This window comes from Oppia nitens, unplaced genomic scaffold (genome assembly GCF_028296485.1).
Source record: "Oppia nitens isolate AA-2021 unplaced genomic scaffold, nextdenovo-longstitch-racon4-pilon3 scaffold2_pilon_pilon_pilon, whole genome shotgun sequence".
In the NCBI taxonomy this organism is placed as follows: domain Eukaryota; kingdom Metazoa; phylum Arthropoda; class Arachnida; order Sarcoptiformes; family Oppiidae; genus Oppia; species Oppia nitens.
In genome coordinates, this window is record NW_026533210.1 from 5,572,260 (window position 1) to 5,716,438 (window position 144,179).

The window sequence follows — 144,179 nt, forward strand, 5'->3', positions numbered from 1 at the left end:
AATAAATTTTTAATAAATTTTTGTTTATTTCTACTAATAATTATCATAATAGCTTTTTTAATAAATAAATAATACAACAATAATTATATAATTTTTTCACTTTATTTGGCATTAGTAGTATTATTAATACTATATAATAATATTAATAATATAGTAATATTAATAGTAATAGTTGCAAATAATTAATTATACAGTTATATTTTTTAATGTGACAAAATAGTAGCACATAATTATTATTGTTATTATTTAATTGTTTTAATTTATATAATTTTTGTTGTTGTTGTATATTAAAATGAAATTAATATTTTTAAATATTTTATTAAATAATTGTTGTTTTGTTATTTCAATGTAGAGTAAATATTATGATAAAACAAATAATAGGTAATATTTTAGATAATTTTATATTAGGTTTATAGTAGTAGTAGTATTAGTACATTGATTATTATCATCAGTTGCCAAGTAGTAAATATTTTATCTTTTTTCAAATATATATTTGTTTAGTTAGTAATAATGATAATTATTGACAATAGATTGGTTTAGTTAAGGTTAATGTTATACTAAATCAATAAAAACAACTTTTATTATAAAAATTATTACTTTTTTGAAAATAATTTAAATTTTAATCAATTAATTAATATTGTCAATTAAATTATAGTTGTGTCCACTTTTTATTATTACCACTAAAAGCTATCATTGGCTACATATTCAGGCACTGCTGTAATAGTCATTTCAACCGCTAGATAATGATTAAAGAAAAGTTTGATAATCAAGACTGAAATCAATTGGAAATCAAGTCTTAAGTGATTTTAATGAAAAAAATCAGTCTTAAGATATCTGCTATCACTAAGTGTCACAATTTTTTTTTGAAAACAATAGATTTGTGGCAATCATACCATCGATACGTGAATGTCGATCGACACTCTGATACACAACTAATTAGTCAAAAAATCAATGGATTATTGAATTCATTTTGAAATGCAATTTGAATGTCGAGTCAACTGAAATGTCTAASAAAAAGATAATTTAATTAAAAAAAACAAAAACTTTCGCTATTTTTCAACTTATTTCGAATTTTTATCGAAAGAAACCCTTAGATCGATGCTATGGCCATAAAATTGTCATCAATTAAGTAATTGAATCACACAAATGATAGTAATTTTTATAAATAAAATTCAATACATTACATATTTTTTAGACAATTTAGATTTTTTTATTGACATTATAAATAAACAKTGTTTTATTGTAATTAAAATAATTTCTGATATCTTTGTAAAATTATTTGTATAGAATTAAAAGCCATTGTTTGAAATTACAAACATTTTTCTATTTTACAATAATTCCAATAAGTGAGACCTAATCTAATTTAACTAATCTAAAAATTAATGAAAATAATAAATAAATAAATTGAAAATGCTATACAATTTTGGTGTCACTAAAATTCAATTATTAATAATTGAACTGCAAAATTGATTATTTAATATAAATAAATAAAATATTTATCAATTTAAGGTTATAATATTATGTATTATATATACCAGAGGTATCAGAGAATATAATAATAAAATTGTTGTAATTTTTCTTTAATTCACTTCAATAGTCAAATAGATATATGTTTTGATACCTAATTAGTGGATTCATTTAATGCTAAAACACTTCAATACAATTAACTCATTGATATTATTTCTATAACTATTTATCACAACTAATAAACATAATTTTCTAAGTGGTTTCTAAATTCATATGATTGCTTAAAAAAATTAAAWTTTTCCAAAATTGTCTTAAAATCATTTTAACAACACTACCTGTTATTGAGTCAACACATAATGACTGCGCAAACTTTACAAATACTTTTAGATAACCTTTGGATAGAACAACCCAGAGTTCAAACCCACAAYATATCAATAAACATATTAATAGTTATTTAGATAAATAAACAAATGTTTAAATATTATAATAGAAAACATTGAGAATTGAAAATAAGAATATAACTAAAAATATTAAATTATTTAATAATCATAACTATTAAATATCATAAATATAAATAATATGTAAGATATGCACCATTTTTTATTTTATAAAAGTTGCATAATTACCATTAGCCGGTTACCGATTTAAATTATTTTTTACATTTAACTTGTTTAATTTCAAATATTTTTTAAATAGTATCAGTTATTCTATGTACAATTCAATAAAAGTGCTAAAATTGTTCATCAATGTTCACTCCATACCTAGCACATACCAAGGCTTTTAACACTGTAATACTAGTCTGTATCAACTTAACTAATCCAAACAAATGGACAAAAATAAAAATAAAAAACTTGATTTATTAATAAATAGTTAAGTTGATACAGACTAGTATTACAGTGTTAAAAAACAAATCCATTCAATTACATCTGATTTTTAATTTATTATTTTGTGGTTAATTTTGTTTTTTATGTTTAACTTTGTTTTGAATTTGAACTGTTTCTTCACCTTTAAATATCATATTAATTAATTAAAAATAAATATTAATTAGTAAAAAATCTAATGATATAATTAAAAAACATTAGTAAAGCGAGTGGCGTTATATGTATAAAGTTGCTTGCAAAAATATATTATTAATTATTAAACAAAAAACTATTTGAATAATTTTAGTCGTAATTTTGAAGTTAGAAAAAACTGTAACTTTTATTGAAATAATATAATTTAAAAGGTAATACAAAATTCAATGAAATTAAGTTTAAACAAAGTATAGTAATGTGTGTGTGTATAGAGAGTGACTGTCCTAATGGTCAGTCAGTATCCTATTTTTATACTCATGTTTGGGTAAGTGTCCGCACAAGCGGCTGCTTTGACATACATTAAGGTTAGGATTATAATCCTTTTAAATAAATTGTGATAGAATGGCGGGCGCCTCCAGAGAAATATAATAAAAATATCTTTATTGTGTATATTTAAATAAGTTATACTGTATTATTTGCTATACTGTATCTTATGTTATCCTATGTTAATTATATATGTAATTATCAAATATGATTATCTTAAATAACTGATTTATGTTATATTTATTTATCGATTTTTATAATTATTATAATTAAGAATATTGTGTTAATTAATTATGTAAAGTTAAATATTAGTTATTATTATTATAAATTATAAATGTTATTTAATTATTGTTAAATACTCACACATGTTATACTTACGATTTATCGATACCMTTACATTATATTATAAATAAAATTGAACTTGTGGGCCTACGGGCCTGCACTTGAACACAAATAAAGTCTACTATTGATATGTACAACAGCCTWGGTGTATTAACAGGGAAGGTAGTCCGTATTTGCGGAGACCCCTAGAGATCCGATAAAGGCTTCCGAAAGACTATAAGCATTGACCAGTGGCTAGTGAGCCCCGAGAGGGTCACCCAATGATTACGTGACACCCGTAAAGTGTCCTATAAGCTATCCCTTTCATAAATTACGCGCTTTACCTTTGCAGTGATATCCATTATTTTTTATATTCACGGTATCCGGTTATTCGATTATATATTCGGTTATACCAACCCATAATACCATTCCCGTTACAAAATCATAAAATCATATTTTGACTAAAATAATCATAAAATAAAAGTAAATTCATATTTATATTTATTAAACAAAATATATYTGTTTAATTAACAATGTATATCAAAATATGTACTGTATATTTATATGATAATATAAATTATATACTAAGAAAATACATGAAATAAGTTTATATTTAATATATAGAAATTAACATAAAAATAGGTTATATTTAAAGTTATATTTAAGACAATAAAATCAATTAGAAATATTAAAATAAAATGTTCAATAAAACTATAAATAAATAACAATATTTCGGGTATACTTTATATATGTATTTAACAAAAATAGACAAAATGTTGATAAAAAACATTAGAAAAACAAAAATTTTATTGTCTCAAAATTGTATGTCCAATTGGTGGTTGATATTTATTGATTAATTGAACTTTTCAACAAACTTATCCTGAACATACTTAAACCGAGATTTATAATTAGTTATTTTATCAAACTCTTTAAACCAGACAATAAATATTTGTTTGTATTTAGGATAATAACCACTTTTAACATTAACAAAWTTAACATTATATTCACTCATTTTATAAAATAATTATATAATTTATTTGATAAAATCTATTGACATTAGTCTCACAAATCAAACAATTAATACAATTGACTATTAATTCATATTTCAATAATTTTATTGATACGACTTCTATACCCGATTTTGGCGAAAATTGATGCTTATATTGAGTGAACACTTGATATATGTCTAACACGTGTTTCCTAAGACTCCCTTTTCATAAGTTTTGTTATTTGTTAGTTAATATGCTTTTTGTCAATTTGTTTGGATATATAGATCAGAAACACACTTTACATATGTATAGAAATGCTTTTAACATACAGTATATAAACATTTAATAACATATTCTGTATACACACACATTACTTGCATTTTAAATACAACTTTAAAATCATTTAACAATCATTGCTTTTGAATATCTAGTAAAAAGTGATATAATAATTAATATTTAATAAATAAAAAATAATATAAAACATGAATTTTTAATAAATAATTTATTGAGCATCTAATTATATATGTATATAAATATTATAGGTGTCCATGAAAACAGTCCCAGGTCATAGTTTAGTGAATCAATTTACAATGTTGTTGTAATGTTAACACTCATGTATTTCCAAAAGTTAGGGCAACTATCGATACATGTGTTACCAGTCAAACCATTACCACCAATCAGATGATGTAATAAATCTAAATTATTTCATTTTTTTTAGATATTATTAATATATAATATATGTTTAATAAAAATAGTAAAATGAAAATAGTTTTTTTAATAATTAAATTTACCTCCAAATGCATGTATTGGACAAAGTAATGGATTCAATGGGTTTAGTATATGAGCTCCACTTAAACATACAAACAATGAAACTAATAAAATATATTTAAACATTATTTTTCAAAAAATACTTAGTTTTTCTAATATAAGATAAAATTATTATAAATATTTATGTGTTTAATAGTTTATGTTTGYATTTAGCTGTTTATATAGTCAATTTGTTTTAGATAGTTTTATTTAATTATATTTTTAAATTATTGAGTACTACTAACCAACTAACTTTTATATATAATATCGTATCAATTATTATKATTAATTAATTGTCTRCCTAACCTTGAAATTAAAGTTAAAACTTGTATACAWATATTTTTATAAGTTAAATTAAATAAATCAGTTGCTAAAATTTTTTAATTATCAAATAAMATTTTATAATTGTTTATTATCTAATATATAATATTAGAGTATGTTAATTATATTTGTATATTTATTAGATTGCATTATGATCAATATTATTAATTAWTTTTTGGTTTATTTGATATATTTATTTTTATTTTTAATCTTAGTATTTAATTGTTTAACATTTAAATCTTTATTATAAAGATTATTATTTAACAATAMCCTAACATTGATAACATTGTTGTCGTCTACTTTAAGTATGTGTCGGCACGCCATTGATGGACACCATTTGTTGGCCMATTTAATCAATGCAATGGTWTTTAGTGTACCATTGAAATARTGGTCGACAAATGAAAACTGTAGTWATATCTCGGTGTCGGTGGGCTTCGGTAGCCAAATAAAAATGATTATTTAATTGAAAAAACAGAAATTTTCGACAATTATCGTAAATTTTAGGAAATTGTAATTTAAAACTATAACATCATATTATTTAATGTATTGCATGTATAGTATCATAGCATATAATAACAAAAAAATTTGTAAATCTGTTACAATACTTATTGATTTTGTTATAACTTAACTTAATTTTTATAAGTTTTTAWTCATGATATTTACACATATATGCATAACTGTTCAAAAATACAACAAACGGTATATACAGTATAATCGATTGCCAAAAATCTAAAAATCATTTAAAACAGTGTAAAACTTCTGATGAATATCAATGGAAAGTATATGATTTAAAATAATTGAAATACTTTTTAAACTATGAAATTATGTAAAAGAAGTTTAAAAAATTAAAATTAAATAAAAAGTTTATTATTATCACTTAAAATATTATATAAGTAGACATAACTTCAATATTTCTAAATATTTAAATTAAAATTATATGTAAAAATTTATAATAAAACTTAATGATATATTAATAACTTACACAACAAGTACAGTAAGTTTGAATTTTATAAAATTTTTATCAATTAATAATAATTCATAATAAGTTATTTGACACTATATTTGTTTTTCAAAACTTATATTATGTAAATATACTGCAAAATAYATTTTTCATTTWAAAGGTATATTAGTTTTTTTTAACTAAAATTTATAAAAAACTATTAGATATGTTATGTCAMCATAATTATTAGATAAACAAAAATAATAATTATTATTTAATAAATAAAAAATAAAATAAAACATTAATTTTTAATAAATAATTTATTGAGCATCTAATTATATATGTATATAAATATTATAGGTGTCCATGAAAACAGTCCCAGGTCATAGTTTAGTGAATCAATTTACAATGTTGTTGTAATGTTAACACTCATGTATTTCCAAAAGTTAGGGCAACTATTCACACATGTGTTACCAGTCAAACCATTACCACCAATCAGATGATGTAATAAATCTAAATTATTAGTTTTTTTAGATATTATTAATACAGAATACATGTATAATAAATTAAGTAAAAKGGAAATAGTTTTAAAAAAAATYACCTCCAAATGCATGTATTGGACAAAGTAATGGATTTAATGGGTTGAGTATATGAGCTCCACTTAAACACACAAACAATGAAACTAATAAAATATATTTAAACATTATTTTTTAGAAAATACTTAGTTTTTCTAMTATAAGATAAAATTATTATAAATATTTATGTGTTTAATAGTTTATGTTTAKTATTTAGCTGTTTATATAGTCAATTTGTTTGTGAAAGTTTTATTTAATTACATTTTTAAATTATTGAGTACTASTAACCAACTAACTTTTATATATAATATCGTATCAATTATTATGATTAATATCAAACTATTTTGTTTTATTTCTATATACAWATATTTTTATAAGTTTAATTAAATAAATTAAATATCAATGAGTTGCTAAATTTTTTTAAYTGTTTATTATAAAATATTAGAGTATGTTAATTATATTTGTATATTTATTAGATTGCATTATGATCAATATTATTAATTATTTTTTGATTTATTTGATATATTTATTTGTATTTAATTGTTTATTATAAAATTATTATTTAACAATAACCTAATATTGATATCATTGTTGTCGTCTACTTTAAGTATGTGTCGGCACGCCATTGGTGGACATCATTTGTTGGCCCATCTAATCAATGCAATTGTTTTTAGTGTACCATTGAAATARTGGTCGACAAATGAAAACTGTAGTTATATCTCGGTGTCGGTGGGCTTCGGTAGCCAAATAAAAAAATTATTTAATTGAAATAACAGAAACTTTCGACAATTATCATAAATTTTAGGAAAATGTAATTTATATGTAGTGTATTGATTAATAATTTTTTATACTCTATTAAATAGTTGTTATAATAGTTGCTAAAAAACGTCAAATAGTTGTTAAAATAGTTATTTAAACTGTATTAAATAGTTGTATATAATTGCCAAAAAAGCCAAATAGTTATTGAAATAGTTATTTATTTTCTTATAAATATTTCAACTGATATATAATTTACTTGTTTTCAGCATATTTACAAAAATGATTTATATAAATAAACTAAATATTTCTATTGTTAAAAAAGTAATATGAGTTGATAACAGTTTACACATTTTATATAATTTATATAACTATTACTTTTTGTTTTTACATATATTTGAGCAATATTTTAAAATTTAATGCTTATATTTTTCAAAATAAATGAAATAGTTATTTATAAGTTTTTATAGTTGCTAACCTAACAAATAGTTATTTATAGTTATAATAAAATTTCGGAAATAGCGTCCACTGGTCAAGTTCGGTGGACATACTAAGTCCCAGTTATAAGCGTTAAACCGACAAAATAATTTTTTTAGTTGAAAATCAAGACACTATTTATATGTTATTTAATGTATTGCATATATCATAGCATATAATAACAAAAAGTTTCTAAATCTGTTACACAGAATATCTGATATAACTTAACTTAATTTTTCTAAATGTTTATTCATGTTTTTTTATACATAATATGCATAACTGTTCAAAATTTTTGAATYAAAAATACARCAACCGGTAKATGTAATCGATTGCCCGAAATCTAAAAATCATTTAAAAYAGTGTAAAACTTAAGATRAATATCAATGGAAAGCATATGATTTGAAATAATTGAAATACTTTTTAAAMTATRAAATYATGTAAAAATTAAAATAATTAAAAAGTTTATTWTTAGMACTCAAAATATTGTAAATATCGAGTTTGCTTTAATGTATAAGTAGACATAAATATTTAAATTAAAATATATGTTAAAATTAATAATAAAACTTAATGAATAATAAATGATATATTAATAACTTACACAACAAATACATTTAGTTATTTTTAATWTYAAAGGTAWATTAGTTCTTTAAACTAAATTTTTAAAAAAAATATTAGATGYTATGTCATCATAATTATTAGATAAAACAGAAATAATAATTATTATTTAATAAATAAAAAATAAAATAAAACWTTAATTTTTAATAAATAATTTATTGAGCATCTAATTATATATGTATATAAATATTATAGGTGTCCATGAAAACAGTCCCAGGTCATAGTTTAGTGAATCAATTTAYAAYGTTGTTTTAATGTTTACATTTGTGTATTTCCAAAAGTTAGGGCAACTATTYACACATGTGTTACCAGTCAAACCATTACCACCAATCAGATGATGTAATAAATCTAAATTATTTCATTTTTTTAGATATTATTAATATATAATATATGTWTAATAAAWATAGTAAAAGGAAAATAGTTTTTTTAATAATTAAATTTACCTCCAAATGCATGTATTGGACAAAGTAATGGATTTAATGGGTTGAGTATATGAGCTCCACTTAAACACACAAACAATGAAATTAATAAAATATATTTAAACATTATTTTTCARAAAATAYTTAGTTTTTCTAATATAAGATAWAATTATTATAAATATTTATGTGTTTAATAGTTYATRTTTAKTATKTAGCTGTTTATATAGTMAATTTGTTTKTGAAAGTTTTATTTAATTACATTTATAAATTATTGAGTACTAGTAACCAACAAACTTTTATCTTTAATATCGTATCAATTATTATGATTAATAACTCACTAATTTGTTTTATTTCTACATAACCTTGAAATTAAAATTAAAAGTTGTATACATATATTTTTATAWTTTTAATTAAATAAACTAAATTTTAATAAGTTTCTGATATTTTTTAATAATCAAATAATATATAGTTAATATTTAATGTAAGAATATGTTAATTTGTGTAATTGTATATTAACTAGGTTGCATTATGATGAATATTATTTTTTTATTGTATTATTTGATATKTTTATTTATCTATTTTATTTTCAATATTAGTATTTAATTGTTAAAGATTAAATTGCTTAACATTAAATTGTTTATTATAAGGATTATTATTTAACAATAACCTAATATTGATAACATTGTTGTCGTCTACTTTAAGTATGTGTCGGCTCGCCATTGATGGACACCATTTGTTGGCAATTCAATAATCAATGCAATTGTTTATTATAAATATAATTTTACATTAAATATAATAAAAACTAATTATCTTTTATGTATATTCTGTACTTTTAAATATATTAATTTCGATTATCTTGATAAATTTTAGATAAACTTAATTCATATATTTTTAAATACTTATATATATCACTTATTTATGGTTAATTTAAATGTATTTGTAGTTTATACTTACTTAATATTTTATATGTCAAAAAACATATGATAAACTAAATTTTTAAATTATTACAATCTGTTTGACAACAATTATATGAAATTCAAACTTAATTTATGTTTAGTATGACATTTATAAAATAATGTAAAGTATATGCATATTGTATCAAATTTGGCAAAAATTAGAAAAAATTTTTAAATAGAAGAAATTCTATACACAATATATATATATATAATTTATATTATAATACTTACTAATATTTTATCGATAAGTTAATTTTTTGATTATAGTTAAGATTATATAAATTATAATCTAAAGTAAAAAATTATTATTTTTATTTATTTCAGTAATATTTATTTAAATATTACTATATCTAATGTAAATTAAAAAATAGTATTTATAATTAAAAGTTATTAATAAAGTTATTAAGAATGAAAAAATAAAATTTGAACATTAATTTGAATGCTTATAAAAATATTTTTATTTATTCATTTAAAGCTTTAAAAGTTTTACATAAATTCATAGTTTTGTTAATGTTTTAGCCATTGATTATTCATAACAAATGATTTACATTTCAGCCATTTGTTTACATTCTTGAATAGTTGAACACTGTTTTCCATCATTTATAGATTCGGGACATTTTATAATTAATTTTTTTGGTTGATTACAGTATTCAGGTTTGTTGGGTCCCAGACCACAGGGTCCGCTTAACTTTCGGTCMCCATCGCAGTCAATGTATTGAATGTTTTSTTTAATGCCATCGTTTCCATAAACCGAGTCAAACAAAGTAATGCCAAAAATGACAAATACTGATAGTGTGAAAATAAAAACTTTCATTATTTTTATAATAATTTTATTTTTCTCTTTTTTCAAAAAAATAATTATTATTATTAATTCTGATATTAATATTATAATTTTTGAGCCATCTTTATATACTATCCAAACTTTACATTAGATTTGGTTAACATTTACTTTGTGTCACATTTTGATTTATTCTTTAATTTTCAAATAAAATCTGTTTATTATAATTAATTTATTTATGCATAAAGTTTTACATAAAAGATTGTTGTTTAAAAATACTAATATAATAATATGTTAAGCTATATTAATGTATTCAATTAATTATTATAATTAATCTATTTTATCATGTGTTATATAACATTTTATATYAAATTTTATAAAATTATTGRTAAATATAATACATTTATATTTACCATAAGATGCTATCCAAACTTTACAATTGATTTGGTTAACAATTATTTTATRTCATATTTTGTTTAAAAACAAATTTTGATTTATTATTTGATTTTCAAATAAAATCTGTTTATTATAATTAATTTATTTATGCATAATATTTTACATAAAACATCATTGTTTAAAAATACTAATAATAATATGTTAATACAGCTATATTAATTTATTCAATAAATTATAATAAGTACATTAATATTTTACTTTTACATTTATACCAAAGTTTTAGTTATATGAAATAGAATTTTTAATTATTTAATAATTGACAAATTTAATTTATTATGTGTTATATAATATTTTATATATTTTAAAAATTTTATAAATTACTATCTAAATATAGTAAAAATACATTTACATTTACAATAAAATATAAAATAGAGTCACTTATGTAAACTTTATGCATAAATAAATTAATTATAATAAACAGATTTTATTTGAAAATCAAATAAATCAAAATTTGTTTTTTAAACAAAATATGACACAAAATAATTGTTAACCAAATCAATTGTAAAGTTTGGATAGTATTATATAATAAATGTAAATGTATTATATTTACATATTATTATATAAAATTTTATATATCAATAAAATGTTATATAACACATGATAAAATAGATTAATTTTAATAATTAATTGAATAAATTAATATAGCTTAACTTATTAGTGTATTAGTATTTTCAAACAACGATTTTTATGTAAAATTTTATGCATAAATAAATTAATTGTAATAAACAGATTTTATTTGAAATTTAAAGAATTAATCAAAATTTGACACAAAATAATTGTTAACCAAATCAAATGTTTTTTGGATAGTATATAAAGATGGCTCAAAAATTATAATATTAATATCAGAATTAATAATAATTATTATTTTTTGAAAAAAGAGAAAATATAAAGTTATTATAAAAATAATGAAAGTTTTTATTTTCACACTATCAGTATTTGTCATTTTTGGCATTACTTTGTTTGACTCGGTTTATGGAAACGATGGCATTAAAGAAAACATTCAATACATTGACTGCGATGGGGACCGAAAGATAAGCGGACCCTGTGGTCGGAGTCATAACAAACCTGAATACTGTAATCAACCAAAAAAATTAATTATAAAATGTCCCGAATCTATAAATAATGGAAAACAGTGTTCAACTATTCAAGAATGCAAACAAATGGCTGAAATGTAAATCATTTGTTATGAAAAATCAATGGATAAACACATTAACCAAACTATAAACTAATGTAATACAAAATTTAAAGCTTTAAATCAATAAATAAAATTATTATTATTAGCATTCAAATTAATGTTCAAATATTATTTTTTTATTCTTAATAACTTTGTTATTAACTTTTAATTATAAATACTATTTTTTAATTTATAGTAGAAATTGAAATATTTAAATAAATATTACTGAAATAAATAAAAATAATAATTTTTACTTTTGATTATAATTTATATAATCTATTAACTATATCAAAAAAATACTCTATAAAAAATTAACTTATTGATAAAATATWAGCAAGTATTATAATATAAATTATATATATATTGTTTATAGAATTTCCACTATTTAAAAATTTCTTTAATATTTTATTTTTTCTAATTTTTGCCATATTTGATTCAGTGCTTATATTTTATTTTTTCATTATTAATAAGTTTATTATATAATTGTTTATTTTTATTTTAAATACATTTTCAATAATGTATAGTAAATATCTAAAATAAATAAAACTACTTAACTGAAGTAATATTGTCAAAATTTAGATATTTTATGAAATAAATGTTGATTTTTTTTTTGATTAAAAAATGAACTAAAAATAATACTCATTTATAAAAGGTATTAATAACAGATTAATAATTATTAATATCAATAATGTTTTATAATATAGAATCAGTATAAATGTAGTTCACATGAGTATCAAAACTGTAAATAATAATAAAACTCATTAAATCATAAATATATTAATAGTCATTAATCTTTAATAAAATTTTATCAATTAGTATTATTTGTAAAATATATTTAAAATATTATATAATGTTAAATAATTATTTTTTATAAATTGTTTATTTATTAAAATAGATAAATCTTGACAATATTGTTTCAATTTAGCATCATTATTTATTTTAAATATTTGCATACTATATCTAATATTAATTAAAAAAAATAATGTATAAAATAAAAATTAAATAATAAAGTTATTAATTATGAAAAAAATAAAATATGAACATTATTTTGAATGCTAATAATAATTTTATTAATTGATTTAAAGCTTTAAATTTTTACATAAGTTCATAGTTTTTATCCATTGATTATTCATAACAAATGATTTACATTTTAGCCATTTGTTTACATTCTTGAATAGTTGAACACTGTTTTCCATTATTTATAGATTCGACAACTTAAAACCATTTTCTCGGATTGATTACAGTATTCAGGTGTCGGATAATCGGGTCCCAGACTACAGGGTCCGCCTAATAGTCGCTTACCATAACAGTCAATGTAACGAATGTTTTGTTTAATGCCATCGTTTCCATAAACCGAGTCAAACAAAGTAATGCCAAAAATGACAAATACTGATAGTGTGAAAATAAAAACTTTCATTATTTTTATAATAATTTTCTGTTTTTAAAATGAAATTATAATTATTACTGTAATTTTAATATTAATATTGTAATTTTTGAGCCATCTTTATATACTATCCAAACTTTACATTAGATTTGGTTAACATTTACTTTGTGTCACATTTTGATTTATTCTTTAATTTTCAAATAAAATCTGTTTATTATAATTAATTTATTTATGCATAAAGTTTACATAAGTGAATCTAATTTATATTTTAATGTAAATGTAAATGTATTTTGACTATATTTAGATATTATTTTATAAAATTTAAAAAATATATAAAATATTAAATAAGATATAATAAAATAAATTTATTAATTTTTAATTAATTAAAAATTCTAAAAATTTCATATAACTAAAACTTTGGTATAAATGTACAAGTATAATTTTAATGTACTTATAATAATTAATTGAATAAATTAATATAGCTGTATTAACATATTACTATTAGTATTTTTAAACAATGATGTTTTATGTAAAATTTTATGTATAAATAAATTAATTATAATAAACAGATTTTATTTGAAAATCAAATAATAAGTCAAAATTTGTTTTTTAAACAAAATATGACACAAAATAATTGTTAACCAAATCAAGTGTAAAGTTTGGATAGCATTTTATGGTAAATGTAAATGTATTATAAACGTATTATATTATAAAATTTGATATAAAATGTTATATAACACATGATAAAATAGATTAATTATAATAATTAATTGAATAAATTAATATAGTCTAACATATTAGTGTATAAGGATTTTTAAACAACAATCTTTTATGTAAAACTTTATGCATAAATACATTAATTATAATAAACAGATTTTATTTGAAAATTAAAGAATAAATCAAAATTTGACACAAAATAGTTGTCAAGCAAATCAAATGTAAAGTTTGGATAGTATATAAAGATGGCTCAAAAATTATAATATTAATATCAGAATTATTAATAATAATAATTTCTTTAAAAAAAGAGAAAATATAAAATTATTATAAAAATAATGAAAGTTTTTATTTTCACACTATCAGTATTTGTCATTTTTGGCATTACTTTGTTTGACTCGGTTTATGGAAACGATGGCATTAAACAAAACATTCAATACATTGACTGCGATGGGGACCGAAAGTTAGGCGGACCCTGTAGTCTGGGACCCAATCATCCCAGACCTGAATATTGTAATCAACCCTTGAAATTGGTTTTAAAATGTCCCGAATCTATAAATAATGGAAAACAGTGTTCAACTATTCAAGAATGCAAACAAATGGCTGAAATGTAAATCATTTGTTATGAATAATCAATGGATAAAAACATTAACTAAACTATAAACTTATGTAAAACGAAATTTAAAGCTTTAAATGAATAAATAAAATTATTTTTATTAGCATTCAAATTAATGTTCAAATTTTATTTTTTCATTATTAATAACTTTATTTTATACATTATTTTTTAATTAATATTAGATATAGTATGTAAATATTTAAAATAAATAATGATGTTAAATTGAAGCAATATTGTCAAGATTTAACTATTTTATTATTAAATAAACAATTTTTATTAAATAATTTGTTTTTGTTTGTTCTAAGATTATAGTTTATTTTACTCTAATATTATATAATATATTATATTAAATATAATTTACAAATAATACTAATTGATAAAATATTATTAACAGATTAATGACTATTAATATATTTATGTTTTAATTTTGTTATTACAGTTTTGATATTTATGTGAATTACATTTCTACTGATTATTATAAACATTAATTTAAATACAATGTATATAATAAGATAAACATTAGGAGCTGTTCACATATTACGTTCGCGTTTTTTAAAAAATCTAGACCCCTTTCCTCCCCTATGTTTGCAATTGTTCGCATGTATTCATTATAAGAAATTATGTTTACATATCAATAATCGCTAATCTCCTCACCACTAAAAAATAATATATCTAAATGCGAACGTATTATGTGAATCACTYCTTAATGATATTAATCTGTTTCAAATACCTTTTATAAGTATTATTTGTAGTTAATTTTTTAGGCTAAAAAATAAGTTCTTTATTTAATAAAATTTTGACAATTTTATTTAGTTAAGTAGTTTTATTTATTATAAATATTTACTATGTATTATTGAAAATGTATTTAAAATAAAAATTATATAATAAAGTTATTAAGAATGAAAAATTAAAATTTAGACATTAATTTGAATGCAAATAATAATTTTATTTATTGATTTAAAGCTTTAAATTTTATAATACATAAGTTTATAGTTTGGTTAAATGTTTTTAACAATTGATTAATCATAATCATTAATTTCCATTTCAGCCATTTGTTTACATTCTTGAATAGTTGAACACTGTTTTCCATTATTTATAGATTTACGACATTTTAAAACCATTATCTCGGGTTGATTACAATATTCAGGTCTGGGATGATTGGGTCCCAGACTACAGGGTCCACCTAATTGTCGGTCACCATTACAGTCAATTTTACGAATGTTTTGTTTAATGCCATCGTTTCCATAAAYCGAGTCAAACAAAGTTATGCCAAAAATGACAAATACTGATAGTGTGAAAATAAAAACTTTCATTATTTTTATAATAATTTAATATTTTTTCTTTTTTCAAAAAATAATAATTATTATTAATTCTGATATTAATATTATAATTTTTGAGCCATCTTTATATACTATCCAAACTTTACATTTGATTTGCTTGACAACTATTTTGTGTCAAATTTTGATTTATTCTTTAATTTTTAAATAAAATGTGTTTATTATAATTAATGTATTTATGCATAAATTTTTACATAAAAGATTGTTGTTTAAAAATACTTATACATTAATATGTTAGGCTATATTAATTTATTCAATTAATTATAATAATTAATCTATTTTATCATATGTTATATAACATTTTATATCAAATTTAATAATATAATACGTTTATAAATACATTTACATTTACCATAATTATAAATTATATTCAAATAATAGTAATAAATATTAGTAGGGTTGTGCTAGTTGCTTTTTTTGGTCTAGAGGTGTAATGAGAGGTAGAATATATTGTAATAAAATAGATTATGAGAAATTTAAAAGTCAGTTGAGAATGCTAAGATAGTATTGTCAAAACGCATCAAGTTAAATTAGTCCTATTGAAAAAAATTAATAATAATAAAGATTAATTGTGTTGCGTAAACTTTTAGTCTAGACGAGTAATGAGACTTATTATTGCACTAATTTTTATTGTATTTGAGGATGTCCGTTCTGGCATATATAAATATCTTTTTAGTCTCAATTGGGTTTATAATCTATTTTATTACYATATATTTTCTCCCTAATTACCCCCCCCTCTAAACTAAAATATTTTGCTCAATCCTATTAATGTTTAGTATTATTAATTGAATATAATTTATATTTTATGATGAATGTAAATGTATTTTTAATTGTATTATATTTACATATTATTTTATAAAATTTTATATAAAATGTTATATAACACATGATAAAATAGATTAATTATAATAATTAATTGAATACATTAATATAGCTTAACATATTATWATATTAGTATTTTTAAACAATCTTTTATGTAAAATTTTATGCATAAATACATTAATTATAATAAACAGATTTTATTTRAAAATTAAAGAATAAATCAAAATGTGACACAAAATATATGTTAACCAAATCAAATGTAAAGTTTGGATAGTATATAAAGATGGCTCAAAAATTATAATATTAATATCAGAATTAATAATAATTATTATTTTTTGAAAAAAGAAAAAATATAAAGTTATTATAAAAATAATGAAAGTTTTTATTTTCACACTATCAGTATTTGTCATTTTTGGCATTACTTTGTTTGACTCGGTTTATGGAAACGATGGCATTAAAGAAAACATTCGTTACATTGGCTGTAATGGTGACCGAAAGTTAGGCGGACCCTGTAGTCTGGGACCCAATCATCCCAGACCTGAATATTGTAATCAACCCGAGATAATGGTTTTAAGTTGTCGTAAATCTATAAATGATGGAAAACAGTGTTCAACTATTCAAGAATGCAAACAAATGGCTRAAATGTAATTCATTTGTTATGGAAAATCAATGTCTAAATACATTAATTGAAATATAAACTAATGTAATACAAATTTAAAGCTTTAAATGAATAAATAAAATTTTTAATTGCATTCAAACTAATGTTCAAAATTTTTATTTTTATTCTTAATAATTTTATTATTTACTTTTAATTATAAATACTATTTTTTTCATTAATATTAGATATAGTAAATATTTAAAATAAATAATATTGATAAACTGAAGTAAAATTGTTAACTATAACTATTATTAATCAAWTGTTTTATTTTACATTATAATTAAAATGAATTAACTCAACGAATTTTACGTAATTTTCCGCAATTGTGGCAAACGAAAATTGAATTACAAAAAAAAATTCAACAATATATAAATATGCCTCAAATTTTCTATTTAGTATAMAAAWTAAGTATTGAATTTTAAATATTATTTGTTGAAAACWAACTGAAAAACATTATGAAAATTGTCATTTCCATACTATTAATAATTTACGATTTTTTATCAATATGTTGGACTTTTGAAATTGGTAACAATTGAAATGATAAGCTAAACATATRTAAGATTGTCTGCAACAGTGAGCTAATGTTAGGAGGACTCTGTTYTCTGGGAACCGATTATAATCAACCAGAATATTGTAGTAAAGCACCGGTATTTCAAATTGATTGTCTATAATCTCCAAATCGTTTGAAACAATGTCCAAATTATAAAGATTTAAAAAATCTTTTAATGACGTAAATAATTTAAAATGCTTTTCAAACTATAGAATTATGTAAAACAGAATTTAAGATTTTAAATTAATAAAAAATCTTAAAAATAATATTTTGTAATTTTATTTCTAGTTTATTATTTTATTTTTTGTGAAAACTACTTTATAAATTATAATTAYGTTTAGAAATGTTTTTATTGTATAATAAAATCTTTAACACTGATAGTATTTTACACTAAAATAAATATTTTTTTTATATCTGTGTCTACCTAAAAAAAATCGTGTAATTTTTATTAATAATGTCTTATTTATTTGTATGATATTAATGAAAATGATTGAATTAATGTTTGTTCATTTAAATGATAATAAATGTTAAGCTAATGCATAATACAGTATTATAAATAAAATACTGTATTTGTCTAAATAGATGTTAAAAAATTTAATGTAAAATAGGATATAAAATGTTTGATAATATAATAATTAATTCGTTATTTATTAATGTTTTAATAGTTTAATAATATATTTATAATATGTATGACGTTATTGTTATTTGATTATTAATCAATTTATAAACTAAATACTAAAAACACGTATATGATACGTAAAAACTAAAACAAAAAATATCACATAACACTTGATAAAAACATTTTTGTTTTAAAAATAACTTTTTGTAATAATAAATTAATAATAATTTTATTAGAAAAACTGTTTTCCCAATAATTTTATTTATTAATCAAAGTTAGACTAAACATAAATTAAATAAAACGATGTTAGTATAGAATTTATACTATAAATCATAATTGCAAAATTATTATTTAATATTCAAATATAAAAATTGTATACAACAAAAAGATAATCATCATTTTTAAATTTTTACWTATATATTACTGATATTTACATRATATTTAGATATTAAAAAATAATAACTTTAATGATTACTATTATTGTTACTATTATTGTATACAATATTTTATTTTAAATAAATTATTTAATTAATATTTAAATAAAATAAAAATTATTTAAAAAATACATTTGTATATAATTGGTTCAAAAAAAACATAATGAGAGCCTAAAGTTAGTTTTATTTGTATCAATATATGACTTGTGAAGTATAGTATATGTAATAGTTTTAACGCAACTTAGGGTTAATTTTAGTAATTGTTTGTTTCATAATCTTAWGCMAACTTTAYTGTACTTTAGAATAGGTTAGCTGTCCATAGAAGACATCACTGATCCATACAATTGTCTGGAATAACCCGTTTCAATGAAATAACACTAACTGTTAGGTTAGCTTAGATTTTGGTATCGTATCAATAATTATGTAAAAATTATTTACTAGAATATCCTAAATTTAAATTTACAAATAAAAATTTTGATTAAAAGATAAAACAGTAGTAAATTCAGATTACATAATCCCATAAATACTAAGTTAGTTATAAAATATTTTGTATATATTGTAAAAGTACAGTATGAATAATAATACGACAATACATTACAAAACTTAAGCAACATTTTTTTAGACAAAAATAAAACATACAGAGAGTATAGAAATTACAAAATTGATTAATACATTATTTTTAAAGTCATTAATTTAAATGATATTATAAATATGAAAATTTTACACAATTACACAATACTTTAGTACTTTTTTGAACAGATCACCACATCCTATTAATGTAAATATTTTTGTAATGTAAAATAAAATAATACAATTAATAATAATACATATTTTTGATTGTCAAATCATAAATAATATATCGTTAACTAATTACAAAAAAAGACAAAATATGACATCAAAGATTAGACATTTAGTGAAACACTTGTCTCAATTAGTTTATATAAATACAAGTCGCATAACAATAAAATTATTGCCTATTAAATAGTTTTGATAATAATAATAATAGATAACAACTAAAATATTAGTTAAAAATAATATGAAAATTTTGATTTTCGCACTATTCGTAACCGCCGTTTGCGGCGGTTTTATTAGAGACGAGTCGAAGATCGAGACCAGAAACCGAAGATTTTTAGGATTTGATTTGTCATTTGGAGGAAATGATCAAAAAAGCGGTAATGGAGTCATCAAAGGCGGTCTGAGTGGTGGTGTCAATGGAGAAGCTGGAGTTCAAGTTTCTGGTGGTGTCAATGGTAAAGCCGGGGCTCAAGTTTCTGGTGGTGTTGATGGAAAAGCCGGAGCGCAAATCTCAGTAGACACCAATGGTCACATTAAAGGACAGGGAGATGGTTTGTTTGGCGGACTCTTCAACGCTATTAATCCATTTGGAATGGTTAAGAAAGGTCTGGATACCGGACTCGGTTTGGCCGGTGGTCTCGTTAAAGGAGGCATTGGTTTGGGACAAAATTTGGCCAAAAACGGCATCGAATTGGCAGAAAAAGATGTTGAGTTCAAGAAAGATCTGGCGAAAGGTTTTTTAATTCTAAACATTCATTGTTTACTATTAATCATATATATATATATAATAATGTTATCAATGCATTATTATAGGTGCTTTGAATGGTGTATCCAATCTTGTTGGTGGACTTACTGGCGGACTAATGGGCAGTCATGACGGACACAAATGTCCAGTGGCCGAAGGCATCGAAAATGTATTGGACACTGGATTGGGTGCAGTAGGAAATGTATTGGAAGGTGTTAAGGGAGCAGTTGATGGAGGTTTGGGTGGAGTGGGCAATATGGCTGATCAAGGATTACATTTAGTCGGAGGAATTGCCGATAAGGGATTAGATATAGGAAAAGGTTTGATGAAAGCAGGCATTGATTTAGCCGATAAAGACATCGAATTTAAGAAAAATCTCGCAAAAGGTATGGATTTTCTCTGAATAATATTTATATTATATTATAAATTAAAAATAAAATTAACATTATTTTATTATATTGTACTGTAGGTGCATTGAATGGTGCATCCAAACTCGTGGGAGGACTTACTAATGGACTCACTGGTGTACTGGGAAGTGTAGACGGAATTATTGGTGGTGGATTAGATACAGCTGGCAATGTTGTTAATAAAGGAGCTGGTTTAGTCGGTGGACTCGCCAAAAACGGTATGGATTTGGGTAAAGGTTTGGTTCACGGAGGCATTGATTTAGCTAATAAAGGGCTTGAGTTTAAGAAAAACTTGGCACAAGGTAATTTTTTAGAATAATACCCATTATGATAAAAATATATATAATAAATTAATACTACTTTATTATATTATAGGTGCGCTCAAAGGTGCATCCGATCTCGTGGGTGGACTTACTGATGGACTAAGTGGTGGACTGGGAGGAGTAGAGGGTGCAATTAGCGGTGGTTTGGATGCAGCAGGCAATGTTGTTAATAAAGGAGCTGGTTTAGTCGGTGGACTCGCCAAAAACGGTATAGATTTGGGTAAAGGTATGGTACACGGGGGCATTGGGTTAGCTAATAAAGGGCTTGAGTTTAAGAAAAACCTGGAACAAGGTAATTTTACAATAATACAAATTATAATTAAAAATATATATAATAAATTAATACTACTTTATTATATTATAGGTGCGCTCAAAGGTGCATCCGATCTCGTGGGCGGACTTACTGATGGACTCACTGGTGTACTGGGAGGTGTAGACGGAGCTATTGGTGGTGGTTTAGATACTGTAGGCAATATTGTTAAAAACGGAGGTGGTTTAGTTGGAGGACTCGCCAAAAATGGTATTGATTTGGGTAAAGGTTTGGTCCACGGAGGCATTGGTTTGGTTGATAATGGCTTAAAGTTTAAAAAAAATTTGGAACAAGGTATTTTTTAAATATATATAATTATTATAAATAAACAGTATTTGAATGATCATATAATATGTTTCATATTATTATCATATACTTTATAATGTAATTTATAATCAGTTATTCAGTAGTCGTATATAACATTAGGAATCAAATGATTTTTTTCATAAATTTGTTTTTATCCTTATTATGAAATCTAGTGGTCTAAACATTATATGTTATTAAATTGTTTCTCACATAAACTAATACAAATTTTAAAACTAACTATAGTATTATTTTACTTATTTTTTTGATATTACATTGTTATTCTAATGTTATTATGTTTTTTATAATTTAAATAATATTAATAATTTATATATAGCATTATATATATGTTAGATAGTTTATAAAAAATTTATATGAGAAAACTTATTACTAACGACTTTTATATAACGTTAGTAAACAATTATATATGTTATACAATAATATGACTCATAGACTTTATAATAAAATTATCTTAACTATATTACAGGTGCATTGAATGGTGCATCTAATCTCGTGGGCGGACTTACTGATGGACTCACTGGTGTACTGGGAGGTGTAGACGGAGCTATTGGTGGTGGTTTAGATACTGTAGGCAATATTGTTAAAAACGGAGGTGGTTTAGTCGGTGGACTCGCCAAAAACGGTATAGATTTGGGTAAAGGTCTGGTGCACGGGGGCATTGGGTTAGCTAATAAAGGGCTTGAGTTTAAGAAAAATTTGGAACAAGGTAGTTTTACAATAATACCCATTATAATAAAAAAATATAAATAATAAATTAATACTACTTTATTATATTATAGGTGCGCTCAAAGGTGCATCCGATCTCGTGGGTGGACTTACTAATGGACTAAGTGGTGGACTGGGAGGAGTAGAGGGTGCAATTAGCGGTGGTTTGGATGCAGCAGGCAATGTTGTTAATAAAGGAGCTGGTTTAGTCGGTGGACTCGCCAAAAATGGTATWGATTTGGGTAAAGGTCTGGTGCATGGGGGCATTGGGTTAGCTAATAAAGGGCTTGAGTTTAAGAAAAACTTGGAACAAGGTAATTTTATAATAATACAAATTATAATTAAAAAATATATAAATAATAAATACTACTTTATTAAACTGTAGGTGCATTGAATGGTGCATCTAATCTCGTGGGTGGACTTACTGATGGACTTACTGGTGTACTGGGAGGTGTAGACGGAGCTATTGGTGGTGGTTTAGATACTGTAGGCAATATTGTTAAAAACGGAGGTGGTTTAGTCGGTGGACTCGCCAAAAACGGCATGGATTTGGGTAAAGGTTTGGTTCACGCGGGCATTGGTTTTGCTGGTAAAGGGCTTGAGTTTAAGAAAAATTTGGAACAAGGTAGTTTGAAAAAATTATTATTATACACAAAATTTGTATTTTGATGATTATATTATTATCATACACTTTTGTATACTGTAGTATGAGACATATAGTTTTWATTAAATTATTATTACTATGTTGTATTAMAGGTGCATTGAATGGTGCATCCAATGTTTTGGGTGGACTTACTGATGGACTTACTGGTGTACTGGGAGGTGTAGACGGAGTTATTGGTGGTGGTTTGGATGCAGCTGGCAATGTTGTCAATAAAGGAGCTGGTTTAGTCGGTGGACTCGCCAAAAACGGCATTGATTTGGGCAAAGGGTTGGTTCACGGGGGCATTGGKTTAGCTAATAAAGGGCTTGAGTTCAAGAAAAACTTGGAACAAGGTAGTTTTAGAATATTTCCAATTATAATACACAACCAATTAACATTTTCTATTATATTGTAGGTGCTTTGAAAGGTGCATCCGATCTCGTGGGTGGACTTACTGATGGACTAAGTGGTGTATTGGGAGGAGTAGACGGAGTAATTGGCGGTGGTTTGGATACAGTGGGCAATGTTGTTAAAAACGGAGGTGGTTTAGTCGGTGGACTCGCCAAAAACGGTATAGATATTGGCAAAGGTTTGGTTCACGGAGGCATTGGTTTGGTTGATAATGGCTTAAAGTTTAAAAAAATTTGGAACAAGGTATTTTTTAAATATATATAATTATTATAAATAAACAGTATTTGAATGATCATATAATATGTTTCATATTATTATCATATAATTTATAATGTAATTTATAATCCGTTATTCAGTAGTCGTATATACCATTAGGAATCAAATGATTTTTTAGTAAACTTGTTTTTATCCTTATTATGAAATCTAGTGGTCTAAACATTATATGTTATTAAATTGCTGCTCATATAAACTAATATAAATTTTAAAACTAACTATAGTATTATTTTACTTATTTTTTTGATATTACATTGTTATTCTATTGTTATTAGGTTTTTATAATTTAAATAATATTAATAATTTATATATAGCATTATATATACTGTATGTTAGATACTTAAAAAATTTATATGAGAAAACTTATTGCTTATGACTTTTATATAACGTTAGTAAACAATTATATATGTTATACAATTATATGACTCATAGACTTTATACTCAAATTATCTTAACTATATTACAGGTGCATTGAATGGTGCATCCAATCTTGTGGGTGGACTAACTGATGGACTTTCAGGTGTATTGGGAGGCGTAGATAAAGCAATTGCTGGTGGTTTGGATGCAGCAGGTAATGTTGTTAATAAAGGAGCGGGGTTATTCGGTGGACTCGCCAAAAACGGTTTAGATTTGGGTAAAGGTTTGGTGCACGGGGGCATTGGGTTAGCTAATAAAGGGCTTGAGTTTAAGAAAAACTTGGAACAAGGTAGTTTTACAATAATACAAATTATAATTAAAAAAAATATATAAATAATAAATACTACATTATTATACTGTAGGTGCATTGAATGGTGCATCTAATCTCGTGGGCGGACTTACTGATGGACTCACTGGTGTACTGGGAGGTGTAGACGGAGCTATTGGTGGTGGTTTAGATACTGTAGGCAATATTGTTAAAAACGGAGGTGGTTTAGTCGGTGGACTCGCCAAAAACGGTATTGATTTGGGTAAAGGTCTGGTCCACGGAGGCATTGGGTTAGCAAATAAAGGGCTTGAGTTTAAGAAAAATTTGGAACAAGGTAGTTTGAAAACTTTGGTATACTGTAGTTTGAGATATATAGTTTTAATTAAATTATTATGTTGTATTATAGGTGCATTGAATGGTGCATCCAATCTTTTGGGTGGACTTACTGATGGACTAACTGGTGTATTGGGAGGAGTAGACGGAGTAATTGGCGGTGGTTTGGATAAAGTAGGTAATGTTGTTAAAAATGGAGGTGATTTAATTGGTGGAATCGCCAAAAACGGTATGGATTTGGGTAAAGGTTTGGTTCACGGAGGCATTGGTTTAGCTAATAAAGGCCTCGAGTTTAAGAAAAACTTAGAACAAGGTAGTTTTTTAGAATAAAATCATTATATTTGAAAATATAAATAATAAATTAATACTACTTTATTATATTATAGGTGCGCTCAAAGGTGCATCCGATCTCGTGGGTGGACTTACTGATGGATTAACTGGTGGACTGGGAGGAGTAGACGGAGCAATTAGCGGTGGTTTGGATGCAGCAGGCAATGTTGTTAATAAAGGAGCTGGTTTAGTCGGTGGACTCGCCAAAAACGGTATGGATTTGGGTAAAGGTTTGGTTCACGGAGGCATTGATTTAGCTAATAAAGGGCTTGAGTTTAAGAAAAACTTGGCACAAGGTAGTTTTTTAGAATAATATCATTATGATAAAAATATATATAATAAATTAATACTACTTTATTATATTATAGGTGCGCTCAAAGGTGCATCCGATCTCGTGGGTGGACTTACTGATGGACTAAGTGGTGGACTGGGAGGAGTAGAGGGTGCAATTAGCGGTGGTTTGGATGCAGCAGGCAATGTTGTTAATAAAGGAGCTGGTTTAGTCGGTGGACTCGCCAAAAACGGTATAGATTTGGGTAAAGGTCTGGTACACGGGGGCATTGGTTTGGCTGATAAAGGCTTGGAGTTTAAGAAAAATTTGGAGCAAGGTAGTTTTAAAAAATATTATCTATTATAGTACACAATATGCTGCATATAATAAAGACAACATAACTATGATATAGGTGCGTTAAATGGTGCATCCAATCTTGTTGGTGGACTTACTGATGGATTGGGAAACATAGAGGGAACAATTGATGGTGGTTTGGATACAGTAGGCAATGTTGTTAATCAAGGAGTTGGTTCAATGGGAGACGTTGTCCATCAGGGATTAGATATAGCTGGGCGACTACCTGATCAAGTTAGCGGTACTGTCAATGATCTAACTGGCAAACTTGACGGACAAGCACAGGGAGGTGTGAGTTCTGGTATTGATTTTGATCCATCAGCTGATCTATCAGTCGGAGGACAAGCACAGGGAGGTGWGARTTCTGGATCAGCTGATCTATCAGTCGGAGGACAAGCACAGGGAGGTGAGAATTCTGGATCAGCTGATCTATCAGTCGGAGGACAAGCACAGGGAGGTGAGAATTCTGGATCAGCTGATCTATCAGTCGGAGGACAAGCACAGGGAGTGTGAGATTGATTTTGGATCAGCTGATCTATCAGTCGGAGGACAAGCACAGGGAGGTGAGAATTCTGGATCAGCTGATCTATCAGTCGGAGGACAAGCACAAGGAGGTGTGAGCTCTGGTATTGATTTTGATCCATCAGTCGATCTATCAGTCGGAGGACAAGCACAGGGAGGTGTGAGCTCTGGTATTGATTTTGATCCATCAGTCGGAGGACAAGCTTCAGTAGATATTGGTGGCAAAAATGGTATCGGTTTTAACGCTCAGTTGGGCGGATCCACTGATATTAACTAAAAACTCAAAACGATTACTAAATTTAATTTAAATCTCAATATTAAAATTATTATTAATTTGTAAAATATTAAAAAATTCATAACAAATAATTGCTTATAAATAGTAATTAATTTTGTTTGTGTCTCTTTTTAATACTATTTGCTAACATTTGATTTTAAAATAATATTCTATGAAATATGTTTAAAATAAAAATTTGCATTAACTTAAAAATATTGTATATTATTAAATGTTTATATAAAATATTAATATTTTCTTTAAGAAAATGAATGTTTAATATTTTATGTACAAAAAAACTCAATGTATGCTTATGTTTACTTTTATAAATTATAAAAATTATTATATTATGAATTTTTGTTGAATATTATGCATAATAAATACTATACAATAAAATGAATTTTTATTCTATTAATAAAATTTCTATTTATTATTAATTTTGAAATATAACTTATGTCTCTATAATAAATATCAGGTTAACTATATGATGGACACTGGATATAAAATGTCTAGTGATCTTAAATTAATTTTTTAGAAAATAATTAATAATTTATAGTGTATTTTGATAGCAATTTAAATTTATATTGTATGCAAAGTTTATACTACAGTATATGCAGTGTTGTAGTGTATGCAAATTTAGCTTTGAAAATCATACAGTGCTTTTAAATGTACTTTACTGTGTTATGTATTATACGGGTGGGGGTATGGAAGATACAAACGGCCCTCTCCTAGTTAGGTTGGGATAGCATTTAAGCTATAGGAAAAAGCATAATATAGTGGGGGTCGTCTAAAATTTAGTTGTTTTTAATTAATTTAATTTAATTAATACATTGTAGGTTACTATTTGTAGAATAAAATTATTAAAAAAATTATTGTATTTAATAATGAAATTTTAATAATAAATAGATTTTTAATTAAACAGAAACCGTATGTTCGTATAGAATAGTGTAATACTATTAATATTTTACATATAGAAATATTTCTAGAAATTTGAATAAAAAAATAGTAATATTCAATTACAATTCATCTAAATAATTAAACTAAAAATTGATAAATAACAGGACTCCGATATAAATAAAATTATTTTAGAAATTTTTAAGAAATTTTCTCGTATTTTTTAAATACTATATTTTTTATTTGATTAAAACTATAAATACTGAAAATACTGTACAGTATATGAAAAAAAATAAAATGTTGTTTACATAAAAATTAGTAATACTGTACTATAATTAGTATTACTATTAGACAAATATAGCTTATATCAAAATATTATATTTATTTTTATCAAATAAATCAATTGATTAATAAATTATTACTATTCTAAATAAAAATTAAACAAAAACAATGAAAGTTTTAATATTAATGTTTGTATTAATAAGCAGTATTTCAGCTAATTTTTGGGACAAACCTGTCGGACACTTTCTAAAAGATGGTTTGTTTATCTAATTATTAAGATTTAATTATAAATTTAAATAAATATCTTTATAAAATATTAAATATATATATAATTATTTAGCATACAAAAATATAAAAGAYCAGTTTARATATGCAATACATGACACTAAACAATGGATACAATCGGCTAAAGAGACAATCAGAGAGTGGAAAAATAAATTAAGATCTAAGTGTGGTATTTGATGATTATTTATTTATTTATTTATTGAAAAATTAAAAAAACTAGTGATTATAAAGTATAATAAATTTTTAATATATATATATATATATATATACTAATATCAATAGATATGAAAACACTACAACATAACACAACCACCAACAGCTCTGTGGATGAAAACATAGATTGGGTAACAATTGGTAGTCATATTAATCGGGAAGTCGTTATTGATAAGAGTGATTATAATAGCAAAAAGCTGATCATACCTACAGAGACAGTCATCTGTACGAATGCATCGGATTTGGATATAACTGAAACCAGACATCAGGAAGAAAAAGAAATATTGGATGAAATATCGATTATCAAACAGATTCGTGATTTAGACAAACAGTTAAATGATAACAAATTAATACAAAAACAACTTAATGATCGTATAAACTATTTATTAAATATATTACATCTTTTAAAATCTGATGATCAATACAATAAAATATAATATTAAACATGKTTTTATTTATTTGAATTTATTTTGATTTGTTATCAATTTTTAAAAATAAAATTWATTMAAAAGTTTGATAATAAGCATAAAATTTAAATGATAAAAATTTCCATAAAAATATTTAACATTTTCAAAATAAAATTTAATTTATTTATGTAATTTGCTATAAGTAAGTCATATTTTATTTTATGGTTATTTATAAATTAAATTAAATACTCATAACTATTTTAGTATTTAGTTAAAACTTATGATTCACATAATTTGAAATAATRACATAAATAATAAACAGTGGCTAAAATAGTTAACTAAGAAGACAGTCAGTAAAMAGTTAATACAGTACTAAAATTGACTTATAAATTAAAATAAGTTATCATATATTTGCTTTATATATTTGTAAAATAAATGATGGGTTTGCCGTCGTGTTGTAGGTTTGAAAGTTATTTATTTAGTTAAAAAAATTAAAAGTAAAGGTTACACAAGTTTTTAGTATAATTGTATAATAGTTGAGACGGTGATGAGTTATTTGTAGTTTAGTGACCACACTATTGATTGTTACTGTTTTGGGAACAGTGGTATTTTGGATGTCTTGTGATCCGGTTGTTTGGAGTGGGCTCCTGATGTGTGGCATTTAGATTGATGTGTTGGGTATGAGTCTCAGTCACCGAATGGTGAGTTAAGTGGGACACCAGCTTATATAGGATGATATGTGACCTGAAGTTTATAGTGTCTTTTGGCGGTGATCCCGGTCAAGGATTTTAATAACATTAAGTTTGTATGTGTGTCAACGTGTATGTGATTGATATTTGAAGTCTAAATTTATGAGTTGATTATATTTAGAGAAATATTATCAAAAATGTGTTTAATTAGTGTATAGTGTTTAATGGGGTCAACTGACCCTTACAATGGTAATGTGTAGTTTATGCTAGTGTATGACAAATATAGATATACCATAAATAGGTTAAAGTAGAGAAAGTAAATCTCATACTATATTTAAGTTATAAAATAGTTTAAGTTTAAAATAATAAAATTCATTAATACAATTGTGTCAATATATAGATATATATGGTATTTATTCTGGGAATAGATATAAAATTAAATTCTATATTTAATAAAATAACATAAATTCAAAATATACTTTACATCCCCCTGTTTTAAAAAGAGGCGTTAGAGGGATTTACAAAATTAGTATATGAAAATTAAATTTAATAATTTTTTGTTTTGTAATGATTTAATGTAATTAGATAATTAATGTAATTTTTTGTGTAGCGCTACAAAACATTGCAAATGTATTATCTTAAGTTAATTAATTGATTTAATAGATAAAATAGAAAATAGAATTTTTTTAATATTATATTTTTATGTACTTAGTACTGATAAAAATTATTTAATATTTAAAAAATGTATTAATTTTTGTCACTTGATGGACACAAGTTGACGGCTAATCCTGGCTTTGGTTCCAGTGCCTGAATTGATTAATTATGAAATATTTTAACTATGGTTTATGACCTATAAATAGCTAAACAGGCTTTGGTTCCAGTGCTTTGGTTTATTGAAATGGGTTAATATGTAATGCTATATGATTAATAGAGGGTAATCTGGCTTTGGTTCCAGTGTAAATATTATTTGTTAATAATTGTGGTTTTATTATTTAATAACTAAATTTTAGGTTATTATTTATTTATTTTTTTAGTTAAAATTAGTCTATTTCAATTTTATTGATATCATTTTCGTTATCAATTTGATCAATAATATTGACTGTTTTAGGAACAGTAAGGTTTGATTGGGGATTAGCTTTGTTTGCTTTATTATTGAAGCAATCTATTACCCAATGGTATCTATTGCGGAAGCCTAACTTAGCGCATATACCACACGGAGTATTAGGTGGATTAGGATTAGAAATGTTTTTATTGGTTTGTTTAGACTCAGGAAATATGTTTGAGCGATCTTGAGATAAGACATTTGCATTGCTTTTTACATAATAATTTGAGCGCTTAAAATTATTTTCGGCTGTTTGTGCAATAGTGTAAAACTCAGCAAAAGTTTTGGGTTTTACAGCCGTAAACGCATTAATTAATTGTGGATGTAAGTGGTGTATCATAATAGGTATGATTTGTGTTTCTGTCAATTTCGCAGCAATACCGAAGCGTCTTTTGGTCTCAAAGTAGTCTTTGATACCGACTTTAACATCATATTTGTGGTCAATAAAATCGACAATAGGTTCAACAGTAGTTAAACCAAATCTATTAATTAGTTTAGATTTAATGCTAGAAAAGTTATTGTTATCAAAGTTTTCGATGTACCAATTTAAGGCATCATCTTCTAAATAATTTCCTATCATTACAGCTCTTTGTTTGTCTGACCACGAGTTAAAGTCAGAGATCATATCAAATCTCTTGAGCCAATTAACAATAGTAATTTTGTCATTTAGACCTTTATAAATTTGTATTTTATGCTTACTAATTTTTGCGTAAGTGTTGATTGGGCCCTCCTTTTCCGAATCGGTCGACTCGTTGTCGCTGAGGATGGGAAGGTTGAGTGGTGTTTGTGGTATGTTGTCTTGTGTTGATTCGTTTGGGACGTTTGGAGCGATTTCTGTTTCGGTGTTCTGGTCTACTGGTTGTCGTTGAGTTGACGGTTGTCGTCGCGTTGTTTTCTTTTTCGCCATTGAAATGATTGTACGCTGCTACACCACCGATAACTATTGCGTCTGCTGCGATGAATGGTACCGTTTTCTTAACTGTTGTTTTTGCTGCGATACCAATGCCTCTAAAAATAGCACCGATGATGGCTCCGTAACCAAAAACTTGATGAATAGAAACAAATAATATGATGATAACGGTTGAAATCACAAGTTTAAAAATGTTCATTGGATTGTAGATAGAATGCACTTTTTCGGCTACACTAATCCTGCCGACTTGTAAAATAAATGATGGGTTTGCCGTCGTGTTGTAGGTTTGAAAGTTATTTATTTAGTTAAAAAAATTAAAAGTAAAGGTTACACAAGTTTTTAGTATAATTGTATAATAGTTGAGACGGTGATGAGTTATTTGTAGTTTAGTGACCACACTATTGATTGTTACTGTTTTGGGAACAGTGGTATTTTGGATGTCTTGTGATCCGGTTGTTTGGAGTGGGCTCCTGATGTGTGGCATTTAGATTGATGTGTTGGGTATGAGTCTCAGTCACCGAATGGTGAGTTAAGTGGGACACCAGCTTATATAGGATGATATGTGACCTGAAGTTTATAGTGTCTTTTGGCGGTGATCCCGGTCAAGGATTTTAATAACATTAAGTTTGTATGTGTGTCAACGTGTATGTGATTGATATTTGAAGTCTAAATTTATGAGTTAATTATATTTAGAGAAATATTATCAAAAATGTGTTTAATTAGTGTATAGTGTTTAATGGGGTCAACTGACCCTTACAATGGTAATGTGTAGTTTATGCTAGTGTATGACAAATATAGATATACCATAAATAGGTTAAAGTAGAGAAAGTAAATCTCATACTATATTTAAGTTATAAAATAGTTTAAGTTTAAAATAATAAAATTCATTAATACAATTGTGTCAATATATAGATATATATGGTATTTATTCTGGGAATAGATATAAAATTAAATTCTATATTTAATAAAATAACATAAATTCAAAATATACTTTACATATTATTATTATTATTATTATTATTGAGAAATTATAATGATAATAATATTAATGAGATGAAATTTGAAAAAACTAATATTGATATAAATGTTAATGTATTATATTTAAACTTTTACATTTATTTAAAAAATACAATCATTCTAGAAATATTAATATTAGTACTAAAATAACATTGATAAAAAAAATCTAAAATCTAAACAGTACAAACATATTGTACCATTAAATAAATTTTAAAAGTCTAACTTTATTTTATCTAAATTATTTTTATGTTATAAAATATTATATTTAAATTTATATTTCTATAGCAAAATTTTAAAATAATTAAAATGATAAATTTGACAGTCCTAACAGTATTGTCATACCATATTTGATTCATACATACATTATTTAAGCACAAATTATATTTAACCATAATTGTTAATTTCTGATAATAATGCTAAATTTGATAAATACTCTATATCTACTGTATATACTTTTTTGTAAATTTATATATTTGAATTATTTGTAAAAAAAATAATTAAAAGGTATTATTATTATCATATTATATATATATATATATATCAGGGTTAAGTAAGGGGGTAGGGGGGGTAAGGCCAAAATACCCCCCCCCTAAGATCGAGAAATTGGGATTTTACCCCCCAGACTTTTTGACCAAATTGAAAAAATTGTCGCTTAAAAACGAGGAGAAATGACCCCCCCCCCCTAAAATTTCGGCGCCGAAGGCGCCGAAAATTTTTTTGAAATTTATAAAAATTTTAATTTTAGTTGATACTATTTTAGTAAGTGTTTTTATGTTTTTAATATTTATAAAAATCTAATTATTGATTAAAAATAGTTAAAATAACGTTAAAAGTCATCAAAAAATAACATTATTTTAATTAAAATAAACTAAAAAATTAAAAATTACCTATTTGTTGAAAAGAGTAATCATATTACAATTTAAATATAAGTTTAAGAAGTTAATAAAACAATAAATACTTATGTTTTTATTAATAATTTTTAAATTTTAAATAAAAAATTTAAAAATATTTTCAATTTTGTACTTAATATAATTAAACTTTAACGAAATTTGAGTTAAATAAGTAGTATTCAGTCAGTATTTGTATAAAAATAAAAATATATAACAAACTATAAACATTAAGTATTTTAAAAAAAAAATTATGTTAAAAGTTAAAAATTATTAAAATACTAAAAATAACTCATAGTGTATCATTAATGCTTTTATCAACTATTTTTAAATCTTAAATACATTATTTTATTTTTTTATTAGTTATATAAGTTATAGTATATAGTTTTTATTAATTTAAAAAAATTTTTTTTAAAAATATTTATTTTTTGTTAAAATTTAAATTTTTGTTAATTTTTAAGTTTTTAGTTTTTTTTATATTTTTGGAAATTTTACCTATTTTCCCGGGAATTTATACGGGAACTTGTGGGAATTTTATTGAATTTACATGGGAATATTCGGGAACTTAAGGAATTTTTAGGGAATTTTCTCTAGACCCCCCCCCCCCCCCCCCCCCCCCCCCCCCCCCCCCCCCCCCCCCCCCCCCCCCCCCCCCCCCCTTGACTTTGGATTTTTGAAAAAATTGCCGTTTAAAAATGCAATAAAAATCTTACCCCACCCAATACCCCCCCCCCCCCCAAGATTTTTTGAGAATTTTGTAAATTTTACCCCGGTCTACCCCCCTAAAATCCAAAACCTTGCTTAACCCTGATATATATATATATTCATTTATTAGTAAATTGTAAATAGTATAATTAAATCATACGTATTTTTTAAACATATGTGTGATTTATTATTTACAATTACACACCTAAATAAAAGTTAAATGTATACCATTTTTAAAATATTATATAAAATGATTATGATGATATTTCATAAAAATTGTAATTTATTAATAATTATTTTGATAGCACCGTTTGTTATTAATGCAGTCCCTGTCAATGTAAGTCAATTGTCTATCCAATTATGGTATTTATTATACTTCAAGTATTTTATTATAAATATTTTTATTTACTCTATTATTTCAAAGGTTACTCAAAAAACAGTTGCAAAAAGAAATTGTAAGTCAATAATAAAAATAAAATATCAAAAAAATATTATTTGTCTATAATATTTTTAAATTAATAATTATTTAATTAATTTTGACAGGTGCAAGACAAACATGTTTTAGTAATTTAGGTTGTTTTTCAAGCTATACAAGCAATCAAAATAATAAGGCATGGATTAAAAATAATACAAATACTACACAACAAACTGATGATTTGAATAGATTTTCATTGAGACAATTACTAATTAATTGTCCAATAAGTCCGGATGATATGAATGTCAGTTTTATATTATTTAGAAATCATACAAATAAAGGCATTATTAGTAAAAATTTTGCATTTAATTCACCGGTTGTTGATATTATGAAAAGTAATTTATCAATCAATCAGAGGACAGTCATTATAACTCACGGATGGTTTGATTATTATGGAAATAGACAGTGGATGGATGTATTGAAATAATAATAATAATTTTTAAAAATAGTAAAATTTTAATTTTTAAAATTTGTATTTTAGGATATGCGTGATTATTTTCTTGGTTACAATTTTAATGTAATAATATATGATTGGAAAATACCGGCATCCGATGATAATTACTTTAACTCGGCATTCAATACTCAAATAGTTGGCTCAATGTTGGCATACTTTATACGGACATTAAATACAATGGGAGTCAATCTACAAAACATTCATCTAATTGGTCACAGTCTTGGGGCACATGTTTGTGGATTTGCCGGCAAAAACTTTACCGATCCTAAAATCGGACAAATTTCCGGTTTAGATCCCGCAGGGTTTGGATTTTGGTCAACAAATAAACGTTTGCTGCCATCCGATGCTAAGCTAGTTGTGGTTACACATACAAGTGGTGGTCTGACTAAATGGGGTAAAATATTTTTACAAATATATRTTTCATCATGTATTTTATTTTACTAATTTATTATTATTAAATCACATTTGTTACATCTATTATCCTAATATTAATTAATAGATGGATCATATGATGATTTAATACAAATGAGTGGTTATTTAGGACAATCGGATTCATTGGGTCATTACGATTTTAGACCAAATGGAGGTTTCATACTATTTACTATTAAATATACATAAAAAGTATTGTTATAATTGTTGATTATTTATTAAAATAACTATCCATATATATATATATATATATTAGGTACGGGACAACCAGGTTGTATATCAAGCATTTCATCCTTTATAGCTAATATGAACAAAAGTTAGTGTATATATAAAATTAAAAATATCATATAATTGTGGTTTTTGTTAAAACTAAAGAAAGTGATGCTAAAGTTGGAGATTGCAATCATCAAAGAGTTCATCAGTTGCTTATAGCCAACAGAAAATTAAGATCAACTAATAGTTGCAAAATGATTGGTTATCACTGCGATAGTTATAATGAGTTTCTTAAAGGCAATTGTGCCGATTGTGGTAGTGATGGACAGAGATGTAAACCAGTAGAGTTTGACATCAATTACTGGAAAAATCCGATAAATGATAAAAACTTGACATTAGTTAACAATAATTATTATTTTCTCACAACAGATACTGATCCTTACTGTCTGTTTCACTACCAAATTGTTGTAATTATATATAAATTTTTGTTAATGTTATTAATTTTCTATTTAAAACTTTTAAATTAATGATATTTTTTTCTTTAAAAATAAGATTTATATTAACAAAAAGTTTAGTTACGGTTATCTTAATCTGACATTAATATTAAATCCAAACAATACGGTTGAATTTACAATACATTCATCTCAATTGAAAATCAATCAGTCGTACAATCATTTGTATACCAGTGCTAAACATTTGGGTGTAATTACAAGTGCAGAGATGACTATAAAAAAATTTGGTATTATTAATACCACTAATGATGTATTAGCTCGTTATAATTTATCGTCAATTACCCAAATAAATGTTACACAAATTGATATCAAATTTATGAGTTCTATGGATAAAAAGTATGCTATTTAATATCCTTTATATAATATAAATAATTTAGTAAAAAAATTAGTATAATTTATTTTTAAAATAAAATTTTATAGGGAAAGGCAAAAATATTCAGCACAACTAAATTATTTAACTGGCAATACTAATACAACAAAATTTGCGATCAATAATAGTGATAAACAGTGAAAGTTATACATTAAGTAATTATATTGTTTATATTGTCAGTTTTAATATTGTATTATAATTTATTTAACAATTTTTTTACTAAATTATGTTTTATCATTTCCAATCAATTGTTACTGTATTAAAAATTTAGTGTTTTTTAGTATAACTAAAATAGATTTATTAAACTTTATATACTATATATAAATACTTATAAATAAATTACTTAATAAAAATACATTACGTCTAAATTACACATATTTATAAATTATATAAACATATAACTTTAACGTTAATACACTAATTGTAGTTTACAGTAATAGTTATGTAAACTGCAGTTATCAATAATTTAAATTGTTATATCAGTTATTTTTTTGCATTAATGTATATTAATTTTATAATTTTATATATATTATAATATTTACGATAGTAATTATGCAACCAATTAAATATGATAAAAGTAATACATTAATAATTTAAGTTTATATATGTTTATTATATATTCATATCTAAATAATAATTATTGTAGAATTGTAGAAAAATAATAGTATTTTATTATATTATTAAAAACTAATATCAATTTATATTAATTTAAAATATTGTTAATAAAATTAATTATCGCATATTATATAAATATGTCTAAATTTAGTTTAACACATGATATACCGGTATATATAGATATTTTGTTAAGACAAGAGTACATCATTGTATAAAATCAGACATTCAATGATCAATGTCATTGGTATTATCATCAAAATATATCAAGAATATTATATTATTTGTTATTATAAAATATGATATAATTTTATCAACAATAAAAAAATTCTGTACCATATTATAAAATTAATATTGAAAAATCAATATCATATCATAAATAAAAAAAATAGATTTTTCCAATTAATTATATCAAAGGATATATTTAATGATTTTGTCATAATTAAAAAATTTTTAATTACAATATCATAATAATATTTCACAACAAAACCAAAGAAAAGTACTTCAGTATAATGTTATCATTATTTCTTTTTTTTAATTAAAAACATATGAAACTTTTGCTTATTCAGTAAAATGCAATATAAAAAATAAGATAAAATATTTAAAATAAACTTTAAATATTTCTAAAATAATATTTTAAATAAAAGTGATATCATATTATTTAATTGAATGCTCACAATCACACCACTAATATAATACTAGAAAAGAGTGGAAACAAGATTAGACATCAATTGTTTATATTAATTTGTAAACTTTAAAAATTTCATTTTAATTTCATTTTAAAAAAATAAAAACAAATATTAAATAAAATTAAAGTAGCTTCTAGTTAAATAGCTTGTATATCAATAATTCATGTAATACAGCAAAAATTAAAATAATAAAAGTTTTTTAGCATTTAGTTTAAACTTCTTTTTTTAAAAAAAAGTAGAAAATTAATTAAGAAATATTAAGTTTATATTTTATTATTTATTATTAAAAATATTTCTTTAAAAAATAATATGAGTTTCAAATCAATCATACAATTTGTTTCATTGTTAAGAGTGGAGCCGTTTCTCATAATACTGTATTTCAGTTCATACTTTCGTAAGACACCGTTGGAAGTGCTTATTCAAGACAAACTGTGCCGTAATGTCTATAATATGAGTGTCGAGTTTTGCTGTGATCTGCCGTATATGACTGATGATGACCCGGAGATCGACATAAAAACTCGYATATTATCAGATGCCGTCAAATACAATATGTATCACACGTGGATCACAATGGCTCCGGGCATTGTTTGGTCAATATTTTTAGGTCCCTGGGTAGACAAGTATGTCAAYGGGAGAAAAGCTATTTTCATAGTGGGATCCCTTACCCAATCAATGGAAGCAGCTATGAATGCATATAGTTCATATTATTTTAGCACAGGTATGTAAAAATGTAATAATTCATATTTAATGTGTGAATTGTATAAGATTTTCATAAATATTATGGGTATTGTATTAAGTAAAGTGTTTTTAAACTAATTAAATAAATATTATATTTACTTATAATAATAAATAATTATTTTGATTATCAGATATCAGATGGATATTAGTATCTTTCATACCGTACACGTTGTCCGGTGCCATGACATTCACAACGGCCTACTCGTATGTAGCGGTRACCACACCAGTCAAGTATCGCACACTTCGCATGACTGCACTGGAAGTATTAGTAGCTATCGGTATGTYYTGTATTTGTAAATTGTTTATCAGACCTCAAAGTTTACTTATATAAAATACCAACAGCACAACCATTAGGTGTATACATATCGGGCAAACTTATTAACATTCACCCGATTGTCGGCGCCAATGGTCAGCTCCATAACTATGGACTTATATTTACGATCAGTAGTTTGGGTGCTTTTGTGGCCTTCCTCTGGGCTGTGTTTGTCATCGATCAGGAATTTGACAAACAATTGTTTGATAATTATGTGTTAGACGAAAGTCAGGCTCTACTCTGTAAACCTGATAAAGAAAAATCCGGTGAACAGACAGATGATAACTACAGCACTGTTGTCTTAGAGCCGACCAGTGAATACATTCATCCGTTAAGATTACTGTTCAACATAAACAATGTCCGGGAAATTGCCTTAACTTTGTCAATGAAAAGACCTAATTATGTGAGGGCACAGATATGGCTGATCATAGCCGGAATGTTTTGGTGCTATTTTATATGGGCGGCGCCGGCAGCCTATCTGTTTCAGTTTGTCGAAAAGATATACCGTTGGGATGCACCCATATATACGGAAATCAGTTCRTTGGGCTTGATWGCCAACTCTATGGCCATTATATTTTTAGSACCGGTACTTATTAAGGTATTACATAAAAACAAGATTACAAATATATATATATATATATATATACCGATATAATAATAAAAACATATCAATAGGTGTTTCATTTTAATGACATGACTCTGGCCATACTGGGCTTCTTGGGCTCATTTCTTGAGATGTTAGCACTGGCACTCATACTTAATCCGATGGGCTATTTTGTATCGATGATAGTGACAACCACATCGAGTTTTGGTCCAATTGGTCTCAAAACACATTTGTCTAAAATTGTCGATCCGTCAGAGTTGGGCAAAGTGTTCACATTGATGGCCGTCATCGACGGTTTTGCGCCAATCATTGCCGCCTCAGTATTCACATTCGTATTTCAGATGACCATCGATCAGATCCCTGGCCTCTGTTTTCTTATATTAGCAGTGTTTTCAGTTATACCGTTGGCCATAGCGATGTTCATCGACTTGACTGACATGAAGCGCATTGAATGCAATAATAAGACAATCAAAAAGTTCAATCAATATGACAGCATTGAGAACGGGTATATACGACTGGCCGAAGAGTATATGGGCTCATCGTATGGCAAAAAGTTTCAACAAATAAAGACTAAAAATTTAGGTTCAGATAGTAATGGTGTATTAGATTCGGGTATTGAAACAGTCGACACACAGAGTATGACAACCACTGTAGACACCGCCAGTTGTCGAAGTTGATCATCAAAACTAAATGTAAAATAATTTTTTTTAAGAAATAAAACAAATAATTTATATTATTTAGGATTTTAATTATAAAATGCACAAACAATACTAAATAAATACAATTAAATAAATTACATACTGTATAACTAATGACTCTCATGTTTACAAATATAAAAAATACTTAAATTAAAACATTAATAAATAAATTAAAATTTATAAGTTTCATATATTACAAGTTATTTACTGTACAGTACATAAAGTATAAAAAAAATTTTTTTAAAAATTGTGTACAGTTTCTGTTAATTTATATTTACAATATATGCAGAAAATATTATTATCAATAAATAAGATATAAATTATAATATTATAATACCAGTATATATAATACAGTATATATATATATATGAAAATAAATTATTTAACATTATTTTACTTATTATTATTATTATATACTTGAATGTCATCAATAATTTCAATATCATTGTTTAGAATTGTGACTACAGGTGGTTGTTGTAAATGTGGTAAAACAGTGTAAAAGTGAATCCATAGCAACACTGATAGCGGTATTATAAATAGACTACTAGTTATGAGAAATGACATCCCAGGCATTGTATCCATAGTAGACTTAAATATAGCCGTAAATATTGCCGATCCTATCAATGGTACAATACTGTCGACTGCACCCATCAATGAGCTAACTTTTCCCAATTCGTCTGGTTCTACAATTTTGGAAAAATGCGACCGAATACCGATAAAACCGATCGGTCCCAATGCACCCATAGGTATGGACAGGTAGAAGCCATTAGGATTTAATATAATTCCTCGGATAGTGGTTTGTGCCACAAACGAAAACAAGCCTACCAGTGCTAGAGTTGTGTCTTTAAATCCTAATATCTAAAAATAAAACAAATCATAAGTTGTTTGTTTGTATAGTAAAAACATTGTGTTATTAACACACAGAAAAAGTCATACCTTTATAAATAATGGTCCGATAAATATAGTACACAGTGATGATACCAAACCATTGAGAGCATTCATAGTACTATAGGTTTCAGAGTCCCACTGATAAATCTTTTGAACAAATGGAAACAGGAATATGAGTGGACCCATGTATGCGAGCACCAGTATAGCCATTGAAAGAATCAGTAGCCAAATCTGTAGGCGCACATAATGTCTACGTGGCTTACAGCATGTGATTAGCATCTCTTTGATATTATTGATATTAAACAAAGATTTTATGGGATGTACTCGTCGTCTATGATTATCTCTGTGGTGTCCGTCCTCTGATAGAAGAGCTCTTCCCTCGTCATTATTAGACAGTTGTTCCGATTCTTTTGCAAACAGTTTGTAAAACCGTTTTTGATCTCTTCGTTCATTTATCATAAATATAGTCCACAGCAATGCAATTGTATACAAACCACCCGATAATAAACTAATAGCTGTATAGTTGTGCAGTTGACCCCCGTTTAACATCGGAGAAGAGGCAATTATTTTTCCTCCGACATATGTACCCAAAATACCAGCTAATTATATATAATAGTAATTTAATTATTAATATTATTATATTGATGTTTATAAATATAATATGATATACCGGTATATACCTATGGATGTGACAATCTCATTGACAGTCATCCTGAGTGCTAACATGTGTAACGGTGTTGTCAGTACAGTATAGGCCCAGAAAGCCGTAGCCATTGATAGCATACCACCAGAAAAAATTATTGGTATTGTTGCCATCAGTATATACAACGGTGCTGTCATTAAAATATGAAAATAACAAAATATTATATATCTTATAAATATTTTTTCTAATCAAAAATCATTTCATACATATGTCGTAAAAGTATATATTGAACATTAAGATGACAGCTTCGGCAATACCATTGAGTGCACCGGCAATCATCAATATTTTTTTGGCACCGGCATACTTGTCAGTCCAGGAGCCGACAAACAATGCTGCCACTATGGACGGTATTGTCAAAATAAGTGTACCGTATAATGTGTATTGTGTGGCATCGCCTAAAATTTGGGATTTCATGTGAAGATAGTCGTCAGTGTCATTCATTGTCGGCAAATTCAAACAATATGTACGGTTGAGACCATAAGTTATTAGACAGTACTTGTCTTCAACCAATTGCTCGACCGGCACTTTCTTCATAGACAATGAAAAAGTATTGATGAAAATAAATGGTTCTATTGTTAAGATTGAGATAAATTGAAAAAATCTTAACATTTTATGTTTTAATATTTTTATATTCATTTTTCTAATTTATTGTTATTGTTGTATATTTCACAAAATCACAAACAAAATATTTTATTTTATTATAATTTTCTATAAATATTATACTATTATTTTTCTATTGAACTTTCAAATAAATTGCAACACAAAAAAATTTTCGACACTACATGTACTTTATATTGAATATTATGAAATTATTAATTAATAAATGTGTTGCTTAATTTTGTAAACTCATTAAAAAATAATATAAAATTACTAATATTTTTTTATAAGTTAGCATGTTTATTTACACTTTTTAAACAATATATATTTACAATTTGCTATTTAATAGCACAAAAAACTGTTTAAAACAAATATACACTATACTGCAATTTAATGCCATATGTTTTTATATTCAATAACATATCTTAAATATCCTAATTTTTAAATCAATTTTTTAATGATTATATTCATTAAGAAAATGATAACATAAAAATTATTATTTTTATATTAAATGCTAAAATAATAGACTATTGAATTGTATAAAAGTGTTATCGACAAAATGAAAAGTTTTTTATTATCATTATTATTCGTACATTAGTTACGAAAGTGATAAATCATAGCTTATTATTGCCCATGAATTGAAAAACACAAATTGCATTGTTTAGTTATCATAAACTATTATTATAATTATTATTATATTGAAAAATAATTGTACTTAATAACTAATTTATGTAGCTAACAATGTTTTAATATATTTACTAAATAATTATTTATATTAATTTTTATGACTCATTTTCTTATCATAAATTTCCGGCAATATTTTGGTTTTTATCAATATATATATTGAACTATAATATTTCTTAAGTGATTTCTATTAATACCAATAAAATATCAATTAAACTATAATAATAGGACTAAATATGATGAACTTTAACTATGTTTTATCATTTTTATTTTTTATTTTATTTGATAAGTCTCTAATAATTTTCAATATACTGTACTGGTATTACATTTATATAAAATGTTGTACTAAACTTGATAAACTTGTTTAATTAATCATTTTATATTATACAGTATTAACAAACTTATTAAAATAGTAGTGTAATATTTTTATCAAGGTTTATTAGTACAGTATAAGTTATATGATATCATTAGGCGTGGTTCACATATTACGTTCGCACTTTTTAAGAAATTTAGACCCCTCCCTCCCCTATGTTCGCAATTGTTCGCATGTAGTTATTTAAAAAAATTACGTTCGCTTATCCATAACCGCTACCCCCCCCCCACCACAAGAAATAAGATATTATCTAAATGCGAACGTTCTTAAAGTCTTTACCCCTCCCCTCCCCCTCGTTCGCAAAAGTTCGCTTTGGCTAACCCCCCTCCTCTCAAGTGCGAACGTAATATGTGAACAACGCCTTATCAAAAAGTTATTACAATTATATTTAAGTTTTACTTTAAATAATGTTAGTAAATAAAAATAATATATTAATAGTAGTAGTAATAATTAATTATTTAAAAATTTCAAATTCTTTAATAATAGATATATATATATATATAAATAAATTTACAGTATTGAAAAAATAAACATTTTAAATGACTTTAAACTTTCAAATTAAAAAAACAATATTTATGAAATATTTTTAAGAATGATTTATAAATAAAATATAATGATATACAATAAAATTTAAAACATAAAACTATCATTTTAAATAATAATAAATATATATAATATAAAAAGTAAGTATCAATGATATAAATAAAATATAAATACAGTATTGAATCCAAATTATTATTATCACTGAAACGCGATATACTGAAAACGATTTGTATTTCTGTGAAAAACAGCGTTATTTAGAGATAAATAGGTAAGGGATTCAATTGGTGTGACATATGTGAAGATACGGTGAAAACAAATGTCACATTTGGAGAAAAACACGTAAACAGCGATTCTTTGCGGACATTCGCAGTCAAAATATAGGACTAGACTTTGCAGGTTTGGAAACATTAGCGGTAAATCCGATAGATGTATAGCCGAAAAATAGGCGTTTAATACTAGAGCCTCAATTGTGGTCAAAGTTGAGCCACGAATTGAATGCCAACGGTTGAGATCAGCGTTGATATCCAGTTCCCGACTGTTGCGAAATGTATATATTGGCCTAATATTCTCGGTAATAGTGCCGAATCCAATTGTCATCAATTTTAAGTTTCGGAGCTCACGGCATGCATACAGCAGCGCTTCGACCTCATCCTCGACCCACGGGTCAACTATTATCAATTGTTTAATATTTTTGCCCGAACCGGTTGCCAATGCTTCGACAATGTCGAGACAGGTAGTACTGTAGCAGTACTTTATTGTCAGTTTATTTAAATTTGGTCCCAAATAACTGAGTAATGGATCTAACGGTGACTCTAAATGTATTAGTTGTAGTTCTTTCAGTGATGTCATTATAGGCGAAAGGTTTTCGAGTTTGGTATTGTGAGAGTCACTGAATGAAAAATGTTTGAGCCGTCCCATCAATCTGTACGCCAGATGCGACCATTCAAAGCTACATAAGCCATATATCTCAATGAGGGAAAGACATTCCAGCCGCGGACACATGTCGATCATCCACAACATTGACTCGGAGTTAACGTAACTGTTCTCCAAGTGTATGGACCGGATATTTGCACATCGCTTGAGGATTGGCCACAAAAAATCTTCATTCAGTGTTTGCCACGAATGGAATGACCAAAAAGTGTCTTCACGGCTCACCAGTGATACTATGCCTCTTACATCCATGTGCTTTGAGCTGATACAGCCGTTGTATAGATTGGCTGATGGGTTGCAATTGATACGTAAAGACTTGTGGTATCCATACAATGACCACAACATAGCTCTCCATTTAGTGCAAACTCTTTCTAAAGATATTTTTTCTTTGATCGATAGATAGCCGAGAATGTGGTGAAGGATTTCGTTGGGCAGACAATCCAGTGATTGATACTCCATATCATTAGTTTAATTAAAATTTATATTTAATTAAATAAAAGTAAATTTGCATTATCTATGGATATTATGGAAATTAATGTGTTTTTACAGTGAACTCAACAAAATTTAAATGATATTGAAAATCAAATATTAATAAACTATATTAAAAGCAATGACATTGATACAGTATATATGTATAGTTCATGTTTTTAGTGTAAGATCGAGTATTTTTAATAGAAAACAAAATTATTATTATTATTATTATTATTATATATATATATAATTTAATAAAATTACCATAATTTAAATTATTAGATAGTTTTACATAGTGTATGTAAAAAATTGTAACAATAAAAACATTTACTCTATTCAACTTAAGTTAGTAATAAAGTAATTTTTGTAGTTTTTTGTAAATATCACTAATATTTTATATTTTGTGAATAAATTTAATTTATTAATAAAAGTTTACAAAAAATTACAAAATATAAGCTTAAAATAAATAGTTTTTATATCTAATGTTATTTTTAAATAAAATGTTCATCAATATACTTTTAGTTACTTTAATCATTTTTTATTAAAGTTTATTCAATGAAAAAAATGCTGACATAAATAATATTCAAATATAATAATATAAAAGCAATTAATAAAAAAACCTTTCAGAAAATTTTGTAAATCATTGTATTTCGAAAAATAATTTTAGTAATTAATTAATATAAATAAAGTCAATAATTATAAGATATTTTAGAAATTTTTTTTTTAAATATATTTATAAAGTAAACACGTTTTAATAATTAGAATATAAATATTATTTTTTTAATATGATAATATAACATATAATAAAACAAATAAATGTTTGAAACTATCTGTAAATCAAAATTTTGGGTAAGCATTTAAAAATGTAATGATAATTTTATTATTATTAATATTTAAACGATTTTTTATAGAACCGGTCGCTAACATGGGACACACCGTCACCAAAACTCAGCTCATGTATGGTCGATACGGTACTCGTATGGATACCAGTAGTATATTTCTGGTTGATTATGCCTTTTATGATATGGCAATGCATTTCATCAGATAATAAGTCAATCAATTATAATTATAAAAATATTTGTCGCTTAATGATTGCATTGTTAAGCGTTATAACTGAATTAGCAAATTGTATATTATGTATCTTATGGTTTGTTTGGTTCAATGACATAACAATAGCTCATATAATAGCAACTATATTATTACTGATAACGCGATTTTCATTATTTGTGATTATATATTGTCAAAGAGTTAGGGGTATTCACGACAGTGGATATGTTTGGCTGTATCTCCTATTGGATAGTATTTGCAGTGCACTAACTTTGGCCACATATGCAACGGTTCCCGGTTTGAGATATCCGACTGAAGTTATACTATATTACGTTGGATTTGCATTGACTGTCTTATTGCTATTGATTTGTTCATTTGGTGATCAAATGCCAACAAATAGTTATCAAATAAAAGATATCAATGAAAATGTTTCTCCAAAAACTAGTGCTTCGTTTTTATCTCAAATAACTTTTCATTGGTTGAACAGTCTGTTTATAAAAGGATGGAAAAATCAATTGAGAATCGATAACATATGGGATGTTTCTACTAGTGATAGGACAGCAAATATTTATAAATATTTTGAAAATGTTTGGTTAAATAATAAACATAAGAAAGACAACAATAAAATTTTAAATCGATATAGTTTTTTGTTTGAATCACCAAATAAAACCTCACGTAAAATCGAAAAATTGACAAAAAATAACATTTTAAAGATAATAATTAAAGCATTTTATAGTCAATACATACCATCGGCTATTATAAAACTGGCGGTCGATTCTTTGCAAATGTTGAATCCAATAATACTTAAGTATTTTTACGGGTTTTTTAGATAAACTAATAATAAAATACTATTAAGACACAAATATATTAATTAACATAATTTTTCTTTATTAATATACATGTATTTAGATTGTTAATCAAATATACACAAAACATTGATGAGCCCCAATGGCACGGTTATCTATATGTTGTAGTAATCGTTATGATCAATATATTGACTACAATAATAAATGCACATTACAATCATTGCATATATAAACTAGGTATACATGATTATAAGATTATTTTATTTACAACAATAAAATTTAAAATATTAAATATAACAAGATTTTAATATTTTAATTATTAGGTATAAATATTAAGATTTGTTTGATGTCAGCCCTATATCGTAAGTCATTAGTTTTGAGTACTAACAATGAGACATCAGTCGGACAGATAGTAAACTTGATGTCCATCGATAGCCAACGGGTTTTAAGTATATAAAATACATTAAATTAATATTTAAATGTTAATCATATTAAACACTAATATATCAATATTTTATGTAAACAACAGTTTTTTTACCATTTATGAGCTTTTTATGGTCAACACCCGTCCAATTAATACTAGCGATGTATTTATTGTACAATGAGTTCGGTATATCAGTATTAGCCGGTGTGGCCGCTATTGCACTCATATATCCAATGAATATACTATTCATAATTTATGCACGAATGAGACAATTCAAGCAAATGATACTAAAAGATCAGAGAATGAAAATTATTAATGATATACTTAATGGCATTAAAGTTGTTAAGGTATGTCAAAAATTTTAATATTAATATAATAACTAATATTGAAATAATAATTATTATTATTATTTTAAAAATACATAATAGTTTTACGCGTGGGAAATGGCATTCAATAAATTAATTATAAATATTAGAAATAAAGAGATCAGACATTTGAATGTATTTTCAAATTGTATGAATTTTAGTACATCATTATCGGCATCGTTGTCACCAATAATTATAGTAATTACATTTGCTGTCTATATGGCCATCGATACCAGTCAACTATTTGATGCCCAAAAAATATTTGTTGTAATATCAGTACTAAATATATTACAATTACCATTAGAGTCATTACCAAAAATGTTTAATCAGTTAATTTTGGTAAACAATTTATATTTATTCAATTTATTATAGTTTATATTATATTATATTTTTGATATAAAAATTTCTTACTATTTAGGTTAATGTAGCATTGAATCGGATGAATAAGTTTTTTGATTTAAAAGAAATCAATCCTTATGTTTGTAGAGAAGATAGTCGTCTAATCGTTAGTATAGATAACGGAGACTTTTCATGGGATAAGACTACAGACAATACAAGTTTTAGTTTAAAACATATTAATCTAAAGATCAGTGACGGTATGTTTGTGGCTATAATTGGAAATGTTGGTTCCGGTAAAAGTTCGCTATTATCGGCACTGTTGGGTGAAATGGAGATTATGTCTGGAAATGTTAATATAAGGAAAGGTGCACGAATTGCTTATGTATCACAACAGGCTTGGATTCAAAATATGACACTTAAAAATAATATTTTATTTGGCAAAAAGTTTAAACCAAAATTATATGAAAAAGTATTACATGACTGTGCACTTATTAAAGATTTACAATTGTTTCCCGGAGGAGATGAGACAGAAATCGGTGAAAATGGTGTTAATCTAAGCGGTGGACAAAAACAAAGAGTCAATTTAGCCCGAGCTGTGTATTCCGGATCAGATATCTATATTATGGACGATCCATTGTCTGCAGGTATGTGTTATAGTTTTTTATAGATATAAATTAAATTAAATATTGTTAATTATTTTAGTGGACAGTCATGTGGGACAATATATAATGACTAATATTTTTGACTCAAAATCCGGTATTTTGCGAAACAAAACCCGTATTTTAGTGACAAATCAATTGTTTGTTTTGCCAAATGTTGATCTAATTGTTGTCTTAAAAGACGGTAAAATTAGTTCAATGGGTGCTTACAAGCAGTTGCTTAATAACGACAATGATTTCGCTGATCTTATTAAACAATACACATCTGTGGACACAAACAATAATGAAGATAATGATAATAATATTTGTATTGATAATCATAACAATAATAAAGCTATTGTTTCTAAACATTACAAAAATTTAGATGAAAATAATGATTATGCAAATAATATTAGTATTACGGAAAAAAATAAAAAACTAATAATTGAAGAAAACTCTGAAGTAAAAAATGCTAAGTTTTCGGTAATTTGWTAAATAAATTATAAATAGTATATATTTTTTCTAATTTAAACAATGATTACTTATTTTTGTTTTTACTGATTTTAATTACTTAAATTAAGGTTTACACTATATATATGAAATTATTAACTAAATTTGGAATTTTAATAATTATTGTATCAAACATTGGTTACATTGCTCTAAATGCCGGCTCAAATATATGGTTAACAAAATGGTCTAATACTGCCAGTGATAATCAAGAAAATAAATTTTATTTAACAATTTATGGCATATTTTGCATAGTATTGATAATTATGAAATTTTTGGCCCTAAACACAATCAGACAGTTTGGTTTACGCGCCTCAAAACAAGTGCACAAAACTCTTCTTTCGACTATATTGTCGGCACCGATGAGTTTCTTTGACACCCAACCTATCGGTCGAATACTCAATAGATTTAGTCGTGATTTTGATGTAATGGATATATTTTTAATATTATACATTAGGTATAATTAATATTCATATTTATTTTTATTATTTATTGATTTATGAATTTTGATATTCATTACCTTTATTTTATCAGTTTATCACTGCAACAAATTCTTCAATTGTTATCTATTGTAACAATAGTATCAATACAAACACCATTATTTTTAGCTGCAATTTGTCCACTAATGTGTATTTACTTTTTAATACAGGTATGAAATAATAATTATATTTTAAAACTATTTTATTTATTTAACTTTTATTTAATAGACAATTTATATACGAACATCCAGAAAATTGAGACAGTAAGCATAGTTATTAGTTAATTAAATTTAGCATTTTTTAAAAAAGTATATTTATTTATGATATTCAGGTTAGACTCCGTAAGTAATTCGCCAATATTTGCCAATTTTAGTGCCACATTGACAGGTGTTAACACTATTAGAGCGTATGGATGTTGTGGACAATTTATTAATGAAAATAACAAACAATTGGATATAAATCAGAGATGCATTTATCATAATTATATAACAAAAATTTGGCTTCAAGTTAGACTCGAAACAATATCTAATTGTCTCATATTATTTGCCGGATTGTTTGCTATATTAAAAAGAGGCACAATTACTGGGGGCTCAATAGGACTGTCACTTTCATATGCATTAACATTAACTAATACATTGAATCAATTAATTGTCAATTTTAGTGATTTGCAAAACTATTTAGTTTCCGTTGAAAGGATTGACGAATATTGTTGTATTGAATCCGAACATAAATCTACTGAAACTGCAAACAAATTGCCAGACAATTGGCCCGACAAGGGATCGGTTGAATTTGTGAATTATGGCACCAGATATAGACAAGGATTAGATTTGGTTCTCAAAGGGATTTCATTTAAGATTAATCCAAAAGAAAAAGTAATTATTTTATATTTTAGTTATTTTAAAACTATAATTGTCTATATTTTTTAGATAGGAATAGTTGGTCGGACTGGAGCCGGAAAATCATCAATAACTCAGTCATTGTTTAGAATAATTGAGCCAATAATGGGAAAAATTATTATCGATAATATTGATATTACACTATTAAATCTAGAGGTATAAAAAATTATTTGCATTAACTACTATTGCATTTTAAACATAAAAAATCATAAATAAAAACTATTAAACTATTAAATATAATAAATTATCAATAATAAAACTATTAGTAAACTATTATTAAATAAATAAAAATTAATTTACAATTTATTTAGGATTTAAGATCTCGTTTAACAATTATACCACAAGAACCGGTATTGTTTTCGGGAACAGTTCGCACAAATTTGGATCCMTTTAACAAGTTCTCCGACGATGACTTGTGGACAGTATTAGACAAATGTAATCTCAAAGAGTTTATTAAATCACAAGAATTGGGTCTTAATTATCTTATATGTGAAGGCGGTGGTAATCTGAGGTATAATATGATAAATATTTACTAAAAATATGCTAAATATTTTGCATAAATTTATAATGATGTATATTATGGTGAATAGTGTGGGTCAGCGACAACTGGTATGTTTGTGTCGGGCATTAYTACGACACACGAATATCCTTATCCTCGATGAGGCCACGGCTGCCGTCGATGTGGAGACCGATTCACTCATACAACAAACCATAAGAAATGAGTTCCCAATGTGTACTATACTGACAATTGCCCACCGAATCAATACGATTATGGATTCGGATCGTGTTTTAGTGCTTAACGAGGGAACGGTAGCTGAGTTTGACTCACCCGACGTTTTGCTTAGTAATCAAAACTCTATATTTTATTCACTGGCCTCTGAAGCGGGAATAGTTTGATTTGATTTTATTAATTATAAATTTTTATTATTTACTCACTTTTATAAATTATAAATTTATACTAATTAGACATTTTTATTTAAACTGTAATCAGATTATATAAATTTTACTATTTATTATTATTATATATTGATGCTATTATTATTTAAGATCGGGTCTCACGATGAGGTCGGTAATCAGGGTGACGCTTGGGGTTCACTGTGAGGATAGAACTCAATGTGAGGTTGGGATTTACGGTGACGGGGTGAGTTATGGTAATGTAGAAGTCAGAGTGATTCTGGGAATCACGATGACGGCTGGTTCGGGTGACGTCAATAAGAGTACCAATATTGTTAAAATGATACACAAAGAGAATGCACAATAATAACTAACTTTATTAATAAAACAAATAAATAGTAAAACACGTGTAAATAATAAAAATAATTGGTAATGATATCTCAGGTGTGTACTGAGTAAAAGGTAAAGTGTTAGAGAGCGATGCGGATGTATTACAGGTGCTTATATAGGGAAAGGTAAGTCAATGGTCAATCAGGTATGAAAGGGTTAGTACTAGGAAGGGTAGGGTTGACATCTATTGGCATCATTCCCCCGCCGTTATCGTTCGCACGGAGGTTGAACGGCTTCAGTTGACTGGAGTGCGCGACGTAGGATAAAGTGTCCGGGGATTCATCATGAGTTGGTCGAATAGCATAAGTTTCATCACCCAGACTCCTGATGATGATATATGGTCCCGTATTTGTAGGTGAAAGCTTGTGTTTTGATGGATGATGTGCTGCAAGTTTGCGCACAACTAGATCTCCGGTTTTGAAATTGGATGCTGTGTGGGATTCATTGTGAATTTGTTTTCGCTTCTCTTTGTCTTCATCTGAGCGTCTTATTGACTCTTGTCTAGCGATGTCAAGAGATTTCGTGTCGCAGAGAGCGTCAGATGGAGTTCCAAAATGTAAAAATTGTGGTGAGTATCCTGTTGTTCCATGTGGTGTTCGGTTATATTGATCAACGACCTCGGGTAGAAGCTTTGACCAATGTCTGTTAGGTTGATCGAGTCGAATTGATTTAAGTTTAGTTATGATGATGTGGTTTGCCTTTTCACATAAACCATTGGCTTGAGGATGATACGGTGATGATAACGTGTGATTTATGTTTTGCTTCGATATGAACTCAGCAAATGTCTTTGAGATGAAATTAGTTCCTCTGTCGGTAATGAGTTGTTCGGGCCTCCCTATGAGTTCGATGAGATTCTTCATGAATCTGACTACAGTTTTAGCTTTGTTGTCGGCGGTTACTTGTGTCCATACGTGCCGAGAATGATGATCGACTATTAGTTGAATGTATTTTGATTTTGCGCTTCCAGTCGATCCCATGACAATTGTGTCCATTGCCCATAAAATGTTTGGTAAAATCGGTGTTGGAATAGGTTGTAGGAGTCCTAATGATTTCCTGTTTGAAGGTTTTACTAATTGACAAGTTTTACAAGTTTTGACGTATGATTTTATACTGTCATCTACCGATGGCCACCAATAATGTCCAGTAAGCAGCTGTGTTGTCGCGGCAATTCCCGGATGTCCCATATCGTCATGATAATGGCGTAAAACCTCTATTTGTAACGTCGGAGGCACGTAGTATCTGTTGAGACCTTTATGTCTATACCTTATTATCCCATTATCATCAATATGACATTTTGAATCAATGTGATTCCAAGACTCATAATGAGTTGCGAATTCATTATGATTTCCGGATTCACTATGAGTTATTGGGTTTTGCTTTTGTTGAGCCATTTTCAAACGATTTTGATCAATAAGAAGCGATATTACCGGATTACGGGATAATGCATCCGCTGCCTGATTACGAACGCCGGGCCTGTGATGAATTGTATAGTATCACACCATTGTTTAGTAGGTCTCCCACTACATGTCGAATGATTCGTTGAAATGTTGGCGGAACGTTCTTGAGACCAAAAGGAAGAACAAGCCACTCATAGTGACCGTCGGGAGTGACAAATGCTGAGCGTTCGATTGATTCGTTACTCATAGGGACGTGCCAATAGCCCCATGCCATATCGAGTGACGAAAATCTACGTGAGTTCGATAGTTGGTCAATAATGTCTTGAATTCGGGGAAGAGGTTCACGTTCGTCGATTGTGATAGAATTAAGTCGTCGATAGTCAATACAAAGTCTCGCGGATCCATCTTTCTTCTTTGCGAGTGTTACTGGTGAAGCGAATGGAGACTTTGAATGACGGATTAGTTTCTTGTCGAGTAGTATTTTAATTTGTCTTCTGATTTCGTTGAGATCTGCGATCGAGTGGCGATAAGGTCGTTGATGTATTGGCTGCTGCTCAGGAAGTAGTCGAATGTGATGAGATACGTTTGGAATGCGGCCCACGTCATTAGGATCCGCTGAAAATAATTGAGGGTACTGTTTCAGTACGAGTCGTGTAGACATTGGAGTAGATTCATATTGAGTAGATGTCATGTTGACTTTTATGTGACTCGCGTTGAGTCCGGAAATCTTTGGTCGGCTTGTAGTGAGACAGAGCTGTCTTTGCGACGAGAGTGAGTTTTCTTGTGTAACGAGCTTCCGTTTGAAGTCGAGATGCAAGCCGAAGTCAGCACAGGTGCCGTCACCCATGATGAATGGCTTGGGAGAGTCTTTGAGGACGTGCGCGTGCACTTTAAGTACTGTTTTGTTGATGCGAAGAGTGATTGTTAGGCGGCCGTCTGATTGAGAAATCCCATTGATTCCTGCAACGGGAATAGCGGTTCGTGGGTCAGGCGTTTTGTTGAGTACTCTGGCAAAAGCTGTGCTCATTATGTTTATGGTAGCACCAGAGTCGATAACTGCTTTAGTAGGAATATCGTTGACCCGTACCGCGATCTCAGTTAATGACGACCGCCCAAAGCGTTTCCCTGAGCGATGATGTCCTCAGACTGATTATCGTCTCCAGTAAAATATGATACGCCTTGAGGTCGCGGATTCACATTGAATCTATCTCTATATGATGCTTGATTTGGTCGATTTGTCTGGACAAATGGATTATTTGCTGACTGTTGAGTAGCCAAATTTCTGATATTTGGCCATTGTCTACGACACTCGCGATGCCAATGCCAAGCAGTGACACCAGCTTGGGAGCATTTGCGGCACGGACCGGGAGGTTGATTATCAGATTCGTTTTGACGATTCGGTTGTACAGCCATAGCATATGTTTGACGTCGAAATTCAGGTTGAGTACGGGCGTCAGCTTGAATCTGAGTACTCAATTTGAGTTCCTTCATTTTAGATTGACTACAAAGTCGAGATGATTACAGTCTCTGAGCCAATGTTAACCATTCTATGTGAGTTTTAGGTAAGGCACACAAGAGGTAACCCTTTTATGACTCGGGCATTCCCGCAGTTAGTTGTCCAACGATATTGTTGTCGTTGAGGTCTGCCTGTCGTAGAAATCGCATTTTCTCATCAAAGTAGTCTTTTACTGTCTCATTGTTGTTTAGTTTTCTTTCTTGTGCAAGGATTAAGGCGTCCTCTCTTTGAGATGCAAATCGTTGTATGAATTGTCCTCGTGTTTCAGCCCAAGTCATTGTGAGTATATTCGGGGCAATTTCGGTTGCATACCAATTCAAGGCATCGTCAGTTAGGAATGTCATAAGCTCATAGGTTCGGTCGCTTTCGGCTAAATCTCTTGTTGCGACTTCAAAGAGTCCGATCCAGAGATCGGCTCTTATAACAGTTTTGTGGCCATTAAACTTTTCAAGAGCCGGGCGTTTATTTCGACTCTGATTGAATCCGTCCGACATTGTATTTGTAGAAGTGCTTGTAGTCATTTCAGTTTGATTTCCGGTTATTTCCGGTGTTCGAATTCGGTGACCTGAGCAAAGAATAATTTTGGATTGCGGAGGTTATCCTGCCGACGGTGCGCCAATTGATGCTATTATTATTTAAGATCGGGTCTCACGATGAGGTCGGTAATCAGGGTGACGCTTGGGGTTCACTGTGAGGATAGAACTCAATGTGAGGTTGGGATTTACGGTGACGGGGTGAGTTATGGTAATGTAGAAGTCAGAGTGATTCTGGGAATCACGATGACAGCTGGTTCGGGTGACGTCAATAAGAGTACCAATATTGTTAAAATGATACACAAAGAGAATGCACAATAATAACTAACTTTATTAATAAAACAAATAAATAGTAAAACACGTGTAAATAATAAAAATAATTGGTAATGATATCTCAGGTGTGTACTGAGTAAAAGGTAAAGTGTTAGAGAGCGATGCGGATGTATTACAGGTGCTTATATAGGGAAAGGTAAGTCAATGGTCAATCAGGTATGAAAGGGTTAGTACTAGGAAGGGTAGGGTTGACTTTAAGACCGTTCGCATTAAGATATTTTATTGCAGTGGTGGGGGGGTGAAAGCGGTTAGCGGGAACATGAGAACGTAATTTTTTAAAAGACTATATGCGAAAAATTACGAACATAGGGGAGGAAGTGGGTCTAGATTTCTTAAAAAGTGAATCCCCCYCCTAATAATATTTTTCATAATGTAGTTTAATTTTTTTTAATAAGAGTCATATTGTAAAAAAAATATTCATCGACAATAACCATTAGTCCTTATGAATAATATTATACCAAAAATAATCTACAAAAATACAAAAACATTTATTTATTATTAAAATTAATCAGTTGAAAGATTGAATCGGCCATTTTGATCATGGTCATTATTAAATATGCACAGACACAGACATACAGACAGATTCCAGAAGATAAAAATATTTTTCAAAGTTTGTTTTCAAATTCTAAGTTAAACAATAATTATATACAGAAAGCAATTATACAAATTTTATATTAAATTTGAATAAAATCATTCAAAAATATAGTTAATTTGAGAAATTTAAATAATAATTGTATTGTAAATAATTAGTTTTTGTTAATATCAAATATTAAAATAAATTTCTAAATGAATTTATCAACTTTAATGTAAATTTATGCTTATAATTTTTTTTGTCAAAGTATATAATAATTTAAACTAATAACATATAAATATTGTAAATCATTAGTAATGAGTCATTGCATTATAATAAATTAAGTTGATAAATAATTAATATATAAATATCTAAAGTCAGTAAATCTAATATATTATTAGAAATTTTAGTGTTAATATAACTAATAAGTAAATAACTTATTGATATTTTTATATAAATATTTAAAAAAAATTAATATATAATAGTTTATTAAATAAAATACCAATTATAAAATGTTAGATATTATATGTGAATAAAAATTTTGGGGAAGCAGATAAAAATTATATAAATAATCTTATAGTTTATTAAATAAAAAATAATAATAAAATGTTTGAAACTATCTGTAAATCAAAATTTTGGGTAAGCATTTAAAAATGCAATGATAATTTTATTATTATTAATATTTAAACGATTTTTTATAGAACCGGTCGCTAACATGGGACACACCGTCACCAAAACTCAGCTCATGTATGGTCGATACAGTACTCGTATGGATACCAGTAGTATATTTCTGGTTGATTATGCCTTTTATGATATGGCAATGCATTTCATCAGATAATAAGTCAATCAATTATAATTATAAAAATATTTGTCGCTTAATGATTGCATTGTTAAGCGTTATAACTGAATTAGCAAATTGTATATTATGTATCTTATGGTTTGTTTGGTTCAATGACATAACAATAGCTCATATAATAGCAACTATATTATCACTGATAACGCGATTTTCATTATTTGTGATTATATATTGTCAAAGAGTTAGGGGTATTCACGACAGTGGATATGTTTGGTTGTATCTCCTATTGGATAGTATTTGCAGTGCACTAACTTTGGCCACATATGCAACGGTTCCCGGTTTGAGATATCCGACTGAAGTTATACTATATTACGTTGGATTTGCATTGACTGTCTTATTGCTATTGATTTGTTCATTTGGTGATCAAATGCCAACAAATAGTTATCAAACAAATGATATCAATGAAAATGTTTCTCCAAAAACTAATGCTTCGTTTTTATCTCAAATAACTTTTCATTGGTTGAACAGTCTGTTTATAAAAGGATGGAAAAATCAATTGAGAATCGATAACATATGGGATGTTTCTACTAGTGATAGGACAGCAAATATTTATAAATATTTTGAAAAAGTATTGTTTAATAATAGACACAAAATTTTAAATCGATATAGTTTTTCGTTTGAATCAACAAAACAAACCTCACATAAAAACGAAAAATTGCCAAAAAATAACATTTTAAAGATAATAGTTAAAGCATTTTATGGTCAATACATACCACCTGTTATTATGAAACTGGCGGTCGACTCTTTGCAAATGTTAAATCCAATAATACTTAAGTATTATAATATTTTTGACAAATTTACATTAAAATATTATATTTATAAGTAATATATTATTACAATAATTTCTTTTTTATATAATAATGCATGTATTTAGATTGTTAATCAAATATACACAAAACATTTATGAGCCCCAATGGCACGGTTATCTATATGTTTTAGTAATTGTTTTAATCAATATATTGACTACAATAGTAACTGCACATTACAATTATTGCATATATAAACTAGGTTACAAAACTGATTACAAAGTTTATTTACAATAACAAAATTACATAATTTTTAAATATATTAATTATTAGGTATTAATATTAAGATTTGTTTGATGTCTGCTTTATATCGCAAGTCATTAGTTTTAAGTAATAGCAATAACAATGAGACATCCGTCGGACAGATAGTAAACTTAATGTCAATCGATAGCCAAAGGATTTTAAGTACATCTAAAATATTAAATTATTTTATTATAATTGATAAAATGTCATATTTTTAAACACTAATATATCAATTTGTTTTTATTAAAAAATTATTAAAAAACAGTTTGTATACCATTTATGAGCTTTTTATGGTCAATACCCGTCCAATTAATACTAGCGATGTATTTATTGTACAATGAGTTCGGTATATCAGTATTAGCCGGTGTGGCCGCTATTGCACTCATATATCCAATCAATATACTGCTCATTAGTTACGCACGAAAGAGACAATTCAAGCAAATGATACTAAAAGATCAGAGAATGAAAATTATTAATGATATACTTAATGGCATTAAAGTTGTTAAGGTATGTCCAAAACTTTAGTATTAATATAATAATAACTAAAAATAATTATTATTATTATTTAAAAAATACATAATAGTTTTACGCGTGGGAAATGGCATTCAATAAATTAATTAGAAATATTAGAAAACTAGAAATCATACATTTGAATGTATTTTCAAATTGTATGAATTTTAGTACATCATTATCGGCATCGTTGTCACCAATGATTATAGTAATTACATTTGCTGTCTATATAGCCATCGATAAGAGTCAACTATTTGATGCCCAAAAAATATTTGTTGTAGTATCTGTACTAAATATATTACAATTACCATTAGACTCATTGCCAAAAATAATTAATCAGTTAATTTTGGTATACAATTTATATTACATTCTACTATAATTAATATTATATTATAATATTTTTTATATAAAGATTGTTTATTATTTAGCTTAATGTATCAATAAATCGGATGAATAAATTTTTTGATTTAAAAGAAATCAATCCTTATGTTTGTAGAGAAGATAGTCGTCTAATCGTTAGTATAGATAACGGAGACTTTTCATGGGATAAGACTACAGACAATACAAGTTTTAGTTTAAAACATATTAATCTAAAGATCAGTGACGGTATGTTTGTGGCTATAATTGGAAATGTTGGTTCCGGTAAAAGTTCGCTATTATCGGCACTGTTGGGTGAAATGGAGATTATGTCTGGAAATGTTAATATAAGGAAAGGTGCACGAATTGCTTATGTATCACAACAGGCTTGGATTCAAAATATGACACTTAAAAATAATATTTTATTTGGCAAAAAGTTTAAACCAAAATTATATGAAAAAGTATTACATGACTGTGCACTTATTAAAGATTTACAATTGTTTCCCGGAGGAGATGAGACAGAAATCGGTGAAAATGGTGTTAATCTAAGCGGTGGTCAAAAACAAAGAGTCAATTTAGCCCGAGCTGTGTATTCCGGATCAGATATCTATATTATGGACGATCCATTGTCTGCAGGTATGTGTTATAGTTTTTTATAGATATAAATTAAATTAAATATTGTTAATTATTTTAGTGGACAGTCATGTGGGACAACATATAATGACTAATATTTTTGACTCAAAATCCGGTATTTTGCGAAACAAAACCCGTATTTTAGTGACAAATCAATTGTTTGTTTTGCCAAATGTTGATCTAATTGTTATCTTAAAAGACGGTAAAATTAGTTCAATGGGTGCTTACAATCAATTGCTTAATAACGACAATGATTTCGCTGAACTTATTAAACAATATACAACTGTAGACACAATCAATAATGAAGAAAACGATAATAATATTTGTATTGATAATCATAACAATAATAAAGCTATTGTTTATAAACACAACAAAAATTTAGATGAAAATAATGATTATGCAAATAGTATTAATAAAAATAAAAGACTAATAATTGAAGAAAACGCAGAAGTAAAAAATGCTAAGTTTTCGGTAATTAGTTAAATAAATTATAAATAATATATATTTTTATGAATATAACAATGTTTTTAATTACTTATAAATAAATTTAGGTTTACACTAAATATATGAAATTATTAACTAAATTTGGTATTTTAACAATTATTATATCAAACATTGGTCACATTGCTCTAACTGCCGGCTCAAATATATGGTTAACAAAATGGTCTAATACTGCTACTAATAATCAAGAAAATAAATTTTATTTAACAATTTATGGCATATTTTGCATAGTATTGATAATTATGAAATTTTTGGCCCTAAACACAATCAGACAGTTTGGTTTACGCGCCTCAAAACAATTGCACAAAACTCTTCTTTCGACTATATTGTCGGCACCGATGAGTTTCTTTGACACCCAACCTATCGGTCGTATACTCAATAGATTTAGTCGTGATTTTGATGTAATGGATTTTTTCTTAATATTGTCCATTAGGTATAATTAACAGTATTTACTATTATATTTATATTTATTAATCATTGTTTTTTAATATAATTATTGCTTTATCTTATTAGTTTATCACTGCAACAAATATTTCAATTGTTATCAATCGTAATAATAGTATCAATACAGACCCCATTGTTTTTAGCTGTTATTTGTCCACTAATGTGTATTTACTTTTTAATACAGGTTTGAGATAATAATTTTTTTTTCAAAAAATTTAAATAAATCTTTAAATTTTTATTTTATAGACAATTTTTATACGTACTTCCAGAAAATTAAGACAGTAAGCATAATTATTAATTATTAGTAAATTAAAATTAAAAATTAATATAATTTATATTTATTCGTGATATTTAGGTTAGACTCCGTAAGTAATTCGCCAATATTTGCCAATTTTAGTGCCACATTGACAGGTGTTACCACAATTAGAGCGTATGGATGTTGTGAACAATTTATTAATGAAAATAACAAACAATTAGATATAAATCAGAGATTCATTTATTATAATTATATTACAAAAGTTTGGCTTCAAGTTAGACTCGAAACTATATCTAATTGTCTCATATTATTTGCCGGATTGTTTGCTATATTAAAAAGAGGCACAATTACTGGGGGCTCAATAGGACTGTCACTTTCATATGCATTAACATTAACTAATACATTGAATCAATTAATTGTCAATTTTAGTGATTTGCAAAACTATTTAGTTTCCGTTGAAAGGATTGACGAATATTGTTGTATTGAATCCGAACATAAATCTACTGAAACGGCAAACAAATTGCCAGACAATTGGCCCGACAAGGGATCGGTTGAATTTGTGAATTATGGCACCAGATATAGACAAGGATTAGATTTGGTTCTCAAAGGGATTTCATTTAAGATTAATCCAAAAGAAAAAGTAATTATTTTATATTTTAGTTATTTTAAAACTATAATTGTCTATATTTTTTAGATAGGAATAGTTGGTCGGACTGGAGCCGGAAAATCATCAATAACTCAGTCATTGTTTAGAATAATTGAGCCAATAATGGGAAAAATTATTATCGATAATATTGATATTACACTATTAAATCTAGAGGTATAATAACTTTATTTTCATTAAAAGTTTAAATACTGTACTCATTTTATAATTAATAGTCAATCACAATTTTAAACATGTAATTATAAATATTAATAATTATTTTTATTATACTATTATTAAATAAATAAAAATTAATTTACAATTAATTTAGGATTTAAGATCTCGTTTAACAATTATACCGCAAGAACCGGTATTGTTTTCGGGAACAGTTCGCACAAATTTGGATCCCTTTAACAAGTTCTCCGACGATGACTTGTGGACAGTATTAGACAAATGTAATCTCAAAGAGTTTATTAAATCACAAGAATTAGGTCTCAATTATATTATATGTGAAGGCGGTGGTAATCTGAGGTATAATATGATTAATATTTACATTTTGCATATAATGATGTATATTATGGTGAATAGTGTGGGTCAGCGACAACTGGTATGTTTGTGTCGGGCATTACTACGACACACGAATATCCTTATCCTAGATGAGGCCACGGCTGCCGTCGATGTGGAGACCGATTCACTCATACAACAAACCATAAGAAATGAGTTCCCAATGTGTACTATACTGACAATTGCCCACCGAATCAATACGATTATGGATTCGGATCGTGTTTTAGTGCTTAACGAGGGAACGGTAGCTGAGTTTGACTCACCCGACGTTTTGCTTAGTAATCAAAACTCTATATTTTATTCACTGGCCTCTGAAGCGGGAATAGTTTGATTTGATATTATTAATTACAAATATATATTAGTTAAATAATTTCATTTAAACTATGGTTAATTAATTAATATTTATTTAATATTTATTAGTTATTAGTTAAATTTATTTGTTTTAATAGTTAACTTTATATTAGTTTTAGTTTATAATATTTTAATTATTGAAACATTACAATATTAATAAACTTTTTAAAAATATTTATATTATCTTTAGTAATATTAAATATATTTTACATTACGGTACAGTATATTGTGCTTTCAGGACTCTAGTAAACTAATTTTTATATTATTTTAATGTAGTTGTTTAAAACAATAATTTAGTATCTTGTAATATATTAATTATTTATTAATCTATATATTTAAATAATATTATTGATAATGAAGTTAATTTTCATTATTTTTATGTTTCTGATATATTATCTCAATAGTCAATTTATACTATAAATTTATCTTAAATACTTTATAAAACACATTAATCTCACCATAGATAATTTCCAGGATTTTTGTATATTTTATTTATAATTTTCTTACTAAATAATTATAGAAAAACTTATTATTATAACCATTAAGTAATTTTCTATAACTTAGCGATTCATTAGTCAAATTTTTATCAGTTTTATGTATAATCCAATTATTAGAGTTTACCATAATTTGACTACAATTAGGTCTATCATTGTAGTCCGGAAAAGTAAGCATTGATTTCAATGATTTTGTTAACGATTCATAATTTTTATCAGAAATATCAATAAGTTTTTCTGAGCTAAAAATTAAAGAAAAAAATAAAACTTTTTAAAATTTTATATATATAGTATATATATATATATATATTGATAAAACATATTACAGTCTAAGTAATACAGTACTATATTTGTATACTGTATTTACAGTATAATAATATAAATAAATTACAGTACTTACCATCCCATCTTAATATTAAACATTTTATTTGATATCAGTGCCAAACTGCAAATATCTGACTTAATATTATAATTTTTATAATACATAACTTCTGGTGCCATAAATTTTTCTGTACCCACACCTTGAGTATGACTTTCAGAGTCCGAACTATGCAATACTGAAAAACCGAAATCCGATATCTTTACGAAATTGTCGTTTTCATTGGGTTCGGTAATCAAAATGTTGGCCGGTTTTAAATCCCTGTGTATAATAGGCGGGTCCATTGAATGCAAATAATTGAGTCCATTGACTATCTCAGTAAATACATTACACCAAACAAAAAATTCTGTAATTGACATAATTTGCTGGGACTTCCTATCAAATGCCTGGTTCCTAATTTTCAATATATTTCTAAGATTATCCAAACATAGTTGCATTTGTATGTAAACAAATTTGTTATTTTCAATCCAAGCACAATGATATCGTACAATAAACTGGTTGTCCAGTCTAGCTATCGTCTGTATCTCCCAGAGCGCCTGATGACATACAGACTCCTCTATTAAATATATAATATATATTAAAATTATAATTAAAATTCAATTAAAGTATTTATACAAATACTAAACAATACCATCTATTGTAATCTTTTTCAATGCATATTCCTTGTTATCAGTATTATCGATGACACTATAGACTTGACCAAAATTACCCTGACCAATTTGTTGGACATTATTGAAATTAGTATCAAATTTGTCATCAATGCTGTACACAGATCTAGATTGTGTTTTCAGTAATTTAATTTTTTGCTTTTTGCTATTAAACAAATTGAGCATGCTCATAAATTTGCCAAAAAGTTTTTTATCATTATTATTAGTTATGATAGTTAACTCCATAGTAGATATTAGACCAGAATTTGCCAAATGTATTGTTTTGTACGTCAATTGTTTGTCTTTTAAATACTCAAAATAGTTTCCGTATTTTGTTTTAAACAATTGATTTTGAAAAGGCTTATAAACCATGTCTTTCATTATAAGCACTTCCAGAGGTTTGTTCTCAAATCTGCAGCAATAAATATCATAGATCTGTTTATCGTATAGTTGTACCGGTTTTGATTCATATTTATATTGTATCGGTACTACTGTTTCATGAGATAACTGATCATTAGGCGACTGTTCTTCAATTCGACCGCATATATACAGATAGCCATCTAATGTTAAAAAATAACTGTTCAACTGATTGCTGCATACTTTGACAGTAACGGGTATGTCAACAAGTTTGGGCATTTGTATAATTTCATGACCACCATCCTTATCATTATCATGACCGGCCACACCCCACTGATTACAGCCCCAACTGTATACCTGGCCGTTCATTGTAATAGCAAATGATGTATCATAACCAGCGTATACATACTTAATCTGATTTTTATTGAGCGCCACTTTCATAGGCAACAATACCGGCGCAGAATCAGGTGTTTTGGCGCCTGTCTGTCTGTACCTGTTGTCACCCCATGCATATACCTTTCCACATGATGTTAGTGCCAATGAATGACTACTTCCGCAACTGATTTGTACAATATCTTCATCATTATTGTCAAACATCAGTTTATTTGGCGAAATAAAATTAGCGCATTCATAGCCAACACCTAACTGTCCTCTACTATTATCGCCCCAAGTTATTACATCACCATTTTCAGTACGACCCACCATAAAATTGCATCCCTCATCAAAATCGCATAGTTTTTTAAATGACAGTTCCGGTATATACTGCGGTTCAGTTACAACATCATTGTGTCCGAGTGCCAGAAAATTACAACTATTGGCACCCAATCCATAAGCCTTGTCCTCATAGGTTAATAATAAGACATTATTATCAAAACATTTGTCGTTTTTATCTAAATCTGCAAACACTTTGAAAATTTTGATTTTGCATTTCAACGCCGGACTTATTTTTCGACACAATTTAAAGTCATTCAAAATTACGGGAACTCTTTGTCGAATATAATTGTTATTATTCGGCATTTTTTGGCACAATTGTCGCAATTTTCAACAAAAATATTATTACAAACAAATTTCTTTTATTATTAATGTAATTGCAGTCCAAACAATTCATTTTACTTGAAAATAATATTAAGCTTCAAAATGCAAATAAATGCATAAAATTGTTATTTTTAACAAAAAAAAAATGTTGGAGACACTATTTTTTGAATTACTAAATTGACATTGACACAAACATTGACAATGGTAAAACTAGGTTAGTGTAAAAAAATAACAATCATATGCGAAATATGTTTAGATAATTAAAATATTATTGACATCACATTATAAATAGTTGTTACAATACTCATAACAAAAACGTACGATACAGTAGTTGTTATCAAATAATATAAATGTGTTACCACTGATAACTTTCTAATTAATTTATATCTATTATTCTCATATACGTTATATACTGTATAATAATATACTGATATTTGCCATCACAACTAATATTATATTTTTAAATTTTTACTAAAAGGTTATAAATATGATAACTCTATAAAAAAGGATAATGCAATGTCAAAATATTTATTATTAACTAAATCTTTTATTTTTCAATTCAATTAGCATTTTTACAAAATTATACATTTTTATATATACTATATATTCACTATCAGTTTTAATGCACATTATATAATTTTCTATTATTAATACTAATAGAGATAATAATAATTTATGATTAATAAGAAAATAATGCCTTGTTTTTACTTGAAATTGCTAATTGTATAAATAAGTTATTAAATATTATTAATACCTTTAATAATACAGTATTTCAAATGATAAAATACTTGAATTAGTTTTTATCTAATGCAAAGAAATATTTGTTTACAATATATATTTTTTAAAAAATAAAAATCAGGTGAGAATTAATGATAAATCAAAAAAATATTTATAGTATTTATTTTAATAAACATTTATTATATGAGTATTTCTATATGAGTTTATACAAAATTCTATATTTATTAATAGTATTAAATGAAATTTATGTTATTTAATTGTTTTAACTTAATATTTTTAACTTAATAATAATGTAAAATATTAATGTCCATAATTTGTTTGTTCAAATTATTATTTTGTACTTAAATTTTATATATGCTAATATCAATTTTTTAATTTTTAATTATTATTAAGTTTGTTCCACAATCTATGCAAAATTGTTACAGAATGTAATTTACATTATATGTTATAATTATACTCTTTAATTATAAATATATTGTATTATAATAATTTCATTTTAATTATCAATTTAATATAGTTATTTTTATAGGAATTATTATTATTATTGATATATAACCAAGACAACATGATGCTTAGTAATTATCTTTCATAATTATCCATTATACTTTATAACAATATTAATAATTTATAATGTTTAATGTTAACAATATAAATTAAATATATATTCAAATTATTAAGTGTTTAATAACACTATATTATACATATTAATATAGAAATTTATTCAAAATTAAAATTAAAATATAAGTATAATATAAATATGAGTCCCAATAGATTTAATCAATTATACAAACTTTAAATTTTAAAAAACAGTCTAATATTATATTAGTAATATATAGTGTCTTGATTTTCAACTAAAAAAATTATTTTGTCGGTTCAACGCTTGTAACTGGGACTTAGTATGTCCACCGAAGTTGACCAGTGGACGCTATTTCCGAAATTTTATTATAACTATAAATAACTATTTGTTGGGTTAGAAACTATAAAAACTTATAAATAACTATTTCAATGATTTTGAAAAATATAAGCATTAAATTGTAAAATATTGCACAAATATATGTAAAAACAAAATTTAATAGTTATATAAATTAGATAAAATGTGTAAACTGTTATCATCTCATATTACTTTTTAAACAATAGAAATAATTAGTTTATTTTTAGATCATTTTTGTAAATATGCTGAAAACAAGTGAATTATATATCAGTTGCAAATATTTATAAGAAAATAAATAACTATTTCAATAACTATTTGGCTTTTTTGGCAACTATATACAACTATTTAATACAGTTTAAATAACTATTTTAGTAACTATTTGGCCTTTTTAAGCAACTATTATAACAATTATTTAATACAGTAACAATAACTAATAATCAATACTTTAGTAATATATAATACATGTAATTGCAGCTCATAATTGTGTCAAACTTGTGTTAATTTGCTTTGATGTCTAACCCGGGGATGTATTACAGTCAACATAAGGGATGAGTAGTATTAAAAAATTGTAAGTTGAGCTATATTTTAAGTTTAAACCCTAAATTTAAGTTAATAAATTAAGTTTAAAAAACATTTTATCTAGTAATTTGTCTCAATTTTAAAAATAACAGCAAAAATATTTTATACCTTCAATATGTTTAATATTGATATTTTTTATATACAGTATATTTGACAACTTTATATTAAATATTGTAATACAGTATCTTACCCTTTACAATTACAAACTATCATCTAAAAACAAGTTCATTACACTAATGAATATAATTTTTACAAACTATTATTAATAAAAAACAATTTTATTGAAATATTTTACAACGAATAATATTAATTAATAACTATATATATATATATATAAAGTAATATCATAATGAATAACGTTTTGAATCAATGTTTAACAATTAGGTATTGCTAATAAAAATATAACATAATAAATTTATGCAACCTTGATAATTAACGTTAATGTGATAAGAGGTACAATGTAGTGCAAATTGTTAAATGATAAGCTAATAATAATTACTTAAATTACACAAAAAAATACATTTAAAATAAAAGTATATAAATTGTATTTAAAATTTGATTACTCATAATTAGTTGTAAATAAAAATATATAAATAGAAGAACCCGTCAAATAAAATTTATTTAAAACAATATTTTTAAAAATTGATTGTTTACTAAATATATATAACAAAAATAGTAATATTTGATTAAAATTTTAAAAAATATAATGTCTGATAGAAAAACATGTTTGCAATATTTGAAAAGTTGTTATCACTTTTTAACACTATTAAGAGTTGAACCGTATTTGTTTGCCTTTATGTTTGTCTATACGCTAAAGAAAGTACCGACGGATCAGTTAATTCAGGACAAGATATGTCGTTTCAGATACCAACTCGATGTCGACTATTGTACAAAACTGCCCGAAATGATGGATGAAGAGGACTATCTTAATAAAAAGTCACAAATACTGGCCAATGGCACCACTTTTACTATATATCAGGTGATATTAGTAACACTGCCATCGATGGTGGCCTCCCTGTTCATCGGGTCGTGGACTGACAAATACTTAAACGCTAAACGAGTGCTTCTGATTGCCGGTGCGGTCACAGCTGTCTGTGAGGCAATCATACTTGTGCTCTGCGATTATTTTTATGATAAAAGTTTGTATTTATTTTTTAAAAATAATATCTATATGTTAATTAATGTTGTATTTAATGTATAGTAATTTTTATAAAAATAGTAATAATAAATGCAAAACTTAAAAAATATATGATAATTAAAAAATAATAATAACATGTGATATGTTAACTGTAATAATAATGTGTTGACATTTATAACATTTATATTTATCATTTTTTTAAATAACTGTTAAGTGATAAAAAATATATTGTTAAAATACTTTTTTTACAATAAAAATAATATAATATTATTTTTATTTGTTGATAAAATTTAGGTGAATATCTAGTATTGATATCATGTCTACCGGGTATATTATCTGGAGGAATGTTGGCCGTATTGGCCGCCATTTGGTCATACATAGCATCGACAACACCATCACATATGCGGGCGTTACGTATGATATTTGCTGAAATAACTATTGGTATTAGTAAGTGATAAATATATAATATTAATGATTTTTTAAATAATCTAATAATTATATTTAATTTTTAAAAATATTTTGTTATTATCTATATTTTAGGTCAACCGTTAGGCACATACATAGGTGGTCTTGTATTGAACATGAAACCTATATTTAAAACTGGACAATTACATAACTATACGGGTGTTTTTACTATTGCTGGTGTTATGTATTTGGCAATACTTATTTGGACAGTTATATTTGTCAACGAGAAAAGGGATATCAATAAATGGGAACAAAAATTTCCATCACATATAACTGAGTCCATAACAAGCGATAACAATACGGATGATATAGTAAACAGCAAATTGAAAACATTTGATGAATACAAACACATAAAACCGATAAAATTGTTGTTTGATTTGAAAAATGCCAAAGAAATGTGGCGCACCTGTAGTCGAAAAAGGCATAACCATTTGAGACTACAGATATGGCTATTATTTTTATCGTTTGCTTGTTTTATCATTGCACACGTCGGACCCATTATTTTCATGTTTCAGTTTACACAAAAAGTCTACGGTTGGGACTCACAGACATACAGTACGTGGTCGGCCATCACTAGCGGTACAGGAGCTTTGGCTACATTTATTATTGCACCATTACTTTTAAAAGTATGTATCATTAATATTAAGTTATACTATTAATATTTGAGATGTAATTATTTATGAAAATTATTTTATTTTAATGCAATCATAGATATTGAAAATTAGTGATATTACACTATCATTAGTAGGACTGGTATCATATTTTTTGCAAAACATTATTTGGGGAACAGTTTTATACCCAAAAGGCTATTATTATGCTCTAATACCCGGATGTTTAGGTGGTGTGGCCTCTATAGGCATGCGATCATATTTTTCAAAAATTATTGGACCCGAAGAGTTGGGAAAGTTGTTTAACTGTTTGGGTAGTCTCGAGTCGATAACACCGCTGATAACGGCAGGCATTTTTATCAATATATTTAACGCAACAATGGACAGTCAACCCGGTCTGTCTCTTATTTTAGTGGCCATTCTGCTTATTATACCGTTTGTTATATTAATTTGGATTAATTTCTACAATAATCGTAACCCATATCAACAAAATGAACTAAAATCAATTAGCAATTTGTAAATTTTATTAGTTATTTTTTAATTAATTTATTTTTTTATATAAAATTTTGTATAAAATAACAGTTAGTTTTACATTAAAGTGTACATTATAAATAATTTTGTAATTATATAGTATGATATATACTGTATCTTATCTTAAGTATAATTAAGTATATATATAAATAAATTTTTAAAAATTTTTAAAACTTTTTAACAAAATATTAAATATAATTCTTATTTTTTAGAAAAAATACTGTTATAATTATTGTAAAAATTAATTGATAATATTGAAATTAATACAGATTATTATTTAATACTATTTTTTAAAAATAGTACATATAGTTTGAAAATGATAAAATATTTTTGATTTATATGTGTTTGACACATACCATACAAGATATCGCAGTTAATGAAACTGTTCATCTATTTTGGTTGAAATCTGAGCCCCAATTACTCATTCCGGGATTATTTTTGTCATACTTGTCTTGATTGATCCAACGGTTCCCATCATTTTTGCCATTTTTATTATCAGAATTTTTGCCATCACTTTTGTATTCTTCTGTATTTCGTTTACCATCTTTGAGATCTTCAACACGACTAGACTCTGACGCTTTAGGTTTTGGCATTTTTTTTAAAAAAATCACAATTAGTTTAGTTAATTATTATAATTTTTTTAAATAATGATTTACAGTAATAAACTAACTGTACGAATCAATTGTTATATTGAAATAATAAGTTTTCGCTGTTTTATACCTTAATTTTATAGCACTAACTATTAACTTAAATCTAATTGTATTTTTAATTGATGCAAACATTTAACCAATAAAAGTGCTACAATTTTAGTTATATTATTACCGGATATATACGTCAATTGTATTATTTCAGTAATTAATGATAAATATCTGAAATAATTGCTGTTATATTTACATGAAATATTTAATTTCTAATTGTTAAATGTTAGAATCGTAAAAGTTTCATTATAATTAAATAATGATTACAGTATTACACATTTATTGTTTTGAAATTAACATTTATAAAGAATTTTTTATGTATTTTAAGATTTTATGTCTGATATATACATAAATAATAAATGATTTATTTTTCTAATTTATAATATATACAGAAAATATATAACATTTTTAAATATTGTAATAAAACATTTTATTATTATATTATATAATTTATATATTTAATATATACTGTAATAACTATATAATTTGTTTTTTTATAATGACTTTACTAAATGACAATTATTAAATTATTATTATTAAAAAATGAAATTGTGATATCATTAAAATGAAATTTTATTAATTAATATGTATTTACTGTAATAGTTTAATACAAACATTTTTAATAATAAACAATTTAATTAAAGTTATTATTATAAATTAGTTTTAAAAAATATATAATTAAATAATTTAATTATTGTTCATAATTAATTTTAAAAATATAATGTGTAATATTAATAACATTTAGAAATTTATCAAATCATAGAATTTCTAAAAAATAAATAATAATAAATACTTTTTAAAATACTTTTGAATAATTAAATAATACTTTTAAATAAGTTTTTTTTTATATAAATTTATGAACATTTTTCTGCTTAAATATTTTCACATTTCCTCTCTTTCTTTTCTCATAACTATCTAAACGAAAAATCTGAATCAAAATTATCTAATCCTGGGTTATATCTATCGCCACTTTTCTGATGAATCCATCCGTTGTCATCATTGGATTTCTTGCCACTGTTGCTGTTGTTATTGTTGTTGTTATTGTTGTTGTTRTTGTTGTTGTTGTTGTTATTGTTGTTGTTGTTATTGTTGTTGTTGTTATTGTTGTTGTTATCATTATCTCTGGTGTCGTACACTTTGTTTTCAGTGTTTCCACTCATGTAATCTTCAATGCGATCGGAATCGGTCTTTTGATCTGATTTTGTGGACATATTTGTTCAATAAATTATTAACCAAACAAAAAAAAGTTTTGAAAAATAATACAACTTTTTCTTAACAAATAAATAACTTAATTTGATATTTATTTTAAACATATTTAACACTTTATATACTTTTCAAATGTTTGAATACTAGTATTAACCTAATATTTGTTGATGAAAGATCCAACCAATCAGAAGGCAACTATTTGAGTCATCATTATTACTTGATATAATAAAATCGAAATTATTTCGTATGTTTAGTAATATAAATACAATGTTTTACATTACGATATAAATTTGCTTTCATCCTATTGGTTGAATGTTTAAATCGGATGACTGTTGCGCTATACTAATAAATAGAGTGAAAATAATTATTGCAAACACATTGTGTAATACAGTACTAAATACCTGTTATTAGTGTTTAACGATTTACATGTATTTATATGTACAGTATATATAAAGTATTTATGAATCATATGATGTGTTATAAAAATATATATAAAGTAAATGTATATAATATATTAAACTATTATATTATATAAAAATAATATACAGTATCATAATTATTTTAAATATATTTATTATAAATGTAACTCATTATTTTATGATACTGTATATTATACTAATGAGTTACATTTATAATAAATATATTTAAAAATAATTTTTAAAAATTAATTTTAATGTTATTGAATTGTTTTTTAATGTTATAAGAATATTAATAGTATATAGTACAGTATATACTATTACAATAGCACATATAATTAATTAATATTAATTTTTAATACAAAATTTTTATAAATAAATGCAATTATGGTTTATGATTTACATTTATAACAATAAAAATATACTAAAATTTGTAACAGTATTTTAGTTATTATTGTCATTTGTTTAAACAAAATAAATTTATTTTAAGTATTCCAATGCAATTCAAGACAAACCTTTTACATTATATTAAACTTATTAATTATCATTTAATCAAATTATATTTTACTACAGTTATATATAAAATTAATTTAAATAATCTGAGAATAATATTTATATATTTATAAAATTAATGTTATTAGTGATAGTCTAGAATTTGTTTTATACATATTGATTGATTGATTGATATAATTGATTATTTAAATGTTTATAAAAACTTAATATTATTTAAATATGATTTTTATTATTGCATTATGTTTGTGCATTAATAAAAATATTAACTGTTTATCATTTTCAGTAAATAAATTAAAAAATAATTGCATATTACCAGTATTATATTTATTAATATTTCTAATATTATCTAATGTTACAGTATTTACATATAAGTATATAAAATTTTAATATTAATTTTAGTCTTTAACATAATTTTATTATTTGTTTAGTGTTTAAATAAATGTTTTAATAATTAAAATACTATTTCATTTATCAAGTGTTATACAAACTGTAAATCAGATTAATCTATAAACGCTAAGAAAATTTTATAAATTTTAACTAATACTACATATATTTACAGATAAAAAAAATGTTAAGAATTTTAAAGAATTTATAATAAAGTGATGTTAACTATATTTAGCAATAATTAATTAATAGGTTATTAGGTTCAAGTGTACATTAGGGGCGATTCACATATTACGTACGAACTTTTTAAGAAATCTGGACCCCCTCCCTCCACTCGTTCGCAAAAGTTCTTTTTTTCCAACCACCTCCTCTCAACTGCGAACGTAATATGTGAACTACCCCTTATACTTGTTATGTACTGCTTAGTACAGTACACTTTAGTACAATTAGTATAAACTTTATAATTTATTATTTCATTTTTATAATCAATAATTTGATATCTTTTATAAAACACATTTTTATTATTATATTTACTGAAATAGATTCATGTATTATAACAAAATAATATTATTTATTTTAGTTTATTATTAGACTACAGTATTTGTTAAATATTAATTTGTCAATAAACAAATTTTTGTATATGTTATATGTATAAAAAAGATCATATTTGTTTAATAAATAAATTATATCTAATAAATTCAATAATTATATAATAATTATTTATTGTTATATTAAAATTCTATTAATTTATATTAATTATTTCGTAACAAAATCTGATTATAATATATTTTATTACTTTATATCTGTTTCTATATAACTTATTATTTATAAATATAACTTTTACATATAGATTGATCATTGTTAAGTGTGCTATAAAAATAAAGTTATTATAATATTTAAGAGAAATTGATAAATTGCACAGAATATTATCAACAATAAATGTTAGTCAATAATATCGCAATTTGTTTACATGAGTACAAATTGATATTTATTATTATTATATATATTTTATTATATGACTTACTAACATACCTGTGCAATACAATGACTCATATGGTTATATTATTTATTATAATATATACTTTTCACGTGCAGTTATATACACACACATATATAAAATTTACTGTATATACTGTATTATTTATCATACTGTATAAAGATAAACATGTTTTGTCTAAAAAAAATGCTACAGAAAAACTATTAATTGTTATATTGTTAGTATAGTTATAAAATTACGAAATATTATAGACTGACATTTAAAGATTATCAGTGTTGTTTTTCTAAAAAATACTATAATAATTATTACATTTAATATTATTAATTGATTACTAAAAAAAATTCAAGTATAATGGACTCGTAATCCTATATAAAATTTAATTGTAATATTAAGCGATTAAATTCATATAAAGTTATACCTATTTATTAGAGATAACTTTATATGAATTTTTTTAATAATAATATTAATCAAAACAACAAAGAAATTATAAAAAATTATTCATGAGTCGTATAAATAATCGAGAAGTTAAAACATATTCAACATTCCCAAACACTACCTGTCCAACTCCAGGTACCAGTGCATCCACATCAACAATGACACCAACAATAACGATTACTAAATCACAATCAAGTGGTATTTCATACAAATTGAAACGGTTTTGGGATTTTGTATCACTGTTGACGGTCGAGCCCTATCTGCTGGCCTTTATGTTTGTGTACACTATGAAAGGGGTGCCCACCACACAACTGGCACAGGACAAGATATGCAGGTTTGTCTATAACCTACCGGCCAACTATTGTTCAGCGTTGCCTACAATGACCGATAAAGATGACTATTTACATAAAAAATCAGAAATATTAAGCGAAGGCACTAGTTTTACACTGTATTCGGTAGTCATACTGACCATACCATCGGTGATTGCATCCCTGTTCATCGGTTCGTGGACTGACAAGTATTTAAATGCCAAAAAAGTTTTACTAATAGGCGGTGCATTGGCCGCCATATGCGAGTGTTCACTATTGATCATCAATGACTACTGTTTTGAAATATGTAATTTTTTTATTTTTTTAAAATAACATTAAATATTGATTAACTTTATTTTGTTACATAGCCTACTACTATATATTGTTGAGTATGGTTCCCAATGTCTTCTCCGGTAGTCTATTGGCCATATTGTGTGCCATCTGGTCATACATAGCATCGACTACACCGCCACACATGAGAGCAATAAGGATGACATTTGCAGAGATAGCCATGGCCTTAGGTTTTTAATATAATTTTTATTCAAATATATTTTTTTTAAGAAATAATAATAATAATTAAAATGTAAACTTTAATTCAGGTACTCCATTGGGCACCTATTTAGGCGGTATAGTGTTAAATACGACACCCATGTTCTCAAACGGACAGTTACATAATTACTCGGGTGTCTATGCCATTGCTGGTGTAACCTATGTATTGGCATTGTGTTGGACCATATTTATGGTTAATGAAAAACGGGATATCCGTCTATGGGAACAGAGATTCAGAAATTCATGTGATGATAATGATGTAGAGTTTGAGACCCGCGTTGAAAATAAGATAAAACGATATGACGATTACCGACACATACATCCCATTAAATTATTGGTTAACATAAAAAACGTTAAAGAAATGTGGTCGACCTGTGCTAAGCCCAGGGCTAATTTAGTACGAATACAGATATGGCTATTGTTTCTATCGGTGTCGTGTTATATGCTATCACATGTCGGTCCCATTATATTTTTGTTTCAATTCACACAAAAAGTATACTCTTGGAACTCACAAATGTATAGCAATGGGTCGGCAATATCTAGCTTTACTATAGCATTGGCCACTATAATCATTGCACCGGTGCTTATTAGGGTAATTAATAACATATATTATTTTATATTTATAATATGATATACTGTATATCACAAAATATCATACACCTATAATATGAGAAATAACTGTATATTAATATTATTTGTATAAATAAGTATATTATTATTATTATACTGTATATTAGGTTTTCAAACTAAAAGACACAACTTTATCATTGATTGGATTGCTTTCATATTTTGCTCAAAACTTAATACGTGGTGTAGTTTTGACATCCAATGGTTTTTACTATTCAATACTACCCGGCTGTCTGGGTTCAGTTGGGGGTATTGGTATTAAATCGCATTTCTCAAAAATTGTGACACCACAAGAAATTGGTAAAGTGTTTAGCTGTTTGGCCACCATTGAGGCCATAACACCGCTGATTGCGGCCGGCATTTTCACTACACTATTCAATGCTACCATAAATACAAATCCCGGTTTAGCGCTTATTGTTGTGGCCGGACTGTTAGTCATACCATTTACGGCTATGATTTGGATTCATTTTTGCACAAAACTACCTGATCTTAGCGGTAGTAGTGATCATCCATCTAATGATAGCACTATTGTTGACGACAATAAATTTAGTGTAAATAATAGCATAAATGTTAGTAATTTGAACGATAATAGTTGTGTGGTTAAAGATAATACATTAAATCAATTGTAAATAATGTATATATTTATAATTATATTATACTTAAGTTAATGTAAATATTGTTACTATTAAATAATTATAAGATTATTATAAATAAGAGCTTAATTTATTATATATTAAATTTAATTATAAAATATTGTGGTATTTTATAGTTATTAATAAATTATTTATTTGTAAATATAAAATTTAAAAAAATAAAAAACAGCAAATATATATAAATTTATATAAACCTCTTTAAAAAAATCATTGAATATATACACTCTATAATATTATGAAAATTATAAAAATAAACTAAGCATACACAAAATACTGCAAAAAAATATAATCGGTTAAGTAATCTTAAAATCTACTATAAACATTTTACTGTATATTAAAATAACAAATTAATTAAAAAAAATGTTGCTAAGTTAATTTTATTTTTATTTGTTACATTAGTTTTTATTATACGACTATAAATTAAATAAATAATATAATATATCTAATTGTAAAATATGTAAACTGAAAATCTAGTTGTTTTATATAATAATGTAAACATAATCATAAAGAAATTAAGAGGAAATGTACTTGTTCATATTTAATGTACTAAAGCGCTTGCAATAGACATGCTCAATTATAGTTTTTAGTACATATAATACTAATACAATGTTACCAAGGTTATTTTTGAATTAAACATAAATAAAATTCATTAAGTAAAATATAAATATATAATATATAATATTATATATACTACCGCTGGTGTATACATATAATTATAATTTTACAATAAAATTACAATTATCAATAATCATATTTAAAAATAATTATTAATTATAATTTATGTTAATTTCTTTAAATATTCTAAATGTTAGCAATTGATATAAAATGTGTAATAATTTATTTTTTGCTAATATTTTTATATATAATTTCYTTATAACAGCCAAAGTAAATTTAATTATCAAATTAAAGTTATTTATTTATGATATTTAAACTTAATAAAGTTGGCGCTTAGTAATTCAGCGCTAAATATATGACATATTTATTATTTTTATATGTCATAATAAATTTATATCCGATTTATGGATTATTAAATATTGTTTGTTTAATTTGGTATATAAATAAATAACAAAATGTTATTATTATATTTTCAAACTATAATGTTTAAATAATTAAATTATAAACTATTAATGATTTTTTTTAATGTTTCAACATATTTATAAAAATCTAGAATCTAGAATAAATCTAAAAATAGTAAAAAAATTTGTTTATAAAACTAAAGTATTTAAATTAAATGTATTAATTTGTTAGACAAATATTAATTCATATTTAAAAATGCAAAACAAAACAACTTTGACCGCAAAATTGAAAAAGTTTTACGACTTTTTATGTCTGCTAACTGTTGAACCCTATTTGTTTGCCTTTATGTTTGTATTGCATTTGAAAAAAGTGCCCACCGATCAAATGGTCCAGGATAAAATATGTCTTTATAAATATCAATTGGACAGTCATTATTGTGCAGTACTGTCCACTATGACATCGGACGAGGATTATCTACAAATGAAATCCAAAATATTGTCGGACACCACAAACTATACGGTTTATTCAGTTATATTGATGACACTTCCCTCTGTGATTGCTTCTCTATTTATCGGCTCCTGGATTGACAACTATATAAAAGCTAAAAAATATCTACTTATGTCTTGTGCTATATCTACCATATTGGAGGCCATACTACTTATAATTAATGATTACTATTTTAAAACATGTATAATAATATAATTTTGTTTTTAATGACCTGTAATTAATTATTATAAATTAATTTATTAATTAAATATTTATTTTATTTATTTGTAGACTATTTAGTAGTATTAGTAAGTGTTTTACCAAATGTAATATCAGGTGGACTATTGATAGTTGTCTGCTCTGTTTGGTCATACATAGCAACGACCACACCGTCCCATATGAGAGCACTTCGTATGATATTTGCTGAGATTGCACTGGGAATCGGTTAGTAATTTAAATACATGTTTAATATATCATATAATCATAAATCTATTTATATTAATAGCACAACCATTGGGCTCTTTTATTGCCGGTGCCGTATTGAACACTGACTCGCTGTTCACAAGAGGACAGTTACAAAATTATAGCGGTGTGTTTGCCATTGTAGGCATTACCTCTTGTTTTCAATTATTGTGGACTATTTATATGATCGACGAGAAAAAAGATATCAGAGATTGGGAATATAAATTTGGTATAAATGCTGTCAATAATGATAACCTTATGGACACACCTGAGCTTAGAGTGCAAAACAAAATGAAAAGTTTCGATCAACACAAACACGTGCACCCATTGAAACTATTATTCAACTTCAATAACGTACGTGAAATGTTTCACACATGCTTTAAGACTCGCGAAAATCACGTGCGAATCCAAATATGGCTACTGTTTCTCTCGATGTGCTTCTACCTATTGTCTCATTTGGGGCCAGTTATGTTTATGTATCAATTCGCCCAAAAAGTATATTCATGGGATTCGCAAACCTATAGCAATGCATCGGCTATCGCTACACTTGTCTTATGTTTAGCCACTTTCCTTATAGCGCCTATACTCCTAAAAGTAAGTCTTTTTATTTAAAATTAATAAAATGATTTTTAATTAAAAATTTTCTAAATAATAGATATTTAAACTCAAAGACACCACACTATCGATGATAGGACTGACCTCATATTTATTGATGAACCTGACCCGAGGCCTAGTATTATCTCCAAATGGATTCTACTTATCTCTAATACCAGGATGTTTGGGATCAGTTGCWTCWATAGGTATTCGCTCGCATTTCTCCAAAATTGTAAAACCAGAAGAATTGGGAAAAGTATTCAACTGTTTGTCGTGTTTTGAGGCATTGGCGCCGTTAGTAGCGGCCGGTGTGTTCACCAGTATATTCAACTCAACTATGGATACTATACCGGGACTGTCGCTAATTTTAGTTGCACTGTTGCTTATCATACCGCTTGGGACAGTAGTTTGGATACATTATTTTACTGCATTACCAGATGATTGTACTAATAATAAGGTAATGGCCGACAAAAATGGTAATATTATTGCACATGAATTGCTTAAGCGTACAAATAGTAAGCAAACAAATCAAATTGAATAAACAATTGTAATAATAATAATAATAATAATAATAATAATAATCATTAATATTATTAGTTTTAATAATTATTATTATATACTGTATAGTGAATCACTGAACATATGTAGAACTATAACACGTTAGATATATACTGTATCAGGGTTAAGCAAGGTTTTGGATTTTAGGGGGGTAGACCGGGGTAAAATTTACAAAATTCTCAAAAAATCTTGGGGGGGGTATTGGGTGGGGTAAGATTTTTATTGCATTTTTAAACGGCAATTTTTTCAAAAATCCAAAATCAAGGGGGGGGGGGGTCTAGAGAAAATTCGGTAATTAATAATTTTAATAAATTAGATATGATTAACATTACCTAAAAATTCCTTAAGTTCCCGAATATACCCATGTAAATTCAATAAAATTCCCACAAGTTCCCGTATAAATTCCCGGGAAAATAGGTAAAATTTCCAAAAATATAAAAAAAAACTTAAAAAACTTAAAAATTAACAAAAATTTAAATTTTAACAAAAAATAAATATTTTTTAAAAAAATTTTTTAAAATTAATAAAAACTTAAATTTTAACAAAAAAAAATAAAATAATGTATTTAAGATTTAAAAATAGTTGATAAAAGCATTAATGATACACTATGAGTTATTTTTAGTATTTTAATAATTTTTAACTTTTAACATAATTAATTTTTTAAACAATACTTAATGTTTATAGTTTGTTATATATTTTTATTTTTATACAAATACTGACTGAATACTACTTATTTAACTCAAATTTCGTTAAAGTTTAATTATATTAAGTACAAAATTGAAAATATTTTTAAATTTTTTATTTAAAATTTAAAAATTATTAATAAAAACATAAGTATTTATTGTTTTATTAACTTCTTAAACTTATATTTAAATTGTAATATGATTACTCTTTTCAACAAATAGGTAATTTTTAATTTTTTAGTTTATTTTAATTAAAATAATGTTATTTTTTGATGACTTTTAACGTTATTTTAACTATTTTTAATCAATAATTAGATTTTTATAAATATTAAAAACATAAAAACACTTACTAAAATAGTATCAACTAAAATTAAAATTTTTATAAATTTCAAAAAAATTTTCGGCGCCTTCGGCGCCGAAATTTTAGGGGGGGGGGGGTCATTTCTCCTCGTTTTTAAGCGACAATTTTTTCAATTTGGTCAAAAAGTCTGGGGGGGTAAAATCCCAATTTCTCGATCTTAGGGGGGGTATTTTGGCCTTATTTTTATACCCCCCCCCCCCCCCTTACTTAACCCTGATACTGTATATATTAATTAGTGTATTATTGATTATAATATTTATTTTTTATTTTTTTAATAACAACTAATTCATATTAAAATTTTATTGTAATAATATAGCTGTATGATTTTTTATAAAATATATATTTTATACTACAAAATAAAATTTGTTGCACAAAATAGCTTCAAACAAAATAACTGGAAAAATATAATAATTGTCTTTGAATTTTGAAATACTATTGATTATATTTTAGTTTAATTCAACAAAAAAAATTAACCAACTAATATAGCTAACAGTAATTATTGTCTTAACTATTAATTTTATATTTAATAGTTTTTTTAGCATTAGACAAAAAACTTTTCATAGTTTTAAAATAACAACAATTACTCATATTATTAACAAATATTTACTTTATATGCCTTAAGTGTGAAACGATCAGAAAGTCTTAAACAGTTGCGGCGGCTATGCTATTGATTACAATTATCTGGTCAACAATACATTCAATTAAAAAGTGACCAAGGGCAATGTTGTAGATAATTTTAAAATAAATAAAATTGTAATTGGTCATTTTTTAATTAATTGTATGATTTGCCAGATATGCAGTCGGCTATCATTTATAAATTTTTTAAACAGTCGACTGTAAATTATTTAGCATATAATACAATTAATTAAAAAGTAATCAATTACAATTTTATTTATTTTAAATTTATCTACAACATTTCCCTTGGTCACTTTTTAATTCAACGTATTGTTGATCAGATAATTATAATTAATAGCATCGCCACCGACGCTGTTTAAGATTATCTCTGAAACGATTGCTTAAAACTGAAATCCATAGGAAATCCAATGTTGATTATAAATGTTGATTAATAAATTACAGTATATACACGTTATTATATAAACATTATATATACTGTGGTAACAGTATTTAATAAACAAAAATTACTGTATAAGCATAAACATTATTTTGGTGAAATTTTTAAAACTACAAATAATAATGTTTTATTGTTGAAATAATATTTATTTTAAATTAATCTAAAAATAATTCAATTTTCTATATGATATAATTTATAAGTATATTACATATAAATGCTTTATTATAAAGCTTTATTGACACCGGTTGGCCAAACACCTTGGATTTCAATACCGCATCGGTTAACACCTCTTTGAATTTTAAAGTATCCCTGGTCACCCCAAGTGGTAGCCCATGAGTTTTTTATAATCCAATAGTCCATATCATTTTCAGTACCATAACCGACAACCGTAACACCATGGTTAATTTGTCTGTCACCGCTTAAACAACCCGAATTGCTGTATACACCGCTTTTTATATCTCTGAAGCCGGGACCTGAAGCGTTCATCACGACAGCCAACGGTCCGATCTCTGAGAGGGCCTGTTTTAGTTGGACGGCATCGTGCGGTTGTGTGCCATAAGCATTCTCAATGGTAACGGCAGACTTAGATTTGGTGAACTTACACGACCCGGACTCACCGCTTCCACTTGTGTACGGATAGTCCTCTTCAGTCTCTAAGCCGCCCTCTTTGATCACTTGCTGGTAAGCCATGGCATAGTTGCCTCCTGTCGTACAACTCGTACCTTTCGTACAATCGACAAGATTTTGTTCAGAAAATTCTTGTAAATAACTATACTTTTTTGCGTACTGTCCCTCAGTTGCGGCCACTGCTGCAAATGCCCAACAACTGCCACACTATTAAATTTTTAATTATAAATTGTATTATTTGTATTATTATTAAATATTTGTTTTTGATGACATACCTGTCCCTGGTTTTTAACTCTGGCTACCATTCCTTTTGTTCTGTAATCTAATGTTGAATCCAATATGTTATTAGATTTAAATTCTTGGATCTTTATGTTAGATCTATCCAATGGTGTCATTGGGCTTAACATCATTTGTTCAAACTCTTTATCAGTCAAATCTGAGAACTGATTGACACCCAACCAGTATGTGTGCTGACCATTGTCTGCCTCTTCATTGTGTTTCACTATTTGTTTATATTTGGTCTCAAACACAGATCGTCGATAGGTTTCCTCGGCTTCGTTAACATAAAGTGCTTTATTGCTACGAAATTGTTCCTATTTTTATGAAAACAAAAACAAATAATTATTAAATATATAAAACTTTTTATTCAAGTTACTATTTTTCATACAATACTATTCATATTATTTGTTGACATACCTTAAATGATTGCCATTCCCGTTCAATCTCATTGTTAGTCAGTGGTACAGCAGTAACTGCAACCACTAGGATAGCGGCCAATATCAACAATTTCATGATTTACTTAATTAATTGAATTGAATTATTAAAAATTATTATTGAATTATTGTTTGCCTAACTTATATACAAAAAATTTTATTCAAATTGATAATAACATTTTATGACATCTATTTTGATAAGAGTCTTAAATTGCTTATTGATTTTGACATTTTATTTAATAGGAATTAAAAAATCAACTCCTGGGAGGTAATTGTGATAATGAAAAAAAACATATAATTTAGACTTTTAAACTCTAATGCACTGAATAATTAAGTTAATTGTATAATTAATATTAAAATTATTATTTTAACATTTAATATATAAAAAATTAGTATTAAATAAAAAAATTAATTTAGTTAAATAATAGCAAATAATGTTTTTAAAAAATTATAGTTAACATTAAATAATCTGCCAATTCTTATCATAATAATTTAATAGTAGGTATTATCACTCTATTATTAACTAATGTTTTATTGTAATCCTATATATGTAAAGATTTATAAAAATACATATTATCTTTAAAGTTTATTTAATAATCTAATACATTACAATTATCAATAACAAATATATTTGATATTAGAAAAACAACTTTTATTGCACATTTTATTAACACATGTACTGTATAGTTGATTATGATTACATTAATTTGATGTAATAGTTAAAATATTTCTTTTATTTATTAAATTGTAATTATACTGAATGTTAGAAAATATAGTAAACTAACTAAATTTAATTTTAATTATTATTTCACTTAATTTTATCATAATTAAAAAAATAAAACCCGAATAATATATTATTTTATTATAATTGTAGTTTAATTAATTTTTTTTATCTTAAATCGTATAGAATTAATACTAAACAATACTGTAAATTAATTTATTGTTTTATATTAAATGTTTGCCTTTATGTTTGTATTGCAATTGAAAAAAGTGTCCACCGATCAAATGATCCAGGATAAAATATGTATTTATAAATATCAATTGAACAGTCATTATTGTTTGACACCACAAACTATACGGTTTATTCAGTTATATAGTATTGATGACACTTCCCTCTGTAATTGCTTCTCTGTTTATTGGCTCCTGGATTGACAACTATATATGAAAGCTAAAAACTAACTGCTTTTGTCTTAAGCTTAACTACTGTTTTTGGAGGCCATACTACTTATAATTAATAATATTTTAACATTAGTAAAAAACTTTTCATAGTTTCAAAACACCAATAGTTGTATAATACGGTTATATAATAAATGTTTATATGAGTTTTGATCTAATTCCCTCCCATAGTTTTATTATCCAAATTTTCACTATTTTTCTACTCTATGGAAATTCCCAGCAAACAACACCTTTTATTATAATCTTTAAAAACAAATGTTTTTAATAAACTGTATTTTTGATTTGTATTGATAGGTAATATTATTATAGTAAATTTATTTTTAAATATTTCAACAAAAATTTTATCCAAAGTCTTTGTGCACTTATATTGTAATAATAAATTATATTTTCTTTTTTCTCGATGAATGGAGGAAAAATAAAATATATTTCATATATTCCCGTAAAATTGAAGGATTTTATTAGGAAACTTTCATAATTTGTAAATTTCCCGAAATTTGGTCTTAAGTTTATTGCTTAAAACTGAAATCCATAGCACTGTTGATTTAACTTACTTATACTGATTATATCGCTTACTGTCGTATTTGATATCTATTGTATATACTGTACATTATTTCGATGCAATCATAAAAAAAATTTGTGATTAAATGTTACTTTAAGTTATTATTTATTTTAAATTAATATACAAATAATACAATTTACTATATGATATAATATGATGTTTCATATAAATGCATAAATTTAAGCTTTGGTGACACCAGTTGGCCAAACACCTTGGATTTCAATACCGCATCGGTTGACACCTCTTTGAATTTTAAAGTATCCCTGGTCACCCCAACTGGTAGCCCATGAGTTTTTCACCAACCAATAGTCCATACCATCTTCAGTACCATAACCGACAACAGTAACACCATGGTTAATTTGTGTGTCACCGCTCAGGCAACCCGAATTGCTGTATACACCTCTACTATAACCTCTGAAGTTGGGTCCCGAAGCGTTCATCACGACAGCCAAGGGTCCGATATCTGAGAGGGCCTGTTGTAGTTGGTCGGCGTCGTGCGGTTGTGTGCCATAAGCATTCTCAATGGTTACGGCAGACTTAGATTTAGTGAATTTACACGACCCGGAAGTACCGCTTCCACTTGTGTACGGATAGTCCTCTTCAGTCTCTAAGCCGCCCTCATTGATCACTTGCTGGTAAGCCATGGCATAGTTGCCTCCTGTCGTACAACTCGTACCTTTCGTACAATCGACCAGATTTTGTTCAGATAATTCTTGTATTCGATCGTATTTTTTGGCGTATTGTCCCTCAGTTGCGGCCACTGCTGCAAATGCCCAACAACTGCCACACTATTAAATTTTTAATTATAAATTATATAATTTGTATTATTATTAAATATTTGTTTTTGATGACATACCTGTCCCTGGTTTTTAACTCTGGCTACCATTCCTTTTGTTCGATAATCTAGTGTTGAAGCCAATACGTTATCCGATTTAATTTCTTGGATCTTTATGTTAGATCTATCCAATGGTGTCATTGGGCTTAACATCATTTGTTCAAACTCTTTGTCAGTCAAATCTGAGAACTGATTGACACCCAACCAGTATGTGTGCTGACCATTGTCTGCCTCTTCATTGTGTTTCACTATTTGTTGATAATTGGCCTTAAATACTGATCGTCGATAGGTTTCCTCGGCTTCGTTAACATAAAGTGCTTTATTGCTACGAAATTGATCCTATTTTTATGAAATAAAAAAAATATTTTTTACATATATATATATATATAAGTTAAAATTATTTTTTTAATATTTATTGTATTTGTTGACATACCTTAAATGATTGCCATTCCCGTTCAATCTCATTGTTAGTCAGTGGTATAGCAGTAACTGCAACCACTAGGATAGCGGCCAATATCAACAATTTCATGATTTACTTAATTAATTTAAATGAATTGTAAAAATTGCTATTTAATTATTGTTTGATGTGTGCCTAACTTATATACAAAAAAATGTTGTTCAAATTGATATCATTTCAAAAAATTTATTTTGATAAGAGAGTCACATTGCTTATTAGTTTTAACATTTTTTTTTAAATAGCAATTAGAAAATCAACTCCTGGGAGGTAATTGTGATAATGAAAAATAACTTGTGATTTAGTTTTATAAACTCTGAAAGTGTACTGAATAATTAAGTTTATTGCATAACTAATTTTTAAGATTATTAGTTTAACATCTAACATCTAATATTAAATATAAATTTAAAAAATTATTATTAAATTAAATAATTTAAATAATAGCAAATGATGTTTTAAAAATAAAATTAAGGCAATATCTTAAAATCAGACCCGCATCAGATCTCCGACTATTGATTTATTTTAAATATATATTAAACGATATTTTATAGATTAAAATGACAAAGTTATAGACAATTTTATTATTAATATATTTCAAATTGGTCATTTTTATTATTTACTTGTATAATTGACTAGATAATTACACCCGATCTCTTTTGGGTTGCAATTATTTGGTTAAACTTACAATTAAATATAAAATAATCAATCACAAAATTATACAGTATATTTGTTATTAATTTGTCATTGGTCATTTTTATATGTAAAATATGGTTTATTAGATATTCAAAATAAATTACAAGTTAGGGGGGGTTAATGCGGGTCTGATATTAAGATAAAGCCTGTAATTAACGTAACTAATGTGCCTATTTTTATCACAATAGTTTAATACTAGTTATTATCACTATTATTGACTAATATTTTATTGTAATATTGTACATGTAAAAGGTTTATAATAGTACATATTATCTTTAAAGTACAAATAATTTACATTACTTTATCAATAACAAATATTATTTATATTGAAAAGTAAATTTTATTGCACTATTTATTGACTGATTATGTTTACATTATTATAACAATTTGCTGCAATTGTTTAAATATTGCTTTTATTTATTAAATTTTATTATAATTGTGCCACAACTTCAGTAAATACAATATAATAATTATAATGAAATTGTTAATAATTTTATCATATATTTAAAACTTAATAATTACTGTTTTATAAAGAATATTTATTTTTATGTTATACTTATTGTTTAGTATTTATGATATCATATTCAATTAATATTTTTACTTATTTTTTATAATTAATTTAAATTTGTATTATTTGCTTATAATTTTATTATATAAAAAACGTCATATTTATAATACTATGAAAAATTAAAACGGCATTTCTCTATATTAAAATAATACAATTAAAAAAATATATTAATTAATTCATAAAAAATGAAATAAAATTTTGTATATATATATATATWTAAATGTTGAACTATTAATGTATATTATTTTTATAGGAAAAGTTCTGATGTTAAATATATACTTATATATAATAAGATTAAGAATATATATATATCAATAAAAAACATAAATAGTTTAAAATAAATAGCATAAAATGATAATATATGATATAATAATCAATTTCTATTATATTAATGTTTTAAAACATATAGATTATTTCATTACAAATTATATATAACATTTAATATGAAATATATAATTATTTTGTAACAAATAATTTTAGTAAATTTAAGTATATATTTATATTTATATAAGTTATAATGCATATCCTGATATTATTCTCAAATAAAATATTTTCATTATATTTATATCAAATTAACTACGAAAAAATGTAATTTCAAAAATAAGAAATATTTACAAAAATGTCTTATTTAATGATAAATATTTTTATATTAGATGATTAATGTTATATTAAACCATTTGAATAATTTTAGAAATAAAATATTTTATTAGTTTTCATAAATATTTAAATATTAATAATTATTTTTTTACTCAAATAATAAATATTATTTGCTAATAATATTTCTGATTAAGTAATATTTAGTTTAATTATATTATTTGCTGTTTAATAACATATTAAACTATAAAATGACAAAATGATTAATAATAATTTTATATTCATGTTAAATATATTTTTAATGTATTTGTTGACAAAAAATATACACAGTTACAAATATAATAACTACAATAATTTTTATAATGATAATTATAATAATAATAATAAAAGTTTAAATAACGAACCATGCTATTTAATTCCCAGTGTTATTGAATGTACCTGTCCAGTTACAGTACATCATCATAATAAAAATTTTGGATGCAATTCATTAGAAAATGCTCTCAATATAAAAACCATATTTAAAGTATTAAGTGATAATCATATAGTATTATTTGATAGATTAAATTGGTTTGCACCGGTAGTCAATGGTATACTACCTGAAAATGTTTTCGGCAAATTAACATTTAAAGATATACTTGAATTCAATGTAAATAATTTGCAACTCATACATACTAACGCATTTGATAGTGATTTTACAATTAGTTCATTCAAAATGAATCAACAAACTAGACTACGAAATGGCAACTCTACCTATAATTTTTATAATGCATTTACTAAACTAAATAACTTAATGTTACTAACTATCAGTTTGGATCCACAAATAAAACATATAATACCCAGCAATGTATTGAATTATCCAAAAGTTCATACACTTAAGTTTGTCGGCAATTTTGTTATATTACAAATTGAACCAGATGCATTTATTCAATTGCCAAATATTCTCACTATAGATATGGGGCAAGTAAAACAAATTTTAAAAATATCATCAGGTGCATTTAGATTGGATAATGCTCAGCGAGATTTAATTACAATTGATTTGTCCGATTCTATGCTAACCGATAACAATATTGAAATTAATGCATTTGATACAAAAAACAAACAAATTGAACTTCATTTAGGTATTGTTAAGTCAATTATATATATATATATATATATCATATATTTGTTTATCATATAATTAATATTATCACTCAATGAATTATCATAAATATAATAATTTTTTGAAAGAATAAGATAATCTAAAAAAATTGAATTTTAATGAAAAACATTTCCTAAATATGGAGTTTTTAATTAAAATTTATGACATTTATGACATCACTTTTGAAAATCTTAATATTTATTTCATTCACAATAAATAAAAAATTTTAATTCTATTATTTATATGGAGGTTTACATTTACAAATCTATATTTGATATTTTAATATATTATTATTATTATGAAATGTTTTTATTTATATTGTTTTTTCTAGAAAATAATAATTTCAATTTTATTAATGAGAAAATATTTAAAAGTTTTCTCGATATAAACAACAAAAATAATTTATATATGACTGGAAATAATTTAGACTGTAATGATTCAATGATATTTAAATACGATTGGCTATTAAAAAATCGTAATATTTATGATAAAAGATTAACTGCTAATTGTCAAAATGGTACTGACATTTGGCATTTACAGTCAATTTCACGTATGTTTTTTACACTCAATTTCAATATACATATTATCTATGATTAAATTAAAAAATGTATTTTACATAAAATAAAGCAATAAACTGGTGCAACGTTGACGGCTCATATGATGGTCAATATGGCATTGATTATTGGCCGCCATCGCCTCCCGGCAATTATTCAGTGGTAAAGTGTCCACAAGGAGTGGGTCTAATCCGATGGAAATGTATGAAAAATGGTAGGTTTGACAGCCGAGGACCCGATCTTGAAAACTGTTGGTTGGATAGTCTTTTAGTCGATAAAATTGAGACTATTAACGATGTCGTCGACACTTTGGATATATTAGTAAATAAAACTGTTGACAATAAATCATTAAAATATATGGAAAGCATCGATAAAGAGATCAAAATTATTGCTAAATTAAACGATTTTTTGCAAACATTTAAACCAATGAACGATTCAAATATATATATGAAGATTACTAAAGAATTTATTCAAACATTTAGTCAATTAATAAATCAGAGAAAGGGATGGATGAACGGCACCGATAGTCAGAGATTACTTGCCGCCTCTCAACTATTAAAATTCATACAAACTACCGCTTTCTCAACTAATTGCTATTTAAATGATACAATAAATACTATAGAGTTTATTAGCAAAAATCTTTATGAAAAACAATATTACAATATAAGTGAAAATATAATTTTTGAATATAACTCATCACATATTGAAATACCTGAAAGTATTGTACAACCAGACCCGTTAACCAAAGATCAGGTATGTCAGCAAAAAACAAAAATCGGTGCTCTTATACAAGGTCTTGAAGATAATCTTATTGGCGATCAAACAAATCAGCAACAAATCAATACACCAATACTAGCATTTAGTTTGAATCCGTCACTAAATAATCATCAATTATACGGCAAATATGTTAGTATTAGGTTTGTATTAGCTATAAAAGCTATACAACTTTAGATTAAAAATTATTAATATTAATATGCATTTAATTAATAGTTTAAAACATAATAATCGTCTTTATTTGGGTGATGATATCAAATGTGTATTTTGGGATTTTAATCATCAGAAGTGGTCACAAGACGGCTGTCGACATGTGATCAGTCTATCAAGTCGTGAGCAAACAGTTTGCAAGTGCGACCATTTGACAAACTTTGCGGTACTGATGGACACCAGTGGCCGAGAGACCGATTCATTGACAAAAAATGTGTTAACACTATTGTTTTGCTCGCTTTCGGTTATATGTCTTATCCTAACCATTGTTATTATTATACGAAAAGATTTGTTGCTTAAACTACGGAAGCGTTTTCTGAAAACAAATATCAACAAAAGTAAACCACAAACTTTGAATCAAATTACTATAGAAATGCTTAAGAGACGAGATCTGATTGTTCTTAATCTTTGTGTATGTCTATTGGTGGCAGACTTATTGATAATGATTGGTATGGATAGGAATGAGTCTTTGGTAATAATAATAATCATTACATATCTGTCCATTTACTGGACTCCTATAAAATCCATAACTAAATTAATAATTAATTAAATATTTTCAGATTGTTTGTAGATTCATATCTGCATTACTATTATATGCCTTATTGTCTGCCTTTTTATGGATGTTATTACAGTCATTTCAATTGTTTCGTACGGTTTACTTTGTATTTAACAATTTTAAAGCCTACGGTTTTTTTCTGTTTGCATACGGAATGCCGGTTCCCATAATTATTATCGGTTTGTTCAGCGTTTGGAATAATGAGGAACCGTTTGGTTCAGCACTTGTAGGCAATGACTATTTGTATGATTTTTTAATGTTTAAAAACTGAATAATTATAAATAATTATATATATTTGCTTTACATATAGCTGTTGGATATCATCGCCTAAATATCCCAATAATATTTACATCTTTTTAAGTATATTTAATATCTAATACATGTTTATTAAATATAATATTTATACGAATAGGTCCGGCAATAATTGTTTTGGTTCTCAACTTCATATTTATCGCATGTCTAATACATATAGTGAAAAAAGTAACGAAATCTCCAATAAATAAGCGACAATTGTTTGGTTTTTTCTTATTAGTCCTGAATTCAGGCATTACTTGGACTTTATTTGTAGGTTATATGAATAGATTGACGACATCTCCTAATGCATTGTCATTTGTTTTTATTATTTTAAACGGTTCACATGTATGTAATTTTATCAAACATTTAATAAAGAAATTATTTTTTATTAATTATTTTTTTTACAATTATAGGGTGTTTTTATATTGGTTTATCAATTGGCTATAGAATTGAAATAACAACAAAAATATTATTTTTAAAACATATTTTGATAGAAATAACAAACTCATATACTGTACATCAAAATTATGTTATGTATTGTCACAAATCTACTGTTGTTACCACTTGACTATCAATGCAAAACAATTATCTTATAAAATAGTATTTAATTATCATTAACTATCTATTCAATAAAAACAAACATACTGTATAATTTTTCAAGTACATTTATCATTTTTTTTTTAAAAAATAGTAAAAATATATTTATTAAATATTTTAATTACATCGTATTTTATTTTATAATTTTATGTAATTTTTTGTAGTGTTTAATGGTTTATATCTTTATAATAATTATTTATATAGTAAATTATTAAATACAATATATTACATTTACACAATTTAATTATCTCTTTAATGATTGTTTTTAAAAAATTATATGATTCATAAGATAAGATAATATTAAATTAATTTTTAAAAATAATTTTTTAAAATATTTTAGTGCTTATAATCAAAGCGGATAAAAATTTATATATTAATAACTAATTAATTTAAACATTTTAAAAAATTATTTATATTGACCAGTAAATGTTTGATTAAAACAACTTAAATATTATTCCACTTTTATTTTTTTTTAAATTTTATTATACATGTTTATTATATCATAACTTATAACCGTATCATATCATCAAACCAATTATACAATGATTATAAGTTTTTTTTATAAATGCATTGCACTAAATTTGACACTACTGTAATTGAAATATTTTTAAAAGATTGTTATTATGATCAAAAATATAAGCTAATTGTTTTAAGTTTTAATTTGCATATTTTTTTAAATATTTAAAAAATAAAAATGATAAACAACGACATATTTAGTAAAATATGTATAATTGTGTTATATTAACTAAATTACTATTTTGTCTGTTAAGTTTTATATTAGCATTAATAATATTTAGTAATAGTGTTTCATTAAATAATAAAAGTGTTTCTAATTTTATTATTAATAATAATACTAATTATTATTATTATTCTGGAAATTGTAGTTTTCTTATAGCATATGAATTAATATGTATATCTAATAGTCATGAACTAGACATTCAAAGTGAGTTCAATCAACTAAACAATAGTTTGCAAACATATGACAAGTATTTTAAATATTTTCTATGGAATGCCTCCATTACGGGAGGCGTATTGCCTGAAAATATATTTCAAAATTTTAAATTTGATCATGTTAATTTTAAAGCCAAAAATTTGCAAAAAATACATATAAATGCATTCAATGTCAACAATATTAATAATTTTGTACAAATTCGCGAATGGATTCACTTTAATGATAAGTATAACAACTATTTATCGACTAAACTGCAAAACTATCCAAACAGTGACTATGACTTATATAAAGCTTATTCATCCATTTCTAAACTACAAGTGCTCGCAATTAATTTGAATAGTGATGTCAAACATAATATACCAGACTATGCATTCATTAGCGATTCAATAACTAGTGTTACATTTAATGGCAATTATCGTATAGAAAATGTTGGAAACTATGTGTTTTATAGTGTCAAACATATTAGATATATTAATATTGAAGTTATTAGTGTAGATCACATTAATAGACACGCATTTCAAGTGCAAACTTGTTTACAGTGTAATCAACTTATTATCAAATTACAGTCATTGCAATTGAATGATCAGACAGTAGACGTGGGTGTGTTTGATATTAAAGGTCGCACAGTTATCTTAGACATAGGTATTTATATTTATAATCTGATATTATATCAGTGACATAATTATAGTAATGGAAAAAAACTTTTATTGCAGTCTAACATTTGACAAAATATTTTTTGTTTGTTTTGTTTTCAATTTATAGCATATAATAAGTTTGAGTTTATCGACGAACATATATTCCGACCGTTTTTGGATAACAATCCGTCAAATATTATCAACTTTGAGGGCAATCGTCTAAACTGTGAATTAAAATATAAATACCGATTTCGATGGCTTTTAAACAACAAACTGAGTGATTGGCCATTGAGCTCACGTATTCAAAACGCCCGGTGCAGTAATGGTTCATCCATTTGGGACTTGAATTGGCATTATTGTGATTACAATTTAGACTCTCGTAATCTGTATTGTGAATCACTAACAGATGTCGATATTGGGCAAGAGTTTGACCGATTGGACACTGAACTGTCCAATCACTCAATACTATTTGAATCGCTTGTGTGGTCTGGCCCTGTAATGGAGGGATTACTACCTAAAAATGTATTCAAAAGTTTACAAATCAGTCAAATTAATTTTAAATCAACAAATTTACAGCGCATACATACCGATGCTTTTAGAGGTACATCACAGCATAGTATTATTGAATGGAGGATATCGTCGTCCCCAACATTATTAGTCAACTATCCCAACACCGACTATGATCTGTTCCGGGCGTTTGCATCGATATGTTCACTAATATTATTGGAAATCAATTTTGAGAGATATATATCTCATGAAATACCAGACTATGCGTTCAATACATCAAACGATTGTTTGCAAAACTCATCGCAACTCAAGTATATATTGTTTGCCGGACAATACAATATATCCCGTGTCGGCGATTATGCCTTTTATAACTTAACCAATTTACGGATAGTTGACTTTGCTTATGTAGAAAACATATATTGGATATCTGTTAATGCTTTTCAATTTAATCAAGATATTCAATGTTTTCTGCCAACTGATCTATTGTATATTAATTTATACGACAGTCAATTAAGCGACAATGAAATAGCACCGGGAGCTTTCAATATTAAATGCAAAACTGTTTATTTAAATTTAGGTAAATTATTTATTTTTTACTTATTATATAATAAAAGTTAATGATAATTATTAATAGTGAATATTTTATAATTAATTGATAAAATTATAAAAAAATAACTAAATATTTTCAATTTGTTTTCTAAAGTATTGAATAATCTTCAATACATAAAAAAAGAAATATTTTCACAATTTTTAGATAACAATTCATATAATTTACTATTTTTGGCGTTCAATCCATTAAACTGTAATTCATGGCATAGATCACGGTTTGAATTCAAATGGCTTTTGGATAATAAACATTTATATGAGAAGCAAGTATTGGACACTATGTGTCCAAATGGACAAACTATTTGGCAGTTTGACTGGAAATTTGGTAATAAAAAATACAAACATTTTTTAATAAAAAATTACTTATCTTTTTATGTACAGAAACATCAACAACAACGACAAATAGTTTACCAACAAAACAGTCAACAATTAACAACATAACAACACCAGAAACTATTACCACTACAATCATACCAATAACAACTACACTGTCCACTACAACATTGACTACAGTGTGGACCAGTAGCTCATTGAAAACGACTGTTTCCGAAAAGTTTTGTAACAATGACGGCACATATGATGGTCAATACGGTATAGAGGAATGGCCTGCTGTGGACAGGGGTCAGTACTCGATTGTTAACTGTTCACAAGGCATAGGAATGATTAGATGGAAATGTTTGGACAATGGATTGTTTGACGAGAGAGGACCAGTTTTAGAGGACTGTTGGTTGGATGAGTTGGTCGATAAAAATATGACAACTGTTGACGAGGTTATGGATTCAATTGATTTAATAACAAATAATACAAAAGAAGACGATTCGTTGAAAACCATCGAAGGACTCGAAAAAGTTATCAAAGTTGTCACCAAAATGATTGACTTTTTGAATACTAATGAAAATATAACTGATCCCACAATTGCAGACAAAATAGGAAATAGTTTTGTYCAATTGTTTAGCCAATTGATTGATCAGTCTATTGCTTGGACGAGTGGCACCGATAGCCAGAAAGTGGACATTGCATCGCAAGTGTTAATGTACATYCAATTSAGTGCCTTTCAACCAATTGTTTTCTCAATTCAACGATTGAAACAAAAATAATTTTAAGCAAAAATCTAGTTCAACAACATTATTACAGTTCAAGCACCGGTATTACATTTGAATATAACTCATCCTCTATACAAATACCTGTTGTTAAAGCAAATGATGACAAATGAGGACTCAATGAATGATAAATGTCTTCAAAATACATCGATGGCTGCTTTAGTCAGTGGTTTGGCCGAAAATTTTGAAGACATTAACACCGATATTATAACTTTTTCTGTAACTAATAGTATAATTGCACATAAATTGAATGATAGTCTAACTGTTAAAATACGGTAATTATAATTATAATTTGATTAATACAATAAGTACCGATATATTATAATTATTATTATAATTACTAGTTTAAAACATAAGTTTCAACTTGTTTTTGGTGATAATATTGAATGTGTTTACTGGGATTTCACTCAAAATGATTGGTCACATGAGGGCTGTTGGCTAATAGCCGAAGAATCCAATCGGGATTATAGTGTTTGCAAATGCAATCATTTGACAAACTTTGCCGCATTAATGGACACAACTGGCCGCCAGACTAACGATATTGTCAAACATGTGCTCACTCTTGTGTTTTGTACTATATCTGTGATCTGTCTATTGATGACCATTGCGTTGATTGTTAAACAAAACTCGTTTACAMTAATAATCTCAAAATTATTTGGCATTACTCGTAGTCCTAATAGAAAAAGTTTCAACGAAATGACCAAACAGTTGCTTAAGCGCMGGGATATGATTGTTATGCATCTTTGTGTCTGTTTTTTGGTCACAGATTTGCTGATTATGATCGGAATGGACAGGAATGAGACTTATGTAAGTAAGCTATCAAATGCTAATAATTGTTAGAATAGATGGATGTATCTGTAATTCAAGATAAAAACAATAATTTTGTAAATATTTATTTATATTTTTATAGATTGTTTGCCAAATGATGTCATTTCTACTTTTATATTCATTACTGTCTGCTTTCATATGGATGTTATTACAGACATTTCATTTGTTTCGGATGACATACGATGTATTTCGGATAGCATTCAATAATTGGTTGTACCTGTTGTTTGGTTACGGACTACCGGTGCCTATCATTTTGATAGGACTATCAAGTGTTTGGAGTGAATCTGGATTTTTTGAATCACTTGTCGGATCAGACTATTTGTATGTATTATTAGATATAATTTTGATGATAAATAGATAAAAAAAAAATATATTATTAGTTATTCTTAAAAATCAAATTAAACTATTTTTTATTAAATTTTAGTTGCTGGATATCATCATCTAAGCACCCAAATCATGTTTATATATTTGTTGGTATGTTAATATTGAAAAAATTATATCTATTTTTACATTGCTAATTTTTAAAGAAAAATTATCTATTATTATTATCCAGGACCTGCTTCTATCATAATTGTAATAAATTTATTATTTATATCTTATTTATTGAGAAAAGTGCTACAAATGAAATCAACTATAAATAGACGACAAGTATTTGGTTTTCTATTATTAGTTGTGAATTCAGGCATTTCGTGGTCACTATTCATAGCATATATGAATCAATTGACTATATTTTCAAATATTGTATCATATATTTTCATTATACTAAATGCATCGCAAGTAAGTTAAGATTGAAATATTTATTTAGTCACAAAATTATTAATTATAATATTATTAACTATTATTTTTATTTAGGGTATATTCATATTTGTTTATCAATTGGCCATAAGATTTACCGGTAATTCATAAGTCATATAAAAATGTTATTTTTTGAAATTTAATTTTATTAGTTAAAACATTATCAATAATTGTCAACATATTCAATAATATAATACAATTTATTAATAATACATAATTTTATATAAAATACAAAATTTTAAAACGCCAATAGCATGTTATATTTGTATTTACACATACATATAAGATAAATAAAATAAATAAATGACAGTAAGTTTTGCTTACTTTTTATGAAAACTCTTGTAAACACTAATTTAAACACAAATTTAATAAATTATATAAATATTTATTAAAATTAAATATTATAATAAAATGTAATTAAAAAAATTACATCTGTATTGCTAATTGATAAACCAATATAAAAACTCCCTAAAGTAGAAAAATAAGCGATTAAATTAACGATAATATTACCGGTATTTGTTTAGTTTGAAAAATTATTGTAGATATCATACATACATGAGATCCGTTTAAAATAATGAAAACATATGACAATGCATTAGGAGATGTCGTCAATCTATTCATATAACCTAAAAATAAAGTCCAAGTAATGCCTGAATTCAGGACTAATAAGAGAAATCCAAACACTTGTCGCTTATTTACCGGAGATTTTGATACTTTGATTACTTTATATATTAGATATCCAATAAATGATAAATTAAGTAACAAAACAATTATCGCGGGACCTAATCATAAAAATTATCAATTTATAAAACATGTTTCAAATAAATATATTGTTTTTACCTAAAAATATATAGATATTATTAGGATATTTAGGCGATGATATCCAGCAGCTATTTGTAAAGTAAATAAAAAATAATAAAAATTTATTAGATTATACTAAGAAATAGTTACAATGTTTTAAACAAACAAAAAAATCCTACAAATAGTCATTGCCTACGAGTGCCGAACCAAACGATTCCTCATTATTCCAAACGCTTAATAACCCGATAATAATTATGAGAACCGGCATTCCGTATGCAAACAGATAAAAACCGTACGCTTTAATTGACTTATGAAATACATTGTAAGTCATGCGAAATAAATGAAATGACTGTAATAGCATCCATAAAAAGACAGACAATAAGGCATATAATAGTAATGCAGATATGAATTGACACACTATCTGAAAATATTTGATCAATTATTAAATTTGTTAAAATATATTTGAGTTCAGTTAATCAGTAACAAAAATGTTATTACCAAAGACTCATTCCTATCCATACCAATCATTATCAATAAGTCTGCCACCAATAGACATACACAAAGATTAAGTACAATCAGATCCCTTCTCTTAAGCATTTCTATAGTAATTTGATTCAAAGTTTGTGGTTTACTTTTCTTGGTATTTGTTTTCAGAAAACGTTTCCGTAGTTTAATCAACAAATCTTTTCGCATAATTATAACAATGGTTATGATTAGACATATAACCGAAAGCGAGCAAAACAATAGTGTCAACACATTTTTGGCTAATGAATCAGTCTCTCGGCCACTGGTGTCCATCAATGCTGCAAAGTTTGTCAAATGGTCGCACTTGCAAACTGTATGCTCACGAGTTGACTGACTGATTACATATCGACAGCCGTCTTGTGACCACTTCTGATGACTAAAATCCCAAAATACACATTTGATATCATCACCCAAATAAAGACGATTATTATGTTTTAAACTATTAATTAAAATAATATTACGATAATCTTAATATTTTTTAATATAAAGTTGTATAGCTTTTATAGCTAATACAAACCTAATACTAACATATTTGCCGTATAATTGATGATTATTTAGTGATGGATCCAAACTAAATGCTAGAATTGGTGTATTGATTTGTTGCTGATCTGTTTGATCGCCAATAAGATTGTCTTCAAGTCCTTGTATAAGAGCACCAATTTTTGTGTTTTGCTGACATACCAGTGCTCTGTTCGATGGGTCTGATGGGACAATAATACCTTCTGGTATTTCAATATGTGATGAGTTATATTCAAAAACTATTTCATTGCTTATATTGTAATATTGTTTTTCATAAAGATTTTTGCTAATAAACTCCATAGTATTTATTGTATCATTTAAATAGCAATTAGTAGAGAAAGCAGTTGTTTGTATAAAGTTTAATAGTTGTGAGGCTGCATATGATCTCTGACTATCGGTGCCGTCCATCCAGGCCTGTCTCTGATTTATCAATTGACTAAATGATTGAACAAAAATATCTGTAATATTTATAGATATTTCTGAATCAATCATTGTTTCATTTATACGCAAATATTCATCTAATTTGGAAATAACTTCTATTACTCTATTGATGTTTTCCATATAATTCAATGGTATACTGTCCTCAGTATTATTTACTAAAACATCCAGTGTATCGACGACATCATCAATAGTATCAATATCTTTATCTAACAGGTCATCCAACCATTTAGGAGGTGTATGTATTGGGGATTTAGTTGTTGGTCTTAATGTTGTTGCTTTATGTAATGATTAAAATTATATATTTAACAAACTAAATAATCTATATTATATACCGTATATATATTRTAAATATTGTAWACTCAAACTACCTGTTTGTGAGTGTGAGTCCCAAATGTTAGTTCCGTCCTCACAATTAGCAAATACCCGTTTAATATATCGGTTTTTATTATTTAAAAGCCAATCATATTTATGTAACATATTTTTACTACAATCTAATTTGTTTGACTCCATAAACAATACATTATTGTTGTTATAATCGAGAAAACTTTTGAATAGCGTTTCATTTATAAATTTAAAGTTATTATATTCTAAATTTAAAAAAAAATCAATAATTATTACATAGTTTTAGAAATAAAATAAATATAAATTTTTATTATAAATACCTAAATGAAGTATAATTTGTTTATATTTAGTATGAAAAGCTCCACTTTCTATATTGTCATCGCTTAACATTGAATTTGACAAATCAATTGTGATTACATGTTTCCATATGCCATCCAATCTAAATGCACCTGATGATATTTTCAAAATTTGTTTCACTCTAGTCATATCAATAGTATCAATTGAAAGCAATTTAATAAAAGCATCAGGTTCAATGTTGTTTATAACAAAATTGCCGACAAACACCAATTGATCCAATAGTGGACAGTTTAATGCATTACTTGGTATTATATGACTGTCTTTTGTATCTAAACTGATAGTTAGTTTTTCAACTAATTTTAATTGTGAAAATGCAGTGTAGAAATTATAGGTTGAATTCAAATTTTTGAGTCTAGTTGGTGATATCATGGTAAATTTTTTAATAACATTAYGATTACCAAATACATTTTTATCTATCATTTCCAAGTTGTTTGATTCAAATGTTATATTATGCAATATTACTCTATCAAATGCTTCATCGGGCAGTTGATTATTAACTAACGGTGCTTTCCATACAAAATAGTTAAAATCGTATAAATGATTATKATATAATGTATTGAATATTGCTTTTATATCCAGTGGTTTGTTATTAGATGATTGACAATATAATTGAGTTAAATCTGATGTTTTATCAATAAATGAGCATGTACATTCAGGTATAATCCGGGACACATATGAACACATTTCATTATCAACTTCTAAACTATCATTAAAATTATTGATATTATTATTATTATTATTATTATTAATGCTGTCGATTGCATAAATGTATATATTTTTTGTTGAAAAAATTAGAAAATTAGTTTTTAAAATAAATATCAATAAAGTATTAATATCTAACATTTTTAAAAAATATTTCTCAGATTAATACACAATGAATATTGAAATTTTGTAATATTAAACACAATTTTATAATAAATTGTCTGTTAAATTATCAAAATTACAGTTATTAATAATAAAATAATAAAAATGGCATTTTGAAAACATTTATTTCTTAAAAGTAATAAAATTTATTACTTTTATAATCATTTTGAACGAGTTAATTGAAACTATTAATATAAACATGTAAACAATAATAATATTAATAAATAATAAATTAAAGTAAAAGTTAATATATAATTTTAAAGCAACTATTTTATTGTTAATTAATATTGTATTATTTTATAATACTATAATCACTATAAACTTATAAACGGTATAAGTATAAGATAAATATAATAAATACAATAAATATACTTTTTTTAAAATTGAAATTGTTATAATAAATTGTTATATTTTTGTTGTATGTATGGAATTTTTGTTGAATAATTTATTATAGTTTTTTTTATCGTTGGAATTATATATATATTACTTATATATATATAYATATTATTTATTGTTATCTTATCTTGATAAAAATAAATAAAAATATTTATATATAATTGAGACATTTCTTGGATACAAATGTTTTATTTTTCAATGTTAGAAAAAATTAAATTTATGGATTTATAATAATTATACTAAATGTATAATTACTAGTCTAATTATAGATAGTTTTAATGTTAAACTGTAGTTTTGAAACTAAATGATAACTTATTTTTCCAATGTTTTTGTTTTAATAGTATTTATAGTATTTAATAAAATAAATGATATTTACAGAACATTATGAGTYAAAAATAATTTTTAAAATGTATAATTATTATCTGATTATTTGATAACTATTTGCTAAAAATATCATTATAATTATTTATTTTGTATTATATATCTTATGTTATTGTGTTTAATAAAAAAAATARTAGATTTAATTTYTTTTATAATTTTAATCAATAACACTGAACTTTTTATATATATTTATCACTATTTTGCAAATAATCATTAAATAAATTTATACAAATGTATTCAATAGTAATAAATGATTTTCAGTTAAACTCAAGYATAAACTGCCAGTTATTCATTGGAAATAAATCCAAACAATAAAATCCAATGTCTGGTCCACACAAACGTTCAATCATTGACTGGAKTTTCCATTTCTGTCGATATGACAATCGTGTTGTTCGACACCTATACGTRTAGAGTATGGCCAGYGAACTGTGTGACTGTTTGGACATCGAAATAGAGATCAAATTGACTATAAATAGAGGCCAAACAATATGACAAACATATAAGCAATGTTATAGTTGAAACAAATACAGTACTAAATATAACATTGTTTCATAGAATACTACTTATATATACTATTATATATAATACAAATAAAATATCAAATATTTATATGTTATATTAATATTGTTTGTTAGTCTAGTTTTACTATATCAACAAAATGTTTATTGACAATACGATAATTATCTAGTCTAGTGTCCAGTACAATTTGTTCATTGATTTGAGAAAATATCTGAAACTATTATAGATATTGCAGCTCTATATAATATATATATATATATATATATTTATATATAGTAATTACTGTAATTATCTAATTAAAATTAGTTTATGTAAAAYTTTATTAATAATTCAATTRTAGTTTAATGTAATTAAATAGACTAATTTTACTTTGAATATTAATTAAAATACTAATTATGATATTTAGTTATTATTAGTAATTAGATTGTATAATAACCAGATAACAATCATAAARGTRAYAAAATTAACACATGGATCACATTCATAGAAATTTCTCTTTTTTTGTCAGAAATTACAAAATAAATAAATTGTTTTTATATTATCAATTATCAATAAATTATTATTTTTCTTATTTAAAATAACATTATTTAGTGTGMTATGTTGCAATAGATTTTWAATTTAATGGTAAATATAATAACAATATAATCAAAAAACAAGTTTATTGGCAATAATAATAAATTTATTATTTTTGGTACAAAAATGTTCAGTACTTATAATAGTAATTAATATTATTATAATATTAGCATTAGTATTATTATAACCAGTATATCAGTCAATTATTATATCAATTATTGTAAAAACTTTTAGAGTTTATAATTCCTAATAATGATTAGTAATTATTGCTAATTTTTAGATTAACATTATGACATTTATGCAATTTATATTTATTTATATTCACTATTACTATATTTATTTTATAAATAAAATTTTATAAAGTCTTAGTTTTAAAATATAATTATGATAAAAATATATAATTTTATTATTAAATTGTTAAAAAATAAAGTATTTTTTTATATTTATTTAGTTAAATTATTTATACAAACATAATTCTTATTAATTATAACTATACAAAATGAAAAACAGTTCAAATATTTATCGCAAGTTTCAGCAAATTTGCCGATTTATGACATTATTAACTATAGAGCCTTATGTTATTATTTTTATATTTGTTACGACTATTAAAAAATTACCATTGGATCAGCTCATTGAAGATAAAATATGTCTCTATAACTATGATTTAAATTCAACTTATTGTAAACATTTACCAGAAATGACAACCATTGAGGACACGGAGCACAAGAAGTCTATAATTTTGAAAGAAATGCAATCGTATAGCTTATACTCAACATTAATGATGACAATACCATCGGTTATTGCTTCTCTGTTTGTCGGCTCGTGGACTGACAAGTATTTGGGCGCCAAAAAACTATTATTGATTATGGGATCAATTACCGGTTTAGCTGAAGTAATAGTCAATATAATAAATATATATTTTTATAGTGCCTGTAAGTTACATATTTATTATATTACATATTAAATACTAAATATACAATTAATGTATAATCTTATAATTATTTGAATATAGCTCCTTACTTACTGTTAACAAATTCAATACTAAAGTTTTTAGCGGGTGGTTTGTTTGGCGTCTATACGGCCTACTGGTCCTATATAACTACAACTACTCCTCGCAAATGGCTGGCCTTAAGGATAACTATTATAGAGACTGCAATGTCTATTGGTATGAAAAATGATTATGTCTTAATAAAATATTTTCAATGATTGTTATAAAATAGTTTTAATGATTTCTAGTATAGTTAAAATTTTTAATAGATTATTTTAAATATTTATCAATTAATATTGCATTTGTATTGTGCATAAATGCAGGTGATATATTAGCAACATATTTAGGTGGTTTAATATTAAATATGGCACCTATGTTAAAAAATGGTCAGTTATATAATTATACGGGCGTTGAATTGATTATTGGTTTCGCACATTTGTTTGCACTGTTTTGGACAATATTTGTTATTAATGAGACCAGAGATGCCAAACGATTTGCGAAATATTGTAATGATTTTGAGGATCAATCAGACAAAAGTGATTCAGAAGACAATCAAGAGATTACTGATAACAAAGAGACTCAATATGACAAATACCGAGACATACATCCATTAAAACTATTATTTGATTTTAATAATGTCATCGATATGTTTGCCACATGTTTTAAGCGACGTCCAGATCTGATTCGGGCACAGATATGGCTATTGATACTATCGATGGCATTATATATGTTGACATATATAGGTCCCTATGTTTTTCTATACGCTTTTTGCCAAAAAGTCTATGAGTGGGACTCCAAAACTTATAGTTATGGCTGTACTATATATAGTGTGGTACAAGCATGCGGTACTATTATAGTGGCACCTGTACTTATTAAAGTAATTAATTTAATTCAATTTTGTGGGCAAATATTTTTTAAAAAAATTTTCTATTATAATATACATAGATATTTCATTTTAAAGACACAACTTTAGCTATGGTGGGATTGTTATCATTTTTTGCACAATATATTATAATGGGATTTATATTATCGCCAACGGGCTGGTTCATAGGCACACCTGTAGGCTCTGTGGGACCGTTAGGTTCGGCTGGTATTCGGTCACAATTTTCAAAGATAGTCGAACCGCACGAATTGGGAAAAATATCGAGTTTGATGTCAACCATTGACTCTGTGCTACCATTTATCGCATCAWCTTTTTATATATCAATATTTAAGGCAACGATGGATACAATGGCCGGACTGGCATTTTTTATAACAAGTGGTCTATTAATTATATCGTTTGTTATTATAYTATGGATTCACTTTTTTACGAGTTTACCTAATTATGATACTAATAATAATTCAGAAAATAAAATTAAAAAACTCGATGCTTAATCTAACATTATAAATAGGTATATCAATTTAATAAAATTGTTTTGTAATAATTTTATATTTAAAATAATTAAAAAAATCTAATGTTTTAATTATCATATTTAAAAAACAACTAATCTATTAATAATTAAGAATATTGTTTTTTTAACAATATAAAAAAATATTTACAAAATTGACTATTTTTTATTAATAAGAACATTATATTTTGTAATTTTGTTTTCATTATTATATAATAAATTATATAATATATCTTAATTAGGATTCGTTAGGATTCTCAAGGGAGGAAAGTTTCTTAATAAAAATTCTCCAATTTTTCAGTAAAATTTAAATAATACTTTGATGTTAGTTCATTAGAAACTTAAATAACTTTTTAATCTTAACTTTATAAAATTATTGATATTTTTTAAGCCAAAGATCCAAATAATTTTATTATAATATTTTTAGTGCACTATATAACAATTATATACAATACTACTGTAAATAATAATTTCAATTTATGTAATAATTCTAAATATCTAAATTACATTTTAATAATATATCTATATTATGAATCATATAATCTATGATAGAAAAAGGTTAGAGTATTTAAAAGGATTATAGGATTATATTAAAAGATAATGTTTTATACATTATATGAAATTAAAGTAAAAAAACATATGGCAATCATTATTTACATTTTTATAATTACAAAATAAATCTGTTAGTTCATGATATAAATTATCTTATAGTTTAGTTTATATCATATTAGAGACTTATATTAAAAAAAATTGTGGGTAGTGTTGGCAAAAAAGAGAAATTTCTAGAAAGCTTCTAAAAGAAATTTCTATTTATGGGATCCCCATGGTTAATTTTGTTTTCTCGATATTTGTTTTCTTTAACATTGTTTTTATAATAATATTTAAATAATAGTATTTTAATTATTAATTAAAGTAAAAAATTTATTTATTTAATTATGATATAATAAAATGGTGAATAAAATTTTACAAAACTGATTATTATTAAATAATTATAATTATTTATATAGGTATCCCATTTGTATAATAGTATTATCAGTAATCTACATTACCATGTTATCTATATTACCATTACATATCATAATATAATATTATATGTATAGTAGTGTCTCATTAATATATTTATAGTTTTACAATATCTATAGATATGGGGATCCCATAGTATAACAAAAAAAGTTAAATTTCTATAGAAATTTATTCCTGAGAAACTTTCTAGAAACTTTCTCAGGGAAATTTATTAGAAACTTTCTATTTGCCCATCTCTAGTTGTGGGTGAAGTCAAAAGATAGTAAAAATAGATATAGAAATTGGGAATAACACATATATACATTTAGTTAATTAATAGGATCAATATTAATAAAACTTATATATAATATCTAATAGACTATCAATTATTTTAATAAATCGGTAAAACAGTTTGCTATAATACAAACAAAACCGTTTTGCCGGTTTTTCATAAAACCAAATTTTATTGTTATTGATCTCTAGTGTTGTTTTATTTGAAATTTATTACTTATCAAACAAGAATTATTTGCTAATAAGTGTGCAAAAATGATTATTGAATTTAATGCACTAATTAATTATGTTTATCATAAAAACTAATTCTACAAATTATTAATTAATTATTTTCTTTATTATATACTATTTTGATTAAATTGCTTACAAATAGATTACATTTTAGGATTCTTTATAAATTATTGCTTCTCTTAGCCAATCATTTTAATTTTAAGTATAAAGTAAAATACTTTTAAGCATAAAATTTTATCTTAATAAATAAACTTTAATTAAATATTATACAATAATTGTTTAATACTCTTAACTTAAAAATATTATAAAGATTTATTTTGTTATTAAAAAAATACTTAAACGAGTTATTTAAAAAATTTCAAATAATAATTTGTAATTTCTTGTATTATCCAAATAATAGAAAGTCGCAAAAAATGTCTAATAAATCAATAAATAATAATTTTTTTAGTAAATTTCGACAATTTAGTCGATTTATTTGCTTATTAACAATAGAGCCGTACGTTTTTTTCTTCAAGTTTGTTGTATTCCTTAAAAAATTACCGTCAGATCAGCTCATAGAAGATAAGATATGTTTAATCAATTACGGCCTTAACTCAACTTATTGTAAACATTTACCGGGAATGACGGCCAACGAGGACACGGAGCACATAAAATCAGTTATTTTAGGTGAAAAGCAAACCTTTATGTTATATCAAACTATAATATTGACAATACCGTCGATAATTGCATCACTATTTGTCGGCTCGTGGACTGACAAGTATTTGATGGCAAAAAAGATATTATTGATTATTGGATCGATTGCTGGTTTGGTTGAAACTATAATATCAATATTTACTATATATTTCTACGACATTTGTAAGATATTAATAAATATATAAATAATAATGCAATAGATTGTTTGAGTTAACAGAGTCTATAATTAATATGTATTTATTTTTTAATCTGAAATTAGCTCCTTATTATAGTTTTCTTAATGTAATACCAATGATGTTATCCGGCGGTCTGTTTACAGTACACACAGCTTTCTGGTCCTATATAACCACAACTACACCACATAAATGGTTGGCCTTAAGAATGATTAGTATCGAAACTGCATTGGCTATCGGTATGTCATAAAAAATATGCTGTTATTATAGTAAATCATACAAAAAACATTTTATAAATTCAGATATAGATCTTAATATACAGAAAATACATAGTAATATAAAAATTAATAATAATAAACTATTATTATGTTTTATATGATCATATTAAAAACATTTTTTTAAAATAAAATAACTAGGTACAATATTGGCCACTTATTTAGGCGGATTAATATTAAATACGACACCTATATTTAAAAATGGACAGTTATATAATTATACTGGTGTTTATATTACTGTAGGATTAGCACAATTAATTCAATTATTTTGGACTATTTTTTTCATCAATGAAAGTAAAGATTCTGAAAAATTTATAAAGTATTGCAAAGATTTTGACGAAACAAACAACAGTGGATCAGATGATCAGATTATTGATAATAAAATAAGTCATTACGAGAATCAAAAACATCCGTTAAAACTGTTGTTTGATTTTAATAACGTTAGGGAAATGTTTAGCACATGTTTTAAACGACGTCCAGATCTGATTCGGGCACAGATATGGCTACTCATACTTGCGATGACTATCTATATGCTGGGATATATCGGTCCCAATATAGTTCTCTATTCTTTTTGTCAAAAGGTCTACTCCTGGGATTCAGCCATCTATAGTAATGTCAGTGCTGTCAATAGTGTTGTAGCAGGTCTGGGCTCTATTGTCATTGCACCCATACTTATCAAAGTAATTATTATTATATAACTTATATTATTAATTGAGTTTTTAACAAATTGATAATATTTATTTTTAAAAACTATTATTAATATATATATATATATAGATATTCAACTTAAAAGACACAACACTGTCTATGTTAGGATTGATATCATTTTTTGCACAATATATTGTTCTGGGAGTTATCTTATCGCCAAATGGTTATTACATTTCTATACCTATCGGTGCAATCGGAACATTAGGTTCGGTCGGTATTCGCTCACATTTTGCCAAAATAGTCGAACCGCAAGAATTGGGGAAAATATCGAGTCTATTGTCAGCTATTGATTCTGTGATACCATTAATCGCCTCATCTTTTTTTACAACAATATTTAAGAAAACAATGGACACTATGGCTGGACTGGCATTTCTCATAACAAGTGGCTTAATGTTCATACCGTTTGTTATTATGCTATGGATTCACTTTTTTACGACTTTACCTAAACCAGTGATAAATGTTGAAAATAAATTACAAATTGATAAACAAGAAGCTTAATATATTATCTAATTATATTTATTAAATATGATTACTACTAGTAGTTAATGTATATATAATAATTATATTAAAAATACTAGTTTGTATAATAAATTATGTTTTAATAATATCAAAATTTAAATTATTTATGTAAATTATTATCTTATAATCTATATATATATATTATCTTATATATACATTGTGTGATACATCTAATATATAACGGATTCCTAATAAATTCTTCATTTCTATATATTATATCAAACAATAGTATTGAATTAGTTAGCATATAGTCTATAATTATAATTATAGACTCTATATGTTAACTAATTCAATACTAAAGTTTTTAGCGAGTGGTTTAGTTTGACGTCTATTTGTATTAATACTATTATTGTAGGAAATTCCTACTAGGAATCAATACAAACCATAATCTTAATATTAAGTTTGATTTTAATTCATTAGTAACTTAAATAGCTTTTTAACCTTAACTTTATAAAATTATTGATATTTTTAAGCCAATGATTCAAATAATTTGATTATTATATTTTTAGTGCATTATATTACAACTATATATATAATATTACTGTTAATAATAATTTCAATTTATTTAATAATTATAAATAGCTAAATTACTTTTTAATAATATATCTATATAAAGAATCATATAATTTATGATACAAAAAGGTTACGGTATTTAAAAGGATTATAAGGATTATATTAAAAATAATTTTTTATACTTTATATGAACCTACAGTAAAAACATATGACAAACATTGTGTACTACAGAAAGTTATTTACATTTTTATAATTACAAAATAAATGTGTTGTTAGTTCATGATATCAAATTGATTTTAGTTTAGTTTATATGAAACTATGAAAGTATTTATCAAAAATCCAAACCTAAAGTTGTGGATGAAATTAAAGGCGAGTAAAAATAAATATAGAAATTTGGTTTAACGCATGTATACATTTAGTTAATTAATTAGATAAACATTAACAAAACTAATCTATGTTTTCTAAAAAATTATCATTTAATTTAATAAATCCAGTAATAATACAAACAAAACCGCATTGTTTTCATAAAAACCAAATTTAATGGGTATTGATCTCTAATGTATATTTAGTTGAAATTATTACTTATAAAATAAGCATTATGTGCTAATAGGTGTTCAAAATGATTATTGAATTTAATGCACTAATTAATTATGTTTATCATAAAAACTAATTCTACAAATTATTAATTAATTATTTTGATTTTTTATATACAATTGTGATTAAATTGCTTACAAATAGATTACATTTTAGGATTCTTTATAAATTATTGCTTCTCTTAGCCAATCATTTTAATTTTAAGTACAAATGCTTTTAAACCCAAATTATATCTTAATATAAATAAACTCTAATTAAATATTATACAATAATTGGTTTAATACTTATGAACTTAATAAGCTATAAAAATTTTATTTTGTTATTAAAAAATACTTAAATGAGTTCTTTAAAAAATTTCAAATAATAATTTATAATTTCTAGTATTATTCAAATTATAAAAAGTCGCAAAATATGTCTACTAAATCAATAAATAATAATAATTTTTTTAGTAAATTTCGACAATTTAGTCGATTTATTTCCTTATTAACAATAGAGCCTTACGTTTTTGTTTTTATGTTTGTCACATCTATTAAAAAATTACCATCAGATCAGCTCATAGAAGACAAGATATGTTTAATCAATTACGGCCTTAACTCAACTTATTGTAAACATTTGCCGGGAATGACGGTCAACGAGGACACGGAGCAAATGAAATCAGTTATTTTAGGTGATCAACAAACCTTTACGTTATATCAAACCATAATATTAACCATACCGTCAATAATTGCATCCCTTTTTGTCGGCTCGTGGACTGATAAGTATTTGGGGGCAAAAAAGATATTAATGATTATGGGATCGATTGCTGGTTTGACAGAAACTAGTTTAACGATATTGACTATATATTTCTACGACATTTGTAAGATATTTTTTAAAATATTTATAATAATACAATAGATTGTTTGTGTTGACAGAGTGTCTGATTAATATATATTTATTTTTTTTGTAATTGAAATTAGCTCCTTATTATAGTTTTATTAATTTAATACCAATGATGTTTTCCGGCGGTCTGTTTACTGTGTTTACTGCTTTCTGGTCTTATATAACCACAACTACACCACATAAATGGTTGGCCTTAAGAATAATTAGTATCGAAACTGCATTGGCTATCGGTATGTCATATAAAATATTCTATTATTATAATAAATCATACCAAAAAAAAAACATTTTATAAATTCATATACAGATAATCTAAAAATCATTGATTAAAAAATATTATTATGTTTTATATTTATAAAATTTTTTTAAATAAAATAACTAGGTACAATATTGGCCACTTATTTAGGCGGATTAATATTAAATACGACACCTATATTTAAAAATGGACAGTTATATAATTATACTGGTGTTTATTTGACTATAGGATTAGCACAATTAATTCAATTAATTTGGACTATTTTTTTCATCAATGAAAGTAAAGATTCTGAAAAATTTATAAAGTATTGCAAGGATTTTGACGAAACAAACATCAGTGGATCAGATGATCAGATTATTGATAATAAAATAAGTCATTACGAGAATCAAAAACATCCGTTAAAACTGTTGTTTGATTTTAATAATGTTCGGGAAATGTTTAGCACATGTTTTAAACGACGTCCAGATCTGATTCGGGCACAGATATGGCTACTTATACTTGCGATGACTATCTATTTGCTGGCATATATCGGTCCCATTATAATTCTCTATGCATTTTGTCAAAAGGTCTACTCCTGGGATTCAGCCATCTATAGTAATGTCAGTGCTATAAATAGTGTTGTAGCAGCCCTGGGCTCTATTGTCATTGCACCCATACTTATCAAAGTAATTATTATTATATATTTGTTTATTAATTGAGTTTTTGACAAATTGATAATATTTATTTTTAAAAACTATTACTAATAAAATATATATCTATAGATATTCAAATTAAAAGACACAACATTGGCTATGTTAGGATTGTTATCATTTTTTGCACAATATATTGTTCGGGGAGTTATCTTATCGCCAAATGGTTATTATATTGCTATACCTATCGGTGCAATTGGATCATTGGGTTCGGCCGGTGTTCGCTCACATTTTGCCAAAATAGTCGAACCGCACGAATTGGGAAAAATATCGAGTCTATTGTCAGCTATTGATTCTGTGATACCATTAATCGCCTCATCATTTTTTACAACAATATTTAAGAAAACAATGGACACTATGGCTGGACTGGCATTTCTCATAACAAGTGGGTTAATGTTCATACCGTTTGTTATTATGCTATGGATTCACTTTTTTACGACTTTACCTAAACCAGTGATAAATGTTGAAAATAAATTACAAATTGATAAACAAGAAGCTTAATATATTATCTAATTATATTTATAAAATATTATAACTACTAGTATATAATAATAATTAGTATTATATTAAAAATACTTGTTATTACTAATATCAAAATTTTAATTATATATACATATTCAAATTATTATCAAATAAAATTTATGAATTTCTATAACTTAGTTTTTTAAATATGAATAATTAAAATAAAAAACTTAATTACTATTAGAGAGTAGTCGAGTGTCTTAAGTTAGCTCAAGAAGGTTATCCCATCCGATCCATTATATTTGACAAGCTTTTGGTGTCGACACATAAAAACACAGTAACACACGGGTTATAACTTTTAAATATTATTAAATTAAAAACTTGATTAAATATTTTATTTTATATATGATATTATTTATAGTTTTTATTTATTTATTAGTTTTAAATAAATTAATAAATCGTTGTCAGCTTATAATTGATAAAAATACAGTAGTAATCTAGTGTTAATGATAAATACAGTTGACATTATCAGTAGTCATTGATACAACTCGGGGTAAGACTTATGATTTAATATGCATATGTATTTTATTCCTCACTCTCACCACTACTACAGCATAGCATGCATTAGCATAAGTTACTGCATATGTATTGTATTCCTCTCTTATCCCACTACTACAGCATAGCATACATTAGCCAATAAGAGTCACAGATAACTTTTGTAAAGCTTGTAAATTTTATTTTTAGTTCATTCTATCTCTAGTTTTCTAACTGTTCGGTCGCATTTATTACTATTTAAAAGTGCTAACTATAACTACTACTAAAACTACTAATATTACTACTACTATCACTACTATCGTTCGGTGTGACATTTGTTTGGCCGACTATGAGTTTCATTTGGCTATACCAATGGAGCATGTGATACCATCGGCGTGTGACCATCTGGTTTGTCGCGACTGTTTTGACCAGATTTTGGAAAGACAGTTCCAGAATTGGGTAAGACTTAATTAATTAATTACTTTTATAACTAATATTTTTTGTATAGTTTAATAATTCAACTAGACCGCTTAATGAAAGACCACCCAACTATCATTACTGCGAATTTTGCCGCCAGCAGAGCTACCCGGAGACCTTCGATGACGATGAGTCGGATGAAGACTCAGATGATGACGRTATCAACGTAATTTTGGATAACGTCGACGCATTTATGGAGGCGCTATACGGCCCGGCGGCGAATTGGGAAATGGTTGATGATGATGTGTACGAAAACATCATCAATATCCTATTGAACCTATTGAGGTCATCGACATAGATGGCGAAGATGCCGAAGATGACGCCAACTCGGACATCATTGTCATCGGCGAGATCAACGCTGGCCACTACATACAATATTAAATATATTTATAACTATATAACAATATAATTTTATATAATCATTTATAATTAATATTTTACATATCTATTGTATTTTTATATAATCAATATCTATATACTAATACATATTTATAAAAATTATATTTATATCTATAATAATATTAAATAATGTAATCTAACTTTATTATAATAATTAATAAAATTTTTTTAAAAATAAATAAAAGTTATAAATTATTTAATAATATAATAATATTATAGATAAGCTTATAAATAAAATAATTAAGTACAAAATAAAAATTAAATCAGGCATTTAAAGTCTTTAAAGTAGTTAATTAGTTATAGCTAATTAGGTGACACCTTATCATACTGTATAAAATATGTATATAGTAATGTTTAATGATTTTTTATAAATATTCTATTAGATATAAAAATTATTTTTTTTCTCTTAATTAATTCTATACTAATCTAGTTTATAATTGTATTTTTTCCAAATTGATATCTCTAATAGTTTGATTGTATTGCCCGATCAACTGGCGACATATATACTGTATGTATGTATGTCTGTAAAGTTTAAAAATTTATTACAGTAAAACTATCCACTGCGGCACTTAATTAAGTTAATTATCTTATGAATATAATAATTTTGGATAATATAAAATTTATTTGAAATGACTGAGTTCATGGGATCACCCGTGAGACCCGATTTTTTAAAAGGGTAAAATTTATTTAATTGTTGATTAACGGATTGGCATATAATAATTTTTAAGCTTTTTATCGATAGATATTAATATAAAGATTAATAAAAAAAAGATTAAATTAAAATATCATTTAATATAAAAGTTATGGCCGGACTTGTAATTACCCGATTTTAATTATCCGATTTGTAATTAAAGGGGTAGGGTCAGTTATGATATTATGATTCCAATCGATAGATATTTATTATATAAATATATTTTAAAGTTTTAAATTAAAATATCATTTAATAAAAAAGTTATGCCCAGTTTTGTAATTACCCGAATTTAATTACCCGAATTTTAATTTAACGGGTGTGTTCGGGTCTGATTTTATGATTCCAATCGATAGAACTAATTAATATTATGGTATAATTATAATTTCGTTTATAAATAATGATTACTATTTTAGATATAAAAGAAACAAATAATTACCCGAATATTACCCCTTTAGGGGTATAATTATTACAAAAATTAATTTCCACATTAAATGTATAAATTAATTATAGTTTTTAAATTATACGCATTTATAATWATTGAGTTTCCCGAATATCGGGAATCAGGCGTCCACTGACCATAATTAAAATCACTAATTAATTAATTTACCTTCATAGGTAATTAATATTAAAGTTTGGTCTTTTAATTAAGTTCGGTTAATTAGTAATTAATTTTTAAAAATTTAATTAATTACATCATTTATTCTCGTAATTGATTGTTTATGCCTTAAATATAACGGTTTTTAGTTTGTTGATGTTTTGGATGAAATGTCGGTCCTCACAAGTGATCATCAAATAAATTTAATTAGTGATTTATTTATTAAGTCTGGTGTCAAAATCAACGTTTCATAAAAATCAATCAAAAACCATCGTTTAATCGCCAACTCTTCATTGAAATAAGAAGAATATTGAAAATCAGCGCTAATCGGGATGTAAGTAAACTATATTTTTGTTATTTACTAATATACCAATAATACTAACTGTTTTTTCTATTAGACAGAGCGTACTCTGAAAAAACACATATACAGGCATTTTTCAAGGCATTTTACGCGGTATATTCAAATRGAAAAAATGCAAAATTTTCAACCAATGACTTTCGCTCCCTTGTCATCGTTGGCCAAGAAAATTATTCAAGATATTCGCTCCACAAATAACGTCATTATTGACAAAGATTTCATCGAGAATTGTCAATATTATTTGAAGCAAAATCTTCGGAGAAAAAAGTGAATTCTTCGGACATCAAGAAGATTCCGCGGAAGACACTAAATATTCCGGACGAATATAATTATTGTATCGTTAACTCTAAGACTAACGGTGAATGTGTGACGTCTTCCCTCAGTTACCTTTTATTCGGTAATCATCAGTGGTCGTCAATTATAAGAGTGATGATTGTTTACTCTTGTTTATCGGGAGATAAAGGTATAATTTAAATTATTTATATTTATGGTTACTTTATTATTTATTAATACTTTTATATTTTCAGATAAGGCATTGGCCATCGCTCATCCACATCCGGAGAACTCGAGACACGACGAGTATATCAATACTGATGATATACAAGAATTTGAAAAGTATTGGCGAATAAATGTCACCATTTATTGGAAAATATTGGCCAAAAATAAAGAAAATTCTTGTTTGAAGCCTTAAGTTACGATTGAAGATCCACTTCAAATATTATCGCTTCTTTGGACGTCATCCGGCAACGTCTTTCATTATTATCCTATTTTTTTAAATAATTATTTATATTTATTTATTTATTTTATATAATCTAGTCATTTATATATTTATATATATTTAAATAAATTATTTATATACTTAATTAATTAGTTTATTTATTAACCAATAAAAGCCTCCTGGAGGCGTACCCTTATTTCCCATGTTAAATCATAAGTCTTACCCCGAGTTGTATCAATGACTACTATTATCAGTTAACAATAACATTATGTTATTTTTTGATATTTCACAAAATCATATAATTTGATTTGAAAAGTTCGTGTTGTACTAACCTGAGAGTACTTATTATTATTTTTTATATAATTACATATATCTGTAACAATAATATATATTTAATATATTAATTGTGTTATTTATTTTGAATAATTATTCAAGTATTGCACTCTATGCTAAAAATAATCAATGTATTAGATGTGTCATATAATTGCACAATAATGTGTAAAATGATTAATTGTGTTTATAATAAATTAATTCATCTAATTATTTATTAATTATTAGAGGGATTATTTTATAAATAACTAGTTTTAATATGCTAAAAGATTAAATARTATTATTAATAAAAATAATTGATTAAAACTTAGCCAATAGTTTTTTATTATTAAGTATTAAATTGATGATTTCTATTATTGATTTTAACTTAATAAATAAATTTCAAATAAGTACTTTAGTAATATATATATATATATATATATATATATATATATATATATATATATATATATATATATATATATTGTTTATATAAAACTTTTYATTTAGAATAAAAAATATAAAAAAATGATTTTTTAAAATTATAAATTTCTAATTAATAGTACAATATTGTATATACAATATCTATAAAAAATTATAGTAGAATTATGGCATCATTTTGTCAAAAATTACAAAAATTATATCGATTTATCTGTTTATTAACATTAGAACCGTATGTTTTTATAGCAATTTTTGTGATGAATATCAAACGATTACCGGGGGATCAGCTCAATGAAGATAAACTATGTCTATTCACTTACGGTCTTAACTCTACTTATTGTAAAAATTTGCCAAAAATGTCTTACATTGAGGACACGGAGCAAATGAAATCAATCATTTTAAGTGATAGCCAAACACTTGGTTTATACGGAACCATACTATTTACTATACCGTCTATAATTGCCGCCCTATTTGTCGGTTCGTGGACTGACAAGTATTTGGGGGCGAAAAAGATTTTATTAATACTATCATCGATTGGAAGTTTAGTTGAAGTTATTATATCAAAATGACTATATATTTCTATGACAGCTGTAAGTTAGTCAACAAATTWGAAAAATTTATTAGTTATTTTTATATTATTTTTTATTTTTTGAAAATAGCTCCTTATTATGGTTTTATTAATTTAATACCAATGATGTCAGCCGGCGGTGTTTTTACAGTGTTTACTGCTATTTGGTCCTACTMTACGACAACAACACCACATAAATATTTAATCTTAAGAATTATTATCATTGAGACTGTATTGGCTGCCGGTATGTCATCTATTTTATTATACTATAGATATGAATAATAATAAATAATTATTATAGTATTTTGTTTTAATTTTAGCTACAATATTGTCAACATTTTTGAGTGGTTTAATTTTAAACACTACACCACTATTTAAAAATGGACAGTTATACAATTATACAGGTGTTCAATTGACTATAGGATTAGCTGAAATATTTTTAATATTTTGGACTATTTTTATGATCAATGAAACTAAAGATTATGAAAAGTTTATTAAATTTTGCAAAGATTTTGATGAAACAAACAATAGTGAATCAGATAATGAAATCATTGATAATAAACTAAATCATTACGAAAATGAAACAAAACAACAAAAACATCCGTTAAAACTGTTGTTTGATTTTAATAATATTCGGGAAATGTTTGGCACATGTTTTAAACGACGTCCAGATCTGATTCGGGCACAGATATGGTTACTAATAATAGCGATGACTATCTATTTGTTGGCATWTMTCGGTCCCATTATTCTTCATTTTGCATTTTGTCAAAAAGTTTATCTCTGGGACTCAGCTAAGTATAGTAATTATAGTGCTATTAGTAGTTTGGTATCTGCTTTGGGATCTATAGTGATTRCACCTATTTTTATTAATGTAATTATCATATTTTTATACATTTGTTGTCATATTTAATTAAATATTTTAAAACTTATGTTAAAAACGTTATATCTCTATAGCTATTTAAATTAAAAGACACAACACTGGCTATGATAGGACTGTCAGCATTTTTTRCACAGTATATAGTTCAGGGACTTATTTTATCACCAAATGGTTATTTTATTTCCATACCTATCGGTGCTTTGGGACAGTTCGCTAAATAGTCGAATCGCACGAATTGGGAAAAATATCGAGTCTATTGGCAACTATTGATTCTGTTATGCCATTAATCGGTTCATCATTTTATACAACAATATTTAAGAAAACAATGGACTCTAATACCGGACTCGTATTTATTATAACAAGTGGTTTAATGATTATACCGTTTGTTATTATGCTATGGATTCACTTTTTACGACTATTACTAAACCAGTGATAAATTGTGAAAATAAATTATAAATTAATARTCAAAGGTTTAGTAAATATTAAATTATAAGTCTTAGTTTATGTAAATACATTTTAACCATTTTTTAAAAAATATTTCATTTATTTTAGATGTAATATACAAATTACATAATATTAAATTTTATAACATTATTTATATGTATCAAAATATTAGCTAAAAACATCTACAGGTATTTAATTTTAATTATAATAAATTTAATTTTTGAATTATTTTCAAATAACATGTACTGTATTACATTCATAAATATTATTACTAAATATTAATCATAAAGTATTTAACTTTTTTATCTGTGATGTATAAAATCTTAAATTAATTTTTTATTAATAATACWATTTTCTAATTATCTATATTTGTATTTAAATCTATATATAATAATAATAATATATAAATATAATAATACATAATAAGTTTTTCAATAAAAATTAATGTTATTAATAGTGTCAAGTTATTGCTAATATTTAATATGATTTAAACATTTGTATATATAAACTTAATTTAAAATGTAAAATCTAGTATAATAATTGTTAATTAATGAATATAAAGGTTATTATTGTATTATGAAATAAATAAAACAGTATTTTTCTTTAATTAAAAATTATAAAAAAAAAATTTGTTCTTTATTTAGAAATTGTTATAAAGATAATYGAATAATMAAATTAAATTTTTAATTAATATGAATATATTAATTTCTTAAAAATTTAGAAAATACATTAATAGACAATTTTTAAAAATAATATATAATAAACAGTAACAAACTAACATAATTTATTATATATTATAAAACATTAAMTATATTTGATATTATTTTTATATGCTATTTATAGTTTTCTCACTTATTTTACTGACAGCTTATCGGTACAAACTCTACTAATTTTTTTGTTATCAATACAATTGATATTAGGCGTTTTTCACATAATACGTTCGCACGGTAGCCAAGCGAACTTTTCTAATTGTTTAAAAACGTTCGCATTTAATAAATCTTATTGGGGGGGGTATTAATAAGATATTTTTTTTTAATATATGATAATAGATTTCAATATTTTAATATTTTTATAACAAAATCTTATATCATATTATAAAATAAAATTTCATATAATTTTCAGTCGACATTATAGTACTTAAAATCTTTCTTATTAACTAATATATAAGTAATGGTAAATATTGTAATATTATTTAAACATATTAGATAATTATTACGCCATTTATTTAAAATCTATCAACAATAATGCTAAAACTATATATTTTGGTAACAACTTTGGAATCAATGGTCACATATTTATTAATATAATTATCATATTATTAATATTTATATTTTTTCAATTAATAAAATATTTKAAATCTACTGTTAACGACTTATACTGTAYATACTGTACATGTATTTCTTATAGTKATTSAAATTAAAGGACAAAACACTGGCTTTGATAGGACTGTTAGCATTTTGTATACAGTATATAATGAGATGATTTATATTATCACCGAATGGTTATTTAATTTCCATACCTTTCTGCYAAATAGTCKAACCGCAAGAATTGGGGCAAAATATCGAGTCTATTGACAACCATTGACTCTTTGATACAATTAATTGTTTTATCATTTGTTACATTAATATTTAAGGCAACGATGGACAGTATGGTTGGTCTGGTATTTCTTATAGYAAATGGTTTAATGATTATACAGATTCTTATAATTATATGGATTCACTTTTTTATGAGTTTACCTAATCAAGTGATAGATGTTGAAAATTATCAATAAATTTATAAACAAAATGTTTATTAAYTATTTGATTATATTAAAAACATATTTATTTTATTTTGTTAAACTTACTTTATAATTACAGTATATTAGTTGAGACTACTTTAATTTTTAGATATTATTTTATACTATCGTATAAATAAATTTTATCACCACTTATAATGTATTTTGATGTGTTTCAAAAAACACAACATTAAAAAAGTACAAATTTTTCAGTCTATCATTCAGTAAATAACAAACATAAATGTTGTCAATATATTTACATTATATTAATATATCAATAAAAATTTTAATTAATTTAATGTAATATATAAAGTCTAGTTGTTAATTATTGTTAATTTGTTAATTAAATTAGAAAATATTTATATTATTATATTATAAAATAAGTTCAATGTATTTCACATTTTCTAAAATAGTAATAAGTATTATAATAATATATAATTTTTAAAAATATTAATAATAAGTTTTTTAAAAGTTGTACTTTATTTAGATATGACTAATATAATATAAAATAAAAATTTAAATAAAACTAATAGATTATATAATATCAGAAATTAGTTTATTGTCTAACCAGTAGGTCTGCTCTTGTTTTCCGGTCCCATCCCTAAGCATTTATTCTGTCTTTTCGACAGGTTTTTGGTGTCGACACCTAAAAACACAGTAACACTTGAATATAATTTTTAAATATTAAAAAAATAAACTTCATTCAATATTATTTTTATGTAATATTTATAGTTTTATCATTTTATTTATTTAATTATTAAATCACTGGCAGCTTATCGGTGCAAACGATACTAATCTAGTTTTARTAGTTTGTTATAACATTATCAAACATTTTCACTAAATATAATGTTTTTATTATGATTTCATAAAATCATATATTTTTAAGTGAAATTTCATATAATGTTAAGTCAACCTAATAGTACTTATAATCTATGTTATTAACACAGATATCTGTGACTATGATATAAAATAAAATATTATTATATATTACATATAAATATATATATATATATATATATATACTAGTGATGTAAAACAGGATCTTGATTATCACGGATAGAACAAAAAAGCGTCATTAATTACTACAATACAGTTAAAACTAAAAATTAAAAAAATTAAACTCATATATGTTTATTGTTTTTAAGATCTTTAGTTATAACATTATATTACARTATATTTAATAAGGTACAATGATACTTTTTTAAATGTTAAAAAACGGACAAATAACAGGACTTTGCGAGACATACAGAAATTATAAGAAACAGGACAGAAAACGGGACAGAATGGGACAGCTTTTTGTTACAAATAAATCACAATTAAATACTATTTATAAAATTAATTATTTAGAAAAGTATAAATAGTATTTGACAGGAAAAGACGGGACAGGACGAGATTTTTGCAAAACTTACAACACTAATATTTACAAGTTATACGGTATATATTGTAGTAAATAATTATCAAATTATTATTAACATATATTATACTATATGTCATATGTTGAAAATTATCATTATATAAGATTGTCATTCAAAATACACATGATTGAAATTAATATGTGTTTAATCGTAAATTAAATMTTTAATTATTATTTATTAATTACAAAATATTTTCAAACAATACTCTAATTAATTTGCTAAAAGATTAAATGGGATTATTAAAGAATTATTGCCTTATATTTAGCCAATCGTTTACTAATTATGAAGTATAAAAAAAGATGACTTATAAACATTGATTTTAACTAAACAAACAAATCACAATTAAATAATTGATTTATATATATATATATGCATTCAAATTTGACTAAAATAATAATTTATTATTAATAGTCTATATATATATATATTTATCAGTATATGAAAAGTTACTGTATAATAGAAATATGGCAAAACTTAGTCAAAAATTGCGAAAATTTTACCGTTTTATAAGTTTATTAACATTAGAGCCGTATGTGTTTATTGCTATTTTTGTTATATCTCTTAAAAAATTACCAGAAGATCAGCTAATGGAGGATAAACTATGTCTATTCACTTACGGTCTTAACTCTACTTATTGTAAACAATTGCCGGGAATGACTGACGCCGAGGACACGGAGCACAAGAAGTCGGCAATTTTAAATGATAACCAATCACTTCAATTATACGGAACCATACTATTTACTATACCGTCGATAATTGCATCCCTGTTTGTCGGTTCGTGGACTGACAAGTATTTTGGGGCGAAAAAGATTTTATTAATACTTGGATCGGTTGAGAGTTTGGTTGAAGTTGTTATAACCGTTACGATTATATATTWCTACGACAGCTGTAAGTTATAACAAAAWAATAACATTTTTTTATATAAATGTTAATTTTTATTTTGTTTCTAAAAATAGCTCCTTATTATAATTATCTMAATTTAATACCATTGTTGTCAGCCGGTGGTATATTTACAATATTTACTGCCATTTGGTCATTTGCAACCACAACAACACCACATAAATATTTGGCCCTAAGAATCATCTTTATTGAGACTGCAATGGCTGTCGGTATGTCATCTATTTTATTATAGAAATAGATAATAATAATTTATTTAAAATATTAATATTATTTATATTTATAATTTAAGGTACAATATTAGCACAATATTTGAGTGGTGTAATATTAAACAGTGTACCTATATTTAAAAATGGACAGTTATATAACTATACTGCTATTTATTTGACATCAGGAGCGGCGCAATTATTTTCACTATTTTGGACTATTTTTGTYATAAATGAAAAAAGAGATTCCGAAAGATTTATTAAATTTTGCAAAGATTTTGAGGAAACAGAAAATAATGAATCAGAGRATCAAATCATTGATAATAAAACAAATCATTACGAAAATGAAAAACAACAAAAACATCCGTTAAAACTGTTGTTTGATTTTAATAACGTTCGGGAAATGTTTAGCACATGTTTTAAACGACGTCCAGATCTGATTCGGGCACAGATATGGCTACTCATACTTGCGATGGCATTGTATTTGTTGGCATATATCGGTCCAGTTTTACTTATGTACTCATTTTGTCAAAAAGTTTATCCCTGGGATTCATCCACGTATAGTAATTATAGTGCTATTAGTAGTTTGGTATCAGCTTTGGGATCTATTGTGATTGCACCTATTTTTATAAATGTAATTATCATATTTTTTATATATTTTATAATTTTAAAACTTAYRTTAAAAMCATATATTTYTATAGYTATTTAAATTAAAAGACACAACACTTGCTATGGTAGGACTGTCAGCATTTTTTGCACAATACATTGTTCGGGCACTTATATTATCACCAAATGGTTATTTAATTTCCATACCTATCGGTGCTTTGGGACCGTTAGGTTCGGCCGGTATTCGATCACATTTTGCTAAAATAGTCGAACCGCACGAATTGGGAAAAATATCGAGTCTATTGGCAACTATTGATTCTGTGATACCATTAGTCGGTTCATCATTTTTTACATTAATATTTAAGGCAACGATGGATACTATGGTTGGGCTGGCATTTCTAATAACAAGTGGTTTATTAGTCATACCGTTTGTTATTATGCTATGGATTCACTTTTTTACGACTCTACCTAATTATGTGAAAACTAATGTTGAAAATACACAACAAAATACTAAACAAGAGGTTTAGCGACTATTAGATAATATAAAAAATTAATAGTGTTTTATGTAAATACATTAGTAATTGTTATTTTAATTATTTGTTATGTATAATATTTCATTTAATATTGTTTTGAATGTTATTTATTTATATTTATAAAAATAATTATATTTAAAACTATGTTTATTAAAAACTATCTAAGAAATCATGTTTTTATGTATAGTTAAATAGGTATTATTTATTAAATATTATATATTATTTATACTTAAAAACACTTAATATTAAATAATTTAATTTTTAAGTGATTTTTGAATAATAAGTTATTACATATAATTTAATGTTAAATAATAATTATATTTTTTATCACATTTGTACTGTTTAGTACAGTAGATTACTCAATTATTTTTAATATCTAAAATTTATATTAATAATTAATTTAATATTTTGATAAATATAAACAAATAAAATAATAAAAATATGTATTATATTTTTTATAATAGCTTTATATATTTGTGTTTTTTCTCAAATTACTTAAGATATATTAAATATAAAGTTATCTAACAAAACATATTTTAAATAATTTAGTAAAAATAATCTTTAAAAATACAAATACTGTAGTAATTTATATGTTTATCATAATATAAATATTATTTACTCAATAAGTTTAGTGATTACTATTAATATTAAAATCTTAATTGAAACTCATAACTGATGTCAATTGTCTGAATGACATTTACAAACATTTGATATATTTGTATTACATATGAAGTATACATATACTTCTGATATATAGAGTAGTGTTTATCAGTTATTAAATTTTATTAGTTTAATATAATTTTGTTAGTAAATTGATTGTATTTTCAATCAATATTATAATTATTATTATTTTTTATAGAAAGCACTCAAAAAATTATTTAATATTTGTTTTTATATACTATCATAATAGTACTAATATACTACTGACCTGTACCGTTTGTCCATTTGAATTATTGCCCACTTACATTATAAAATAATTTAAGTAGGTATAATGCAAACAAGTCCGAATAGGAATTATAACAGAAGTCTAGTCGTCATTTATGAAATGTTATTTATGTATATAATATTTATTAGAATTAAAACATATTTTAATAGTTATAATATATATATATATCAATAATATATGTCAAAATAACAATATATCTTAAAGAATTTGTAATATTTGTCAAGTCAAAAATCAAAATTTATTAATCAACGTTATTATAAACTACGAGATAACATTTTTAAGTATTTTTAAACAATAAATACAAATTTATCATACAAATTAGTCATTTAAATATTAAAAAACATTTAATGTAATAATTATTAAACAATTTTTTATAGTAATGTAATTGTTAATATAATTTTTAAAAATAATATTCCAACTAAAATTATGATTGATTTATTTTTAAAACATTAAAAAATTTATTGATATTATATATCACATGCATAAATTAAATTAATAAATGTTATTTTAGCTTTAAATACATCATAGTATTTAAAAATACATTGAAATCATATATTCTATTTAAATATTTGAATTTCTTATTAATATGACAATGATATTTTGGCTTAGTATTTAAATATACATTGAAATAAATATAATTTTAAATAGCATTAAGTCAAATATCATAAATACTATATTAAATGTTATTTTGACTTGAGATACATTTATAATTATGTAAAAATGCATTGAAATTATCTAATCTATTAATAACTAACATTAAATAATTATCGACTAAAGTCGAACTTCTCAAAAACTATAAAACAATGATATTTGTCTTTAGATATATTATAACTATTTATATATATTTTAATTCTAATAAATATTATATACATAAATATCATTATTTTATAAATTTCGACTAGACTTCTGTTATAATTCCTATTCGGACTTGTTTGCATTATACCTACTTAAATTATTTTATAATGTAAGTGGGCAATAATTCAAATGGACGGACGTATATACTTATGAAATTTACAGTAAAAATTCAAATATTATTAATTGAATTTTTTCATGTTTAAGATAGTTTTGAATTAATTTAGTCAAGTTTAATATATTAATACAATTTGTATAACTTGTTAGTGTGTTTATAATATATATTTATTAATGAATTTATTTGAAATAAATAATATAATCAAATCTAAGATTAGTAAATAAATATAAAATACAATAGTTTATTTAATTAGCCTAGTTTATCAGCATAACAATCAATTGAGATTAATTATAAACACAATGATGAGTACAGTGATTATTATAAGATTTTAATGGAAAAAATTACTAAAATATCATTTAATATATTTTATGATTTCTATTTACACAAAACTAAAAAACATTGTATTTTATTTATTAATAGTTAATTGATATTGAATGCTATGTTACTTTTATTTATTTAGATCTATGAAACAATTAAATCTTATGGGACACACTGTATACATACTGTCAATACGTTTGTTTATATAAACTTTCATATATTTTAAACTTTTCAATTGAATTGTAAAGTTAAAAATCACTACTTATAAGATTACTTATTAGAGATTTACTAAATATAATAGATATAATAGTATTATATTTCAACATTTTGTATGTTTAGTATAAATAAACAAAATYAGTTAAACTAAACTTTAGTATAATCTATTTTATAATATATTATACCGTATATTATATTAGATAAATAAATATAAAAATATTTTTATTATTATGAAATTAAAAAAACAATATTTTCATTATCTTAAAAGATTATTAAATTTACAGTTTTCTATATATAATAAAATTATATAATATTATAATATAATATATAATTACAAAAAAAGTAGTAATAATATAGATTTTTATATAATAAATATCAATTATATAAATTTTCTATTTTTTAAAAAATCTTTAAAATATTAACAATGTATTAATTAACAGTATATGTTGTAACAATTTACTGCATTACACTTTACTGCACTTATATCATATCATTAATAAATCAATTATATTGTAATAATGTAAAGTCTAAATTGTATTGCTATTGAAAAGTTAGAAAATTATGAAATTATCTAACACTTAAAGTATCACTTAAAAAATATAATATATCGTATCTTAACAAATTAACTACTGTATTAAATATTACTTTTTATTTTTTTTTGTTCAATTTTAAAATAAAATCAAAACACAATTTATGAAAACTTTTAGTAGTGTAAAGTCAAATCTAAATATTTTTTCTAACCTTTTCCTGTTTTGTCCTGTAATATATGTTAAGCCAAATATGTATTTAATTGCAGTAAATGCGTACTAAATATATATATATAATATATATAGCAAGCCAGGTTTAAGCAAGGTTTTGGATTTGGGGGGGGGGGGGGGGGGGGGGGGGGGGGGGGGGGGTAGACCGGGGTAAAATTTACAAAATTCTCAAAAAATCTTGGGGGGGGGGGTATTGGGTGGGGTAAGATTTTTATTGCATTTTTAAACGGCAATTTTTTCAAAAATCCAAAATCAAGGGGGGGGGGTCTAGAGAAAATTCCCTAAAAATTCCTTAAGTTCCCGAATATTCCCATGTAAATTCAATAAAATTCCCACAAGTTCCCGTATAAATTCCCGGGAAAATAGGTAAAATTTCCAAAAATATAAAAAAAAACTTAAAAAACTTAAAAATTAATAAAAACTTAAATTTTAACAAAAAAAATAAAATAATGTATTTAAGATTTAAAAATAGTTGATAAAAGCATTAATGATACACTATGAGTTATTTTTAGTATTTTAATAATTTTTAACTTTTAACATAATTAATTTTTTAAACAATACTTAATGTTTATAGTTTGTTATATATTTTTATTTTTATACAAATACTGACTGAATACTACTTATTTAACTCAAATTTCGTTAAAGTTTAATTATATTAAGTACAAAATTGAAAATATTTTTAAATTTTTTATTTAAAATTTAAAAATTATTAATAAAAACATAAGTATTTATTGTTTTATTAACTTCTTAAACTTATATTTAAATTGTAATATGATTACTCTTTTCAACAAATAGGTAATTTTTAATTTTTTAGTTTATTTTAATTAAAATAATGTTATTTTTTGATGACTTTTAACGTTATTTTAACTATTTTTAATCAATAATTAGATTTTTATAAATATTAAAAACATAAAAACACTTACTAAAATAGTATCAACTAAAATTAAAATTTTTATAAATTTCAAAAAAATTTTCGGCGCCTTCGGCGCCGAAATTTTAGGGGGGGGGGGGGTCATTTCTCCTCGTTTTTAAGCGACAATTTTTTCAATTTGGTCAAAAAGTCTGGGGGTAAAATCCCAATTTCTCGATCTTAGGGGGGGGTATTTTGGCCTTACCCCCCCTACCCCCCCCCCTTACTTAACCCTGATATATATATATATATATATATATATACWGTAAGGTTGGAAAAATTCAACTTTGACTTTGTATAATACTCAGTACAGTTTAATACAATATAATGCACGTACAGTATTATACATTTTCAAAAACTAATATAATGTTGAAATATTTATAAAAATTAATTAATGACTATATAATTGTTAGAAATCTCATTAGTTTTATATTAATAGTTGTTTTCTAATAATAAAATAAATTAATGTAAGAGATAGAAATAAAATTAAAAAAATTAATATTATATTTATATTTATTTGAAAAAATGTTTATTTTTGCTTACCCCTCCTACCCCCATTTTAAAAAGTCTCATTTTAATAGTTATCAGTTGACTGTATAACAAAAAATTAGTTATTATTGTATAAGACTCTAATTTACATGAAAACCTGGTTAGGTATGTGTCCTGTTTTAACAATCTAACTATTCATTTTTTTGTCCTGTCTAATATGAATTGAATTATATGTGCATTTCCGTAAATACAGGACAAAAAGTTTAAACTCTATTGTAATTATCATTTAATTAATGAAATTTTATAATAATTGTAACAATTATCAATATGAACTCAAATAATTTAATAAAGCAAAACAAATATTTTTAATCAATAATTTATATAAAAAGAGACTTTGTTTTCTATTTGATATATTTTAATAATATAATTATACTTAATTTTTTATATTTGAAATAAATTATTAAATTTAAATTCCAAAACAATGGGAAAACTAAACAAAATCTATCATTTTRTTCGACTATTAAATGCTGARCCGTTTGTATTTTTATTTTTTTTCGTATTAACATTAAAAAAGATAACAGTTGAACAATTGATCCAGGATAAAATTTGTTTACAACAATATAATACAACACATAACTATTGTTATCGTTTGCCTAAATTAAATGCAAAAGACGACACTTTGCATATCAAATCTCATGTTTTATCAGATGTCACCCATTTCTCGATATACACTAACCTAACGATAGTAGTGCCGGCTATTATTGTGTCGCTGTTGATGGGCTCGTGGGTGGACAAGTATACCGGTGCCAAAAAGGCATTGATGATTGCCGGCTGTGTTACTGGCATTTGCGAGGCATTATTATACATAGCAAATGCATATTTTTATGATATCTGTAAGTTTTTTAGTGTCTGCTTAAACAGTAAACTATTTTATACTTTTTATTAGTTTTTTAAAAATATATATCATATATTTAATTATAGCATACAATTTTATGTTAATACCGCTCATACCGTTTACATTTTCTGGTGGCAAATATGCTATGTCTACAGCATTTTGGACATATATAGCATCGACTACACCGAGTAATATAAGAGCACTTCGTATGACAATTGCTGAGATTATTATGTTTTCAGGTATTGGCTATTAATTTAGTAAACATGTAATAATCGAAATAACTATTTTTTTTAATTATTATAATATAGTATAATAAATATACTCTAATAAACCAATAGTTTTTTTTTGTAAAATTACTATTATGATTTGCTTATATATTATTTGTACTCCATATAGCCCAACCATTAGGCACATATTTTGGTGGTAAACTTTTAAATACCCATCCCATTTGTAAGCATGGTCAATTACACAACTATACAAGTGTGTTCATTGTTGCCGGTGTTGCTGAACTATTGGCATTAATTTGGGTTGTATTTAGAGTCAATGAGTTAAGGGATAGACATGAACTCAAAAGATTGTTTGATAATTCAGATAATAATATCAATAATAATAATAATAATAATAATATTGAGAACAATAGCAGTGAAAACACAGAGCGCGTGCATCCATTGAAAATCTTATTTAATTTGCATAACGTTGTCGACATGTTTCGCACGTGTTGTAGACCGCGATCACAGAAACGTAGACTTCAGTTATGGTTAATGTTGTTATCGATGTTTTGTTATTTGATGACCTATTCGGGTCCGACTGTCTTTCTCTACCCGTTTGTACAAAAAGTTTATCAATGGAATAGTGAAACATATAGCAATTGGTCGGCCATTTCAAGCGTTATACAAACTGTTACCACATTTACCCTGGGTAGTTTTCTAATAAGGGTATGTATAGTTTTTTAAATWKTTAATAATTACTTTTTTTAAATTTTTTAAATAACTATTATTATTATTTAATTAACTAACAATAGATAGTAAAATTACAAGACTCGACACTTTCATGTATTGGTTTGCTATCGTTTTTCGGTCAAAACATGTCTCGCGGATTAATACTAAACCCAAAAGGTTTTTATATATCACTGGGTGTGGGAGCGTTGGGTACCCTTACATCGGCAACCATGAGGTCATACTTTTCTAAAATTGTCGACCAAAACGAATTGGGAAAAGTTTTTAGTCTATTGTCGGCCATCGAGTCTGTGGTTCCCATCACAGCGTCGGCATTATTCACGGCTGCGTTCAACTCAACTATGGATACAATACCTGGACTGTCATTCATAATAATCGGTGTTATACTTGTTATACCATTGTTTGTAATGATTTGGATTAAGATTTTTACCAAATTACCAATKRATGATAATGATAATCAAATTATAATCAAATAAACTTAATCATAAAAACAATAACAACAATATTCATTGTTGTAATACTGTAGATAATATCTTAGAAACTACCTGGCTATTTATTAGTATTTGTAGATATAGTCATTTAATAAAGTATAACAAAGATAATGAATTGATACAATTTTTATATAAAACTCATTCACTTATTAATAATAATAATTTTTATGTTTTTTTTATTATTAATTGACATTAATATTGAACTCGTAAACTACTCTTTAATTTTTTAAATGTAATTTTTTTATATATTTTTAAAAGTAGTTTTAAATAGATTTCATAATTTTACAATAAAATACCATATAATATAATATATTATATTTAGTTAAATAATTTTTTAAAGTAACCAGCAAAATTATTATAAAAATGAAATTCATAAATGTTCAAAATGGTCAAAAGATTTTTTAAACGCTATATTTATTAGTTTAACATTAAAATGTTTTTAAAATATCAAACAAAATTTGAGTGATTTACTGTCACTACACAGTTATCTAATGTTAAAGATACTAAAAATGACATTTTTTGTACATAAAGTTGAACTTTATTTTTAAGTATTTATTCATTTAATGTATTCAATTTTAAGATATCTTCATAATATATCATATATACAGTATATTTATTAAAATGAAAATATGTTTTATTTTCAAATATTTATTGATATGTGTTTATAGTTAACTATATTTTACTATTATTTTAGTATTATACATAATTCATATAAATAAATAACATATTCATGTATGATTCATACAAAAATTTATTTCCTAAAATTAATGTCTATACTGTAAAAAATAAGTAAATATTATTTGCAGTCTATAGTAATGATAACTTTATCAAAAATCTATACTAATATTATTGTATTATTTTTTTTAATCTAATAGCTGTACATAAGTGTATCTAAACGATTAAAAATATATTACGTAAAACTCTAGAAATTTAAAACAATGTAAAGAAACTTTTCAAGAAAATATTAAAGCTTTTTAATTGCACCTGATACAATTGAAATAAAAATTTTAATTCATAATAATCCATTTATCTAGTTAAACTATTTTATAATAATTAAATATATATATTAAAAGTTTATATAAACTTAGGTTCATTTAGGTTAAAAATTGCTCTTAAAAAGTAAATTATTTTATATAACTTATTATCGTTTAACAATTACAGTATTAGTGCATAATAATAATAATAATAATAATAATAATAATAATAATAATAATAATACTAATAATTTAACTATGGGGTCGCAATAATTTTAAAAATCAATGTATACAACAAAAGTAGGATTAATTAAAATTCTCATGATCACTGATAAAATATTTAATATTATAATTATCTAATAAAATTTAATATAAATTATCTAATATATATAATTAATACAAAATAATAATTAATAAATAGTTAATCATTGATCTTATATTAATTTATAAAATTAATGTTTATAAATCAAATAAGTTTAATTACCTGCTGCAGTTTGGCCAGTTATTAATTGCTACTATACAATAGTATATAATAAAATGTTAATAATGTATAATATAATAAGTTAGTTAAGCAAGCATAGAAAATTTTTATTATTTAGTGTACTAATTGTTTATGTATTAAATATATTTTGATTCTAGTATTTATATATATAAAAAAATAATATTCTTTAAAAATGAGAGACAAAATAGATTTTCAAAATATGTCAAAACTGACTAAGATTTTACATTTTATAAAACTTTTAACGGCAGAAGTGTTTATATTTATGTTTTATTTTGTATACACTTTTAAGAAGATAACAGTGGATCAATTGATTCAGGACAAGATATGTCTTCAACAATACAATGTTAGTCATAATTATTGTCAACAATTACCTAAAATGAGTAAAGACGACGACTATTTAGAGATAAAATCCAATGTATTATCAGATGTGACACAATTTAGCATTTATGTCAATTTAACAACAGTTGTACCGGCAGTGATAGCATCACTATTGATTGGGTCGTGGGTTGATAAGTATATCAATGCCAAGAAAGCGCTGATGATTGCCGGATCAGTTGCCGGTATATTTGAGGCACTGATGTATATCGCAAATGTTTATTTTTATGACATCTGTAAGTGTATTAATAATAAACAAATTTAATCAAAACATAATAACTTTATTTTTCTTTTAATTTATTTAATTAGCCAAAAACTACCTGTTAGTACCGCTCATACCTATTATTATGTCTGGCGGACAGTTTGCTACATCAACAGCATTTTGGTCGTATTTAGCGTCGACAACACCTGAAAATCTACGGGCGCTCCGCATGACTATAGCTGAGTTGACATTATTTACAGGTTTATAAATAATCTAATATTATAATATTAAATAATATAAATTAATAATATATCTAATATTTAATATACTGTATAATTGATAAACAGTATATACAGGTATATTAACAATTTTAAAATTTCTATAAAATTTTTTGAACAGCCGCACCATTGGGAACATACATTGGTGGTCAAGTATTAAACAGTAGTTCCCTAATGAACCATGGTCAATTACATAACTATACATTAGTTTTTATAATATGTGGATTTGTTCAGCTTATGAGTCTTGTTTGGGTTATCTTTAGGATTAATGAATTAAGAGACAGATATGAATTGAAACAATTATTTGATAGAAATACTATTGATAACGAAAAATCACAACATTTTGATGAATGCAATAACAATACTAGAAGTAGTAGTAGTAGTACTACTACTAGTAGTAGTAATAATAATACTAATGTGAAAATATCTATTGATGAAAACACACAGCACGTGCATCCATTAAAATTGTTGTTCAATTTGCATAATGTTGTCGATATGTTCACCACGTGTTGCAAACGGCGATCCAATAATGTACGCCTCCAGATATGGCTACTGTTTGTCTCAATGTTTTGTTATTTGATGACCTATTCCGGTCCCAGTGTCTTCCTCTATCCGTTTGTCCAAAAAGTTTATCAATGGAATAGTGAAACATATAGTGATTGGGCTGCCATTGGAAACATTATTCAAGCCCTGACCACATTCACCCTGGGCAGCTTTCTAATAAAAGTATTAATTAGATACAAAATATATAAACTTATAAATAAAAACAATTTTTTTATATTATTATTATTATTGACAGATTGTTAAATTGCATGACATGACAGTAACAAGTATTGGTTTGCTATCATTTTTTTGCCAAAACATGAGTCGGGGTCTATTACTATATCCCTATGGTTTCTATATATCACTGGGTGTGGGATCCATGGGATCTATAACATCGGCAACAATGAGATCATATATTTCCAAATTAGTCGATAGAAACGAATTGGGAAAAGTATTTAGTCTGAACTCTGCCATTGATTCTGTGGTTCCTTTCATAGCTTCGGCTTTATTTACGGTTACCTTTAACTCAACTATGGATACTATACCCGGACTATCATTCATATTAATTGGTATTATACTTGTTATACCATTATTTATAATGATTTGGATTAAAATTTATATTAAATTACCAAATAATGTAAATAATATTAAATGTACTAATAATAATGTAATTGACAAAAAATAATAGTAAACTAGATACTAGATAGACAATAATAATAATATTAAATATAAAAATTTTTAATTTATATATTGAATTGTACAGTATTAATAATATTAAAATTATATTTTTTATTGTATTTGTAAACAGTTATAGACATATTATATATAATATATATTTATAATTCAAATAAAATTGGTTTATTTTACTAAAATACAGTATTTATTATAACATTATTAATACATTATACTGTATATGTGTATCTGTATTATTAAATATAATAATAAAAATCCATATATATATTAATTAAAATGTTATTGAAAAAATATTTATTTCTATATTTACCTTACTCTTAAAAATATTATCTACTATTAGAGATGGGCAAATAGAAATTTTCTAATAAATTTCCCTAAAAAAGGGATTCCCATAGACAGAAATTTCTCTATTATTTTAGAAATTTCTTTTTATTGCCAACACATTATAAAACATTATTGATTGGCTTTACAAAAGTGTATAAATATCTAATAAATATACAGTATTAAATATATAACAGATTTTAATGGTTATACCTGTATATAATAATTAAAAACAGATAATATTACAGATTACTATTATCAGATAATTTTTATTTTAAGTTTATTAGTAAAATGTATAAAAATATTATTAATCTAATATGTTATACATTATGTTTATTTGGATGCGTGTATCAAATGTACAAATTAAGTTTAACATATTTTTCATACAATACAGTAACTAATGTAAAGTATGAATTGAACGATCAAACTATATTACCCGGTATTACCATATGTTTTCACAGATCTATTGACAATAATTGGTGGTATTATCTTATTAATCAAAATAATACAACAATTGTTAATAGATTAAGTTCAATATATTCAATTAATTATACTCAAAACTACTATCTAAACGATCGCCAACTTATAAATAATTTATTTTGCTTTGTATCACAAAATTTTTGTTATCAGTTTAGTAAAATTAAATTATTATTTAATTATGAAAAATATTGTTTATCATTATTTTCGCAAATTAATGGCGAATCAAATTCAAATTACAAAATTCAGATCAATAATTACCAAATGATACGAATATCTCTATTAAAACAATTGTTTGAAAGTAGAAAACAATTTACAGTTTTTCTACATCAAAGGGATAAACGATTTTTTAATTTTTACGATAATATACATCCAATAACATTGGATTTTCAACGTTACGATTTTGCATCGATTAAATTTAAACGTATTATTATAAATTATAACACATATGATACAAACAAATGTTTACCTGGATCACAAACAATTGACGATTGTATTAATGAGTGTTCAATAGATGAATTTTTTAATACTAAAAACTATGGTTATCCAGCACGTTTTATGTACTATTATATAAATTTTACAAATAATCAAGCAATGTCGTATTTTAATTTTACCGATATTCATAATAGTATTGTCGATAAATGCTCAAAACAATGTTCAAAACTAATATCACGTTTAAAATATTATCATCAAATAAATTATGAACAATACAATAGATCTAATTCAAGTTATAGCTATCGGATAACAATAGAGAAGCCCAGAGAACCCGACACTGTTTATGAGATATCATTTAAGATGTCATTTGAAGAATACCTGTGCCTAATGGCCAGTATATTTGGCCTATGGTTTGGATTTTCAATAGTTTTGATGACCAAAGTTATTAAACAATTATTTTCCAAAACATGTAATTTATTTGTTAACAACACTCAAAATTTAATATTAAATCAGCAAACAATGTTATTTACAATAAATAATAATAATAATATACGTAACAAACAAAACTAGAATTTTCATATAAATTATACAAATTAAGTGTTTTTATACACAAACCATCTATAAATTCGTGACTCTTATCTAAAATAGTATTAATCCTTAAACTGTTAAACTTTGTTAATCTGTATTACAAATGTGGGATTTTTTTATAAATGAGTTTAAATATTTATAAGTTGTTTCTGCTTAAATTAGATCAATTTTAAAATTAAGTAACATCAATTTATAGTAAATTATATATAATTAGTGACAGGAAAATCATTATCTCAGTTTCAATCTAATAATAAATATATAGTTTACAAAAAAAATAAATTCGGTTTTTAAAATCTGTATTATTTATAAATAAATTTATAATAATTATTAAAAGCTAAGGTTGGGAGAAGCAAAAATGTTTGTATAATATAATCTAATATAACTGTATTATTTACTTTAATACAATGTATAATCCATGAAATTATGACGGATTATAAATCAAAAATTGAAAAAAATTGCATTTTTCCAACTCTGATAAACACTAACATGTGATTTGACTACATTTATATTATAAAATTGTTTTAATCCGAAGTTAGTTTCTTAATTTACCTATTATGTTTACTTAATGGATTAAAAAGATAATGAATTTCTTGTCTTTATATATAATAATAGAGTTAATCGTATTTTTTACACTATGTTTACATTATTATTGATATTATATAAATATTATGATATTTGTATCATTAATGTAATACTTGTTAACAAATCAAAAAACAGTTTCAAATGCAGCCCCGGGTAGTATTTTGTTGGTTATTGTGTACTGTTTGGGTGCATCTAAACCCGACTCTACCATTTTGATGATTGCCTTACTGGGTGTCAATATGGCCTGATTATCATTATAGCCGCCCTGAATGGTATGCCTCAAAGAATATACTGTATAACATCCCAACAAAATTGGTAATATTTATACTATTGTTGATGGCCTGCAGATATCCGTCACCAATAACGACACTCCTGTAAATGGCATCAGTGACTGGATCTTCAAATATCTTTTATAATCTGATTCTTACCAAATGCACGCAAATTTAAACAACATTTTTACCACGTTATGCAAACACACCTAAATATTAAACAATATTTTTAATATTTACAATATATTAAATAAAATTTGTAATATTGTATTTTTTTAAATTTATTTGACAAATAATTGATTATCAATATATTTATATGTTTTTGTTGCATCATAAATTTTAGAATTATATTTTAAAAATTTACTCATAATTATATTTAACAATATATATTTGAAATATTACATTAAATTTTTCTGGGCTAATAAACATAATATTAAATTTATAAAGATTATATTTTTTTCTAAGCTGAATTTTTAGATTTATTTCAATGTGTATATGTGTGTTTGTGTACCTAGATAAAGTAAAAGATAAAATATTAAGAGAGAGAGAGAGAGAGAGAGAGAGAGAGAGAGAGAGAGAGAGAGAGAGAGAGAGAGAGAGAGAAAAAAAGATAGAGAGAGAAAGAAAGAGAGAAAGAGAGAGAGAGAGAAAAAAAAGAGAGAAAAGAGAGAGAGAGAGAAAGAGAGAGAGAGAGAAAGAGAGAGAGAGAGAGAGAAAGAGAGAGAGAGAGAGAGAGAGAGAGAGAGAGAGAGAAAGAGAAAGAGAGAGAGAGAGAGAGAAAGAGAGATTAACTTATTGACTATTTATATAGATATTACAAAAATGACAAAAAAACATTACATGAAAATTATTGTATTGGAAAATAAATTAAATATATATTAAATATACAATTATTAATAAAAATAATATAAAACAAAAATAATTAGAGTCAAACTGTGTAATTAAAAAATCATAGAAAATTAATTTATACAATAAGTTAATCACTGACAGCATTAAACGATTAATACAGTAATAGTCAAATGTCACGAAATGAATCAAATACTGTAGACTACAATACAAATACTAATAATTATTTATATAAAATATTAATTATAATTATAATTATGATGACTATGTTTTGATGAAACTTTGATATTAAATGATTATTTAAAAAGATTCATTTTATAATAGTGTTGTGTATTTATTATTATTTTAATTATTTTTATATTTATCTTTAAACTTATTATAATTTTTTACAGAAAAAAATCTTTTTATATTATAATAATATAAAATTGTATATATTTAGATTTTTATTTTACAAGAAAATATAATATATTTTAATTAGGATTATAATAAATATTGTTTAATATTAAATTTTCTTTTATAATTATCATATTTAGAGTATAAAGTATTAGAAATATGACCCAAATCTATCTATCTATTAAAATATCTTGTAGTTTATTAATAAATTAATATAAGATTTGAAATATTTAAATTCAATTGGGAATTGGCCGGGAGAGTCGTGGCTAATAAAAATTATATATCATATAAAATATTATATATCGTATAATATTTTCTGAATAATAATTTTTTTGTCCAATTATTTTTTGTTATACAAACATATAATTCTTAAATAATTATATATAAATTACAAATATGACAATTAGTACTCAATAATAACAAAAATTACTTATTATTATAAATGTTTATATTATGCAAACCATAACTATCGCCTGTAGCTTTCATATAATAATAAATTGATAATGATTACAATAACTTACTTTACTATTTACTATATCTAATATATTATATATTTTATAACTTACTAGTTGTCAGTTAGTATTACAAAAATATAGTGAATAGAGTGTGTGTATAGTAACCAATAGAAAACTGACATAACTATGAATCCCCAAACACAGACACACATACATACATACAGACATACATACTGTACTAACAGCACTACTATGTAATAATATTCCGGAGAAACCTCTCAGTTAAAAAGCCTACAGAAGCTCTCGAGTTCATAGCTACCAGTGCTCTCATATATATTGTCGTTTAGTGTAGTACTGTATGGTATGACTAGATTCTGCTATTTCATAATCACAGTGTATATGTGTGAGAGAGTGTGTGTATGAGTCTGTATGTATGTCTTGAGCTATGATTTATATTTCACTCATTCACTAACATTCAGTCTCTCTCTCTCTCTCTCTCTCTCTCTCTCTCTCTCTCTCTCTCTCTCTCTCTTTCTTTCTTTCTTTCTTTCTTTTAAATCATAAATATATATTGAACATCAAATGAGTATTACATAACTTTTGATAATAATAATAATCTGTAAAAATAATAATGTTAATAATGTTATTTTTAAAATAAAAATATAACATTTTTAAAAAACTATTTTAAGAAAACCCCTTTTGTTAAAATTAAAAGATTAACAAAAAAATAATCTGTTTTTAATGAAATTTTTTCTACACATCAAAAAATTGTTTTAACAACAATGTATATTATACTTTATACATCATATATATAGAGATGATATATAAATAAGTGGAAATATAATATATATTAGTGTATTAACAAAAAAAATTTTTTTAATATATTTTTGTTCAAATATATATATATAATATTTGGTCTATAAATCAAATATCGTAAATATTGTGTGCATTATTGACTTTATATCGTTGCTCCGATATATCAAATTTTATAATAAAAATAGTACAGTCTATATAATGTTATACTGTATTATGCATAATGTAACTAACATGTATATTAATAATTTATGTTTTTATGTTTCATTTATTATATTGTAACATAAATTTATTGACATTCAACTGAACATCATAAGAAGATACAATACTTATACATATTTATAATTATTACATATAAAAAAATTACTATACAATTAATTTTGTATAACAGTATTACTATTTTTTACTCAACTAAAAAAAAAGTTTAAAATATGGATATATTAAATACTATAACAAGTGAATCAAATATAACTATCTATAAGGACACGGAAACAATCAACAAATCATATGTTAACCAAACATTGAATATTATTAACTTTCCTCAAGATATCAAAAGTGTTGAGTTTAGACTAAACTGTGATTCCGATGACTATTGTTTTATGAGATACTCTGCCGGTTGGACTGTTGCCCTATGTATAGCATATTTACTTGTATTTATCATTGGTTTAGTCGGTAATCTGTCGGTGTTGTGGATAATACTGACCTTTCGGCGCACTTACGATCTCTCGGTATTCAATTCGTGTAATAAAGTCTTCAATGGACTCATTAGTAACTTAGCGTTTGCCGACCTATTGGTAGTCATATTTTGTTTACCGCCGACACTCATCGGAAATATATTTTCACGTATGTTATGTAATATTTTATTATCAATGTTAGGTTTGATTATAAATTATAAATATTTATTTATATTTTATTTCATTATATTACCGGATATTTATAAAAATAATAAATTTATATGTTTGATAATATAATAACAATAACATACATATACTGTACATATAATAGTCAATTAAAATAATGTTAGCAATAATAATCTTAAATGTTTTAAATAATTTAATTAATTAAAAATATAAAAACTATATTAATTTGTAAAATTAAATAATTATTTTTATTGTGTTTTAAATATTTACAAAAATGATAATTTATGGTATAATATTATTATTTAATAATATTTGTATACTTATCATAAAACTTAATATTAAATTCCCAAATCAATATGATTTATTAATGTTGTTATAAAAAACAATATAATTATTGCTTAATTTTATAAATCAAGTAATCAACTTAAACCCTGTTTTTATAAAAGATAACTAATATTATTAAATAAACAATAAATTATTCATTTTAGAGAAAATGTTTAGTATATATCAAATATTAATATTAAAAAAATGTAATCAAGATTTTTATTTTGAATATTTTTATAGTTTATATATTAGGTTATAATTTTATTATCATAAGTTTATTATTTAATGAAAAAAGCTAAATAATAATTATAGATAAATTTGCATTGAAATCAAGAAAACCAGCAAAATATTAAAATCAAATTATTTATCATTGTATGTAAAAAAAAACTCAAAAAATGTTACCCTAAAGTATTTTTATATATAATGTTATACAAAAATTATAGATTTTGTTTTTTATATGTGTTTGTATGACATAATTACAATTGCAAATGACATAATATATCATACTATAAATATGATATTAAAAACAAATAATAAAAGACTAATTTATTAAAAGCTAATAAAAAATAGTTTTAAAAACTTAATACAGTATATCTATAAGTATAATATATTCCTAATTTGTGAATTCAATTTATTATATCAAAAAACTTTTAATAAAATATTATTTTTTATATAAACTTTATATTATAATATAATAAACTTTATTAACTATCTGAAAATCTGTCAAATTATATTTTATAAGACAAATCCGATGAAAACTAATTTTTATTTGTTTTTATTTTAATTTAGACGTTTTATTCTAAATTTTTCATCATTTATTATTATTATTATTACCATATTTTTAGTTAATTATTATCATATAAGTTATTGTACTATAGTTATTTTACTAATTAAATTAGAAATTACACATAAAAATAGTTTTTTTTGTTATTTATATGATTTTTGGCATTCAAAACACAATTTTAGCCTATGATAGCATATAACACATGATTTATTAAGTTTATACTATTTTTGTTGTATAGAAAACCCGTATTATATCAATAGTAATGACTTTTGAGTTTTTCAAACTTAAATAACAGTTTACTTAAATTATTTATATTATTTTAAAGCAAATACTTGTGTTAAAAAAGATATGTATTTACACAAACATATGATATCAAAACATTATATATGACTATTTATTTTA

At 25.0% G+C, this 144,179-nt stretch overlaps 21 protein-coding genes across 25 annotated transcripts in view; 16 read left to right on the forward strand and 5 right to left on the reverse strand.

Moving 5' to 3' along the window:
• Positions 1-4,137, reverse strand: part of LOC128955843 (beta-1,3-galactosyltransferase 5-like) — a 6,701-nt gene extending 2,564 nt beyond the window's left edge. Inside the window, exon 1 of the mRNA XM_054301520.1 lies at positions 4,001-4,137. Coding sequence (XP_054157495.1) covers positions 4,001-4,137 — 137 coding nt within the window. The remainder of the gene's footprint in view (positions 1-4,000) is intronic.
• Positions 4,138-20,491: 16,354 nt separating this feature from the next.
• Positions 20,492-25,928, forward strand: LOC128955025 (perilipin-4-like). Of its 5 annotated transcripts, none has more exons than XM_054300655.1 (13): positions 20,492-21,051; positions 21,131-21,448; positions 21,532-21,771; positions 21,845-22,084; positions 22,157-22,396; positions 22,893-23,132; positions 23,206-23,445; positions 23,517-23,756; positions 23,888-24,127; positions 24,190-24,428; positions 24,925-25,164; positions 25,238-25,477; positions 25,863-25,928. In XM_054300655.1, exons 1-11 carry the CDS (start codon positions 20,559-20,561, stop codon positions 24,931-24,933), a joined length of 2,739 nt encoding a protein of 912 aa, XP_054156630.1. In that variant the 5' UTR covers positions 20,492-20,558; the 3' UTR covers positions 24,934-25,164; positions 25,238-25,477; positions 25,863-25,928. The 5 variants fall into 5 exon arrangements, with proteins under 5 accessions (XP_054156630.1, XP_054156629.1, XP_054156631.1 ...); XM_054300654.1 differs by lacking the exon at positions 25,863-25,928 and adding an exon at positions 25,550-25,771; XM_054300656.1 differs by lacking the exon at positions 25,238-25,477 and having other exon boundaries at positions 25,863-25,927.
• LOC128955844 (perilipin-4-like) lies at positions 25,033-27,230 on the forward strand. Its single transcript, XM_054301522.1, has 7 exons — positions 25,033-25,054; positions 25,238-25,477; positions 25,550-25,789; positions 25,863-26,102; positions 26,175-26,414; positions 26,490-26,888; positions 26,974-27,230. Exons 1-7 carry the CDS (start codon positions 25,033-25,035, stop codon positions 27,228-27,230), a joined length of 1,638 nt encoding a protein of 545 aa, XP_054157497.1.
• Positions 27,231-34,975: 7,745 nt separating this feature from the next.
• LOC128955845 (pancreatic lipase-related protein 2-like) lies at positions 34,976-37,209 on the forward strand. Its single transcript, XM_054301523.1, has 9 exons — positions 34,976-34,996; positions 35,040-35,070; positions 35,159-35,505; positions 35,572-35,938; positions 36,044-36,130; positions 36,230-36,289; positions 36,349-36,653; positions 36,739-37,034; positions 37,119-37,209. Exons 1-9 carry the CDS (start codon positions 34,976-34,978, stop codon positions 37,207-37,209), a joined length of 1,605 nt encoding a protein of 534 aa, XP_054157498.1.
• Positions 37,210-38,678: 1,469 nt separating this feature from the next.
• LOC128955846 (uncharacterized) lies at positions 38,679-40,006 on the forward strand (the record flags this gene model as incomplete). The annotated part of the gene is made up of 3 exons (XM_054301524.1): positions 38,679-39,087; positions 39,239-39,385; positions 39,450-40,006. Coding segments are annotated over exons 1-3 (1,113 nt in total), but the record flags the coding sequence as incomplete, so codon positions are not given.
• A 65-nt stretch (positions 40,007-40,071) lies between these two features.
• LOC128956143 (thymic stromal cotransporter protein-like) lies at positions 40,072-40,703 on the forward strand. The gene has a single exon (XM_054301825.1). It carries the CDS (start codon positions 40,114-40,116, stop codon positions 40,699-40,701), a length of 588 nt encoding a protein of 195 aa, XP_054157800.1. The 5' UTR covers positions 40,072-40,113; the 3' UTR covers positions 40,702-40,703.
• Positions 40,704-41,136: 433 nt separating this feature from the next.
• Positions 41,137-42,890, reverse strand: LOC128955313 (thymic stromal cotransporter homolog; the record flags this gene model as incomplete). Its single annotated transcript, XM_054300975.1, has 4 exons — positions 42,520-42,890; positions 42,291-42,443; positions 41,659-42,209; positions 41,137-41,580 (listed from the first exon to the last, which is right to left on the reverse strand). Coding segments are annotated over exons 1-4 (1,476 nt in total), but the record flags the coding sequence as incomplete, so codon positions are not given.
• Positions 42,891-47,724: 4,834 nt separating this feature from the next.
• Positions 47,725-50,692, forward strand: LOC128955847 (ABC transporter C family member 8-like). Its single transcript, XM_054301525.1, has 10 exons — positions 47,725-47,766; positions 47,868-48,001; positions 48,088-48,213; positions 48,294-48,535; positions 48,617-48,701; positions 48,831-48,892; positions 48,972-49,536; positions 49,595-49,858; positions 50,293-50,462; positions 50,687-50,692. Exons 1-10 carry the CDS (start codon positions 47,744-47,746, stop codon positions 50,690-50,692), a joined length of 1,677 nt encoding a protein of 558 aa, XP_054157500.1. The 5' UTR covers positions 47,725-47,743.
• A 144-nt stretch (positions 50,693-50,836) lies between these two features.
• Positions 50,837-52,309, forward strand: LOC128955848 (ATP-binding cassette sub-family C member 3-like). Its single transcript, XM_054301526.1, has 5 exons — positions 50,837-50,847; positions 50,890-51,388; positions 51,443-51,568; positions 51,724-51,923; positions 52,003-52,309. Exons 1-5 carry the CDS (start codon positions 50,837-50,839, stop codon positions 52,307-52,309), a joined length of 1,143 nt encoding a protein of 380 aa, XP_054157501.1.
• A 7,601-nt stretch (positions 52,310-59,910) lies between these two features.
• On the forward strand, positions 59,911-61,395 carry LOC128955849 (ABC transporter C family member 3-like). Its single transcript, XM_054301527.1, has 3 exons — positions 59,911-60,454; positions 60,513-60,776; positions 61,184-61,395. The coding sequence occupies exons 1-3, from the start codon at positions 59,911-59,913 to the stop codon at positions 61,393-61,395; spliced, it is 1,020 nt and encodes a 339-aa protein (XP_054157502.1).
• A 1,026-nt stretch (positions 61,396-62,421) lies between these two features.
• Positions 62,422-63,190, forward strand: LOC128955850 (ATP-binding cassette sub-family C member 2-like). The gene is made up of 3 exons (XM_054301528.1): positions 62,422-62,472; positions 62,627-62,826; positions 62,884-63,190. The coding sequence occupies exons 1-3, from the start codon at positions 62,422-62,424 to the stop codon at positions 63,188-63,190; spliced, it is 558 nt and encodes a 185-aa protein (XP_054157503.1).
• Positions 63,191-69,076: 5,886 nt separating this feature from the next.
• LOC128955852 (uncharacterized) lies at positions 69,077-71,101 on the forward strand. The gene is made up of 4 exons (XM_054301529.1): positions 69,077-69,509; positions 69,803-69,955; positions 70,049-70,599; positions 70,685-71,101. Exons 1-4 carry the CDS (start codon positions 69,077-69,079, stop codon positions 71,099-71,101), a joined length of 1,554 nt encoding a protein of 517 aa, XP_054157504.1.
• Positions 71,102-75,741: 4,640 nt separating this feature from the next.
• Positions 75,742-77,910, forward strand: LOC128955267 (proton-coupled folate transporter-like). The gene is made up of 4 exons (XM_054300917.1): positions 75,742-76,376; positions 76,438-76,590; positions 76,669-77,210; positions 77,356-77,910. Exons 1-4 carry the CDS (start codon positions 75,827-75,829, stop codon positions 77,872-77,874), a joined length of 1,764 nt encoding a protein of 587 aa, XP_054156892.1. The 5' UTR covers positions 75,742-75,826; the 3' UTR covers positions 77,875-77,910.
• A 1,260-nt stretch (positions 77,911-79,170) lies between these two features.
• Positions 79,171-80,998, forward strand: LOC128955853 (proton-coupled folate transporter-like). The gene is made up of 4 exons (XM_054301530.1): positions 79,171-79,540; positions 79,693-79,845; positions 79,907-80,457; positions 80,519-80,998. The coding sequence occupies exons 1-4, from the start codon at positions 79,171-79,173 to the stop codon at positions 80,996-80,998; spliced, it is 1,554 nt and encodes a 517-aa protein (XP_054157505.1).
• A 2,305-nt stretch (positions 80,999-83,303) lies between these two features.
• Positions 83,304-84,587, reverse strand: LOC128954936 (uncharacterized). Its single transcript, XM_054300553.1, has 3 exons — positions 84,455-84,587; positions 84,034-84,351; positions 83,304-83,965 (listed from the first exon to the last, which is right to left on the reverse strand). The coding sequence occupies exons 1-3, from the start codon at positions 84,548-84,550 to the stop codon at positions 83,354-83,356; spliced, it is 1,026 nt and encodes a 341-aa protein (XP_054156528.1). The 5' UTR covers positions 84,551-84,587; the 3' UTR covers positions 83,304-83,353.
• Positions 84,588-86,325: 1,738 nt separating this feature from the next.
• On the reverse strand, positions 86,326-87,616 carry LOC128954977 (uncharacterized). Its single transcript, XM_054300600.1, has 3 exons — positions 87,475-87,616; positions 87,063-87,380; positions 86,326-86,994 (listed from the first exon to the last, which is right to left on the reverse strand). The coding sequence occupies exons 1-3, from the start codon at positions 87,568-87,570 to the stop codon at positions 86,386-86,388; spliced, it is 1,023 nt and encodes a 340-aa protein (XP_054156575.1). The 5' UTR covers positions 87,571-87,616; the 3' UTR covers positions 86,326-86,385.
• Positions 87,617-90,302: 2,686 nt separating this feature from the next.
• On the forward strand, positions 90,303-96,276 carry LOC128955854 (uncharacterized). The gene is made up of 12 exons (XM_054301531.1): positions 90,303-90,468; positions 91,116-91,363; positions 91,541-91,665; positions 91,762-91,959; positions 92,033-92,337; positions 92,416-92,498; positions 92,587-92,825; positions 92,893-92,942; positions 92,995-93,221; positions 94,653-95,067; positions 95,188-96,128; positions 96,271-96,276. The coding sequence occupies exons 1-12, from the start codon at positions 90,303-90,305 to the stop codon at positions 96,274-96,276; spliced, it is 3,003 nt and encodes a 1,000-aa protein (XP_054157506.1).
• A 44-nt stretch (positions 96,277-96,320) lies between these two features.
• On the forward strand, positions 96,321-97,270 carry LOC128955855 (uncharacterized). Its single transcript, XM_054301533.1, has 2 exons — positions 96,321-96,498; positions 96,555-97,270. The coding sequence occupies exons 1-2, from the start codon at positions 96,453-96,455 to the stop codon at positions 97,268-97,270; spliced, it is 762 nt and encodes a 253-aa protein (XP_054157508.1). The 5' UTR covers positions 96,321-96,452.
• A 2,602-nt stretch (positions 97,271-99,872) lies between these two features.
• Positions 99,873-101,659, reverse strand: LOC128955856 (adhesion G protein-coupled receptor L3-like). The gene is made up of 5 exons (XM_054301534.1): positions 101,551-101,659; positions 101,037-101,457; positions 100,740-100,991; positions 100,196-100,661; positions 99,873-100,118 (listed from the first exon to the last, which is right to left on the reverse strand). Exons 1-5 carry the CDS (start codon positions 101,657-101,659, stop codon positions 99,873-99,875), a joined length of 1,494 nt encoding a protein of 497 aa, XP_054157509.1.
• A 4,453-nt stretch (positions 101,660-106,112) lies between these two features.
• LOC128955857 (thymic stromal cotransporter protein-like) lies at positions 106,113-106,976 on the forward strand. The gene is made up of 2 exons (XM_054301535.1): positions 106,113-106,479; positions 106,548-106,976. Exons 1-2 carry the CDS (start codon positions 106,249-106,251, stop codon positions 106,974-106,976), a joined length of 660 nt encoding a protein of 219 aa, XP_054157510.1. The 5' UTR covers positions 106,113-106,248.
• A 35,264-nt stretch (positions 106,977-142,240) lies between these two features.
• Positions 142,241-144,179, forward strand: part of LOC128955858 (neuropeptide SIFamide receptor-like) — a 6,446-nt gene continuing 4,507 nt past the window's right edge. The window contains exon 1 of the mRNA XM_054301536.1: positions 142,241-142,652. Coding sequence (XP_054157511.1) covers positions 142,241-142,652 — 412 coding nt within the window. The remainder of the gene's footprint in view (positions 142,653-144,179) is intronic.

Excerpts from the sequence above, each read along its gene's own strand:
- LOC128955856 (XM_054301534.1), bottom strand. The coding sequence starts at position 101,659 with ATGTTACATAAATATGATTGGCTTTTAAATAATAAAAACCGATATATT. Across the intron at positions 100,992-101,036 it reads GATACAATAAATACTATGGA|CAATGAAATAGTTTTTGAAT; the intron begins GTTTATTAGCAA and ends TTACAATATAAG. Across the intron at positions 100,119-100,195 it reads TGGATAGGAATGAGTCTTTG|ATAGTGTGTCAATTCATATC; the intron begins GTAATAACATTT and ends AAATATTTTCAG.
- LOC128955849 (XM_054301527.1), top strand. The coding sequence starts at position 59,911 with ATGAATAAATTTTTTGATTTAAAAGAAATCAATCCTTATGTTTGTAGA. Across the intron at positions 60,455-60,512 it reads GGACGATCCATTGTCTGCAG|TGGACAGTCATGTGGGACAA; the intron begins GTATGTGTTATA and ends TAATTATTTTAG. Across the intron at positions 60,777-61,183 it reads AGAAAACGATAATAATATTT|TATTGATAATTATGAAATTT; the intron begins GTATTGATAATC and ends TATTTTGCATAG.
- LOC128954977 (XM_054300600.1), bottom strand. The coding sequence starts at position 87,570 with ATGAAATTGTTGATATTGGCCGCTATCCTAGTGGTTGCAGTTACTGCT. Across the intron at positions 87,381-87,474 it reads GGGAATGGCAATCATTTAAG|GATCAATTTCGTAGCAATAA; the intron begins GTATGTCAACAA and ends TCATAAAAATAG. Across the intron at positions 86,995-87,062 it reads GAGTTAAAAACCAGGGACAG|TGTGGCAGTTGTTGGGCATT; the intron begins GTATGTCATCAA and ends AAAATTTAATAG.
- LOC128955267 (XM_054300917.1), top strand. The coding sequence starts at position 75,827 with ATGAGTCGTATAAATAATCGAGAAGTTAAAACATATTCAACATTCCCA. Across the intron at positions 76,377-76,437 it reads TGACTACTGTTTTGAAATAT|CCTACTACTATATATTGTTG; the intron begins GTAATTTTTTTA and ends TTTGTTACATAG. Across the intron at positions 76,591-76,668 it reads AGAGATAGCCATGGCCTTAG|GTACTCCATTGGGCACCTAT; the intron begins GTTTTTAATATA and ends ACTTTAATTCAG.
- LOC128955852 (XM_054301529.1), top strand. The coding sequence starts at position 69,077 with ATGTCTGATAGAAAAACATGTTTGCAATATTTGAAAAGTTGTTATCAC. Across the intron at positions 69,510-69,802 it reads CGATTATTTTTATGATAAAA|GTGAATATCTAGTATTGATA; the intron begins GTTTGTATTTAT and ends GATAAAATTTAG. Across the intron at positions 69,956-70,048 it reads TGAAATAACTATTGGTATTA|GTCAACCGTTAGGCACATAC; the intron begins GTAAGTGATAAA and ends TCTATATTTTAG.
- LOC128956143 (XM_054301825.1), top strand. The coding sequence starts at position 40,114 with ATGACTCTGGCCATACTGGGCTTCTTGGGCTCATTTCTTGAGATGTTA.
- LOC128955854 (XM_054301531.1), top strand. The coding sequence starts at position 90,303 with ATGGGGCAAGTAAAACAAATTTTAAAAATATCATCAGGTGCATTTAGA. Across the intron at positions 92,338-92,415 it reads GTTGCTTAAACTACGGAAGC|ATCTGATTGTTCTTAATCTT; the intron begins GTTTTCTGAAAA and ends TTAAGAGACGAG. Across the intron at positions 92,826-92,892 it reads CTTGTAGGCAATGACTATTT|CTGTTGGATATCATCGCCTA; the intron begins GTATGATTTTTT and ends CTTTACATATAG.
- LOC128955850 (XM_054301528.1), top strand. The coding sequence starts at position 62,422 with ATGGGAAAAATTATTATCGATAATATTGATATTACACTATTAAATCTA. Across the intron at positions 62,473-62,626 it reads TTACACTATTAAATCTAGAG|GATTTAAGATCTCGTTTAAC; the intron begins GTATAATAACTT and ends CAATTAATTTAG. Across the intron at positions 62,827-62,883 it reads GAAGGCGGTGGTAATCTGAG|TGTGGGTCAGCGACAACTGG; the intron begins GTATAATATGAT and ends TATGGTGAATAG.
- LOC128955845 (XM_054301523.1), top strand. The coding sequence starts at position 34,976 with ATGGTATTTATTATACTTCAA. Across the intron at positions 35,506-35,571 it reads GAAATAGACAGTGGATGGAT|GATATGCGTGATTATTTTCT; the intron begins GTATTGAAATAA and ends TTTGTATTTTAG. Across the intron at positions 37,035-37,118 it reads ATGAGTTCTATGGATAAAAA|GGAAAGGCAAAAATATTCAG; the intron begins GTATGCTATTTA and ends AAAATTTTATAG.
- LOC128954936 (XM_054300553.1), bottom strand. The coding sequence starts at position 84,550 with ATGAAATTGTTGATATTGGCCGCTATCCTAGTGGTTGCAGTTACTGCT. Across the intron at positions 84,352-84,454 it reads GGGAATGGCAATCATTTAAG|GAACAATTTCGTAGCAATAA; the intron begins GTATGTCAACAA and ends TCATAAAAATAG. Across the intron at positions 83,966-84,033 it reads GAGTTAAAAACCAGGGACAG|TGTGGCAGTTGTTGGGCATT; the intron begins GTATGTCATCAA and ends AAAATTTAATAG.
- LOC128955847 (XM_054301525.1), top strand. The coding sequence starts at position 47,744 with ATGTTGAATCCAATAATACTTAA. Across the intron at positions 47,767-47,867 it reads TTGAATCCAATAATACTTAA|ATTGTTAATCAAATATACAC; the intron begins GTATTTTTACGG and ends ACATGTATTTAG. Across the intron at positions 49,537-49,594 it reads GGACGATCCATTGTCTGCAG|TGGACAGTCATGTGGGACAA; the intron begins GTATGTGTTATA and ends TAATTATTTTAG.